A 142,429-nucleotide genomic window follows, 5' to 3' on the forward strand; every position below is an offset into this window, starting at 1 on the left:
AGATGAGAGTTTGAAAAAACATGTTTCCAGTTGTGCAATGAGAGGTGAGCACTAATTAATAATTTGACCTAAGCATCTTGTCCTACTTAACAGCTGAAATCAATGGTACTTGTAATTTCTGTGGAAAGGATAGGAGGAGACTTAGTAGCTTTTAAGTGGGTAGTAGGTTTGAGGAAGGCCGAGTGTGCTGTAAGGAAGCCTCTTAACTGGAATGTTTGCACTATTTCCGCCTTAAAGCTTTTTTTCCTGTGGTTGTCTTTGAACATCTTTTGAATGTCATAACTCTTTCTGACTACATCTTGTGAATACCTCTCCTTAGAATGGTTTGTGTAATTAGTGCGTATTTTGAGATCTCCTCTTATTTCTTAACAAGCTTTGGTTTTAAAACAAAGAACTATTACTCCTGATGTATAGCAGGAGTAAGCCAGTTTTCCTGGTGCAATGGTGGTGGGAAGCACGTCATTATCTGAAGGTTAGAACTTTAACTTCTGTCGCTTGTGGAGAAGCATGAGTTGGATGGACTTTGCTATTCCATGAGAACGAAGGGCACAGCCTTGAAGCTGTTGCAACACTAAGCTTGCCCTCATCATGGGGCAGCACCTTGCTGGCTTTGGTGCCCCACTGACCAGGTGGACGCAGGAGACAGTGAGAAGTTATTGGTGAGCCAAGCAGTTGTTCAGTGTATTTCAAACTTGTTAAAAGAATATTCTTCTCTCTTACAAGGCTCAGAATTAGTCTCTGTGATTTGCCTTGTCTGGGCAGTGTATTCTCATTGAATGGCCAAGGCAGCCATAGTGTACCCTGAACTGGTTCCAGTTAGAGACTGTTAACGTCTATGAAAAGCAGAAGTTGTCTCAGGAGCGTGTTTCAGCTACTCTTTTCCGTGGGTTTGTTGGGTACTTCTGTTCGTTCCCTTTCATCTCTGCTGTACCTCCCCCTAGCGAAGCATCGCTCTGGATATAACGGCTGGGCAGGTTCAAGCATCTTCTTGTGGGGAAGGTGTCTCCCAGCACTTACAGGACAGGATGAAGGCAAAGTTCCTACCAAATCTGCACTCCCTGCCAGCTGCTGGAGGAGTCAGAGGTGGCAATTCTTTATATTCTTATTTTTCTAAGTCTTTTTTCTTTCATAGTTAAATTTTAGCAGACCTTTTTTTTGTGAAGGATGTGTTATCATATCGTGACAATTCCTGTGACCTTTCTTTCCTTCCCTGCGTTTTGGAAGCCTGGGGAGGCTGACGGCAGAGAGCTTGACTGCCACCTTCTGAATGCAGAATGCAGTTTGAGGGCCGAGAGACAAACATCTCAGCAGACAGTATGATTGTGGATTTCTGTATAGCCCTCTGGAACTGAGGATGTGAAAGATACTGAGTCTGTTTAGTCACATGAATATTAAGTTATAATATTATCAATTTTTTTTCAGTGTTGTGTTCACCTCCAAAGCTTTTATCTCTGTTCTTATCAGTCTTTCCAAGTTGTCATCTGTTCTGGTGAAAGGGCTGTTTGGGCATACGTGATATGTCCTCCCCAAGAGGTGTGGTGTTGTGGCGCTGCTTGGTGCTGTGGCAGTACTTGTCACTGAATCCCTGTGACAGGGGATCAGCGTCACAGGGATGTTTGAGAGAGGCCGTGAAGCACAGTGTATTATAATGCAGTCCTGTTCAAAATCTGGATACGGTTGAGCTGGGTGCTTGGGTAACTGAAGTTAGCATAGCAGCACAGCAGTGACACCAAGGAGGTCTCCTGTAATCTCCTCGGGTCCCTCTCTCAGCAGCGTATTTCGCCCTCTCTGATAACCTTGAAGTGGTTTCCTCAGCAGCTGGTTGAGCGTTGTCCCAGTGGGCAGAGGAGCAGGCTCGTTCTGTGATCTGCACCCCAGGCTTGCTGCCTCCTGCCGGCGCGAGGAGCACAGAACCGGTCTGTCACCTGCGTTGTAGCATGAGGTGCTACACTGATAATGTTCAGGTCCCCAGTTATTTCAATTTCCTTTATTTAAATCTGTTTTCTTTTTTTTTTTTTGAAGTTTCAGCTGGTGATCACTGCCAAGACCTGAACAACCCGAATTTTGTCTTTCTTACCATCTTCCATGCCGTTTCATCTATACATTGTGTAATGACTACTGTATTATTATAGCACCTGATTCTACTGCTGGATCTACGCAGACAACCATGAATATTCATGTTTCACCTGAGAAAATCCACCAGGGAGAAGAGTTTAATATATGTGGCCTTAACGGCAGGGACAGAGCTTTTTGTAGTCACAAAAGAAAACGTACAGCATCCCTGAAACCCATCTTACAACAATATTAAATCATTCCCTCCTAAAAGATGTCCCAAGTCTTTTTGGAAAAGGGGAAATTTTAACTCTAAATTGTAAGATGACTTTTTTGAAATGGTATTTGGCTAGGAATCGGAAAATAGGTCTGGTGTACAGAGGCATAACCCACAAAACGGAAACCTGTGGTCTTTAACTGAATTACTTTTCCTTTGGGGGATTAAACTATTTTAGTTAGAAAAACATTTTTAGTGCGGGAATAAATGCACTCATATCGAAGTAACCCATTATAGCTAAACCTATGGAGATTTTGAACGTCTTTCAGATATGTCCTAATTTATTTTAATTGAATGCTTCCCATGAGTGTTAAAGAACTGGAAAAAAAATCAAGCAGTTACTTTTTCTATTTTCTCTCATCTTTAGGAAAGTTATTAACCTTCAAGTTAGGGACTGTGTCAGTTTTGTGTCACATGATGAACAGTATTATCTTACTCTGTAGGGACAGAAGGTTTGGAAGAGCAGTCGCTTTGGTCTTGAATGTCTACAGAGCCGAGGACGTAGTTGTCTGTTCCACTGGCTTCAAATACAGAAGAATTAGTGAAGAGTGACATAGTTGTGCGGAGCTGAAAGGGTATGTAATGTTTCGCTTCAAGACTGATCTCATCCTTTACCTAAATGTGTTCGTGTGCCAGGCAGTCTTTGACTTTTGAGGAAAAGAGCTCTCCAAGCAGTTACTTTGCCAAGAAGCCGTTAACTTATTCCCTGTGTAAATTGTTGCCGATGTAGAGCATTTGACGACTGAAACAAAACCATATTACAGATGTGTAACGCTGTCTGGTTTAGTGCAATTACTTACCCACCTGTGAAAGTCTGTTTTTTAATCTTTTGTTCAGTGATGTGGATAAAAAAAGGAATGGTTATCAGACAAGTTGAGGAGAAAGAAGGAGCAGGACACCAGCAGGATTGGAGCATATGGGTTAAAATGCAAGAAATGACAAAAGACTGAAAATGGTGTGTTGCTAAGGTGGCTGGGGGAAAACATCAATGAAACTATGAAAAACATCATCTAAGCTATAAATCTGGTTCTCGCAGATGTGTGACAAGTAACTTTGATGGAGATGAGAGTCAGGGATCAAGGGTCTCATTAAGTAAGAAGTGCTAAGAATTAGTGATTGAAACAATGCCTGGGAAAGCAGTGAGATCATTAAAATCGTTTAACGGCTCCCTTGTTGTTCCAGCACATTGGAAAGGAGTTCTCAAAAAATCCTTAGTACAGAACGTGACTCCACATTCTCCTCTTCCAAGTGAGAGTGCGAGCACCCAACTGCTATGTCTTAAGCGGTTTCCTTTTACGTAAGCGCACCCAACACTTGGGTGCTTCAGCAGCTTCCCCAGAGCTTCAGAAATAAGAGACTTTTGTCCTTTTCTCTGATTACAGAGTGCAGAGATTGCAGTGCCTCGTTTTGTGATGTTCTCATGCTCTAATAGCTTGTTTTGCTTTGTCTCACTTATGCTGTGAAGTGCCAGTCACAGTTACCATAAGCCCTTTTTTGTTGACCGGTTTACATTTTGACTAGCAATAATTGTCTTTTTATGCTTAATGTTATGGATTTCACTAAAGCTGAATAGTGTATTGTGGGCCATTTGTTCAGCCCTACAAAGAGGTTCTTGTATAAGCACAGCTCTAACGAATGATCTAAGCAACTGATATAAAAACTGTTATATCAAAGTTTTTTTCTCAAAGTTCAAAGTTGTTTTTCTCACTCTTTTAAATAGTTTATTTTTATGCTTGCTGGTAACTACTCAATGTATTAGGCAAGTTTATTTTTAGATATAGACTCTGTCTTTTTTAGCATTCATAAGAAGTGTCTTTTCAGCATTCATCAGAAGTGAAGTTCTGTTTAGCAGATGGAATTTAATTTCCTGTGGTGAGCTCTCTTGGATTTGGTGTAGAGGATGCGGACTCAGTTAACGAAGGATAACTCTATTTTGGGTCAGACTCCCACTCCAATTAATCTCCATGGGGAGACATTAGTGCGGGACTAGTGATTCTAATAGGTGTCAAACAGCGCAACAGATCAGAGCTGGATGCGCGTTCTCCAGCTCCTTATGCTAAGATGCTTTAAGTATAATTAGACTTTGGTAAACCAAGGAGTTTTTTCTGAAACTGGTAAGGGTTTGGTTTCTGAATTGCAGATTTGCTGTGTAATAGCTGTCAAATCTCGTAGTCAACTGTATTCTTGAGTACAAGTTTTTAGAGCTTTTCTGCAACTTTTAAGACCTTCTTACCAAGTATTTACCCCACAGAAGTGTGCAAGGAGATTATTTACTTACTTTGCTGTAACTGTTGACTTGTGCACTTGAGGTAGCTCTATGCAAAGCTAATCCTAGATTAGTGCCTTTCCAGGCAGGCGGGGGAAAACGGGCTGTGTTAGTTGAGCTTGTGAAAGCTGTGATATGTACCTCACGCTGCACCTGAGACCCCTAGAGACTGGTGATTTTTATGTGCCAGTGAGATATTTAACGGATTGCAGTGGAATTCAGCTCATGGAGAAGGGAGTGCTGTGCACAGCCTAGATTTTAGCATCAAACATGGCGAGAGGTTTCTATTACAATAAATTAACTTTCTTGAAATGTAATTAAGCTGAGCAGAGACCAAACCAATTGAGACTTCAATTTTGAAGGCTGGATTTACACAAGGAAAAAAAAAAAGAATTTCAAAATGAGAAACATGTGGCTTCCACTTAAGTTTTTTTGGTTTTGGTTTTTATTTTTTTTTTTAGTGTTTGTTATATTTAAGCCAACAAAATGTGACTGAAGTTCCCCGAACCAGAACGTTGTGTTTTTTATAGCGTGACTGTGTGCAGAACAGCGCTTATGGCTTTTGCTTCCTAAGCAGCTTTCTGTGAACGTCAGGCTTTGTAACTCTGGATGCCCAAGTTAAATATTCCCCTCTGCAGTTTGAGCTTTGTGTGTGTGATATGCATATGTATGTGTGTATATAAGCTTATATTGTATAAAAATACATATTTATAGATATGAAAAAATAAGAGTACCATGAGCGAGGGCAGCTGGTAGAAATAAAACGCTCCACCGTCTGCAGGGACTTACAGTCTTAATGAAATTAGGAGGTGGCTAAACATTTGATCCTTGTATCACCGTAGCAACTGGCCGGTTATCCCCAACTGCTGTAACTCCCCTGGCTCCCAGTGTCAGGCTGCTTCAAAACTGGTCTGAGGAGAGAAACAGGCTCACATTTCTCTGGTGTTTGACTAGTGGTTCAGAGCAATCCTTTGATTGCAGGTGACTGCAGAATGATGCTGTAGAGCTCTCACTGCAGCAGGTCAGTCCTCTCCTCTCCTTGGCTGACTACGGAGCCCTTCAGCATTTCTCAGAAGCAAAATTTTTGCAAGGCTGTTTTATTAATTTTCTTGGTGCTGTGGGTATTCTTGGGGCCCACGTTTCAATGAATAAAAAATGTAACATGCAAGAGATGATTAGTTTCTCTTGGCTTGTTTTACTAGATAGATTTCTATTTCTGTGCATTTTATTTCAGGAAGGACTTGTTCCCGAGACCTTGTTGCTTTTGACTATTGGGTTTTAAGTAAAACCCCTTTAATAATCACATTCTAGCTAGCAATTTTATATGTATTACACGTAATGCACAAGGCTTATACCTGTTTAGAAGAACATCTGTCTAAAACTGACCTGTGAAACCTGGAAATATTCAACAAATACAGTATCTGAAATATTTTAACATTTTATTAAAAAAATTGACAGAATTACTGCAGTCTGAATCAAAGGGGCGATCTCAATCCTATTTACCAAACCTGAGTTGCTGCTTGGCTCTTGAGACTAACATAAATCAAAGGGGGAAGTATTTTTTTCTGTAAAACTTTAATTTCCTCCACTAGACAGTTTTATGTAACCTGTCATTTTGATATTGCTCTAGTTTTCTTTCCAACAAAAGCAGCATCTCAAAAACTGTAAATCATGTTTGCTTACAAGGAGAAACGCAATGCGAATAAGATGCTTTAGCTTTGTGGGAGTCTTTTTCCAAAATAAAATTCCAGAAACTGTTTTAAGATTCAAGAGAGGATTTTTGAAGCAAGGGGTCTGACTGGCTACGTGCTTTGTGTTTGATTGAATAAGAATTGTCAGCTGTTCAGGTTTGGGGTTTTGTTTTTTAAGGAAAAAAAAAAATAGCAATTCTTGCAACATTCTGATTTATGCTGGCTTCCAATTATTGCACTACTTACTCTCCTGGATAAGGAAAACCACAGCTGTTCTTTTGGACCGTTTAAGGCTGATCTCACTAGAGAGAGGCGAAAGCAGCAGACAGAATGTACACTTTTCAAAAAAGCTTTCCATCAGAGAGCTCTTTTCCACTGAAGAGTTTACTTTTCTGGTTTAGAGATATTAGACTGTGTAATACATGAGGTGCAGTTCTGTATCTTAGTTACCGTATTGAGGGCTGTTTTTTTAGACTGTGAGGTTTTTGAGGTCTGCTTGCATACTGAATACCTGGCAGCTTAGTGCCAGAATAGATGCTTTCTAATATGAAAATCAAACCTTAAGCACCCCTCTCTCGGGATTGAGCTGAGGTTTGTATGAAGCTCTGCTGCTCCAGGAGCCCAAACAGCGGGCTGTTTCGTAGAAGGGATTGTTTAACAAGCTTTTGTTCAGCTGTTAGAAGTGAGAAGGGTTTTGTCATTTAAGTGAAAAATTTAGATTTATGTAGGTGGAAATGTTTTAATCTTTGTCATTCTGGGAATTGAAGCACTTTCTCCTTTTTGATGGTGTAATGCAGGATAGCTGTGATTTGGATTTGGAGAGTTGCTGGATGTTTGCCTGTGTCCTTTGACTATGGAGTAAAGGGACTCTTCGTAACCAGAAATGGAGACATTATGCTTTTTGGTTTTGTTCTCCTATTAGATCCCCAGACGTGACTGATCTATGAAATGGCAGAGAATGGAACAGATTGTGACCAGAGACGCATAGGAATGATCAAAGAGCAGCACAATGGAAGCTTTACAGGTAGGTGGAAAGCGACTTCATGTTCTCAGTGGGTCAGCTTGGTGTGTAAAATGGCCAGTACGATACTCAAAAGGAATTTACTTTGGTCCTCGTTACGCCCAGGTAATGCGAAGGGCCTCAATGCCTGAATCAATCTTGGAAACTTCAGTCATCTCTAAATCTGAGGTTGAGAGGATTTATGTATTGTAAAGCCACAGAATAGTTTTATGCTGTGTATTTCCATTCGGTTTTCTCTTAAACTCTTGTCTCCCTCCCAAATTCTTATTCCGTAGCTCTTGTGCATGTGAGCGCTGTAAAGCTGACTTGGGTACCAACAGGGGCTGCAACAGGACTGAGCTAAAAAACTAAACTATGTTGGCAAATATGTGGCTGGAGAAGTCAGGCTGTACAGCCCCACCCTTTGGCACTGAAAAGTTAGTAATTTGTAATAAAAATCTGTTTCGCTCTGGGAGAAATCCAGTTATTAGTCTCTCAATTTCTAGCTTTTCTGATGACATTTAGCTTCACTATAATGTATCAGTTTCAATGATAAATTACTAACAAAGTTAACTACTTCATCTCCTGCCTTGCCTCTGTTTTTCCTACTGGTATGCCTAAAGTAGACTTGGGTTAATGCTTAGGACTCAGGAAAAATAACCTGAGAAGGTTTCTTGAAGAGCCCTGTGTCACTGGATTATCTGTGCTGTGGGGTATAGCATAGAAATGATAATCATTTTAGTTTGCTTCCTGTCAGCTTTGCGTGTGCCAGTTCCATATTTAATTAAGTTTTGTAACCAAGTGATTTCTCAAGTTGTATGCAGTCTTACGCCATTGTCTCTTATGACCTTTACTAAAAACAAAGTTATAAAAACAAGGTTGAAGCAATTTTTATTAGACACATTAAGTGAAAAAATAGAGAATAGAAATTCTTAACGCAATGAATGCAGCAAGATTTAAAGAGGACCTGTATGTATGGAACTAATCAAAGCCTTCTACTTAAAGGCTTAAATCATTCTGTAACTCTGAGGGAATGTGGATGCTATCCAGTATTTGCCGATGCAGGATTTCTGTTAATTCATCTGAAGCAATTGATGCTTGCAGCTAAAGAATACCAAATTAAATGGGCTGTGTGACTAATGAGGTATGCAATTTCTATGTAAATATTAGCATCTGATAAAGCAGCATGTTTCAATTACTGGGATAAGACTGAAATAATACATCTTGAGTTACAATATGCTGGGGATTCAGATTAGATCAATATTTTAAATGAACAGCTTTTTACATATTTAAAGTTTATGAATATTATTGCAGTGCTTTAAATGTATACAGAACAGAATACATATATTTTGACTTTGTGTAGTAGGTGATGTTTAAACAAGTTTGATGTCTGTTTGGATACAAGAATTATTTTTGATTTTTTATTTTCCATTGTTTTGTGATACTGTTTTTTCTCTTTTATTTCAAAATTCATTTTCTTTAAAAGTTTAAAAAATATTACTGCTTGTTTGCTTGATGACCTTTGAAAAAGCCATTCTCATCCAAAGAATAGCTAGGGTTCGTATTAACCTTGACTGTATTGTAAGCAAAACCAACACATTTATTAGAAGAACTTTATACTGGTATAGTGGCGTGCAGTGACTGGTGTCCCAGTAGTGCTGAGCTCTGCATCGTAACCAAATCACTGCAGTTAAAAGCAACTGAATGTATAGTGTCAGTCCAGTGAAGGCCTGCGGCGTGGAAGTGGGTCGTTTTCACAGGAGCACATCCTGTTGTCTGGGCTCGTTTTGGAGAAGCTGAACGACATGGCAAGGCTTACCAGAGCCTGCAGATCCCAACTGGGAGGGCAGATGCTGTTATCCAGTTACGTGGTGACTGGAGTGTATAAAGAGCACGTGTAATTCAATCTCGTTCGATTGGAGAAGTCTGAGAATAGCTTTGGAAGAGAACCAAATCCAAAAGTTCAAAGTGAAATGCGGTCTCTCCAGTGAGTGATAGAGTCACGTTTGACATGACGTATTAGCTTGATTTGTAACTAGTAGTACAGTACCTTGCATAAAGGCTAATAGATGTCCCAGGCTCTTTGCACCCTGGGCCAACTAGATTCTTGAATGGTTGTCAGCTACGTGGAGGGAAAAACCCACCTTACTTCCTTTGCTGGAGGTCACCTGATTTCTGATGCACTTGGAGCAGATGCTTTGTGATGAGTAGAAAAGATGACTGGGAGGCTCACATTAACTTCCTAACAAACTTAAAACCATCAGTATATTTTTGGGTGGGACAGAGTCTGAACTGTCAGCCTGTGCTTTTACATTTCTGTTGCTTTTCACTTGCAGATTCCCCTTTGTTGAGTGAACGGAAGCGAAAGGACCGAGAAGAGAGGTTGAATATTGTCCTCTGGAAACAACCGCTTGTTACCTTGCAGTATTTTTTCCTGGAAACTCTAATAAACTTGAAGGAATGGACCATAAAGTAAAGATCCTTTCTTTAACTTCTACTAAGCATTCTGGGGAAACCCATGCTCTGATTCAGTAGGTCATTCTGACATCTCGCTTTCCCTGATGATTCACAACTTTAAAATTCTTCCTTCAAAAACCATATTTATTTTTGTATTCCAAGGTGGCTACTGGAACATACCACACTTCCAGCTGTGTACCCAGACCTTCTGCCTAAACTACATAAGTGTAAATGCAGTAAGGTGTCAATGGAATAAAATTGCAAAGTTCTTTTCTGAAGAACTGAATATTCCAGTTTGAGAGTTGGGTAGTGTTTAGGGTTCTTTAAGGCAAGAGATACCTTACTTCTGCCTGCAGTGTTAAGTACTGATCTATTAATGTATGTGTTAGTGTCGCTGAGCGATCTTCCAGTAGCTCAGTTAGGGCAGGATTCAGGATTACATGGAACTTGGAGTGATGTTTATGATGCTGCAAAGAGGACTTTGGTTCTAAGCTACATGGTCCCTTTCACAACAGGAAATGATTTATTAAAGCACTTTCCCTAAGCATTATTTACACGCTGGATAAAATGGGCTTTTATTCCAGTTGGAAAATTTGCAAGTAGCAGTCCTAACATCCCCTGCTGATGCTGAAAAGCGTCGCTGTTGCTTAATGCACTAGGCTTAAGACTGTTTGGAGTGCCAAAAGGCAAACAGGAGTAGAATTGGCAACTGAGAAATCCAAGAGTAGCAGCCATCCTAGTGTTTGTGTTGGTAACTGGAATCTTGTGTGTTCAGGATTGAGTTTACAGTCGTTTTCCCAGTGAGAAGACAGGATCTAATATCACCTTGGGTGATCGTAGCTCACTGTGCAGAGCGAGCCGATGATGGTGATAATGGGCTTTGTTGATTGACCCTTCCGGGCAGGGGTCAAGGTGCTGGCACATAGATCCATTGAGAGAAACTTCTGGTTTCTATTTTGATCTTCTGAAATGAGTTGTATGAAAAATACCAGGTTTACTTAGTGTAGTCTTAATTCCCTTTTACACACACACACACACACACACACACACACACACAAAAAATAATCTAACCCTGAAACCTACTTTTACTGTGTGCCTTCTTTGAACTATCATTGGAAATTGTTATTTTGAGAACTTTTATTGGGTCTTGCTTTAGCCATTTCTGACAACCTCCAAGCATTTACTTAAACCCAGCAGAAATGACATTTGAGGTCTTATTTCAAGTGTTACCTGGCTTCCTAGACATCAAATTCTGTTACGGATAGCGCTTGCATCCTCTGTTGTGCAGCACGTTTGTGTTGTCTGGCGCTAGCATGACAATATCTTTACAGAAAATAACACTGACTACTAGAAGCTATTAAATTGAGACCTCAGATTGACTCTTAATGATCTCCTGTGTTCCACTTGAGTAAATTGTGATTTAAATGATGACAATCACTTGAAAATCCAATTGTCATACTAATATAAGCAGCACAAATTATTTTAAAATTCAAGGAGAGTTAGTGACTCCTTTCAGTTTGATTAATGTGAAACATTTGTGACTGTTTCCCTGTATTACATCTCATATTTCTATCTTTTTTTTCTGTCTGTCTAAATAGATAAGTTACATTCATAGCTTGCTATTTCATGTCTGAGATTAAGTGATGCTAGTGCTTGCTTTTTTATGTCATTAGATGACAGTATAATAGTGTGGCCCAGAAAATAATAAATGTATTTGCTAATCTACTGTGTGTGGCCACAAACACATCAAGCAGAAAAAAAGGATGTAAAACTAAGCAGACTCAAAAGTAATTGGGTAACAAATTACATAGGAGAACATTTTTCTCCCCTTTCTGTAGTAGCTTCCGAATGATTCATAATTAGCTACAATATATTTAGTAAAGTTTTTGCTGTTATGAGATGTATGAAGTTCAATAGATCAGGGGAACCAAAACAGTGTAAAGATTTGTTCCTCTTGCTGTCTCTATGGTTCTACCCACCAGCACAACGCAGTTTGAAATTAGCACTTTGCTGTTCCACCCACAGCTCGTCCCCTGCCCAGGGCCAGCGCCTGCTTTGCCCTTTGCTTTCCCGTGGATGTTGTTGATGGCCCTGTCTTTGGGACTGTCTTGGCTGCAGAAGCCGAATATTTGTTTTCAGATTGTGTTTGTTTTCAGACAGTTACTTTGTTTTTCTTGATTAAAACAACCCCAAAAGCATGGCTGAACTTTGATCTCACTTGACAGTGAAGCTGAGATTTTTCCATAAAGAGTAAAGGCTCCCCAGATATTTCCTTGGGAGGTTTATGCTTTAAATAATAGCAAACTTTTCAGCTGCCACTGTCCCTGCTGACTACATCCATGCAGGCCCAGTCTGTAGGGATAAGTAAGTTACTTTGAAATGCATGCTAAATTATGAAAAACCCTAATTGCCATTTGTCTTTTAAGATTGTGGCATCGGCGAAGTATCTTGGTGTGTTTTTTACTGCTGCTTGCAGTGCTCACAGCTACGTATTACATTGAAGGAACACATCAACAGGTATGAGGTTTTCAAGTTACTTTTCTTAGTGACTAACTCTTCCTGTTCCTATGCTAAAGTAGACGTACTGGGAATTGAATGGGGTCTTCAGGAAATTGTAATGTATCTTTTGAACTCCTACTCGCTAAGTATATTTGTTTCTTATGTCATGACTCCTCTCTGTTGTGTGTGGATGAGTCGCGTTTTAGAGATGGGGAACGATCAGCTGTATCGTTTGATCTATTCCGTTGCATCTGGAGGTGTCCTGCTTCTCCGTTCCTGAATAAGCACGGCTCCGGCGCTGCAGCACTCCTTCACATCTGCTGTTATCGAGCTTTTAATAGTCGTGCGAGCTCTTGAGATTTAATGTTAAATTGAGTCATGATAAAAGTTTGTGGTTCCTAAGAAATGCTTCTTCGTTTCTATGGGAGGGTCTCTTGACTGGCTAGAATAGGCATATATCAAGACATAAAATGGATTAGTGGTTCAAACGTGGTTCTGCGATCCTTCTTATGTCCCCGTTGTTTTCAAATGGTTGTTTAAAAACTTTTTTGTGCTTTGGTGTACAGGAAGATTGATGCTTTTGCATCCCTTGAAGTGTAAGCCATTGCTTAAGCGTAAGGTGATGGTGGTGTGTCTGCACCTTTCCCCTCCCTATTTCTCTTAGAGTTTCAGATTTTCCCTGAGAGCAGAGAGCCCTTTTAAACCCTGCAGAGCATTTCCTTGTGCAATGGAATCATCTTACCCCTCTGGCTCTGACATCAGCAGGTTCCCAGTTTCAGAGAACTTGCTTACATCCATACTGCTATGGCGTGTCTGGCTGCCTGAGGGACATGCGGGTCTGGAGTAGGAGACCTGGCTTCCCAGGACGGGTCTTGAAATGCAGTGAAATGAGTTGCTTCTGCTCGTCGTGTTCTTGCTCACGCAATCCCGTGCTTGAGACCTAAGCTCTTACACCCAGAGCAACTTGGTAGATGGTAAATTGGTGGCCCGTTCCTGATGGACAAATACCTGCTTCTTTATAAACTGCTCTGGTTGGTGGCCTTGTCAGCATGGAGCTTGATGCACTCAACATTTGCCACTAGATGGCTCTTGAAAACTGGTGTTGAGGAGCATGGCCTCTAAGGAGGCTGCTGGGCCTCCACTGCACCAAGGCTTGGAGGTTTCCGTGAGCCTGCTGGGATGAAACCTGTGCCACTGGGACTGGCAAGGGGAGTGTGACCTGCAGGGTCCAGCCAGAGCTCTGTGTTCTGGGGGTCTCAGTCATGTCTGCCAGCAGGTATCTGTCCTTCCCTAAGGTCCGTGTCCTGCTGATCTGCCTATTTCTGTGTACCATCAGTGTATACTTGAGTATGAGCGACTTTCTTCCCAAACCATACAAAGAATAGTGAAGTATTTTGTGGTTTTCACTTGGCATTTTCAGGACCTTTTTACACCCTGGCAGGTTGAAGCCTGGCTAAGACTGGTGAACTTCATCTTGGTGCTGCTGGTCTGTGGATGGTATAAAATGGCACCTCTTCTTGGGGCTGTGGTAGAGCCAAGTTGATGGTCTGGCTCATCCTCTTTGTGTTGCTCTCACGGCAGTGAGAGGGAGATACTGCTTCCCGTTTCTCCAGTGTACCCACCCGGCTTTTTCTGTCCAGAATTTGCTGTGACTTTCCCATATCTCCTCACTTAAGTGTACAACACACAACCAACATTTTAATCTTTTCTTAAAAGTAACAAACCTGGTTACTCACTGGTCCAAGATAAAACATTCCACAGAGTCACTGAGAGTGCAGCTAATTATCTTCCTTTATTTAACCTGTTCAGGCAGTTCCCTGGGTTGTCTGTTTGCTGCTTGGGCTCCAGCAGATGCTGTCTGGGGCTTGCTGCTCACTCTCACACCTAGTATGTCTCTTCTGGATTTCAGCTCCCCAGTCTTGAACCTGAATTTTTCATCTGTCTCCTTGGAAACTTGTGATTCTGAAGTGCGTGGGCTTTTCATTTGAAAGTGTGCCGTTTTCTGTACGTCTGTGCTGTAATTGCAATAAATTGCAAATAGAAGTATCTAGGATTCTATTGCAGTTATTGTAATCCAGGTGACTATTTGCGTTAGTTTGTAGCTTTAACTTTCTCCCCTAAGAGAGATCACCGTTCTTGATTATTTTTTTTTCTCTTTTGTGACTTTTCTTTTTCAGTATGTGCGGTACATGGAGAAAAAGTTCTTCTGGTGTGCCTACTGGGTAGGATTAGGCATCCTGTCCTCTGTTGGACTTGGAACAGGTCTCCACACCTTTCTGCTCTATTTGGTAAGGATATTTCCATATCGTGTTCTTTCTGAATCGAATGTTTTAATTGTTGTGTATTTTAAAATCTGTAAATAAAAAATATTCCCTAAGTCCTAGACGTTAAGTACTTCTGAAAGAAAAGAAATACTTTGAGTAATGCTTCTGTGCTCTGGTGAATGCTGTTCATACTCTGCACTGTGTAACCTGGTTTTGCACTTTGTATGCTGGATGTTTGTTGAACTGTAGGAATTAGCCTGCTGTTAATCCTCACTTTGAAACAATGAGTCAAAATCTGCAACACTCTGTCCTCTAATTCCCTAATTTGAATGGAACATTTTCTAGTGTGTGCAGCTCAAATGTTTCCATTTAAAATTTTTCAGCATACCCTTTCTTTTAGTAACTTAAAATGATCATTTTTCTAGCTGAAACCACTGCAATAGGCAGCTATTTTAAAGTTTGATCTGCATTAATTTTGCTTTGAAAATAATCGCAAGAAAAACGTTTGTCTACAAAGATACAATAATATCTGTTGTTCTGAAAATTTGTATGATGTTGTTTATCTCAACTTCGCTAGGAAAGTTAGGGAAATGTTTGGGTGTGTTTTGCTTTTGGCCATTGGATTAGTTCCTTGTTTATGAAACCACTGTCCTGGATTTAAGAAAAGGCTTCATGGCCACAAAATAATTAAAACCAGTTTATGCAACAAATGTCATCTTGTATCTGGAACAATTACAGATGTTTACTTTCAGAACTGCTTTAATCATTAACAATAACACAGAAAACACTACAAGAAACAAGAAACTCGTGCTTTTCCCCACAGCAGGGCAATGCCTGTTGGATCGAATGGCATCTCTATGGGCTGCAGCTGCAGTTGTCTTGGACTCATTCGTGGTGTAGCTTCTTTCCTAAAGACTACAGAGGCAGAAAGTACAGGAGAAAGGAAACTATTGCTAAACAGAAACAAGTTTGTGCGTGTGTAGCCTTCGAGACAAAAATACTGCTGTCACTCTAAATGATTGGAAATGGAAATTCAGTAAAGCTGATGAACACAGCGTCTAAACATTTTTACGTAACGCTGGGTAGTGCTTAGACAGCAGTGAGCTGACAGCGTCACAGACCTCCTGACTTGCAGAGATGATGCTGTTTATAGCTGAGGGACAGAAAGACATGGGCTGGACAGAGGGAGAATCAATCAACATCGGGAAGGGAAAGAAAAGCAGTTCCAGGTGTGCTGCAGAAATCAGTTGATCATGACTTAAATCAGCAAGAAGGTAACAGTTCAAATGATAGATTTGCATCTTTTTCTGCGTTTTTTTTATATTTTCTTAGACTATCACCCAGTGACAGTCACCTTAAGATTCCTTCTGACCAAAGATTTCGTGTATTTAGACATCCTCTTTGAAGCAGTTTGGAGAGCTTATCATACAGTTCCTGTTCTTAATTTTTACACGTTGTATCAGAAACCTAGTAAATACGAAATGTTATCCACCACTCTAAACTACATTTGAAAGTGGGTAGTGTTTCTTTGCTGTACATTGGCATGACTCAGGGTAGCAAAGTGCTCTCGTTTTATACCCTAGGCCACTCCCAAGATAATTTTGTCACAAAGAAATCTTCACAAGACAGCACCACTCCTTTTTTCCTAAAAGAATTGACCTTTCTTTTACTCTCTACTTAAAAATCCAGATGTATAAATAGTTCTAAATTACTTTAATGGAAAACAAATTACATTTCATAACATAGCACTTCAGTTTTCCTGTGGGATATGCAAGCCTAGTGGATATATTGAGGCCGTGACCTGAGCTGATGTTAAAGTACCACATCTATACAAAATATAACTTCTCTGTTGGTTTATCAGTGCAATTGGTGGTGGCTGTATGGGAGGTGAACAGCCTTCTGAAGATTAGAGGGAGATGCACCACCAGGGAAAAGAAATTTAGTTTAATATTGTTAGTGAAGGTATTTATTTGGAATGTAATAGGCAAGGGTTCACTTACCTTTTTTTTTTTTTTTTAGGGGGGGAAAAACAGACAAAATAGATTGCACTGAATAATTAGAAGGTGGTTATAGAATAAAATGTAATAAAATGATACCATCAATATCTAATATGTAACAATACGGGAGAAGTACTTGTTTGCTTTAAGTATATAAGCATGTTTCCATTACATTGAGTGAATTCCATAAAGGCAATGAGTGGTGGAAGAAAGAGAAGCAAGGATTTGTTTTCCTCTTTTCTCCTGTGCTAGTTTTAGTGATCAGTATGGACTGTAACAGCGCTACAGCGCTACAGGCTTGGGGAAGAATGGCTGGAGAGCTGCCTGGCAGAAAAGGACCTGGGGGTGTTGGTCGACAGCAGGCTGAACATGAGCCAGCAGTGTGCCCAGGTGGCCAAAAAGGCCAAAAGCATCCTGGCCTGCATCAAGAACAGTGTAGTGAGTAGGACCCGAGAGGTGATCGTCCCCCTGTACTCAGCACTGGTGAGACCCCACCTCGAGTACTGCGTCCAGTTTTGGGCCCCCTACCACAGGAAAGACATTGAGGTGCTGGAGCAGGTCCAGAGAAGGGCAACGAAGCTGGTGAGGGGTCTGGAGCACAAGTCTTATGAAGAGAGGCTGAGGGAGCTGGGGTTGTTCAGTCTGGGGAAGAGGAGACTGAGGGGAGACCTTATTGCTCTCTACAAGTACCTGAAAGGAGGCTGTAGAGAGGCGGGGGTCGGTCTCTTCTCCCAAGTTACAGATGATAGGACAAGAGGCAATGGCCTCAAGTTGCGCCAGGGGAAGTTCAGGTTAGATATTAGGAAATATTTCTTTACTGAAAGGGTTGTCAGGCATTGGAATGGGCTGCCCAGGGAGGTGGTTGAGGCACCATCCCTGGAGGTATTCAAGAGAGGAGTTGACATAGTGCTTGGGAATATGGATTAGTGTTGGGTGGTGTGGTGGTGTGTGTGTGGGTTGCGTGTGTGGTGGTTTTGTTTTTGGTTTTTTGTGGTTTTTTTTTTTGTTTTGTTTTGGTTTTTTTTTTTGGGGGGGGGGGGTTTTTTTTTTATTGGTTGGACTAGATGATCTTAAAAGGTCCCTTCCAACCTCTGTGATTCTGTGATTCTGTAAATTCAGGGCAGGTCACTCTTTCTGGGCACTGAAGGCTCGTCTGAACCCTGAATGGTTCATAAGTTGGTGGAATGTATTTGGGTTTATAGCCACTAGATGGCAGTGGGAGTGTAAAAACACAAGTTTATTGCCCTTAACAGTGTGTTGCCATTTTAAGTACCTGAACTATTAATATCCGTGTCAATACAGCTATAAGAGCACTATCTATATGCAATATGCCATCAGTGTAGCAATAGGCTTCTTAATATCTTCTCAGTTTGAGCCTACACCTTGTGTGAAAGGGAACACGGAGTATTAACTACAGACTGTTGGTGCAACTTAGGGGTAGATTGTTTCAGAATAGTATTCTGGATTTAACCCGTCTGGAAACAATGCAATTAGGAGCTCCAGCTTTCAAATTAGGAGTTTCAAACTATTTTGCCATGTTAATTGTGCAGCAGTTGCCTCTAAAAGTAGAAATACAAAAAGTTAAGCAGGGGACTCGCTGCATTAACTTTTACATTAAGTGTATATCTACTTTTCATGTTCCGTATGCTTTAATTACCTTTCTTCATTGTGGTAAAACTTATTCTTCTATTGATTCAAAGAAATGAAAAGTTACAAAGCAGTAAATCCCCTTCTGCTTTAGTGCCTGGATTTTCTGGCAATAGAGAGTAGACTCAGTAAGTGTTTTAAAATTGCTTTTAATTAATTGCTCGTTTTAAATCTGTATGTACAGTGAGATTGTTGGGAATGCAATTACATGCTCAGAGAACAATGCTCTTGGGCCCACCCATGTGCTCCGAGCTCCTGTTGATGCTTGCGGTATTGTCTCTGCCGTTCAGGGCCGAGGGGTAAGAATTGATGGCATGTAGGCACCTGCTCAGAGAGTGCGCCTGAACTCCTTCAGCTGTGACACAGGTGCATCTTTTTTAAATATAGCCCTCCTTTTACTGCAAACCACTATTTTCCTATCAAACCGTTCATAAGCGCAGCCTGTTACCCCGGGCAAAGCTTTGAAATAGTTATGCAATAGACTCAGTATCCCAACGATGCCGCATCGTTCTTTCCCTGGCATCGGGGAAGCTGTTTTTTCCAGTGCTGAAAATTGTCATTTGTCTGGATTCTTCAGAGCATCTCTCACCAGCCGCTTTATGGAACGGCATGAATTCAAGTGCCAGGAGAGATCCTGGGGTTGGCTGAGAAGAGAGTACTTGGAAACGGTTTGCTTAAAGTCGATTTTACCATCCAAAGCAGTCTCTGTGGGGGGGGAATGTTACTGCCCCTGGGTAATAGTGGTTCATGTCTGATTTGGATTTTTTTGGTCACCAGAACATTCTTGCTGCATACCTCTTGGTGGAGGAGGGGGAGGTCAATTTTGTGAGTTTGATAATAAGCTTTTTATTGCTATTTCTGTGATTCAGGAACTTTCTATATGTTATAATGGCTCTGAACATTGCCCGTTGTATTGATTCCTAGCTTAATGCTGCTTCCTTAGTTGTAGCCAGCACAAAATGTAAGATTTGACATGGCTTTTTGGGAAACAATTCTCGTGCTGTAAATTGGCACTGAGCTGAGGGCTGGCACAGAGCAGATCTTCAAGGCAGAAATAGGGAAGCAGGCCACTCTTCCAAGAATCCTTTTTATTCTGACACTTTCAAAACAAGTCTGCTGGCTTATTTTCCCAAAGTCCATTAAAGGCTTTTCACAATTCTTTAAAAACAACACTTTAAAAATAGTAATCATGATGTGGTTCTGTAGGAAATAAAACTATTATGATTAACGACTCCAAATTTTGTTTTTAGCAGCACGCAGCTTTTTTTTTTCTTAGTCCTGAGATGTTTTCTCTTCTGTTGGTGGTATATTAAAATATAAATGGCATGAATCACCTAATTACCAAAAGAAGATGACTTGAGGGTAACTCGTCAGGAATTTCTTGCGTTTGTACATCTTGGAGAGGTCTGTTTGCCGCCGCGAAATGAAATGAATGAGCTGCTGGGGGGGGGGGACAGGGGACGCTAGATGGAGCGCTGGGTCGGGATCACACCACCGTCGCCGTCCTCACGCCACGCTCTGCCTCGTGATTTGGTTTCAGTTCAGCTCTGGCAAAGGGATTGCAAAAGATGCGGCCGAAGCAAACAAAATCAGCCCAGAATTAAAATTGCCTCTCGCGAGGAGCGGATGATAAATATCCCTTCTGTGCATGGTCTGTTACAGCCTGTAACGGTTGGGAATGAATGGAAGCGAATTCCTCCCAGGTCAAAAGTGCAGAGAGAGCTTTGGCTGTTCGCATTTGTTTGTGTTTTTTGTTTCTTAAATATGGATCTCTGCTTGGTGGCTGATAGAGCCAAGTGGAGCAACTGCTGCAAAGGCTTTCGCTGGTGGCCGGGCTGAGGAGTAGCACAAACAGGAAACGGGAGGTACAATAGGGGCGTTTTTGTGCGTGGAGGTCACACAACCCTTCGAATTTTTTCAGAATGCTAACATGTGGGTTTGTCACTTAATTCTTACTGGGGTGCTCTGTGGAAGAGAGCACAGCAGTGATGTCTGGCCATGAAAAAGAACAGAAAACTGCCTTTAAAGAGAAGTGAGTTGAAAAGATGGTGTCCTTATTGACAGTGCTGGCTTTAGAGAGCCAGTGTGAGTTTATCTGGGCTTGAGGGTTCAATGTCTCGCTTTTGTTCTGAATTGGTTCCAGGGTTTGGCTTTGGCGAAGGGTCACATTCTGGCCTCCCGAAAGTGTGGCAGTTTGCAGCTGAAATGAGTCGTGTTTTGGCACTATCTGAACTGGTTTAGGTTAGAATCTGAAGATTTCAAATCCAGGCTCTTCATGCAATAACGAGCCCATTAGCTTTAAAAAAAAAAAAAAAAGTTGGTAAATAATTACAAAAAAACCAACCCACAAATAGAAAAAAACCTTTTCCTGCCGTGACTACTGAAAACTTTTTAAAATCAAACTTAATTCCTTTTAGTTATCTGGTTCCGGGAGCTTAGCTTGTAAGGAGACTCATGATAAAATTACCAAAGTGCTTTCTTCTGAAAAGAAAAGCTCACAAAACAGGGCTTACTCCACTTTATGAAGTAAACAGAATAATTAGAAATCCACAGAATTTACTCTCTTTTTTTTTTTTCTCCATTTATCTACTTGTGACTTTAATACAGGAGTATTTTCATAGTGATTGTCAGCTTCAGGAGAAGTTTTGCTCTTTCTGTGTGGATCATTCAAAACTAGTGTGAGTAACCCAGCAAACTATGGGTTCTGCCTGTGGAGGAAGAAGAGAGAAACAAAAGCTGAGCTGCCTCAACCAGGTGGGAGGGCACAGAGCGCTCCCCTCCCCAGCGCTGAATTATTTTTGTGAAGTGAGGTGTTCATTTGCAGTCCGTACTTCTCTTCAATTCACATGTCAACTCGCAAGCCTAAAACAAATGAAATAAAAACCGGTTCTCTTTAATATCTGTACTCGGGTTACTGCTGTTGGCTTGTTAAGGTAGTTGAAAGGAAAATGCATGGTGGGTGCAGAAGATAGAAATTAACTCTAAAGTAGGTTGAAATGGATCCTGTTTGTGTGAGGGTTGTTTGTGACTCTTACTCTCTCATTTGTTTCCTTCATGCCTTTAAACCTACTTCCTCCAGCTGTCCTAAGCTTTTTACAATGAACTGAAACATCCTGGAATACTTGAATCAACATATAACTTTAAAAAAAAAAAAATCACTTTTGCTGACCATCTCCTGACGGGAACTCCTGCTTACAGCTGACATGGGCTCTGTTCTGCTTGAAACTGCAGCCTCAATATTAATAATGCACTTATGAACTGGAAGGGTCCAATGGATTAAACTGGATGCTGCTGCCAGATTAGTTGTGTAACCTGGGTGTTTCTTAAATCTTCTGGTGGCTTGCTTGCACTTAAAAAAAAGATAAAATCTGAGATAAAACATGGTATTTTCAAGGAGAAAAATGTTGGTTTGGAGTTTTAGTCCCTCTAAGAGCATCCGTTGTTGTATGTGTCAGATACCGATAGAGACCTGCAGAGAATAAAACCAGCGCCTCTGGTTTAGATTATGCTGTGGGAGAACAATCCCTTCAACTGCTGCAGCTCAGCCGGGGGGGCTGCGAACTGAGCCCCGAGCCCCCAGACTGGTGTGTTAACGTGAGTTGAAATCGGTGGTAGTTTAAGTTCTGCCGGGTGCAGTCCTGGCAACTGCTGAGGGGACGCTGCTGGTCCGGCTGTCCCGCTCCCAGGGTGGTAGCCTCTGGCCTGGGGGCCGGTGGAACAGCTGGAAGCAATAACCTCCCGTATTGCCCCACTGTGGATTGCTGGACCTCGTGAGTCAGAGCCCGAAATGGTGTGACTGGGAGTTCCACATACGGCCCCCAGCGCTGCCGAAAGCGGTGCATGTCGGAGTCGGGCTGGTTTATCTAAAGCTGGAGCTGTGGCAATGAAGAGCTCATGTGAAGCACCTCCATCTGTGCAGGATTAGCTACCTTACTTTGACTTTTCAGAAGTCTGCAAAAAATCGCTGTCATTATTAATATTTAAGCGTCTTGGCCAGCCGTAGGGATTTGAACTTGCCCCAAGCTGAGTGTCCCTCAAACCAGGACACGGAGGAGTCAGTAAGAGATGGTCAGTACACCCTTTGCTTCCTTTGGAGGGTTGATGGACTTTACCTTTTAGATGCTGACGCCTTGTTTTCATTATCTGCCCTCGACTTCCTCATCGCTGGTTCTGTGTCTCGTAACTCTGCTGGGAGGTCACATTGTGCTTTCTCCTCATTTGCTCCCTTGGAGTTTCTGCCCTTTTTTTTTTTTTTTGCTTTTTTCTTTTGTGTGCACAGCCTGAACTTTATACTTTTTATGTCACTACTTCCTTGAACAGGCTGGAAATAATGATAACAGTGCAAGACAATCTCTAATTGGAGACATTAGAGCCAATCATCACTACTAGTGTCAATTTGAATAGATGCTGTGATTTATTCCTTCAGAAATAATAAGTGGGTGGCTGGGGAAGGGCAAGGAGAGAATGCTGACAGATTATTTTTGTCTTCTGTCAGCACCAGAGTATAAACTTGGATTCTTCCAATTGTGCCTTTCCCTGACATGAGTCTGTTTGCTTCTCCTATAGAAAGTAGCGTGGGCACAGCCTTACAAAACGCCTGCTTTTCATGTTCCTCCTCAAAGTCACAACGTGGCCCCTGTTATGCATGAAGTGGTACCACGTGCCTGCTCCCTCAGTGGTTCTCGTTCAGTCATATTCAGAGCTTGTGGCTCATGGTTTGGAATTTCCATCAGCTCTGCGCTGTGGGGCAAGGTTTGTCCGAAGTGGGAATAGAAACTCGCTAACAGACACGTGATTGTAAAATTAATACATGGCTTGAAATGCCGTGACGGTCTGCTAAAACTAGCCCTGACCGCCTGATGGATGTTTGTGTCGCTTGAGGATGCTCTAGGTACGGGATCCTTCTTCATTCTGAGCCCTCTTTTAGAGCCAGCACTGCATACCAGACGTTATAGAAAATCACGAGACGTTTTAATCTTGTAACACAGACAGACAAACTAGATGGGACATATTTACCAGCCACCTCTAGGTCAAGCTTTTCCCTCTTAATCACAGAACGGTTTTCTTTGTGGGTAGTTGTCCACTGCTCTTGAAGATAAAAAAGATGCTGTATCGTGGTGTTACTTTCTGGTGAGGTGTAATGACTTCATAGATAAGTATGAGATGAGTCGCAGCCTGGGGCAACGCTTGCAGGATGTTTCCCATGAGAAGCAAGCTTTTGTTTTTCCAATTTATCTTAATGAAATATAGCATGACATGTTTCCCCCCTGTGGAAGGGCTGAGTCTTGAACCCAGTATGAAAAGCGGTGTATCCATGGAGGAGAACAGATTTTTTCAGTGTGTTGAGTTCAGCAATGAGTTCAGTGTAATGTTTTTCTTGCCGGCAGACATATCGCTTTTCTTTGTGAAATGTTTCTAAATTAGAGCCGGTCTAAAATTATATCTTCCCCAAAAAGAAAAGGTTAAAATTAGATGTAGTTGTTCTTGTGCTCATATCACTTCAGCAGGATGGTTCTGTGAAGGGGCATGTGAGAAACCCAACGCTTGACGTGGAGTTTGTTTATAGCTTTAATTGTGTTTGCAGTCTGGGTCCACAGAATGATTAATAATGTGAAAATACGATTCACTTTTAATTGGATATTCAGTGATTTTTCCTTATGGTGAAGACTTTTCTGTTGCAAGAATTATATATATCAGTGTGTTTAAGGATTGTAACTTCTTGATTTTATTTTTTTTTGCATGTGCCTGCTGTCTCTTTCTACTTGCACTGATGAATTTCCAAGCGTAATTTATAGATAAAAAGATTATACTTCCTAGAAATTTCATGATACAGCATTTAAAGTAACTTCTAAGGATTAGCAGTGTCTGTTCTAACTTGGGGGCCTTCAGTCCCTGAACTAAAACTCCTCTGAAGGCCTGGGAGTTCAAGAGTTCGAGGTTACCTTCTATGAGACATCAGGGCTGTGCAGATAGGGATTTCCAAACTCCCCTAAATTGCTATTGCTAAAAAGAAAAACCAGATTTATGTTGAGTTGATCTTGATGACCAGATCTTGTCTTGTTTGATTTGTAAATTGTACAGATATTTCGAACAAATCGCATTCCAGCCTAACCACAGGCTCCTTCTGGTCGTCAGTAGTGGCGAGCAAATGTTCCTCACCCGAGTCAGCAGAATGTTTCTCAGTTTCTTCTCTGTTAGCCCTTGTTAGTGCCTCCTGCAATTTAAAAGGGGGGGGGAAAAAAATAAATAAATCAGTGGAAGAGGGTGAGGGAAAGACAGTTGGTGTTCAGGATCTTACATGCCTTGAATTTCAGCACTTTTCCTGGTTTTGGCAAGCGGTGCGTCTGCTGAGTTGCCTGGGTTTAGTATTTGTTGTCTGGTAGGACAGGGTTTGAAGCAGTTTTGCAAACGCCCTTTACAAAGGTAGAGCTGCAGTTGGAGTCCAAGAGGAGGGGATATCTTAGAGGTTTTCCTGAAGTGTTGAAATAAACTGAGCTATTGCAGAGAGGCAAAACACTCTTTACTGCGGCCCCACGTGGAGAAGGAGGAGGAGAGGGTGGAGGAGGTATTATTTGTGAAGGGGATTAAAAAATTGTATTTTATATATATATGTATATATAAAGAATTAATCCTGCTGGCACAGGGAGGATTATAGAGAAAACATCTGAGTGTATATTGAGCGGGGTTTTCCAAAGGTGGCACCTAAGTTGGTTCCCTGTTCCATTCAGAGTTAAACCATCACTATTGCTAAATATAAGCCAAAATGGCACCTCTCTTATGAAACACCCAGTGACCCTCCCACTCCCCCCCCCCCCCCCCCATCGCAACCATGGCCCTGTTTAGCCAACCATTGTTTTGAGGTGCTTGGTAACCACGGCTTTGTGAAAGTATTATGCTCCGTGTGAGCGTGGAGAGCTGAGCTAGAAGAAAAGCAGATGTCAGAGATGTTGGAGCCTGCCGAGCCGGGAGAAGTTCTCTGTTGGACTCTCAGGACAGCTGGGCTCTGCTGCCAGAGGAGGACACGGGATTGTTCTGCTTTCCTTTGGCTCGCTCTCAGTTCCAGTGCTCCACACTTCATCACTCTAAATGAGCCATTTATGTTTTATTTCTTATTCCAGTTAAAATGTGGCTTCTGTGGGTTCCATAACTCCAACTTTTTTCCATTATAGAATTGTTTACATTACAGTGGAAGAATTATGCTCAATTGGCATAGTCTTCAGGTGGCTCATTGGCCGTTTATGCTTTGTGAAATGCCTTTTTTTTTTTTTTTTCTTTTCCATTGGCTACTTCTTGTAAAATTTTTCCTTTTGCAGACATTTGTTGAGACTGGGAGAGCTGTCTTAACAGGAGGCAATGTTTGAGACCATTAAGCCATCTCAAGGATGGTAGCTCTGTTGAGAGAAGCTGCTCGTGGCAAGAAGCTCCTGCAGGAGCTCCTCCCGTTAGGCATTTTGTCATCGCTTGCTCTCCTGAGATTGTACATTCTTTCCTACACACCTTGTGTGCAGTTTGGGAAGAAATGCTGGTAATTCCATCACTGAAACCTTGCAAGGGCTTGGGGGCCTCACTATAGTAGCGAGTAAATTTATCTCTTACTATTATAAAACTGAAACTAACAGTCTCCCATCACAGCTGGCTGTAGTTACACTGTAGTGTGGCATGACTTCCAAATTTTGTGGAACTGAAAATGGTACTTCTTGATTCACGCACCGTATCTCGCCGCCTTGGCAGCCACCTTACCCTTACTCTCAAGGGAACGTAGGAAATGGTCATTTACAACTCGACTACGTGGGGATTTCCTCCATGCAAATTTGCTCTTCAAGAGAATTTTATTGCAAATTTCTGCAGGTGAAAGCCATTAATTTAAGGAAGATGCCTTGAGACCTTTCTTTTGTCCCAAGGTAGCTCCCAGTCTGGGGAGGGAAAACAGGGGACGGGATTAAATTCCCTGAGTTTCAGAGTACGGTGGAGAAATAGGTTCCCAGATTTGCCACAAATGTACTTCACAATTTTAGGAAAGTTTCAACTCCCTTTTTGCATCTGTCCTTGATGAATAAAATAGGATATGTTATTTATTTAGATACAGATTTATTTTTTAGATTTATTTAGGGGTACAGGGATGATGTTGCTACAAGAACTAAAAAGGAGCTCATTGCCATTGGGGCCTATAGAAATGTCAGTAGTATACATTATTAGTCATTGGTTCAATCATCCATTCTTTATTCACCCTTCCATATCAAAATCACTCTTGTGTATCAATTTCTGGACCTTCTCTTTTTCAATTTTACTTCAATTAACCTGTTTTAAAAATTTTTTTTTAGAGAGACTGTGCCTCATTTATCATCTCAGCGGGCTGCATCTGTGTACTCATACCATCCAAAGTATGCCAAAGCACTTTGAGTTAGTCTCCTGTAAAGTAACAAGGAATAAATAAAATAATTTGATTGGTATCAGAGCAGCTTGTCTCTTACCAATTCCATGCCAGAAGAATGGTTTTATTTTGAATTGTTTACATATGACAACAGTAGTCACAGCTGTCATACAGAAAAAATATAGCTGATTTTTTTTTTTTCAACATTCTTATTTCACTGCCATTAAAAAAAAATTACAGTATCAATGTAATTGTTTAAGTCCAGTGCTCTGGACCTGAAATACTGATGCGGGTGAACCCCATTAAAATCTTCTTCCCAGCAAAAAGCACTGGAGCTTCACCTTTTGTGGAAGACCTGCTGTGGAATTTCAGCCTTTAATGTGCAAATGAAGCCTGCAGGGTCCTGTGAATGAATCTCTGCTCCTGCATTTCAGAGTGAGCTGTGGAAGCCTTGTGCAGGAGAATGGCAGTGCTGGGGTCTATCACACTTTCCCTCCTTATTCTGTAATAAATTTAGCTTTGATTTGGGCGGGGGTATCAGGCTCCCTTATTGCTCTAATAAAACATGACTCATTTAAAGAAAAACACGTAGAAGAAAATTGTTGATAATATGTTCCCCGACACGATGTCAAAGCCCATCAAATAATTAATAGCAGAAGTTAATGCTTGTGTATTTTGTTTTGCATGTAAAGAAAACTTTAAAATTTATTTAAATCTGTGATTTTATGAAAAGGCCTTAGTTTAACTCAGTACTTTTTTTTTTCTTCTTCCCCGGGCAACGATTCCCTGACCTTTTGCTAAGTGATTTCTTTTTTTTGCTACAACTTCTAGCGTTCAGGCCATAGACAATTTGAATTGCTTCTCACTTCTTTTGTATTAAAATAATGGCAGTTCTTTCAGGGTTTTTTAAGTATGTAGCAGTTCAACTCTTTGAATAGATTTTTATGCTAGTTTTATTTGGAGATCTGTCCAAAAAAAATCCTTTTAATGTAAGATGGAGACTAGAAGTAATTCAATTATATGGTATTTAAATAACGTTTCAGGTTTGAATTGTATTTCGAACCATTTTTAGCAAACAGCAGTAAGGTCACTTTCTTGTATACACAGGAAAACTGACACAAATTAAGCAACTGGTTTTTGGAGGAAGATCCAAAAGTCGAGAAGGTCTGCTGTAAAATGCCGTAAAGTCCCAGTCATTAAAAATTAACATAGAATTTAAATGCCTCCATCCTTTAAAAGCAGCAGTAAGGAAAGCACCTGCTCTAATAAAGCTGTAGGCCATAAATACCTTAAGGCGAACATTTTAAAGTTTTGAAAAATGTCCTGTTTTATAAGAAGTAAGGATTCTTATTTCTCCTTGGCAACATCATAGTACTGTACAGCTGAAAGGCTCCTTAATTAATAGCTAAACATTGCACTTCAGGTGGTCTAAAAAAACCCAAAACAACAAACAACATTTTACATATATAACATTAGTAACAGCCAAAGTGAGAAACAGTAAGTTTTAGCCTGAGCTCCTTGCATCAGGGACAAACATGAGTTTTTAATTTTAACTTTTATTATAACTAACATAAAATGCATTTGAAATTACTTGTGTTTTTACAGGGTCCACACATAGCATCAGTTACTCTCGCTGCATATGAATGTAACTCAGTTAATTTTCGTGAGCCTCCGTACCCGGATCAAATTATCTGCCCTGATGAGGGGACGACTGAAGGATCCATCTCTCTATGGGCCATCATCTCAAAAGTCAGGCTGGAGGCCTGCATGTGGGTAAGGCTTGGTTTATAAAACTTCAGCAATTTTAATTTATGCATTTAATTTCTGTGTCTAGCCATACACGGAAATTCCTGAAATTAGCGAAATAATGATGGCCTACACTGCCAACAGTAACATGTGTATCTGCAATGTGAATAGATACTTTCCTGATCAACCTTCTAGCCCTGGATAATTTTAATGTGCTTTAGAGACAAGTATTAGGATATTACTGGGCTATCTTTTATCAGCTACTGTTGACTGCTTTTCTAAACGCTAGCAGAAAATGTTCGTGTACTTCAAAGCTGTTGTTGTAAAAGGTAAGTTTCAGAAAGGGTATCTGCATCCCAAATGATCTTGCAGCTGATCAATAGATTGGATTAAATAAGAAAGTTACATTGCACCCTTTTGTGCGTTTTATTTCCATTTCTCTGCCTGTTTCCAGGCATTTCATTCCAGGCTATTTCATTTAAAGGCTAACCTTCCTGTTTTAAGTGAATCAGGGTCTTAGGAAACGCTGTCATTGAAACTTCCTTTCCGTTTTCCTCTTTTTTTTTTTTTTTTTTCCCTATGCAGCTTTTTATAGAAGTTTGATTTTTGGAAGATTTTGGTCAGTTAAGATGTTTTTTTCATTATGTGTAGATTTTGAATTGCAGTTTACGCAGATGCATCTGCTGTGAACTGCATGCCAAATTAACTTTATTTTACTACTGACTTCCTGTTCTAGCCGATGATTTAATTATTAAATTCTTGGTTGTCCGATTCAAATGGAGAGAGGGGAAATTCTGAAAATACATGGTATCTGTTGTCTGCCCTTGCATTCCTTCTAATGATATGAAAAGATATATTAAGGCAACTTTGGTCACTACAACTTTAAAAATTATCAGCAGCTGTGTTACTTAGAGAAATTCCAGTTGGGTTGTACGCATTACAGACGTAATGTGCAGCAGTACCAAAGTCAAAACACTAACAGAGAAAGTGGACTTAAAGCCCTCTCAAGAAGCAAAGTACATCTTAAATTTCAGTCTTTCCAATGAGGGGGCAGAATTGCCCGAATACTTGATAAATAGCTAAACATACAAGTGCTTAATAAGACTATAAATATAAGATTTCTTTTTATTTTCTTCCTCATCCCCCTCTGCTTAAGTTTGTTTAATGGCGACTAGAGTAATAAAAATGGCATTTACAATTACGTTTCTAGGGTTGCAAAATAAAAATGTAGCTCAGGGTAAACACGCGTTGCTTAATCTTCAGCATGTAAAATAACTGAACTGCGATGAGAAGTAGTTTAGAAATGAGTTAATAGGGTTGCAAGCACTGAAAGCTTGTGTCCTTGTGAGCAGCCACCAGGGAGAACAAATGGTACCTCCAGTCTCTCATTTGAGCTGTGTTTCTTGGTTCAGACTGGGAAAAAAGACAAGGGAATAGGATGGAGCCGGAACATTTGTATCCCACTCTTTTCCCCCCCCTTTTTCTTTCTTCTCGCCTTCAAATCCACTGTCAGCTACCTTTTCACTGAACTCTGTCTCCACTAGATTTCCCCTTGGGAGCATCCTCTGTCTACCAGTGGTGTCTAGTGCTATGTTATGCTTTCTTGGAATGTTTCATGAGTACATAAACATCGCTTGCTAATTTCCTGTAAGCCAAATCAAGTTGGCAATTGCTGCTGCTTCTTCCAGTATGTTTCTTTTGTCCTAATTCCAGTTCACTTTTTATGGAAGCTGTTGAAGAAACTTACTTTTGAATCTGTCACTCTTAGACCAAAAGTCAATTTAACAGGAAAGTAACAGTGACTTCCAGAATGTGAAAAGGCTGATTTTTGCAAATCAAAACCTTAATGAAAAAAAAAAAAATTGAATGTAATTAATTTTCTGCTTTTAAACTGAAATCAGGAATATTAAGTTTAATTCCTAATGTGGGTATGATTGAGTTCACAAAAATCTTTCTCTTTTTTTTTTTTTTTTTGAATGGAACCAGCAACTTCTAGTTAGATCTAAAATCTAAAGTTATACTGAATACTGAATAAATGCAGAAGAAAAGGAATTACTGGATGTATACAGATGTGTGAAGAATAGGTATAACACCACCAACAGCCTGTTTCCTTTAGACTTGTAAAGTGAAATTATGTTGAATGGCTCCAAAGTGAAATCTGGCCAATCTCTCCTTGATTATTCGGAGGGAGACAGGAGGGTGGCAGCAATAGAAGTTTTCATGTGAAATGTTGAAAGCAGGACGGTCCCAGCGGGGACTTTGCAGACCTCCGACTATAAAGCTTCCCAGACTAAGTATCCTGCAAGGTTTGAATGCGGGAATTTATCTGCACAAGGGATTTGATTCAGATCACAAAAACATCAGCGGCTGTTCCAGCCAACTTAAACCAGGTACAGTTTTTTCCAGAGATTAAAATCATTACTAGTCCCCTGCATGTCAGCGATAGCCATTTTTGCTGATAATGAGTGTTACGAGGATTAAATATCACTGTATCTAAGGAATTATTAGGTGAAATGAAAATGATGCTTGCTTTTTTTTTTTTTTTTTTTCAATCACTATAAAAGTTGGCTCCACCAGTCCTGGCCTGCAGAAGGACTCTCAGAAACAATCTGCTAGGTGTATGCCAGTTTTCACAGCCTTCCATCCCACAGGGACAAGGAATTCAATAGTGCCCTACATTTTTAATGTGTTGCAGCCTTTTTTTTTGTTTTTTTACAAGAAATAGGGGGAAAGAATAAAAATGTTTAATTGCTCGGGATTAGCAGAACAGGCGGCCTGTGTCCTGACCAGGATAAAAATCCGTTTAAAGGACTCTTTCTAGTGGAGTAATTTCCCAGTTTCCTTTTCTGAATGTATTTGTGTAAAAGAACTTTGATTAGCATTTGCCTTTCCAATGTGGTGTTAGTCCAAGGAATCTCCATGTACAACTGGCATTCAAAGTTAAACGGTGAAAATGGACAGCTAATGTTACAAAAAGCAGTTAAATAGTTACTGGTTTGAATCACTTAATTACTACTTTCTTTTTTCTTTTTTTTTTTTTTTAAATGCACTTAAGGAACCTATCTCCAGCAAACATGAAATCATATGATTTTTATTGCACTTCTGAAAATGTTTTGTAATAATGAGCATGTGACTTAGGCAATTTAAAGAAAGTTCACGTCCAGTCCACGCATGCGAACCTCTTCCTCGGTTAACAGAGGGAAGCCAAAGCAAATTGGCAGAGCCTGGAGGAGCAATGTGACTTTTTGTTCTTGCATCACCCTGAGAACATAACCTCAAGTTAATTTTTCTGAAACGTTGTTGCTACTGTTTTCAGGCCTTATCTTCCCTCCTGCCAGAAATAGGCAGTTTAATGAAGTTCAGCTTGTTGCACTCCTTTAAAATTTTTTCTTCTGTGGAAAACAAGGGCATAAACATATGAGGCTGTGCAATTTATGTGCTTAACCCGAGAATTTAACAGTTTGGGTAACTGCAGAGAGCGGCGGGATTTAAAACCACAACCTGTTGATTTGGAATATCCACAGCAGCTGGAATTCTCCCTTGCTTGCAGCTGCATATAGAGCAGGAACAAAGGAAATTGAAAAGCTTTCACGTTGCTTCAAAGGACTAGAAAAGCATTTGTTACTCACTGCTGACCTTAAGAGAGAAAAGCCATCTGCGTGTAGCTAAATTTTAGCACTTTTCCAGTGTGGTGCCCAACTATTGTGCTATTACCTGTCCTATATTTAAACCATTCTGAGTTTAGTCCGAGTTCCTGTTTCATTAGCCTCTGTTTATCCCTGTGTTCAATCCTAGCTGTCTCTCTTTGCTTTTCTTTTTTCCTTCGGGTTAAACTAAAGTTGCATTTACCCACAAGATCGAAATGAGTCATTTGATGTCCTGAGAAAACAAATATAATTTTCCTGTGGTGAGAAGGGAACCATGCTTTCATCTCCAATTCTCTTGGCTTTTGTTCATTCCGTCTTAAGGAGAGAGAAAGCTCGGGCTTTGCTTATCCTTATTTTCCTTGCTCTTTGCTGTAGTAAAACTCCAGCCTGTTTTCTAATAAACACTTGCACAAAGTCTCATGACTCGGAAGAAGTCAACTACGTGACGGGACCCGGGAGGAGTTCCCAGATTCTTTTGAAGGCCGCCCAGGAGCAAAGGCTGTCTGTCACATGCCGGCAAATGTGTCTGGCATCATGCGGTGGGGTGAGATGGCAGCTCCGTGCTGAGTCAGGGGTGGTGTCGGAGAGCGGGACCCCCCGCCTGGCCGCCTCCCCGGCAGCTGGCCACCGGCTGCTGAGCTCCGCCGGAGCTGGGCAACGCGCCCCAGAGATGCACGGATCACGTCGTTTTGACCTTGTGGGCCACAGCTTGGGAGCCACCGACTTGCAGCGCGATAGTCTGCGCTGGGAGAAGCTGAATTTTGCTAAAGGGGGAAAGGGAAAGGAACATCAGTATCTTCTAGCAGGAGAAATTTGACCTGGTGGATAAAAGCAAACATCTCAAGGCAGCTGGTCTCATCAGTTCTAATTATTTGAAATGTCCACGGGACTGTGCATATCACATGTTTCCTATTTAAGAAAAAGTATGAAAATAAATCAGAATTATTCTTTTCCCAGGGTGCTGGCACAGCCATTGGAGAGCTGCCTCCATATTTTATGGCGAGGGCGGCCCGACTCTCTGGTGCTGAACCTGATGATGAAGAGTACCAGGAATTTGAGGAGATGCTGGAACATGCACAGACTGCACAAGTAAGAACGGTGCAAAACAACAGAATTAATAAAATATAGAGCAATTTGATGGAGTAAATAACCATACCAATGAAATGGGGATGGGCCAAAAATCAGTTGGTGTGAGTTCACGAGGGACTTCCCAGGGATGGAAAAAGATCCTCCACTGGGTAGAGATACCTCTGGTGATGGGAGGAGAAGAATGCAGCTTGTTGAAGCACATACAATAGTGCAGCTGAAGTATTTGCTGCAAATACTGCATTTATTTAGACTTCCAAGAAGAGCACAATAAAGGTCAGGAGAAAGTGGGCTTACAAACCAGTGACAGAGGAGGTCCTATTCCATAATCGTGGTTGTTAGAGCTGCAGTTAAAGCCTCCCTGGGCCAGGAGATGATTATCAGGCAGCTCATCCCCTTCAGGTGACATTTGCCTGCCTTGCCACTAACACCCCCAGGGGCCAGTGCGTGACCCATTCATCAGCCTGAGGAAACATATTTTTCCTGATGTGAAAATGCAACCAAACTGCTCTGAATCCCTTTTTGTTGCTCTTGTCATTTATTTTCTTGATGGATTAAATAGTGCTTGTGTTACAGCGTAGTTTGCAGCTGATGCTGTACATCAGTCAGATATTACAGTAGATAATTTTTCATTCAGGTCAGGAGTTTGCATCCTGTTCACGAGTTATTGATAGTGTTTCAGGGAAAAAAAATGAACATTTTTTCTTCAAACTACTTGCCACTGAATTTCTCTTCTATATTTTTCCTTCTTATCCTGTTTTCTCTGCCACTAAGTTGAAACAGGTCATGAAACTGCTATTAAAAAACCAGCAGATGCTATTTACCATGCACCATGTTCTGCCAGGGTATTTACTTCATATAAATATATACTTTTACTTTTTTTCTCCTGCTCTTCAAAAATGAATGAAGCTTTTACATGAAAGAAAGTGGTTTGCCTGGAAATACTGAGTGCAATCTAGTAATTCTAACAGTAAACCCTGTGTTTTCTGAGAGCCTTCCCCTACTAGAAAGTTCCAAAGGGTTTTCTGCTATTGTAAATAGTTAATTCTTGTATTTCTTTAAAGATGCAGGGGGCGTGGGGGAGGAATCTGCCTTGTTCCTTACTCTACCATCAGTGTTTGCTTTGCAAAGTAATCCCTAACTGTATAAAAATCAAGTTGGGGTAAAAAAAAAAAAAAAAAAAAAAAACCAACAAAAAAAAACCAAACCCCAAACGAAACCAGTCGAATAGATGACTCGAGAGCTGAAATGCTATCTGTGTTTACTGAAACTCTCCCAGCAAATTATATGCCTGTACAGTTGTGGGAGCAGCCAGGGTTGCTTTCCAGAGCGCGTAGTGAGATTCTTGGGAAGAAAATTTTTGCTAGAGAGCATTTTGTCAGGACAGGCCAAAATATTATAGCTAAGCTGTATTGACTGCCCTTAGTAAACGAATGGCGTTGTGTAATTAATTAAGAAAAATGATGCTGTTATTTACCAGTGCTTTTGATTTTATTTTCTTGGCAATTGGATTTGGATTGAAGCATGTCGTTTTGTGGATAGATGGCCAGGAAAAAAGAAAAAAGTCTTTTTAAACTCCACTTGTGGTTTGGTTTCTGCAAAACTCTTTTAACATGAGGCTTTGACAATCTGATTAAATTGTATTGCACTCATAAAACTGACAGTTCAGTTTTTTCCATTTGCTAATGTGACTTCCTTTTGCTTTTGGCTTCAGTCGTGTTTTTGCTAGATGTCTGTGGGAGACAGGCCTGCCTTTTCCTATGACCTTGAGTAAATCCCAATCTTCAGCATGGCTTATCGCTATTTGTTCTCTAATTGCTATTCATGAGCAGTTACGATGTCTATTTTTAAATTGCTCAATAACAATTTTTATTACCTACATCAGCTTCTCCCACTCGCCCAAGCCGAAGCCTTAAGCTTAAGAAAACACGGGGGATGTGACAAGTGTCTTATGCCATGGAGACTACTACAAATGCTTGACGTCAAGTGACAGGAGCCTTCTTTCAGTGGATAGGTCTCGCTTCGCCCTGGCTTTTTGAAAGGCATGAAACCGGGTGTGTTAGGTTTGGAAGAACAGCTTCCCCCTCTACTATTGCTCAGCTGCTCTGTGCCTACGAGGCAAAGCCAAATGGCTTGACGTTTTTGCCTGCGTGTGTGTTGTTTAGAAAGCTGGTGGCTGCTATTTCTCAAAAACAATGGTAATTTTGAGAACCAGATGAGGATCTTCTATGGTGAGAACAGACCATGAATCCAGCCTGAAGGGTCTGTGAGGGGGGAATGTGCTTGCTAGCTTGGCACTTCAAAAAACAACCAAAAAAGGAACCTAAAAGGATTAAACAGCGTAAAGGTTTAGTGCCCTGTTCAAAGTTACACAGGGTTAAAATACTATTTACTTTAAAGAGTCTATTGATGGATTTTCTGTCATAAATCTCAGATCTAAGTGACCTGTCTCCTTGAGCTAGGTTTTGAGAAAACTCATTAGCCTGTGGATGATGTGTAAGGGCTGCCTTGTACTTTCCATTAGCGGACTTCAGAAAAAGCCCCTCGTTTTAAAGGAGCACTCACTTCTGGCTGCGTGTCCCCCGTGTGCGCACGCCAGCGGGCTGGTCCCGGTTACACAAAGGGAGCGTCAGAGCTGCTCTTGTCCAAATGGAGCGACTTTGCCCTGGAGAAGGAGTGTGGTTTACAAGCAGGGCTCTCTTTTTTTTTTTTTTTTGTTGTTCTCAGAGCTCCACACAATGCAGAGCCCAGCATGCTATAGGAACAGAGCGACCCGCTCTGATTTGTTAACACTTAAGGCGGTATTTAAAAATTACGAATATTTGAAATATCAGTTGCTGTTTAACTCTTTTCCAGTCGAATACCAGAGCAAAGGAGTTTTTGATCAGAGCTCCCCTTTTAGCCACGGGGAGTATCTCCAGTGCAGCCGTTCAAACCAACCTCTCAATTAGGGGAAGTGAATCTATTACTTAGTGCTGGGGCAGCACATTGCTCCCACTGTATTATTACCATACTTTTGTACAGTTTCATGTCTACAACACACATGTGCAGGGACTCTCTTTTGCTAGTTTAATAGTTGCTGATTGTTAAGGATTCTCATCTTTTCTCTATTGTGCTGAGACTCTTAAAGCTGAGGGAGGTTTCTGGTGAAAATGAAGCTTTTAATGCCAGCTTCCCTCAAGGTACTTAGCAATAATGCGTGGGCCCTTGCTGTATCATGGTACTCCTTGCGAAGAGGAGAAAGTACTAATATCTTTGCTGTATATCTAATCCTTAATGACTGTAAGTGTTTGGATTCATTAAGTAGCATATTTTTAAGAACTAATGATTTACACGTCGGGCTTTGCTTCTGTGCAGCGTTGCTGCAGCCAAATTTCCATGTAAAAATATTTTCTAGTTGCCTGTGTTACTATCAGCCACTGCTGTTTGTTTACTTTCCAAACTGTGTCCTGCCTCCGAAAGAATACGAACTCAAAAAAAGGGTTAAATCCGTAGAAATGCTGAGATGCAGCAGGACTGGTTTGTAAATGATTGAGTGCCATCTGCGCAGTGAATGTCAGTTGTTGCTGGGACCTGTTTTTGACTCCACTGAACCTTTACTGGTTGTGGTTTGTCTGGCCATCACATGACTTCTCTGAAAATTCCCCCTCCCCTCCATTTCCAGTAAACTGTTTGAACAGGAGTGACTCAGACTGAAACCAGCTTCCCTGTAACCACAGGGCTTGTTAAAGAATTTGTCAACGTGGACTCAAGAGGGTTTGTATTAAACTAAGCTGCAACTGCTGGGGTTCATGTTGCGTCAGGAGTTCCACCCAACGACTTCCTGCTCGGAGAGCCGGCTTCTTGTCTGCAAGGAGTTAAACTGATGAACTTTGGCGATAGCGACAGCTAGATGCAGGTTAAACCCATCTTTCCAGCGTTTCCGAGGGCTCTGGTGCCTTGAGCTGGGTTGCTTTTCCCCATCTCCGTGTGGGGTTTCTCTTTGCAGAAGCAGCACAAAGTTCTCTACCACACCCAGCCATGGTTACTGGGAGAACCCAGCACTGTGTTCTGACACGACACTGTGACTTAATTCAAATGGAATGATTGGGTTCAACTAATAAGCTAAATGTTACTTAATTAGCAGCGTAAAAGAAGATGGCCAAATTAAAAATGGATCTCTCCCATGATTAAACTAACAGCTAGTATCTGATAAGTTCCTGCTTGAAAAGGATTCCCTGGCTGCTGGCTTAATGAAAAGGTTTTACGGGTATTTGGTACAAGAAAAAAGAAGTTAAAGCAGACCACAAGCAGATTTTTATAAAGCAGTTGTTATAAAAATGGAAGTGGTAGAGTCACATACAATAACTGGAAAACCTTGACGACTTTTTTTTTTTTTTTTTTGCTTTCCCAGAAATGACTTGTTCAAACCCGACATCAAATTCCGTTCATAATTCCTCTTGCTCGGTCTTCCAGTCGCTCCTTTCCTCATGAGCTTCCTCTCTTTATTAATTGTGCCGGACAAGAAGGAGGTTGCTGGGGTTTGGTCCGGGCTGCCTTGATGGGTGGCCAGCAGGAGGCTTGTCTTCACACACCGCATTCCTCAAGTTTGATGCCTGCATTTGTTAATATGTGCAGGGGACGTATCTTACTTCTTTTATCTTGGCCCATAATTAAATGGAAATTCAAACCTAATCAAACCTTGAAGCTTCACTTTAGAAACTTCATATGAAGGTTGAGAGGGAGATGGCAAAACTGATAGTGAACTAATGGTCAAGTGTGGTGATTTGTTTTCACAGCCAATATAATAAGCAGTGAATATACTAAGTATGTTTTAAGTTGTTCTCCCAAATTAGTGAGTTGAAATGAGCTTTGGAATGACTCAATGAAAGCTTTAAATAAAAAGGACTTGTTACGGAGGACTGCCTGAGAAAAAAGAGGTAGCAAAGAGTTAACGCAGGCAGAGGGTAGACAATAAGAGCTATGAGTAACAAATGTGTGAGCAACCTCCTCCCTGGGTTTCTTTGGACACTGGCAGAGAATGGGGCAGCCTTGTGCCTGCATTGTTCTATTCATTTGCACACCTGCTTACAGATAAGGAAAAAACAGCAATGAGCATTACATTACGTTTACTAATGGTAATCTAGAGATGACTTTTTCACATTCTTCTCTGAACGGCTCATTGTGATAACGTCCCTAAAACTTGTTTTCCCGGCCCCCTCTCATTTTAATGTTTAGTGTGTGTAAGTACATAAATAAGAAATCTGGATTAATCTGCAATATTTTCACTCAGTATTGGGATATTAGTTCAGAGGATTATTTTCAGTAACAAATTTCTCGCTTTACAAGAGAAATGAACCTTTCCAGAAGGAATGTCACCAAGTTTATTGGAAATCTTGCAAGCTGCATTTGCCCTGTAGTTGTGGAGAAGCACATTGAACTCTGCATGCTCTGTTCTGCTTGCGTTGGGAATGCTCCACACAAGTTTCTAAAGGAACGATTTGGTCCTAAATATTTGGTATTTCACTCCCCAGTGTTCTGAGACCAATAAATGATCAAAAGTTTGGGTCAGATAAGCTGCTTCCAAAAATGTTTATTCAGGGAGAGCCTTCAATAACTGATAGACATTAATTGTGGTATCATAATCAAGAAAATGGCTACTTTTTTCCCTCTGCTCCAGACACTGTTTAAATATCTGTGTTGTACAAGAGTCTGGTATGCAGACCACTTCTCGGAGCTGTCTGGGAACCTCTGCCACTTCCCGGGGAGAACAAGCGAGAGGTATGCTCAGCACTGCACATCTGCTGGCTGGGCTGAGCAGGAAGACTCCTGTGTGCAAAAGGATTTGTCAGCTGTGCAAGAAATTGCTCGCTTTTATTCTACAAGCTGTTTTTCTGTGCCTGAGTTTTCTTCCTTAACTTATTTCTAAGTTCTCTGTGCAGGAGCAGTGTATTTTTTTTCAGTGCTGGTGACTTTGGCTCTGTTTTGTCAAGGGATTGAAAAGGTCAATCTATTTGTCTGGTCCTTTTCTTGATGATGGTGGCTAAAACAAAGCAATAGCTTGTTTCATTCCAGCAATCATGAGCCCTTCCTTACAGTGTTTGAATCTTAAACCACCTAAAAAATAGGACTTAATAATTCGTAATGGATGAAAAAATTTTGATCCCATCCATTTGATTGCTCATCACGCCACTATAACTAGATTGGCAGACCTGTGGCCTCAATAACGAATTGCAATTGTAGCTTTGAGATAAACGAGCACTCTCTGTGCAGCTGCAATGGTATTTTAGGCAGCCAGCACGTTGGTGGAGGCACTGCCAGCGCGCGCTTTCAACTGCAGAAGCAAAGGCTGCGGAGGTCAATGGCTGACGTGTGGGAACCAGGGTGATAGGATATTCTTTTACTTCATTCTTCTCCCTGTAGGTGGCTGCTGGTATCTCGTTAGGGAATCGCAGAAAAATTCATCTTGAAAGGGACCTGAGGCAGTTCTAGTCCCAGCGGACACTGCTCGGAGCAGTGTCATCTGTGAGATCAGCTCAGGTTCCTCGGGGCATTGTCAAGTCTGGTCTTGAAGCCCTCCCAGACCGGAGACTGCACAACCCCTCTGGGTAATCTCCTCCAACGCTGGACTGTCCTCACGGCCTTCTGCTGCCCTGATGTGCCAAACTGGCAACTCTCTTCCATGAAATGGGCTGCTGGATCTGCTCACTGCCACAACTCCTACAAGAATTGAATAGAAAGTAGTTCTTTAGAAAGCAAAGAAATAATAAATTTTATTTCACACTTTTGTGCACCACTATAAAATTTGCAAGTGTTGAAGGGGACGTGTTGCTTCACGCTTCTGCACAGACCTGAGCCGAGGAGTAGAGCATGGAGGTGGCAGGGGATGTGGCTAAAAGGGCTGCTGCTCTATCGGACAGATCTATTATCAGGCTGAAAGGACGTGCTCCTTCCTCTTCCTTCAGACTGTTTCCTTTAATTGTGTCGTATTCTTTACAAAATGTCTTTATTCTTGCCGTGTGAAGCAGAAGGGCTTTTTATGCAGAAGTCAGAGCTTCAGTTCTAGCTGTGGAAAACGCTGGCATTAAGCTTGAGAGTGAGCTCTGCAATATGTGTTCATTGTGGTATATCACTTCCAAACTTGAGCACATTGTTGGATTGTAATGGTCTAAAATCTTGAAACTAAAGCTGCTGAGATGGAGTTTATTATGAAGAAGGATTTGCTGGTTCTTCCCCCAAGGTCTAGGGGAGAGGGATAAATAAGGGAACTAAAATGTTCTTACTGTGGTACAGTTGATTAATTAAATGAAAAGAAGTTCCTAATGCTAATAGTCTGTTTAATCCAGAGGTGGTTCCTTCCCACTCATGTTAGTGGGAGGTCATATTTACCATATAATGGATCCATTACTCACAATTTTCACACTTTTACCCCAAGACAGGTTAAAATTAAATGACCGGGGGAAGCAAAGCTTCTGTTGGGATGAACACTTAGCTCTGTTATGTTCTGCTCCCGTATGACTTGCAAAGAATTCAACTCTGCACACAGCTCTATCTATGGCTTCTTACGTCTTTCTTTTCTAAACAGCGGTTTCAAAATCTGATTATGAGGACAATAGGTTTAACTGTATTTTCTGTGGGAAAACTTCAATTTTTCTGGCACACGTACTAATTGTAGTTACTCATATGTCTGAGTTTACAAAGTCCCGAAGATGAGCATCTTTCCCATTATCTTTGTGGGTTGCAGCATCACCCCTCAATGTGCAACCAACCTCAAGAATTTGAACGCAAACAGATGTGGAAATAAATCCGTGCCTTCCCTTGTCCTAGGGAAGGTTAGTATAAGGATTCACCTGTATATTTGATTTCTTTTTGACTTGAGATTTGTATGTAGTACCTGCTGTGTGCTCATCCTTGCCTACAAGTATTCTGAATAGTGGTTTGAAATCCTACTGGCTTTAAGTCGTCTGATCTCTGACATAGTCTATTCAATGAGGTTTTGTAGGTACTGCTCTCTTGTTTTTCCACAGTTCTCTGGTAAAGCCTGTGAAGTCAAGGGCCCTGTTTCATTGCTGTTCAATCTTCTTACTCTTGTACTTTCTAAAACTGTGTTTTCATTTTCAACATGGACGAATTTTTCTCTTGTAACTTTCCCATATGATTACCCTATTCCTTTTTCAGAATTGAATGTCTCAGAAAACCCAGACTTCTTGGGAAATTAAATTTGTTTCCTTCCCAAGGTTAGAATTTGAGCCAATATTCTTAATCTGGAACGTCTGTCCTATGCCTGTTGTATGTAAATACCTTCCTTTTATCGAACTTCAGTGCTCGCTTAGATCTGCCACCTTCCCTTCGCTGCCTTCAGTAATCCTTGAAAACCTTTTCTCACTTTGTCTTTTGACAGCCCAGTTTCCAAGACAGGGCCTTTCTTTCCCAGAATTTGGAGTGAGAAGTAAGTTTAAGCCTAACCTCTCACACCCTCTTCTCTCCAGGCATCAAGATGGAAGTATCCCCTTTTAGTTTGCCCCTTATCTGTATTAAGCTGGAGGTATTTTTGATAAATAGAACAGAGATCCAGGGCCTCAGCTCTTTCCATACGCGTTTAGATGTTGAGAGTCACTGCAGCTGACGGACTGGGAGACCGGCACCGTCATGAACCATTACCCAAATATTCCTGCTGGTGACTTACTGGAGCCTTACTCATGAGTTCTGTTACCTTTGATGTCTTGCAGGAGAGGTACGAAACGGTTTCTTTGGTCACTGAGTAATGAACTATTTGCAGCGATAAGCAATGACTGTCAACTGTATCTTGATCTCTGTTCTCTTCATCTTAACTCCAGGTCACTGTGTTGATCATTAAACGTCATCGCTGATCTACTGCTTTCTTAGCACGGGTGTATGTTGTAACCTCTCAGCCCGTAGGTAGCTCTCCGACTTCTTTAAAACTGCTCTTCTGCACTTAATATGTTATTTCAATGAGTTAATAATTCTTCCCAGTCCTCTGAAATTCTAGAATTCATTGCCTAACCACAAATGGTCATTCTCCCATAAGTTGTGTTTGATTCCATTGTGTTGCAGTAGAAAGCCAGAAGAAACAAAATATTGTGCAGCTCATTTTTAACATAACTCAGATTTTTACATAAAAAGGAGCACTGTCTTTGTAGGCAGCTTCTTAAATGTTAAGGAATTTATAATTTTAATAATCTGAGATGGTAGCTTCATACATCGTCTTCAATCTTTGGAAAAAAATGTTCTCCTCTTCAGATTATTATTTGGATAATTCAGCTTTGTTCCTAGTAAGTAAATATTATAACCATAATATTAATTATGCTCAAATCTTGAAGGATTGGACACTTCTTCCTCACATGCAAGTTACACATTCACCTCAGGGGAGTCTGCTGGCACGAGGGTGAATACCTGTCTCTACAGCAACTTTAATGGTCTCCTTGCTTGTAGAGGAGCCCTTCCATCGAGGTGCAACACGTTCTGGTTATGTCTCTGTATTGTTTTTAATGTTCGTTCACAATTTTGTTTTTTATTAGAGTAAGAAATCCTGCATAACGCCCCCCAAGCCTTCCAGAAATATATTTTGAGCTTCTTAAGGCTACCAGCTGCTAGGTAATTAATATCCTGCTTGAGTGATTGCATTAAGACTCGCATCACTGACTTCCCCTGGTCCTGCGTTAAGTCACTGTCTGTCCTTACTGGTAGAGAACACGCGCAGCAGGGACTTCTGATTGAATTTAATCTCATGTTCTCCTTCCCTTCTTTACTGGCTGCCTTCTTTGTCCTATATCCACCAATATACCGATGTTATCAATATATTTGTAAAGTGCTTGACATATTTACAGCAGAAAAAAATTCTTGATGCTCCCAAAAACTGATTGCAGCTTCATGTTAGAAAATAAACATTTATATTACATAATTGTTGTAGACCCATCTGTGCAGTCGTTCAGGAGAGTATCTTCTGTCCAAGTCTTACGGGTTGTTTCTGTAGGGGCTATGGATTCACTCCAACACTGATTATTCACAGCTCCTTGGGAACCATCAACTAGTTACTTGCTACGGATCCATCAACAATCTCTGTTCTTAGAGATTAGGAAAAAAGAGGCTTCATCATTTCAATGTGAACAATAAATTGTGACCATTCTGTTTTCCGATAATAAATCGGTGTTACGGAGAGAAAAGAGTAAAAATTAAACTTTTTAAATTATTTTTTTTCTCAAGCTTGTTAACTAAATCTAGTGAGATGTTCTTCACTCAAATACAGGAGAGCTTGTGCGACTTCCTTTACAACGAAGGGAGAAAGAAGAAATAGATATTTAAATTATAAATGGAAACAATACAGAGGGATGGGAGAAAGCCTTGTAGTTAAGTCAAGATTGTCCATTCACTCTTCAATAGAAAGGCTTTTTATATCGGGATAAATGGCCCATGGCAAGTTATACTCAAAGTTATACCATAATGCATATTTAAAGGAGGAACACTTACTTAGTTGGGAAATCTTACTTAGCAGCAAAACATGGAATTTCTCTTTAATATCCCTTTAGGTTTGGAGGGTTTTTTTGCTTTTGCAACACGTAGTAATGAAATGCTGGTATCAATAAAATGTGCCATTTTACTGAAGGCAGATATGAAGCAAAACTTCCTCAAGCCGCCAGCTGAGACTTGTGAATCAGTATTTCAGTACTGACCTTTTTATGCCTCTTATTTCCATTCCAGTTCTTGAGATCTGATGATTAACCCAATGAAGTAATGTTTAATCATTTAACCTTCCTTTGCCTGTATTGTAGCAGTCACAGGAAATCTGTTTCCAAACCAAAAAGACAAATCATCTTTGAAAGGGACATAGTGTGCTAAAGTATCCCGAAATGTTACAGGGAATGAATCACATTAGCTGAGAGTCGAGAGACCAGTCTAGATACTTTAATTTTGGGGAAAAATGTTTTGCCTGTAAGTAGCTGAATTTTTATGTCTCTTTTAATTTATTATTTTTTTTTAAAGCAGTAAGTTATGAAAGTTGCTTTGCTTTTATTTCAAATGCTTAAAAAAGTTGAGAAAAGATTGTTCCCTGTGCAGGCTTTATAACAGAAAAATTATATTGTGAAATAGGTAAAAGTTGTGAAACTGATGATTGTATTCTCTGAGAAATGAAACTTTTAAGGTTTTTTTTTTTAATTATCATTGCAGATGTTGCAAAGATTTGACAAACGAAATTTAAGGAAGCAACCAAACAGAAGCATTTCTGAGCTTGTTTTCGTTAAAGTAACTGCAAATACATAGCTCTTCTTGCAGCCCTGATGTGTGTGTTAACTTATTAAGTTATTTGTAGTTGTGATTACATTAGATCATCAAAAAGAGGGGAAAAATCTGAAATTTATCTCTTTTGGCTAATTTAGAAAGTTTGAAAAAGGAAAACGAATGAGAAGTTCTTGACTGAAATATCTAGAACTACAGCTGTGCTTTCCATGGAGTACTTTGTAATAGACAATTATTGTAAAGAAAAAAATTAAAGAAGAAAATATCTGAGTAATAACCTTAATAAAAGAAATTTATGAATTAATAAGATGAGAAAAATGGCCCCAACTTTTTTTTTTTTTGAGTGACAGACTTGTTACACTTTTTCAACACTTTCATCATTGGTTTTACAACAAAAATTGTATGTTTTTATCTGGAGGGAAAAAATAGTTTTAAGGCAGCCTTGAATTTTGCAGCAGTCTAGAAATATGGGTGAGTGAAGCTGTTTATTCTTATGAAATTTCATGAAAAATGGTGCACTATCCTTACACGAAGTTAATACAGTCAGTATATGTATAATTATAATAATATATATTTTATTAAACCAGGAGCTGTGCTGGAAGCCTTAGTTTATAGATCACTTGCTAGAGAGTTTGTTTCCAATTTCAGCTTCTGAAAATTAATACAAGAGTGTATTAGCAATACAGTCTAAGAGAATGGGTAAATATGTTAAAATCAGAATAGAAACAATTTCCATTGAAATATGTCGTGGACCTATTTGAATAGTTGGATTGTAGTGTTTTATTTTAAAGATACTTTACAATGAGATTTACGGAGCTGTGAAAAAAATCTTTGTTGGCTTATAAAAGTGAAAATATTGCTCTATCCCCATGAGCATTATGAAACGGTGTATAAAATAGGAACTGAAAATATCACGGTCGCATTCAGTTTTGTTACAGAAGACAAGGGGAGACATCTTAAAAAATTCCTCCAGAAGGCACTACTTTTTCAGTTCACCTTTCCAAAAATCCAGAATCTCTTGTTGAAAGGATGAATGTTACTGCTACGCTTTAGCACAAATTTTTATTTTAAATTAATTTGTAGAGAAATTCTGAAGACCACCTTCTACTTTTGTATTTGGTTAAGGAATTAGAATATCTGTTGTCTCCTCAGTGCTGCATTTTATTTCCTTTGTGTGATCACACTCTGCAGAAGATTCTTGCATCCTTTTCCGCTCATCCCTTAACTCCTCAGTGGGACCCAGTGTGTGTATTAGTGCTGACCCCTATTAGTGACCATAATTACCTTGTTTTGGTTTTGTTTACTAACTTGGAAGTAATGAAGAGGGAATTTTAGTTTGAGAGGGAACTGCCCTTGATGTTGCAAGATTTTTGGGCTTGGTTCACTGGTAAATTATCATGTTTTGTTTTTTTACAACAATTGGTGTCAAAATTCACTCTTTGAACTGAGAAGCATGAAAAATTTTACTTTGCTCATCATATAGGCATGTTCTAGACCTGTTTCTGCTAATGTAAGTTCAAGTGTTTGGTGTCAGCCTCGCTGGGAATAGATTTTAATCACCCGGATATACTGTACGGATCCGAGAAGATAAATAGAAAAAAAACATCAGGAACAAGTTTTCAACAAAGAGTGAATATTTCACCTATTCCATTTTGCAATAAGACACTCATGATTCCAAGGTGTTACTCCTGGTTAAAGTTAGCAAATTCACCCCTTATAAAAATCCTTTTAGAATATTGTGTATTCTCCTGTGGTTACAAATGTCCCACTAAGATGTAGGAAATCTCTTTTATTTGGCATTTTACTTTAAGTTGAAGTATTTGTTTTAATTTGGGTTACTTTTCCAATATAAAGTATAATAAATAGAATTCTGCTGATTTCAGTAAGAATTGGGGTTTTTATTTGAGAATTTGTTAGCTATTTTTAAAACACTGCAATGGAGAAGAGTTACTACTTGAAAAAGGGATGTAAAAAGATAGTAAATAGACTTATCACAGATTTTAATTTTTTTTTTAATCTGGCATAGAAAGTTATGTCAGTTCTATAGTTCAGAATTTAAATAATATGCAAGAATATTGTCAAGTAATTGTAATTTACTTGCATTGATAGTATTGAAGGTTTCAACAGAATTGTAACAACGTTAAAATTGCATAAGTTGAATTTTTCTGGATTATCTTGTAGTTGTCTTGAAGTGCAGAATTTAGAATACCATTAATTATCGATGAAAGTAATTCCCTTGAGAAATTTATCTGTCAGGTTTCCACAAAATGCAGATCAGTGAATACTACATCATGTCTGGAAAATAAAGTCTTTATTGCTTATTCATAGGTTTTTAAAAAGTAATTAATAATTGTTTTTTAAAGTTTGCTATTACCAAAGATAGTCAGCTTTCTATAGCCACAGTTGCCAAGCCTGAACAGATAATACTGACCCTGGCTTTAACTTTTTGGACAGTTTTGCTTCAAAAGAATTTTACTCTGAGGTAAATTCACTTCTCGCATTCAAATAAACTGCTTGTGAGGATCTTTATTTTTGCTTTTTAAAATGTTTACTGTGTATTTGGTAAACTGAGACTTTTGAGTTTCTCATGAGTTATTTTGTGACCACAGCTTTCAAACATAAAGTAGGCAGCATGTTCTTAGCATGTTTTTGTGAAGAGTAGCTCAAATGTTACGTGGTCTGGCACCTTTGCTTTTAAAGTATTTTAGATTCAGTTCTGTGGATTTACTGAACTTTACAAGTCTGTTGTAGAGAGTACAGGTAGTTCGGTATTAGGAATTAGGTAATTCGGTTGAGATCCTGGGTTTGAGAGCAAAGATCTCAGGATATAATGGGATTATGATATTCTGCCTTTGTGGTTTGAGAAAGCACCTTTTTAACGTTGTAAATGGTGGCAAAGGAATTAATTCCCTTTGCTTGGTTCAGGAATAAGGAATAAGCAGCAGTGACCGTTCAAAGGTACAGGGAAATAAATACTAGAAAACTTGTTTCCATAGGATTGCAAGCTTGGTGCCACTTACAGGGTTTTGAAAACCAAAACGCCATACGTGTGGGTGGTAAATTTTCACACTGAGCATTGAGGGTTTCTCTCTCTTCCTTCTAAGCCCAGAGTTCCAAATCGGCCTTTTTGTTTTAAAAATTCTCCCAAATGCTAATTAGGAAATCCCATAGCATGGGGGATATTGAGATCCTACTCGTTTTGAGGTGTCTTTATTTGGGGTTTTGTCTCATTAATGCTTCGTTTTCTTCTTTGCAGGATTTTGCTTCCCGGGCTAAACTGGCCGTCCAGAACCTGGTGCAGAAGGTTGGGTTCTTCGGCATTTTGGCCTGCGCTTCGGTAAGTCCATTTCGATAACGGAGGGGTTTGTGATCACAGACGGCAGGCTGAATGTACTGCAATGAAACGAGTGCTGGGAACTGCCACTTGGTTTTATTTCAGTCCATGTGGATCTTCGTGCCTCGTTTGCTATTTCTGTGTTCTCTGTGGCGCTCGGAGAAAGGGGATGGTTGCGGTACTGGTGAGTACAATAGCGTGGAGAAGCTCCAGTCCTCGATTAGTACCAAACACAGCCAATTCTGCATAAAAGCACAGCTAACAGTTATTGTCCCTTCCTTCACCGTCGGGCTTCTTGACACTGGTTCTCCTTGGAAGATAATGCGTTTGGAAAAGATCTATTTCTTTTTCAATTAATCAGAAAAGAGTGGTGCAGCAAGGGATCCCTTTTGGTTTTTTCAGAAGATAAAGCAGTTCGTTCTGTAGTTCAGCGTGGTGTGCTGAAACCTGATGAAAACAGATCAGTTGACTAAAGATGCAAAAGCCTTGTCGCAGAAAGGAAGGCTTACAAGAGCCTGAACTAAGACATTCTTAAAATGCAAGAAGTTTCTGTGTTTCTGTTTCAAACCAGGGATGCTCCCTGTGTTTGGTGTGAGGCCACGTCTTCTCTCACAGAGACGAGCACGTGCTGCTCAGTGCCCTGCCTCAGTGGGAGCTTGGCAGATCAGACCACACGCCCACTGGCAGTTACCCTGTTGGGACTTTCCTGGCCCAGATTATTAGCTGGCAAGATACAGCAAGAGCTCTGTTATTACCTATAGATTCTGCTGGAACCGTATTATTATTGCTTGAGGTGTTTATGTACGATAGCATACGGCACTTGACATCTTCAGAGCCAAATATATTCACAGATTGAAGAGTGGAAAACTGCCCGTGTAAACCCTGATTAGGATATTCATCCCTAGTAATTCTCCTAAGTCTGCTCAGGAGATATCTTTGGGTCATTGGGAACCAGAGGGAGCAGAATGAGGAAGCTAGTTTCAGCGTCATGGCTAGATGAACTGCAAACTACTTGTAGCTCCTTTCTCTCTAAGCGAGAGGTGGTACGACCATCTCCACTGATGCTATTTTAGTGTTTTATGTAGGTTAATACTATAGAAAAATATTGAGCCATTTGAGTTTTAAATCTCTCTCTGGAAGCTTAATGAAAAGTGGTGGGGATGGTGTGCCTTATTCTTCCATCCCCCACACAAGATGTGGGCTGTGATGCCCAGAAATGTGATCACAGTGGGGCGGGAAGCGTAGGTCCCCTGTGATCCCATCCTGCGGGAATAACCCCAGCCGTTAGCCGGCTGCTCAGCTGATGAGGTATTAATTTTACCCTTGTCTAGCATGTCTCTCAGTTTACTAAATTGTAGAGATGACAGTGCTAACTATTTGCTCAAATTTAAGTAACCTGTCTTAGCTGGGACGAATTAAAGTGATTATAGTTGCTGGCTTAAAACTTCTGCTTACTGATCTTTTGAACTCTCTTAACGTTTAGAGTGGGGACATAGGTTACAAGCTGTTCTTTAAATCTTTCCACCCAGTAAGCTCTTAGACTGCTCCTTCTCTGCCTCTGACTCATGACCCTCTAGTCACCATCTTGTGAGACATCTCTGTCGGTCTGTGTCAGTCGGTCTGTCTGTCTGGTGTGAGCGGAGCAGCAGCTTGTAGGTGGCAGGGGATGAGTCCCTGGAGTGGCTGGAGAAGGTGAAATGCGGATAAATGCAGAACAGGAGGAAGGAGTTGGTAAACACGAGAGGTGATGTGTAAATTCTTTGGAAGTTCCTGCTTAGTAATACTTCAACATTTGCTTAACTTCTTACCTACTTGCCCCACTGGGCTCCGGCTTCCTCTCCCTATGGAGGCTGCCCTGCTTCGGGGGGGGGTGAGGAGTCAGGAACCCACCACAGAACATTCGAGGGTTTGTCAGTGTGTTTACAGGGTAACTGCAGAGCGGCAGTAAAAAGGGTGAGGTTAAATGCTGCGAAGGTAATGAAAAAGCACAGGGATTCAAAGCTGTACGTTTCTGTTGCACCTCTAGGTGAGGGAGGCAGCCCCCCCAGTGCGCTCCTGTGTTCCCCCATGAGCTCCAGTGCTCGGTGCCGGGGCTTCTCTTGCTTCTTGCAGCTTCTCCCCAGGCTAGGTGTCTCCTTTACTTTCCCCCCCCCCCCCCCCCCAACTTATAATTGCAATCTTACTTTTGGATTTTAAACAGTATTTCAGTTGGATGTGTTTTTATTGATTAGAGAACTTGCTCCTGAGGTGGCAGTGACTGCCCCAGCTGCAGGGTTTTGTCTGACAAGCAGGGGTTTCCAAATGCTGCAGCATAAAAAAAACCACAGTCAAATTAAATGTTAAACTTTGCAAGTTTATCCAGTGGCAATAAGAAAGCCATATTATTGTCTGGAGCTTAATTCCCATGTAGAGGCAGCTCTGGGGAAGGAACAAAGCAAGAATTAGCCCGGGAAGATCCTTGCTGTGACTTGTGAGAATTTGCCCTCCTGTCTTTGTGGGCTTTTTTTGGCAACTCTCAGTACAGCACGTGCACGCGTGTGTGTGTGTGTTAAAAAACAAAGAGAACACCTCGCTGGCCTGTCAGTATACCCTAACATGGACTTGTTGAGTAGCTATTTGCTGTGATATGTTAAACGTGCTGTGATATTCACAGTTACCCCTACCTAAAGCGTACTGCTCCCTCTACGGTGGTCATACTGCGGTAATTAAATCCTGTGAGCTTAAAAACCCTCAAACCAGCCAACAAAGATACTCAAGACCTAGAGCAGACTTGGCTTGGAAGAGCAAAATTGTCTGGCTGTGGTATAAGTAAATAATTTACTAGCCTCCTGGGCCTGAGACAGCTGTCAGAGGTGAAGAAGTGTTTTAGTTGAAGTGGGGCGTGTTCAGAGACCGTTTTGGGGCATGGTTAGAGACCGTTTCAGATTTCTTCCTATGCAGGTGGAGTTGTGGGTGCTCATAAATTTGAATTGCTGGTCTATAACATCTAAGTATAACCCTCCTGAGCTTTCTCACAGATTTCAGATCTCCATTCGGTCAGTTGCAAAGTTACTGTCTTTCATGGTCTTTAACAATCTACACTATTTATTTATTTGTTTGTGTAACAGAACAAGGCAAATAGTGCAGGATATTAGCCCGGGAATACACTGCTACTGTGAGTTAAACACAGCCCGTGCCTTTACTCAGACAGTCTGCCCTCGCGCTGCACGCTAAGTGTGAAAGGTTGGAATTTGGATACTTTCTTGGTTTCATTTCAAAAATACTTTACCGATAGACTCACAATACCAAACGTCAAGCCAACAGTTTAACAATAAAATAAAATTAAAAAAAAAAATCTTTTAATTTTAAATGAAATGCATATGCTTAATAAAATCTAATCAGTGCTTTTAAACTGGATACATATGACTATAAATGCCAGGTTTTAATGTACTTTCTCGGATGGAGATCCCTGGGGAACGTTTTGAACACTAGCTTCCAAGAGTGATGTGCTTGTCAGTGAGAAAATTTGATAAATCACTCAGAGTGGCTTTACTGTGGTTTCTGTGCATTTCACATGGAAAACTTTTTGTTAGCTTTTTTAAAATCCAGGGTGTCGTGGTTTTGACCAGATTAACCAATCAGAGCGACAGATGGCCCCTCCCCCCCCCTCTAAGGAAAAGAGAGGAGAGGAAGAGATAAAAAAAAAATTATGAGTTTAGAAAAAACTAAACTACTTTAATGAAAATATTAATAAATAATGAAATAATAAATAATAAAAAAAAAAAAAAAAAAAAAAATATATATATATATATATACAGTATATACAAAACCGTATCAAGCTCCCAGGGTGATGATCACGTCACCGGCAGGCACAAGGGAAAAGTCCCAGGCTGGACTCGGTGATGGACAGGAGCTGGATTCCGGATCTGGAGTCAGGATTGCTCGGATCGGGATCAAAGGCAGACGAACAGACAGGGTCCTCCTCAGATGTCGGCCATTGAAGGAAGAGAGATGACCCTTTGATCCCTCAGCTTTTATACTGAGCATGATGCAGATGGGATGGAATACCCTGTTGGTCAGTTTTGGGTCACCTGTCCTGTCCGCTCCTCCCTACAGGTGTGACCCCTCTACGCTTTTCCGCTTCCGACCCTCCAACGGGGCAAATAACAAATTTACCTGACCTTGGTTGTTATAGCAATAAGTATAAGCAAGGGCCTCTCTGCATACCATTCCTTGGTATTATCAGGTCTTATCACTATGAGAGCGAGCAGTTTCTGAACAATATGCCGTTAATTTCAGAGTTTAGTTAGTTAGAAGAGGCCCAGCTAACAAGGAAAAATTACTGAACAGAAAATTAGTTCTGTTTTACCTCAAACCAGGACACAGGGGTAAGGAGGGACCATGAGAATGGAATTGTCTGGGACATTGTCTAGCTGGATCCCAGAGACTTAAGTTATGTGGTGTGACATTAGCATTTTTGTAAGTATCAAGACAGAACAGTTTTGGACCAAGTTGGATAAGGGGAAAATGTTCATTTTTCAAAGTTTCAAGGTCTGTATGTTCCTGTTGGTCTAAGTAAGTGCTGCAATTCATGAACTTCTTTCCCTTGTGCTTCACAGATTCCAAATCCACTGTTTGACCTGGCCGGGATAACATGTGGACACTTTCTGGTTCCCTTCTGGACCTTCTTTGGTGCAACCCTCATTGGGAAAGCAGTAATTAAAATGCACATCCAGGCAAGTAGATGCTACACCTCCCTCAGGACTCCAGGGTGAGGAGTTTTGGGCGTTTTTTTGACTGTTACACTGCGTTACTTTGTAATGAACTTTGGAGTCTCCCTTCCTGACCTGAAGTAATGGAAATTAATTTGGTGCAAAGGATTTACAATAAAGGATCTGCCAGGCTTCTTGTGCTCAAAAACTTAGGCAACTGAATAATTTATAGCTACAACCTAATGAGCTCGCTGCCTACACCACTCAGGAAATTGGTGGTTAGCCAAGTTATTTACCTACGGTTTTTACCAGACTGAAAGGACTTCGTACTCATAATGAACTTGCCTTTTTGGTAACGAATACTCATTTCAAAGAGCGCTGCAACTAGCCTTTACCGGTTGAGCGGCACTTTTAAATGCTCCTTTTTATCTCAGTTGAGTGTGTAGAGAAAACCTCGCTCCTTTCAGGCCCTGCAGGCTGCAGCCTGGGGGTCGTCTCGGGGCACGTTGTCCATCGCTTTCCAGGCTGATCAGCAGGTTTTGGTGTCCTCGGTCTGTATTATTTTGAAAGGGCCTGATTTCAGAGTGTGTCCAGTTTTTCTTGTTAACTGGGAGCCTTACCGGATGTTCTGAAGTTGGCAATCGGAACCTCCGGTTGCTTTCAAAAACGTTGAGTCTCACTTTTAAAATGTGTCACCGTTTTGTCCAATGAAAGATGAAGTATTGATTCCCTGGCGCTTCTCTGCTGATGCGGTTGGTGCCGTATCATGAGCTTCACTGCTCTATTTGTAATGATCAGAACCAACGTTTTCAGCTGGGACTTGTTTTTTTCAGCATCTCCATAGGATTCGTGCAGTGCCTGTAGCTGTTTTGCTTGGAACTCTCTGCAGTCACTACATTAAAATGGCAAAAACTATTAGTAAGATAAAATTACTCGGCTAGTATTCTCATCAAGCTGCTTAAAAACCTTTCTTTTGTCCTGAACAGAAGATTTCAATCTTCAACCATTTTTTTCTTCCCATCTTCCTGTAAATGGTTACTTTACTTTGCCCCAGTCCTTAAGCAGAAAATAAGAGACCTGAAAATTCTTCCACTTACTGTGATAGAACAGCTTTTTCTCCACGCTGCTTTTTGTATTATTCGAATTTTTCTGCTTTGAAATCTGTGTACTGTTAGAATTTTTTTCTGGCAACGTAGAAAAGTGAAATAGTATTTGTGAAATATTCCTTTTATTATTTTACATGCCTTGTTTAGCTAGCAGGAGGTTTGCTATGTAATTTGTAGTGCTCTACACTCACATCAAATGTAAGTGAAAAAATATTTCCCAGTGTCTTGCACAATTGATAAATCATCTTATTTTGTAACGCGTTTAGCTATTAGAATCCTCTTTTCTGTGATGCTTGATTTCAAGCACTCTCTTGTGCAATAGCCTTGAGTTTTGTAGCGATCTTGCTGCAATTTGGAATTTAGGAAATGTAAGAGTCATGGAAAAGGACAGGAAGCGAGTGGCTCTGCGGCAGTGGCCATCCCGGAGCTGCTCGAAACCGGCCCCTTCCTCCGGACCACAAAATCCTTTTGTGTAGTTCTAGTCACATCCCTTCTTTCCAGGCCGGTGAACGCAGTTCTCCTTCGATCACGTTCAAATGGGTTTAAGGAGACTGTGGGAACTGTGTGTGTGTGGATGCGCGTCTGCAGAGAGTCTTGCTCGCTCTTTGCAAAGAACGAGCTGTCAAATATGACAAAAGTGGAATCAGCAAGGGCTGTTTTAACAAAATTGGAACTTATGTTAGAAGAGAAGGGGGTGCTGATATTATGGACATGTGGATTTTCTGTAAAAAAAGCTGTGCTACAGAAGTTTCTTCTATTGAATTTACTCTGTTCCCAATAGTCTGTTGCACTAGAGATGGTTTTTCACAGTTTTTTGACCAGACCCAATGGCTCTTACTTTGTTCTTCACTGAGTACTTTTTGTCTGAAGCACACACACGAGGGGACTAAACGATATATTATTTTTTCACTTCTGTGATGTGTTTGTGTAAGGGGATGTGAATTTTTCTGCACGGTGATGACTTTTTTTCCATTAAAATATTGTTGACGGAGTAAAGTGACCTTGAGCTTCTGGGAATTGGAGTTTGGGGAGGATGCGAATGGTTAGTAACAGGCTACAAAAACATTGCAAGAAATTAAATCTATGAGGAAATAGAGTAATAAAGTAAACAGCTTTTCTCTCTCCTGCCTCTTTTTGAAGAGGGTATTGAAAATTAAAGATCTTGAAAGCAGAAAGAAAGGAAAACTATGTGTGAGTGCAGGAGGAGGTGTCTGGTTGGAAAGGAACACAAATTGCCGTACCCCATTGTCTCTGCTTCCCTTTGGATCGAATGTTTCTCTAACTGATGTTTTCCTTCCTACAGAAACTTTTCGTTATTATGACATTCAGCAAACATATAGTGGAGCAGATGGTGTCCCTAATCGGGTGAGTAATTCTTTAACACAGCAATACCTTCACTTATTAAGTGGAAAAATACTGGAGGAGTCAAATATAGATGGGCTGGAAATTGTGCTTTGCTTCGAAGTGGAAGCTTCAGCCAACACATAATTTAGGTCTTATTTACAATTTCATTCCTCACCTCAAAGGCTTCAAGTACTTCAAGAGGCACAGTAGGACTGAGGGACAGGTGGGCTGAGTGTGTGGTACCAACAGTTTGCTTTCACCCAGAAATAGGACACAGCTCTTCCAATTACAGATCGGACACTTTTAGCTGCAAAAAGACTGGGTTTTATGGACTTCGGGCGATGTTGTAGTGTGGTCCTGTGACAAAAAAAAAAATATGAAAGAACTGTTTTGATTTCTGCGCTGTCCCAAGATGGCAATAAACATCTTCCATAGTTTGAACTACCTTACACATTTAAAATACTAAATCTCTCACAAAATGTCAGAATGAGAAATTCAGTGTGTAGAGTTATATCTCCATTCTATTTAACTTGGCTTTTCATAGGAGAAGTGATGGTTTTCATGGATAAACTGTTCCTATTTTGAGAAATTTGTCTTTTTTTTTTTTTTTTTTAGACTGAGTTCTTTAGTAATTGTTTACTATTATATTTTTTTGAGTGAAAATCTCAGTTTAAAACAAGAAAACTAAGCAAAAACCCAGCTAACAACAGTTGGGAGGGGGGAAAAAAAAGACAATTAAACCAGCTTACTCACATGTTGCCTCAGTGGGTTTGGAGATTGGACACTGATGATGAAGTGCTAGATTTTTGCCTCGTATCTACCTGTTCAGTCATGAAATTCTGTGTGATTTTAAAATCCATTGTTGATGATAACATTTCCTGCCTGGTAATCGGGCAAATGGCATCGCAACAGTCCCTCTCTAACCGTGCAGAAGTTTCGTAAACTGCTTGAATGCAAACAAAGTGTGCAATTTAATTAACTTAAATGTAGGCCACTAGATCAAATCGTCGGGATTTCATCAAAAGTTCATGTTTAATTGTTCAAAGGAAGAGTTGTGTTCTTGGGGGAGGGGGAAGCTGCTGCCTGTTTCCAGTCCACTGACCTGATTAATGGCAGGGGTGCAGGTTTGAAGTTTTAAATGTGACTCTCAAACATCTAAATAGAAAACCTTATTGTTGTGGGGTTTGTTTTGGGTTTTTTTATTTGTTTGTTTTGTGGGCTTTTTTTTTTGAACTAGATACCTAATATGGATCCATAAAATAAATGCCAAGGTGTTTCTACTTTTCTGAGGTTTTTCATTTGTTATACGGGGCAAATTGATTGACACTTTGCCATCCAAACTGCAGTAACTATTTTCACATAAACTCCAAAAAGCCACACTCCTCAGGAGCAGTTTAAGGGGAGGAATGTCTGGAAATAATTCCTTTTAAAATATGTAAACTTCAAGTAGTAATGCTGTACAGAGAGAAAGGAGTGTTGGAAGAAACATTCTAGAGCATTTCACCAATAAAACAAATCCTGACTTTATTACTTCCTGATCTTCTGATTGGGTGTCTGGTTTGTAACAAACTTCAAAATTAATTTGTTGCTTTGAACATTATTTAAAAAAAAAAAAGAAAAAGAGAACTGTGGCTACTTTTAACCATCATTAGTTAGGTTTTTTTAGTATCAATCACAGCAGACAATTTACTATGAGCTTTTCATCGGCACAGCTACTGGGTCAGGTATATTTCCAAAGATTTACTCTCCTGCAAATCTTTCAGCCAAAACTAGTAGTTTTTTCCTACTTCATCTGTCTTGGAGATAATTTTGCATCGAATTACTTCGATTGCATTCACAAGACCTCTGCTGGATTCAGATTTTATTAGATGGTTGATGTCAGAGTTAAAAAATGTTCTCGGGAGACAGTAAGATTTTTGGAATGTCCCGGTATCCTTGACTTTTCTCAAGCCGTCTGCCTGCATTACCTCATCAATTTCTGTTAGAGCGGAGTATAAAACATGTTAAACAAAAGCTCACATTAAATCCCTTATTATTAAATTAAAATATAGTTCTGTTTAATGGTCGGTAATTTTATTTTAATCAAATTCTAGCCGACAAAATGACTTAAGACTTTTTTTTTTTTTTTTTGTCTGGGATAGTGCTCTTACACAAAAGGAAATGTCTGAGCACAACACTTCAAAATAACGAGCATATTAATACACAGGATAACTAAAAGCTAGACAGAAGATTAAGTTATGAGATCTAGTCTGAGGATATTTGATTTTATAAGCCAGAGAGAATTTCTCGGTAGCTACATGAGTCTTAGTCAAAAAGGATTCACCTGCAGACCTTGCCCGTAGCTCGGCTCTTGTTTACTCCTGGTCCTGGATGGTGCCGGCATCGCAGGCTCAGCCTGCCGTGACCGGGGCTTTTGAATATCATTTAGGGTAATTTGATTTTTTTACAATTTTGTCTAGGTCTCCATTACAAAAGGATCGTAAAATACTCCTTATATTAATTAAATAAAGAAAGAAAAAGGAAAAGAAAACGTGGCAGGAAATTAAGAAGCTGTTTAGAAAAGATTTTGGAAAAAAAATTGGTGGTATCTAGTGTACGAAATCAGAAAAGGCCGGGAGGATGGGTGGTGGCAGCCGTGCTGCAGCGAGCCGTGGCGGGAGGAACGAGGAGACGTGGATGGATTGAAGGAGCTGAAGTTATCGTGAGCCTTGAAATCAAAGCTGAGGAGGGTTACGGAGATGCTGGTGATTATCGACCTGTTCCGCCGGTGGGTAGGTTGAAGCTGTGTCGTTGCCGGCTAAAGCGCTGGAGGAGGATAATGTTTTCTCTCAGGTTGTATTACCTTCATAAGCTTTTGTGAGGAAAGGTGGTGTGTAAGAGTTTTGTCGTATTTTGACACTTAAAGAAGAGTTTAACTTACTGGTCGTCCGTGTAAAATACTTTGATGCTGGTTTTAGGCCAAACCTAACCCGTTTAAAATGTTTAATGATCACGTGTGTTGTGGGTTTTCTTTAGGCTCTTAAATCTTTCCACTTATTTTTTTTTTTTTTTTTTTTACCTACAGCTGCAGGATTGTTTATGAAGTCACACTGAGCGTGTTGCTTTTAAGCACGAGCATATTTTTTTTTGAAGTGGCAGTTTCAAATGCGGATTAGGAATTCCCAGAAAACTACTAAAGAAATAGTTCTCAAAGCACACACCACCCACAAAACTGTCTGCCATCGATTCTGGGTAAATGCTCAGAAAGAAAAAAAAAAAAAAAAATTTAGTTCAGCATGCTCTGTTTGTATTTTGTGAAAATGAGCTAATAACTTTAGAACTCCAAGAGGCATCTAAAAAATTCATAAACACGTTTTATATAGCGCTAGACAGCACGTGGCCTTCACCTCGAGCATCTGAACCTCGGGGCACGTGGTGGCTGCATCACTTTTAGACAAATCCCACCCTTCAGGCAGAGAGATTCCCTCTGACTGTCGTTAAGTTAATGATGAACGCCCGTAGGCAGCAGAAGGTCTTAATTAGAGAGGTGACAGTCGCTGAGAGGGGAGGTGTGAAGGCTGAGACCAGGTGTGGTACCTTCATGGATCAAAACGCGTGAAGTACTGCGGCAGCAAAGGATGCTGCGCTGATTTCAAGGGAACTAGAAACTCATCTGTTCAATTAACGAACTGAGTCAGTCAACTAATTTGAAGTTTAAATAGAAGGCGGTGAAACGCGTGTAAAAAGAATTGCATACTTCCACAGATTTTTAAAAGTTAATTTGTTAGCGCCACGTCCTGCGGGGTAGACGTGTTAACGCCGTGAAGCGTAACTCAACAAACTCTGAAAATCCACCCCAAAATATCAGTGCTTCTGAAGGGGTTTCTCAGCCTGGTGGTTTCTGTGGAACAACTTCTCGTGCGTACCAGCTGTGCAGGCCAGTTTCAACCATTGTGTGTCTTAAAGCAAAAACCAGTTTTTTGGTACCAGGTACTCGACCCATTGCCTTGACAGACCAGTTTGCTGCTCTCCATCGTGCCATAGTTCTTTGCTTCACAACTTAATCTCAGTTCATTCTTGTAAGGAGCACGATGTTCCTTTCACCAAAAAAGTCCAAATGAAATCACGGTGACTGATGTAAATGGTAACTTTGCTTAAAGATCAGTTGTTTGTGGTTTTTTTTTTTTTTCAAAAATAATTTCCAGTATAGGTTTAGGTTATTTCTTTAGAATATTAAGTCAAGAAGCTGCAGTGGTAGAAAGGGCTGCCCCAGAAATCAGTGTTCCTGGGGTGGAAAGGCCCTTTTTTGATTGACATTGTGCCATGCGATTGCCTGGGGTTTTGGGGGACCTTCACCAGGGTTTGAGCCCCCAGAGGACCTGGTGGACCTTTGTTTTGCATGTATGTGTGGAAGTCCATCTCCTCTTGAAGCGGTGTCTTCCTTAAAGGATATTTGGAAAAATAGGTTCCAGTCAATATTTAAAATAGAAGCCCTTGTAGTAGAGTTTGACCGAAAATAACGTGGAAGTGGCTGGATAACTGAGCAGTGACTTCACATCTCCTGAAACAAATCCTTCTGGAAGGTTACACCAATACACCTGACGTTTCTTGGTACAACAAATCAATGGTTCTCCTCCCACAGGTATATGGGAAACCTGTGGGACTGTGCCCTCGCAGCACACCCCGCACACAATGGAGCAGCGCTGCACAAAAAAGGCTTTAGAGGCTTGAAAGGGACACGGATGCGGGTGAAATTCGAGCAGCTTTGGTGTTGAAAACCTTCCAGTGGATCACAACAGAATTATAAAAGTTTATTTGCAAGAGGCTTGTAGGATTTAACTCCGAACAAGCAAGCTTTTTTAATAAACTGTGTGCAGAAACAGTGCTCTATCTTTAAAATACAAGCAGAAGTTCCCTTCCAAAGAGCGACGTTGAGCAGAGCTAAGAAGCAGCAGCACGGAGATGTTGCAATTCCTATTTTTGAAAGCATTGATTTTAGTGTAACAGAATGTCCCAAGGAAAAAAAAAAAAAAAAAAAACAAAACAAAACAACAAAAAACCAAAAAACAAAAACCAAACGTTTTGCAGGCAGCTTGGTTAACGCGGGTATTGGAGCGTGGCTCTAGGTATAAATGACGTCAAACGGGTAACAATTTTAGTTTAGCAACCTTCAAATAAGATATTTTCTTCCTTCGTCTCGTAAAGCAAGTGAATCTGCCAAGTTGCCTTTTAACCCCCCAGATGTTCCGGTTGGTCCTGGCCATAAACCAGATTTATTTTCTGCGATTTTAGAAGCACTGAAGGCAGATAACACCTAAGGTTTGCCCCAATGTTCTGAGGGCGAGGTGGCGGTGCCGGAAGCTGGAGGCTGCCGTCGGTCCCGGGGATGCTCCGGGGGAGCCGGGGACCGGGATTGCGGCGGCGGCGGCAGCAGCATCTCTCGGGGCTGAGCTCCACTGAGTCACTGCGGGTCCCGTATGGCCCGGCCTGGGGGAAACGGATGGTTTAAATACTGTGAGAATCTTTATCAGCACAGGAAATGACAGCTCATTAAAATACTAACCGTTAAGCTTGTTTAGATCACTGTCTGGAAAAAAATTAACCATTGAAGGTTCAGCTAACTCGCAGGAAGAAAGGTGCTCTGTTTAGACGGGGAGCACACAGCGCAAATTAATCAGCTGTGCTAATTGCCCAGTGGCATACAAATATTTCCCTTGGAATCTATTTTCCGGTGGTTTATAATATGTCTAATTTTCAAATAAGTTGATACAATACTGGAGCAAAACTTGCAGTTTCTGTTGAGGGCGAGGTGGCTGAAATAGCCCACGATGGTGCCTCTTACTGAATGCCCTATTGCTTTTGAGATCCCGGATGGATTTTTCTTGTGCTCTTACAAGGGAACGGAGAAATGTGAGTCTAATACAGAGAAACTCCGTGTGGGAGGAACGGCTGTTGGGTGTGATGGTTTAATGATGTTTTGCATAATTGCTCCGAAGGTGAAAGCCTTCGCTTTGCCCTTCTGGCCTGCCTGTCAATAGCTAATCTGATTTAAATAAATTCTTTTAAAAAAGAGTTGGGGGTAGCAGGAGGAAAGACCCAGTCCCAGCACGCTCCCTCCTGCCTGCGTGACGCTCTGCAGTGCCACTGGGCTCCCTTTTTTATGGAAGGGGGATAATCCCTGGCCTGGGGTGGGCGAGATCCCGTGCGCGCGGGGCTGGCGCTGACGAAACGACCGCACAGCGATATTTGACTCTCGGTCTGGTTTTCTGTTGTTTCAAAATTTCTTTCCCTGTTGTCTTTGAATTGTAGCGCTGGCGTTTCCTGAAAGGATGGGGTTTCTATAGCTGGACTCGCCCAAATAGCCAAATCAGTGCAAAATGTATATGGCACTGTTTGTCCCCAGACCCCGAGAGGGTCCGGGCGAGGACAAAGTGTCCGTGCCAGGGGTGACCAAACCAGTCCCTGCTTCACACTTCAACGGTTTTTCCAAATGAACAGCTGTGGATATTGGAGAGATCATCCATAAAACGGGGTTGTGACTCAATATTGCATCACCTTCCCGAGCTGGTGTGCTCCAGCCCGGGAGCTCGGCGGCCTCTTCGCACCATCGATTCAATTCCTGTGGTTCTCCTTGCCCTTCAGATTACTATTTCCGTGATGGACAAAATGGACTTCCATGGGTTTAAACTTGTCGTGCTTAATGTTTGTCGATCATCACAACCGAGGTACTGATCCCAGTTGTTCACATGAGCTGCTGAATTGGGTATAAAATTCAGAACTGAGTGCCGCTGAACTTCTTATTTAATTTTAAATTTCCACCAGAATAAATGGAGTTTAAGGACTGCATAGAGTTAATCAGCTGCTTAATCATCATTGGCTCTTAGAGGCCTCTTACCAGTGAGAAAGTTTCATTAGCAGGGAAACCCCACTCTGTTCATGTCCCTGAAGTGTGGGTCTAAAGCGGCAACTTCAGTATTTCTGGAAAATACTTCCTAATTCCTAACACTTCTCACTGGAAGAGTAGGTGAATGTGCACACGTGCAGAGGGTTTGATAAGATGGGAACTTCATATCCTAAATATATCCTGGACTGATAGATATTTTTGTGTGTGTGTGTGTGTGAAATGTTAGTGCGAGGACACTAAAAGGCAGCGTTTGGTGGAGGGGAGCACTGCTTGGGGTTACACGAGTGTTCCCAAACAAACCCTGACAGCAAAGCTTGGGAAATGTCAATAGCTCCGGGGTAACCCATACTCTTAAAGATCTCATAAGATGAAAAACACACCTTTCAAAAGTGCAAATATAACAATTAAATGGTTTTAAAGAAATATTTTTACTACTAGTAATAATGCAGTTGACAGAAGTACTGAAGAACTTTTTACTTTTTGTTAAGCTGGAGTAGGGAAAATACCTTGGTTTGCCTTTTTTTTTTCTCCTCTCCTCTCAGTTTGGTGCTTTATCCTCTGAGAAAACTCCTCCCTGGAGTTCCAAGGATTCTGCTGAAAAAGATAAGTTTCCCCAAAATCTTCCCTGCCGCTTCCTGGCCTGTGACAGGCATTTGAGGGTTAAATATTGACAGCCGTTCTTTGAAAAGCAAATTAATAAATCATACGGTGTATTGTAATAAACACAGGTTTTGCTGGACCTGGAATTAAGAGGTTTTAGGACTCGAACTGTCAGAATCTGGAACATCGTTGGGGTCATCTTTAAACTAATCCTACAACAACTTCGCTGAATCTCTGTAGCGTGGTGCTTCAGAGAGATGTGAAGTTCTGGTTTATTTGTCGGGGAAAAAAAAAACCAACCTGTATCATTTTCCCTTTGGATAGAAATCCTGGCTCTTAAGTAAAAAAAAAATTAAAAAATCAAAAAATCAAATATGCATCTTCTTAATTACAAACACCAGGTAATACTTCTGAAAACAGGCTTCGAGAGTGTTTTGTTCAGCGTATCAAAGTTCTTAATGGGTGTTTATGTTGTATTAGAATAAAAGTAATGTTTTTTACTAAAATGTTAGGATTTTAATGAATTTAGACCATACCAAAAGGTAGTGCAGTTTTTTTGGAAGCCTGTTTTCAGTTTCAATTCCTTGTGAAACATTCCATTTTAGCAGATAATCGGAATGAATTAAAACAAAAATTGGTGTTTAATGTTAAATGTTTCTAAAATGTCTTCTGAATCAGAATTTCTTCAGAGGGGTTTTTTTCCTCAGGAAAAAAAAAAATAATCCAAAACATGTTTTTCCCCTGAATCTTATGGTCGCGACTCTCTCTTTGGTTTTCAAGTGGATTTTGTTGAAAGGACAGAATACACAAGGGCAGCACCTTTATCCCAGGTGTGTGCTCCTCGCCGATGAACTGCAAAATTCAGCAGCAGCAGCAGCAACTTGTGAGGTGTATTTTGTTTCTTATTTTGACAGACGGCTCTTAACGAACTGCTATTTTTTGTGTTGGTTTTTTGTTTGGTTGGTTTTTTTTAATGGAAGTCCTGAAGCAGCTCACTAAGGGTCACCTTTCAGGCTCCCCAGAAGGGAGAGCGGGTTGTGCGTTTGGGGATTTTTGTGTGTTTTGTTTCGGGGGGTTGGGGGGGGGCAGAGACTACAAATTTGCAGAGGAGCTAAATTCTGGTGTGCACCGAGGACCTTTTATTTTGTGCCAATAGGGTTGATCCTCAAAGGAAAATGCAAGGAATTGGGTTTAGATTATTCTCCAAGCAGGGTTATCTTCCAGCACCTTCCCTCCTTGGGTGGGAGGTGTCCGGCCGCCCGGGGTTGCCGTCAGGGGAGTCTGAAGGTGCATCTCAAAGTCGCTGGGAAGCGGCGCAGAATTATGATGCAAATGTGGTCCTTTTGCCCCTGTGCCTGGTGTCAGTGTCCTCCTCCAGATTCGTACTGAAGCCTTCCCCCTCCTCCTCCTCTGATTAAAAACTTCACTAAGCTCGGGGGAGAGGAGATAACTCTCATTTTTCTGTAAGTAAATAAAACAAAACCTGATTTTTTTTAAAGATTTCCAGACCTATGATGGTGTCTGTGCTTTGGGTATTAGGTGACACATATGTTACCTGGTTGATTAAACGTTTGAATTTTGGTCAAAGGGTACAAGTAACAGACTCTGTCCCGCTGAAACGGGATTTCAGCAATTTCAGTACTAGTGCTAAGACGTTACTCTGCTTCATTTTGCTCCTTATTTAAATTTACGCTCCTTTTTTCAATATTCAAGTCTCTGTGAACGTGCAAAACGTCGCAGGCTTTTAGAAACCGAGGTACTTTCATTCAGGTTCTTACAGTTCTTCGTAAAAACCTGTACTGAAGTGAATGTTGTTCGCTTAATTCTTAGCTGGGCTGACAAAGGGAAAAGAAAAAAAAAAGCTGAATACTTTTAGTGAAAACGTTTTGAAATCCTGTTGGTGCACCAGGATGTCCTCAAGGCGCCTGAACTTGGTTTTCATGTCTCTGTTCTGTTGATTAACGCTAATTGGGCACTGACTCAGTTCAGTTTTTAGGGGGGAAAAAAAAAAAACGGAGGTATTTGAAGAACCATTTCTGTTAATCATTCATCTCTCGTCATTTAAATATTCCTCATTTCATAATGATGCAGGAGTTTAAAAGTAAACTATTACCTTTCCGAAGCTTTTCCGGGCTTGCGAGCGTCATTTGAAAAAGAAAAGAAACCTCAAAACGTAACTCATTTTTGAAAAGGGTGACTCGTCCCCATCAGCGAGTCATGAGGACAAAATTTTACCACGAATAACGTCGGCTTCGGAGGGGACGGTTCGGAAAAACTGGAAATCTCTTGTAAAAGTTGACGGGCTCTCGTGTGAGACGTGGAACGGTTGGTGGAGTCTGGGACAGAGCTTTAGGCTTGGCTCTTTTTCTTTATTTTTGTGAAATTTTACCAGTCCGGGCACAGGATTTACTCACCCGTTTGTATCATCGGGATGGTGAATCATAAGGAAAGCAATCTCTTTCTTGTAAATATGTTTTAAAAAAAAAAAAAAAAAAAAAATACTTGCCCCTGGCTATCGAAGGCAATGGGTTTATTGGAGGAGAGTGAGCTGCTTTGTTTCTTCCGTCATGAATTCTTAAGGTTAGAAAGCTGTTATTTTGGGATTGGGCCTTATCCTGGAAAAGGCAATATTGTGTCAGAGCAGGAGGAAACTCATTTTAGCGGTGTAGCCCCCGGTGGCAGTCGCAGTCACTCAGAGAGGAGAAGGGTCAGTTTGTAAAACTCTGTGTTTTGTGGTGTCTTCGGTGTGTTTTACTAAATCCTCCCCGGAGCAGGAGTGTGAGGAATCAAAACCGTGGGGCTGAAATTTAGGTGTCTCTTTGTAATGTAGACAACAACAGGAATTTCTTTAGAATTTAAAAAAAAAAAAAAAAAAAAAAAAGAGTAAAATTTCCATTCTCTGCAACGAAGATGGGGTTTGTCAGCAATGGGAACCCTCCCGGGATTGGGAGCGGTGGTTGGTCCATGGGTGTGGATGGAACCTTGGGAGCCCTGGGCTGGGGGTGTCGCAAGGGGGGATTCCTTCTCTATAGGATTAATTTATTAAGTGTCACGACAATTATAAAAGCTCCTTGGAGCTGCTGCTAAATAGCATAGCGTGTAGATTTAAAGACAAATTGCCCACGTTGTTTGTGATTCGAGCGTGGCGGGGCCGGGGTGGCGTTTGCAGGGTGGAGGCTGGAGCTGCTGGGGGTCTGCCCAGCGCCGGCACCTTCCTGGGGGGAGAGAAACCGCCTCCCCCGTCCTCACACGGTTAATGGAAGGACAAGGTGCTCAGTAACGTATCGTAGCTTTTTGTGCAAGTCATCTGCCATAAACCATGGCATGATTCAGAACGGGGTTCATAGTTCCTTCTTTGTTCCTTTGTTAATCACTGACTGGGGGAGGCGCCTGCAGAATTTGCTAATGCATTCTTTTTGGGGAAGGATGACGCACAGATTGTCCTAATAAGGACTTAGTTTGAGAAAGGGGCCGTCTTCTTTGAGGAGATAGGGGCAAGTCATAGGGCGAGCAGTTTCTTTTTTAACTGAGGGATGACACAAGCACAAGTCATTTCCTTATTAATCGGTTCAAACCAGTTCTTACAGGAACTGCTGGTGATAAATGTGGGACTTCTCAGAAGTCATTCATTTTCTTCCCAGCGCTGCCCCAGCGCAGGGCTCCGCTGCCTTCTCCCTGCCCTGCAGACACGGCTCCAGCTCACGGCAGCGCAGCCTTGGCAGCTGCTCTGCCCCGACAGATTTTCTTCTTCTTTTTTTTTTTTTTTTCCTTGTTAAGCACTTTTTGAGGATGCGGGGAACTACGTCCCTTTCAGAAGTGTCCGATAAAAAAGATGAAATACGCTTTATTTCGTGGTTATCTGCTCTCAAGTAGCAATGCCCTTCTGAGCTGTAGCTCAGTCTGAACTTTGTTCTTTTTGGGTCAAAGTGGTAAGTTTAAAAAAAAAAAAAAAAATGTTTGTTTTTGGTTTTTATTTTTTTCTCCCCTATTTTGTCTTGCTCTCTGGGATGAACTTTGCATCAGTGCTATTCCAAGTGTAGGTCCTTCTCTCCAGAAGCCATTTCAAGAATATTTGGAAGCTCAGAGGATAAAACTCCACCACAAACCTGACAGTGCCGTCCCACAGGTAAGAACTCTCTGCCTCCCTCCCCAGGTAATTTTTCCTTCCTCTCGCTGCCTTTCGACTCCCCGGCTTCACCCGTGTAACGCCCGATGCCGGTTTCCAAAGATTTGCAGTGGCCCAGGGAAAAGATAAAAATCTCATTTTAAAAGCGACCTGGGAATTAAAATATAATGGTGTAATTGTACGCAACTGGGCTTAGACCTCTTGGAGAATTTTAAGATAATAAAGCAAGACCGATGGCACGTTTCCCTCTGTAGCAACTGTCTATTTTGAAAGAGAAATTTAAGCAGAAAAAAGTTGCATTTCCCTGTGAGGCGGTAAGAGAGCGTGCAGCATCAGTGCTTCAGCAGCCAGGGGATCTGCGGCTTTAACGGCCACTAAGAGAAACAAAATCCCTAAGCCTTTAGTGTTTGAGAGGAGAAGAAAAAGACGGTGTTTAGAGTCGGTACAAAGGGGCAGAGGGGTCTCCTTTCATGCAAAAAAAAAAAAGTATCTTAAAAAACATTAAAAAGTATTTTGAAAAACACACCCTGAATTTTCAGGGGGGACAGAGCAGCTTTGCCATGAAACTCCTCAGGATACTGAGGCATTTTTAGGTAAAAAATCCATTAATCTACCTCACATCTCACATGTAATACTTGTACCCGTATAAATGTTTCTTTGCCCCTTCCTTACCACAAAAGAGACTAAATTAGGGAGGATCGGGCTGGAATAACGAAATGTGCAGATTCCTTTTATGCGCGTCGCAGTGGGTTTTGTGCAGTGCGTTGCTGCCCTCCTTTGACAACAGAAACCCAAGTTACGGGTAACGATGGAGAAAGGTGGGAGCGGGACCGCGGGGGTCACGGCAGGAACTTCTCGTGACACCAGAGGAATGGGCTGCTAATTGGAAGATAACGCGCTGTATGAAGTTTAGGGGGGAAAAAAAACCCAAACAAACCAAAACATTTTAAACCAACGACCGAATTGTTTTCTTCACAAGGAACGTGACAGGGAGTGACAGGCAGGGGTTGCTAATTCTGAACTTTTATGAATCGTTAGCGGAGACGCAACAATACGAGGAGTAATAAATCCCTCCACGCGCACTGGAGTAAGGATCAAGGAGCCCTCGCCTGCCCTGCGGCGTATTTGGCAAGTCCCCCCGCATTGTCTTTCAAGGGACTAAAGTCAGCTTTGCGGGGGGACCTGCGGGAATCCTGTCAGCTCGCGCTTAGCTCCTGTTTTTAATTCGATAAATTACATAATAATAATAAAAAAACAAGGCCAGGCTTTTCCCTTTTACCCAGAAAACGGAGAGCTCTCCGTCGTGCTGTCCACTAATCTTCATTTTCCTCCTTCTGTTTTGTCTTTGTCTCTTCAGGGGGAGAACTGGCTCTCGTGGATATTTGAAAAATTGGTGATTGTCATGGTTGGTTATTTTATCTTATCTATAATCAACTCCATGGCCCAAAGCTACGCCAAACGGCTGCAACAGAAGATGTACTCGGAAGAAAAAACCAAATGAGCCTGGAAATAAAACCTCTCTTGGAATGGGTTTTAGCAGACACAAAAAATGACACATCTTTCCATACGTTTAAAAATCAGCATTATTCAAAATGTGGGAAAACTTTTTAACATCAATTTTCAACTATAACAACTTTCTATTTAATTTTGAAAGTAATTTGGATATTAGAGCAGCCGTTCCATTGACAAACTTATAAATGTTAAGGTAAGGTGTAAATGCTTTCCGAGCCTGAGGTGTGTTATACAGGATGGACAATGGGATGTTAAATGACGTTTAACACAAACGTTGTCCATCCAAATTACTTCCAAAACCGGTGATTAATACCCTCCATTTCCTGATTTAACTTCAATCCGACCCAAGGGTAACTTTTTATTTTGAAGGGGTGGCTGGTTTGCTTTTTTCCATAACTTTTCAAGGCCATGATGATGTATATAAGTGAGTACAGATTGGATACAAACCGTTGCATGTCCTTCCGGGTAAGGCTGTTCCATCTGGACTCTCCGGTGTCCCGCTGCATTGCACGTGCTCTCGGTTGGAAACGCCACCCTCGTAAACATCATGATGTTAGCAGAGATGATTGATGTCAAAATGCCGAAGCTGACATTTTTTATTCTGTATATTTAGAATGAAGTTAAGATAAAACTTTATAAAGTCATCTTTGATCATTCCAGAATTTCTCGTGTCAGTCTTTTTAAGCTGTTCCTTTTCCTCTCTGCTTTTGTATGCTCAGTTTGGTTTCTTTATTAAGCCTTAATCCCATGAACCGCATGCTTTCCTCATCCTTCCTGCACAAATGGTGCTGAAGCCCTTTGTTCTTGGTTTTGTTTTTTTTTTCCTTTTTTTCTTAAGAACTTCTTCCTTAGCAGAAGGAAGTAGAAGGCAGATCACTTGCTTGAAGTATGGCTCGCTGTTAAAATAGGCAAGTTAAATAGCTGGTGATATATGTTATCATAAATCCTTCCCGGATGTTCACCTCCCCCTCACCATGGGAGGTGAAGAGAAGGGGGGAAGAGTAGAGATTCCAGCTGAAAACAGATTTGATGTCAGAGAACCTTAGACAACCTTAACCTTAGGCTTTTGGAGTCAGATATTTTTAAAACATTGTTATGCATCAGTGTGTATTCCAGTCCTGATGTCCATGAACATAACTAATCCTATATTCCCTCTTCAGTCAGTAGATACCCGTTCCCCTGCTGCTGTACAGGTTTTACTGCTCTCATAATCTTTGGACTATTGTTTTTTATTTTTATCCTAGGGGTAAGTAACAAGAATTAATTTGGCTTTCAATTAGTGTTATCAAAAGGTGGCCCGTGAGCACAGAGCAGGTTAGATCTCTCTCAGCTTGGATTTCTCCCGGCGTTAGGGCAGGTCTGGAGCAAGGTGTGACAATATGTATTTTGTTCGACCCTGCCTGAGTGTCCTCTTGTGTTGCCAACCGTCGTGACATCTCCATGGCCGTACCATCCTGTCGGATAGCTTATCAGACTGATGTTGACTGTTGGATCTCATGGCAACAACAGTCGGTAGGCTGTCTGACATTTTGGTATCTCTCATCTGACCGTTTCCTCATCCATCTCCAGCTGTTTCCATTGAACATCAGTAGCACGTGAATGTTTTGGGGTTGAGGTGGAGGCGAGCTCAGCAGTCGGGCAGCGCCGCAGGCCACATAAAAACCATCTTTTTAAAAGTTTCATCTCAGTCCTGTGTGAGGTTTGTAACGTTTCTCTTGTAATGCTTCCTATATAGCTTTAACCAATGTTACCGAATGGAGGGGGAGGCTTTTAACAGGGACTTCTCTCAGCAGAGCTGCTGACTGGGTTAAATACCTGGAAGCCGGAGTGTGGGGAGGCAGTACAGGGCAGTTAAAAGCCATTCATTTGCCCCTGTGGATTTTTAAAAGATGAACAGTATTTCTTAAATCCTGGCCTTGTTCATTTTTTGGCCTAAATATGGTCTTTGAAAGTAATGCAGAAAATAACTTACTCTAACACAATACTCATTCAAAGAATCATAATAGATACTTTTTTCAGTCTACTAAAACTTTAATTTTACACTTTGTAAGCGATGCTGTCAGCAGTTGAGAGCTGTTTGTTACACTTTTCTTCAGGACACTTGGATCAGTGAAAGCGCTGGTTGCTGCCCTCCCCAGTTCCGGTGGCAGCTTTTTGTCCTCAGATCCACCGTTCGCCTTGGGGACACTGGTATTTACTTCCCACAGCTCTGGTAGCATCTTAAAGCCTTTCGTGAGAGTAAATGACATTCATGCCACGTTGAGGTCCCTGTACACTGTCAGATCAAAATGAGGAGACTGTGTAACAGTAATTAAAAAGAAAAAAAAAAACCCTCTTCCTAGAGCTTGAGTCAATAAACTACACCTTTCTGAGGGTCTTCTCATAATTGTGCCTCCCTGCCTACTGACAGAGAAATTAAAAGCTTTCTCCCACTTTTATTTCAATCTATGTTTACATACCTATAGTGTGAAATAGATCTATTGTTCTGCAACTCATGTTTTATGTGTCCATTCCAATGAGCTGTGCTGCTGTTCTGGAGTTTCTGACACTATTTACAGAAGGGACCGGTCATTCTACTTCTACCTGTTCAGCCGCTGGGAGATTATACTTGGTAAAAGGTAAAAAATAATAGAAAGGAAAGTTATGCAAAGCTAATGAGATACGCAAATGGATAGTTTTGTGTTTGCCTAAATAAACAAACAAAGAACTGTTTCCCGGTGTTTATTTCAGCTGGATTGTTTGCATTTCTGTATATTGAGCTTGGTTGTTACGCTGTGAAACCTGTCGTCCCAAGCGTTCCGCAACGAGAGGGAACACAGAGGTACATCTGCAACTGCATTTTGTGGCTTCACAGAAAGACCCAGAGCCTTTAGCGTTTCATCTGAAAACATGTATTTTGCTCCCTTAATCCAAAGTTTCCTTTTGTTGTACGTATTTTCAGTTACAGTTGGAAGCAGTCAGTCATCCACTTAAAGTGTGTTGGAGAAAAATCCAAAGTGAGCTCTGCTGGAAGAGCAGGGAAATCACTATATTTTTAGCTAAACTTAGACAGTGAATAAAGTAGCTTGCTTTTTTTCTTGGAATGCCTGAAAATCACACGGAAGTAACAGCAACTGATGTTTGCCCCTCTCCCCGCCAGCCGGGATGTGCCCCCAGCAGGGCAAGAGCTGTGTTGGTGTAAGCAAAGCTAAAACGGTCCCACCGGTCTGTGCCAGGCGGAGCCAAGGGACAGGCACATATTGGATCAGATCACCCAGTTCACACTTCCCTCGGCCCCATCAAAGCCACCAGGACACCTCCTGCTCCCTGTCTCTGCTCGTAGTTTCTTACCCCCATCCCCGTGTCACACTGTGTTTCTTGTTAAAGCAGCTCCCTCTGAAACCACCCAGCTGCCTGATCACGCTAAAAGATACTTGTCATTAATACTTGAAGATGGCTTAATGCTCTTCCAGAAAGTCCTTTCCTGCTGTGCTTTTGGGTTTCATTCCTTAATTTGTGAGAATCAGCCTCCCTCTCACTGCAGGCAGTGCTAATTGCAAGCACAAATACTGTGCATGTTTCCCTGATTATCAAGGACAAATATAAATATTAGTGAGCAAAATTGATTGCAGGTGTAAAAATAAGTGGTGATTGGGTGTGTTCCTCGGAGGTAAAAGTAATGCAGTTGTCTTTGAAGCACATGGTTAAAAAATACTTTGTAATCAGCAGTTAAAAGGTTGAATGTAATTATATGTAAGGTAATTGAAAATGCTCTTCTGAGATTTAAAATTGTAGGGTTTTCCTGTAAATTTGTATTTTTAATTTTTTGTTTGGAGGAAGAAGACAAACCAGTAAGTTCTTTGCTCAGCCCGCTCCAGATTGTGGCACGAAGTGGGGTGTGAAAGGGGGGGGAGCAGTAGCCCAGGAGGCTGGTCCAGGTGAGGGTTTAATTGCTGTGACCTCTTCAGGAAACGGGGAGTGAAGCAATCGCCTTCCCTTCAAAACACCCTGCTGATTTATTCAGAACTAGATTGAGGGTAAATATTTGCATATGCTCTTATAAACTCGCTTCTAAAGGGATTATACTGAAAAACTCTGAGCCTGCTGTGACTTTCCTGATTCAAGCATCTAATTGAGGGCATGAAATGCTAGCGTTTTTTTTTTTTTTATCTGTTTCACTTGCTTGTTGATGCGTCCACTCGGCTTTCCTAAAAGGCAGCAAAACCCTGGGAAAAGGCTGTAACAGCCTGGGTCAGTTGTCAAAAGAGTGAAAGGAGCTGAAATGTAGAAACTGTCATCAAATGTCCAAAAGCCACCTGGCTGTGTCACCTCCCGGGTAAAAGCAAATGGGAGAGCCTGGTAATCTGTGACAGGCTTCTTGGTGTGTGTCAGGAATTCAGCAAAATGGTATTTTGGTCAAAAAACCCGATTATTATTCTGTGCTGGATTTAAATTGCAGGGGCTGTTGAGCTGTGAAGTCATCCAGCCTGGTCACCGCTGGTGATGGTCAGTCCTGGTAAAATGAGTGTGCAAATGTGAACCTGCTAAATGGGCCAAGCTTTCTTTTATTCTGCCTTTAACACTGCCCTTTATTGTGCTAGAAGGTTTCTTTTTATTATTTCTTTTTATTATTATTACTCACTCATGGAATGATTCAAAGAGCATCGACTACAGTAGCGTTAAATCAAAGGTCATCTTTCTTTAAACCTCCTTTGACTGGTCAGATAGGGATAATTTTGCTGCATCTTCCGTGTTTCAAGGGAGTTACTCCCAGCTTAATTGTTCTACTGGTTTCCCAAGAAGCTTAAATGAGTTGCCCAGGCAGCTGGTAATAAGGAAACTCGCTGCTATTTCCTGATGAAAGGCAAGAGATAGGACTCAGCTCAGTGTATTGTTCCCTGCTCTGATAACGGCCCTGGGGCCGCACCCTGCTGCCGTGGCCTCAGAAATTGCTGCTCTGTCCCTGTAAAAACTGTGAGTTGGTGTCTTCTCTGGTGACTCCCTGCTTGAGGGGTCCTGCCAGGGAATGGCTGTGTGTTTAGTGCACGTGATTTAAGGCATATTCCACCGGTTTTGGGGTTTTTTTAACGCTAGTGTGACAGAGCAGGTCACACAGATCTGGTTCTGCCTCCCCAGGAGAGGTGGTTGGAACTTTTTGTTTCCTTGTGGCCTTGGTGGTGTGTCACGTCACTGCTTTTTGCTCTGTGGAGGATTGCACTGATCTCAAAGATACCTCAGATCTAGGCAAAATCTGTGAACTGCACCCAAGTGTTCGTTAGCCTGGCTTTACGCAAGATTGTGACCATAGTTGTGATTGATGGCATCAGACTGTGGGGAGTCACTTACACGAGTTACAGGTGATCTGCGTGACATTTCTAAGGTTTAAAGCCTTTTCACTGGAGGGTGGCATTGATTTGGCGGGAGTGTCATCAATTTGGCAGAAGATGTCACGTCAGCCAGAGCTCTTAAGCTACTGGAGCGCAGGCAGCACCAGAGCCCAGCGTGCTGGGGGAGGTTAAACTCTGCCTCAAACCAATTAACAAAGTGTAAGAGATTAGATGCATTTCCCAATGGAAATGCAGTGACCTCGCGGTACCTCTGGTTTCCTTCCATGTTGTCAGGAAGGAAACTGGCAGTTCTCTTGCAGAAGCTGCTGCTCACTGAACCGCACACATGCTTTCTTTGAGGCTTACACTTACATGTAGAAGCCGTGTGAGTTTTGAGGGACGTGTGTGTCTTTCCTGAGACTGCAGGTTTCTTGGGCTCTCTCTATCTGTTGCAAAGGCTTGAAAACCAGGTTTGTGTGCTCGGCATTTCCTTTCTGTCTCTGAAAAGAACCTGGACCTGCATATAGAAAAAATACAGTTTTCGATTTACAACATCATACGAATCTAGCAACATTCACAAGATATCTCTGGTCTGTTTAGAAACCAGTCTTCCCTCAGTGCCTCGTTTGCTGCAGCTGTTTTCTGGAACACTGTCATATTTAGGATATTTTTGTAACAACAGATTTTGTTTCTCCGATTTCTTGATTTTTCTGTCTCACCTCAGTCCAGCTGCCCTCTCCTGACATAGTCACATGCATCCATGTGCGTTGCGTAAGACTCGAGGTGGGAGCAGCAGGAAGAGAGAAACTTTTAAGGTGCCTGAAGCTGGTATTTAGTTAAGCTCAAAGTAATGGATGCCAAAAAAAATTTCAGAGCAGTATTTCTACTAGAGCTGTGCTAATGCAATCTGTGTTTTTATTTCTGTTGCCCCCTTAACGTCTATATAAACCTGTCTTAAACACTTGTGCATATGCACAGCCACCACGTGGCAAATCACGGCGGTGTTTGTGCATGAACTGAAATGGTTACGGCTGCCCAGGAGGAGTGGTGTTTGGCAAGACCTGATCCTGAGAGGCTGAGCTTCACAGTGTCACTGCTGTCTCTTCTCCTCTCAGCCTTTCTCGTAGCCCTGTCTGGCCTCGGTGAGATTTTTTTGGACAAGTTCAGGCCTGTTGACTGGAGTTTTGTTCAGCTTGAACAGGACCCTGTGGGTACTAAAGCAAGGTCAGGTTTCTTTTATAATGTCATTGAAGAATAAGCTCCCCTTTCACAGCACGCGTTAGGTTTGTATCTATTTTTTATATACTACTGCACTGTGAAAATACTGGCTTTCTGTGGAGAAGCCTGACTAAATCTTTATAGAGGAAAATAATGTGAGAACCTGAGTTAATGTCTGGTAGGGAGGGAAGGGAAGCTTTCTCCTTGGGAGAAGAATATTTAATTGGATTTATGTTCATCAGGTGCCAAATTAATGTTTTTAACTGTTTTATCAGTTGCATTAGGTTTCTTTGCCAAAATTCGGCCTAAGAAGGAGAAATTGCTAGTTCACAACGTCAGGTAACTCCATAAATACAGTTGCTGACTCGGTGACTCAGAATCAGGTAGTGACACAGGCTGAAGCTGCCCGAAGTGGGGTGGGGAGGAAATTTCCCAGTGTTTTCTTTGCAAGTGGCAGAAATGCCTGACAGCCAGCAGCAAGCAGTCCAACATGGAAACAGGGATTCTTGAACTCGGTATTGTTCTGCGCCATCTGGAGAGCAGTAGCTCTGAACTATTGCCCAGCTCTCCCCATACTTATTGAGGATGTTATAATGAACAGCTACAGCCGCCCTTGCCAACCAAGCGCAGAGTCAGTATTTTATTACACCTTCAGCGTGTGGGATAAGGCTGCTTTCCATTTGGCTGCGTCGGCGGAGTTCTGCTTACATGCTTCTGTAAATGATCTATTACATATTGGGAGACTGCTGGGCAAAAGTTCAAATTAAATCATGCCATCTGACCACAATTACACCACTCTCAGGCAACTGAAGTGTATTTTTGTGAGCCTTTAAATAAACATTACATTGTACGTGTAACCAAATATGTACAATAATCATTTTCGCAGAACGCACCCATTGAAATGCAAATATACCATATAAGAAGGTATTTATTTCTTGTCACATATAACTAGTGAGGCAAAAGCCGATACCATACTGAAGCTCAAGCAATGTTTATTTTGTCTTTTTTTTTGTATTAACCAGTGGCTTATTTTAGTTTCTCCACTTACTGCTCTTACTTTTAAAATAGGAATCCTGGCCCAGAGAGCGTCCTCATTTGAATTATTTTTCTATCTTACGGTGTGACGATCCATATTCTAAAAATGTTGGTTTTAAGACCAGCAGACAAGAAGGTTTCTGCAATCTCATTCACACCGATAAATCCAGAGGCCTGTGCCTTTGCTTTATACCATTCGAGACTCTTAGAACTCACTGTTCAGAATCTCTCAGGCTTGTATGAACCATGGGGTTAAGGTTTAAACTTCTTCCATGATCGTTATCATGGAATATATTCATACTTCTAAAAAATGCCTTTAGATTTCCTATTTCCTAACGAGCAGAAGCAGCCTCTCTAATCTCTCATCCCAGGCCATCTTCCCCTTTGCCGGTGTGCTCCCTCTGGTTGGTGAGAACATTTGTTTGAACCACCACCCTCCGGGCAGCTGTTTGTGCTTCTGGGAAAGGGTTAAGCAGGTTCTGCTGATTCACCGAGGTAGGTGACTCATTACCCCACCCCCACGGAGGGGAAGTGGCTGTCTAGAGGGAGAGGATTCATACAATGTGAAATCAGAAGGGACCATTGTGAACTTCGAGTTTGTCTGAAAGAGCCGGAAAGGCTCTACAGTTAAAATTCAGGATTATCAGCTCTACATCCAGGCCAGTTAAAAGCCGTCTGAGTGTCCGGGCTGTGCTTTTGGAGCGTGGGTAGAGGTGGGATCGGAAGGCAGAGGCAGGAGGCTTGAGGAGGAAGCCTACACTGGAATTTGCTGCCTTGGTAAAGCTGTGTCTGGGCTGCCCTTGAAACCAGTGGAGGAAAGGCAGCAGCTCAGTTCCTTTTGGAAGTTTTTTGTACCATATGGGGTCCATGAATCACATTTCTGATGACTCTTGTGCTGTTTTTAAAGTGGTGTCCAGCAAAACACAGACTTCTTTAAAGTACACGTTGACATCTGAGAGTATTTCCTTTGGGATGTTTGGTCCCTCATTTCATAATATTTATCTACGCTAAATTTATTAACAAATGCAAAAGGAAATGAATTATTAATTCAATATCCTTTTGTACCTTAGTATTTCCTAGTAGTAGATCAGCTGGTAATTTGAACATAACTTGCTTCTTTCTTATTGATAAAATCCTAGTTGTTGTGGAAACCACAGATTTTTGCCCTTAATCTCAAGCTGTTTCAGTTCAGTAAATCTCTGCAGGTAATCCTCTTAAAAAACCTCTTAAAAACTCTTATATATTTACAGTACGATTCTATCCTTTCTGTACTGGTAGTGAGTCTCACCTTGTAAGCACCAATGTATATTTGAGTCCAAATAAAGTCTATCTGTAACTACATTAGTGCCCTGTCACTTGCCAAACAGTTACTATGTTTAAAGTATTTGTAACAAGTTAATTTTTGTTCCTGGTTTAGGGTTTGGGTTTTTTTGGTGTCCAAGTAAAAGTTACCCTATTCGTTAAGTCAATCTGCTATAGTTAAAGAGTCCTTGAATCAACTTCCAAGTGAGCTGCACCTGTCCATTACAGAAAAGCAATAGTGAGATTTGGTGCATTGTTCCCTGGTTTATGGACATCCTGTGGGCAATTTGCTTAAAACTTGCTGGGTCAAGGCCACGGACTCTCTTGTCCCTGTTTGGGTGAGCGATTGGCTTGTCCTGACCTTTGATCTACCTCGTTCATTTTAATTTCGAATGAAATAAAGGCCCTCCGCCAGGCTCAAGACTATTTACATAATTAATTTTCTCAATAAAATAGAAAATGACTACTCCGCCCTCTAATATAACTGTAGATGATGAAAATGTGATAATAGCTCTTCACTTCCTGCCGCTTTGACCCTCTCCTCTCCACATCCTGGGGAAAAAAACCAGAGGAATCCAGCCATAGATCAAAAAAATGAAGGCTTAGTTTGGGAAAGGGTGTGAGAATTTCAGAACTGAGGTCAGCCGTGAAAAACACTAACAGGAAGAAGGCTAGAGATGCCTAAAACAATTCCTGTCAATCTGTTCTCCAGAGCAATGAAAGGGATTATAACAGCTAATACAAGTTACACTTTTGTTTTCACCTCCCTTTTTTTTTTTTTATAGTTTTGAGGAATCTGTGTTGTAAAAATTTGGCCGCTGGGTGGGATCCTCTATTGCTGCTTTGGAAAATTTTGTTTTCCCATGGAAGTAGGAGAATTTTCCCTGAATCCTAACTGCGAACAAGTTCTTACAGAAGTATCCTTGTTTAAGCATAATGCACCGGTTGGCCTAACTCCATCTTTGAGCTGCAGAATCTTTCCTCTCTGTTTTCATACGTTATAACTAGAGATTAAATAAGGATTTTTTAAAATTTTTGCTTTGGGGTTATACATGTTAGCTGTGTGCTGCATTTCCTGACGTGGCCCAAATTCTGCTATCAAATGTAAACAAACCAACCCCCCCCAGATATCCTGCTCCATTGACTAAAAGTGACATAAGCCATAGATAATAAATGTACTTAGAAAGAATGGATAAATGGGTCTATGTCATTCATAGGTGCAATAAGCACCTGCTGTATTTGCTTCATGAGCAGAATTATAAATACATAGAGATAACATAAAGTTATTTCTGCAATAAAGTTACTTATTGATGCAGGAGTACAATAACCCATTGCTCTCTTCCTTGTTTCTGAGAGAACTTATCTGTCCTTAGCTTTTTTAAATCTCTTTTACCTGTCTTGTGGAACAATGAGGAAAAGTATGGATCCCTGGGACTCGGTCATTTTTCAGACGAGGAGTTACGTCTTCTCATTTCTGATGCTGGAAGTTGTCAGTCTGGTATCTGTTGAAAACACCAGGGAAAATTATTTAGATGTTGCTAAACATCCTGTGCCTTTTGAAGGAGGGAGGAGGGAGAACCTCACCATTCTGTCTCCTCTCCTGACCCTTTGTTCCTTGCAAACTTGAATTGCCTGGGATGTTTATCTTAACTTCTTGTGCAATCTTTCCTCGTTTCTTCTGTGAAAATACCCAAGTTAAAGACAATGGTTAAAACTGACAAAACCAGAAAACTAGAAATCCCTTTTGACCGGAAGAGTTCCTCAGCTCTGAGCTGCCAGGAAGTGAATTCGTGAAAAAGTATTAAATATCACAAATAATATCCTGTAACAAAAGTTCCATGTAGTTTTGAACTTCCAAAAAACTCCAGTTTTGCTGAACAGTGTAGGACTTGAAATATGGCTGGATAGTTGAACTATGATTATTGTGCCATCTCACTCTTTTGCAAGCGAGTTCCTAAAACAGGAATTAGAGCAGCTGAGTGAAAACAGAAAGCAAACCAGACTGAGTTGTTGGATTACGTACTCTGGTCTGCAAGAAGAATATTGTCAAAATGTTTTGTCATAGATGTTAAGTGTTTTTTTAATATGACAAGTTGGTTATATTTATCCTATCTGCTTTCTCCTCTTTGCCTTCCCTCTTGTGTTTTCCCCACCCACCCTGCGAATGATTCTCATTCCCCTCTATATTTAATTATTTTGCTATTGACTGGAGGCACCAATATAGCTCTTAATTTACACAAGTAATTTTTCTGCATGAACCAGGACTAGACACACATCTAATGGGTGCTGAAGGTTGTCCTACTACTAACGGGCAGTTGAAATCCACTGTGGCTTGCATTGACTCAACCAAGCCAGAGAACAGCTATTACTATGAGTGTATTTGACCAACTGTGAATTTAGCCCCAGTACTTACTTATTTTCTTCAGATTTGCTTGTACAGTTACTTGAATCTTGTCAGAAGCCTGTTTGCCATTGCAGGTGTCAGGTGCCAGAGCTGCTTTGAGAACAGGTTCCCCAGGGGAGGGAGAGGATTTTAGTGCTTCTGTACCGGGCCTGAAGAAAAGTGAAGAGGTAAACGAAACCGGGAAAGGAAATAAAGATAAAACAGAATGTCTGCTGGGCTCTAACTGAAGCCTAGCAGAATTACAAGGTCATTTCTGCATCTACCACTGTGTTAATTAATTAAAGATTTAAAATCTAAATCAGAATTCCTAACAGGGCAAGATTTCTATGTCATCATCATGAGCCATATTGCAAACCTCTTTAACATACGTAGCATGATACTATGTGTGTGCTCATCTTTTAGTTAAAAGCTCAGAAGCCTGGCATGAAACAGCACTAAAACCTAAAGGGAAACTATAAGATTTGCCCACTTCTCAAGGGAAAAGTCCTTAAGACTAATTTCTTAAACTTTTATGCCTATGTAATAGCGAGTGGGATTATTTCCACAGGAGAACAGTGACATGGCAGGGGGAATAGCAAGGATTCCAAAAGCTCTCCCTGCCATGACAGAGGCAGAAGAAAGCTCAGTGTTACAACACAATCCTTAATGCTACTGTACTCTTTTTATTTTATAATCACCCAGTCTGTGTCCCCCCAAGCTACTGCGATCTCCTCCTCCCCTCAGGCTGGTGCAGCTGAGGGTTTGCAGGCTGCAGCTTCACAGGGGCACCACCTTGTGGTCGTGGTAAAACCTGTGCAAAAAAGAGCCCGTTTCTTAAATCGACTTTTGAAATTACACAATCTATTATATTTATTATATTATAGGCTCTTACATCTGAAATTTACTGGAAATTCCCCTCCCAAATATGCTTAAATAAATAAAAAATAATAATAAAAAAAAAAAACTACCTGCTTCTAACTTACAGGAAGAAGCGCAAGAGTTGTCGTTTTGCTTAAACCTGTGGTAGGTAAGATCACTTGAAAACATGGCACAGTGAAATGGCCAGAAAAGCCTATAATTCATTATAATCTCTAATAGAACTTGAAGATGACAGGAAAATGAAGAACCCTTCATACCTTTTTTAAAAAGATGGTTCAGAACTTCTGCTATTTTGTCAAGGTTAAGGTCCTTAAAGTAGAATTTAAGTCTTACTTTGCTTTAAAGGAAAAGGTGACACACTATCGTATCTTGAATGATACCCAAATGGAGTTTGGATTAATAATTCTGATACTGTGCATTTTTATCAATATTGAAGCATTCTTAGGGTGAAATGTTATCAGTAAAAATTGAAATTGGAGGATGCCTTACTACTGTAGTTAAACACACATTTAATTTTTATCTCACATTGGTTCATGATGGTTTAGATGCTGAGAGTTTAGCCTGCTGAGAAATCCTTCTGCGTAGACATTCTTTATGAAAAATATCCAAGTGCCAAAAATGATGTTCAAAGACTTAGCTTCAGTACATAGCAAAGATATTGAAAAATAGCTATTTATTAAATATGTTAAATATGAGTAATGCCTGCCCATATGAATATATTCAGTTCTGATTCAGTTCTTACTATTCTAACACACACACACACACACTGCTTACAAGGCTGAAAAATAGCTACAGTCCAGTAATTCATATACTTCAGGAAGTTGATGGAAGGTTTTCCAGTGCTGGGTTCTTTCAGGAAAGCTCTATTTCAGACCATTTAAAAAAAAAAATCAAAGGGTGGTGTAGCTGGAGATAACTTGTTCCAGAGTTGTGAAGCTGTCCAGGAAATCTTCCTCTTCGATTCCGAATTTGGTGTACTGGTGAATGTAGGCTCTGTGTGTTGAAGTCACAGCAGGAAAAAGGATAAGACATTAGAAATAAGTGAAGAATCTCACACATTAAACTTCAAATGGCAGTTATTAATGAAGTCTCAGCATAATTATTTTCACTTACTTGGAAGCAAACATATTCCAAGCTTTTCCTACAACATTGTCAAGAGGTTTCAGCAGGAACTGGCTATTGCTGACCAAAGAAGCAGACTTCTCGTACTTGTTAAATGCTCTTGGTGTTTGCCATGCATTAAAAGCATCCTGAGGCCTTAGCCATGATGTGTATAATGAGGGATCTCGGAAACTTCCTGTAGCAGAAAAAAAGACAGCCCTTTTGACATATGTAAAGCTACAAGCTCCTACAGCCTGATCTCAGTAGTCCTGTGTGACTTAATTAACGCTTGGCAGATGAATTCAGGCCTTGAAAAAAGTCTGTGGAGTGGCCAGCCTGTTTAAAATACAACTGGTTTAAACAGATTCATTAGATTATCTAGAAGTGTACTCTTGTATCGGTACTTCATCCACAAGCTGTGCTTATCGCTCCAGAAGTGGCTAAATATATTTTCAGACAATATAGCCAAGAATCCTATCTTGTCTACAGACTTCAGTCTCTTCCTCCTTCCCTGAAGCGCTTCAGGGTTGTGTGGGTTGTAAATACAACAGCCCTAAGCAATTAGACAATGTGGCCTCAGACATTAAAATGTTTCTAGAGGGAATATTTGCTTTAGTAGTCAAATATGTGGCCTTGGTGGGTTTTTTTTTTTCATTTTCATCAGATACGGTTGCAAAGAAAACAGTGAGATGTGAAACAAGAATCAGTGAGGGACTGTGTTTCTCTTTCTTACCTAAGTCTACGCTGTGCGTATCTTTTCCTCGCAGGATAACCAGGTTGGCAATGGAAGTATTAAAATGCAGCGGCCTGTTTGTGGAATGACTGGAGGGGACAGAGGAGCCCAGACGTGGTGGTTTTACTTGCCAATCAATACCTACGAGATTTTGGCAAAAAAGATAAGCTTCTGCACATTAGTTAAGCAGCAATTACACAATTCTTAGAGCAAACCAGTGCTAATCCAGCAGTATTTGCCTGGCAGTCACTAGTCTTACCAGAGAAAATGGATGCTCGTTTCTATACTTAGCAATCTGCCAGCCCATTCTTTGCATAACTGGAAGCTACACTGAATTCCCCATGTAAATGATATGGGAGAGCTAAGCACGCTTTTAATTAGTAGAAGGTATAGAAAGAAAAAGCAGAGCAGAACTAACTATCCAAGGAATGTTCCAAATGAATCATGTAAATTAAGTGCATGGCCAAAAACTGTTTGTTTTGCGTATTTTTCAATAGTTATAATTAACTGAGATGTCTGGGAGCAAAATCGGGAGCAAGCCAGGAGCTGCTGTGGCAGCTGAGGGAATAGCTAAAGGAGCAGCTGGTTATGTAGAGGCAAATTCCTGCTGTCTGAGGGCAGCAGCTCGTTTCTGGACTAAAGCTAATCAGTGAGCTCCACAAAAGAGTAAGCTTTATTTCAGCTGTAAAAATAAAGGCTTAAAGAGTGATGGATACTGGAGATGAGTGAATGCTTTTTACCTTCCTCCATTTTAGCATTAGCAATGAGCATCTGCCTTAAATGTCTGATGAGTCCAGGCCAACTGAACGCGCTATAAGCGAGGGAGTTTTCAGGCATCTGAGGTATGTTACGAAGACCCAACATCTTGAATTCAGGATGTGGAACTAACGTCTCCATTAAGTCTCCTGAAAGAAGAAACGAACAGCTGTTGTTTGACAAAAATACGGCAGAGGCTAGCTAAAATAGGAGAAGAGAGCGAGGAATTTTACAAAGATCTAGGAATTTAAGGTAAGAAACAAAGCAGGATATATAAAGTTTTAAGTTGACAAATACACGGACACACATCAGACAAAGTAAAGTAATGCAAACTTGCTCTGTACTACTGAGTTCTATACAACCACATTATTAGCTCTTGGTTTACAATTTCGACTTGTCTAGCTCTGAATCTCAACGACCCCATGCACTGCTAAAGAGATTGACAGACAGATGTGAAAGGTTAATTTTACAAGCAAAACTCTTGGCAATATGGGTAACTTTCTTAAAGATACAAATGTCAGCCTGTTGCTTGTTGCTACCAAGTTTGTGCTTGCCCGTCTTCTGCCAGAGCGAAACACAGAACTGTCATTTTGTTTCAGTTTATACAAACTTCTAACCTAATGTCAAATGTAAAACTCAGTCCAAAATTACTGACCTGCACAAATTTCCTCTGAAATATAAATAGGTACAAGGGGGTCTGTAGGCGCTTGAAAAAGGAGAAACAGGGTTTTTTTGGTAAAGAATGAAACTAGAAGCTGGCAGATCTATTTTTTGACTGCTACAAAATTGGAGGTGAAATTTTAATTTAGTCTTTTGCTTCACTTAATACTTAAGTAAGGAGACTGAAGAACTTAAGTTGACAACATGAAATGATTATAGAAACACATATGAGAATGCATCAGGCAGCTATAGTAGAGTTGGATACCTAACGGGTTTCTGCTGTAGTGTAAGCCACTCTCTGCTGTGTAAGTGGGCTGGAAAACACTCCCCAGCTGATGTGCAATGACTTGATTTACATCCCTGAAGGAGATCTGTTTAATATTCATCAGCTGAGCACAGATCTTGTGGATGACATCATTCTCATGAATGAGAAGGGCATCTGATGACCGGTACAGGTGGGACAGAGTCAAAACAGAGTTGTAGTTTTGAACAATGACCTGGAAACAAACAAACAAAAATACACACAAATCGAACAACTTAATCTCTTCCTCGTTTCTAACCCTCTGGCTACTCTCCTTTCCTCAGTTATGATTTAGGAAGTGATTCATTTTCTTTGCCAAAGTGCAGAATGAGGTCAGGAGCTACTAGAGCTTTTCCATGGAAAGAGAGAAAGACCTGTGAAAATCACATTATCCTTCTCAGTTCATGCAAATACGCTAGAATAAAACATCTGGGAACTGATTTTAATGCTGAGATACGATCATAACAGGAGATTCCCGGTTAGCTGCTGGGGCTTGTCAGGAAACTGCATTATACTTTAGCACTTATATTATCCAGCATTTTTTTTTGTGAAACAAGTACCAAATATTAGGCAAACAGTTTATTAGCTCTGTTACTTTCTGCCATGTTGAACTTTTCAAAAGTAAAACACACCTCTTTTCTAGTTTATTTCACTTGCAGATATTTTACGTTTAAAAGTAAACAGTGATTATAAAGTTGTAGAGTATCTCTTGGAAACATGACATTCACCTCACCAGTGCCGTAGGGCCAGATAACATGGTTTAATATAAATGAGGTTGGAAAAGCATCTCTCAAACACTGGGTCACAAATGCTCCCAAGCCAGACCCTGTACCACCAGCCATGCTCATTATCGTGAAAAATCCACCGAGTCGATCGCATTTCTCTGCTTCTCTTTGTACCAGATTCATTATTACTTCTTTGTGTCTAGGCCCATGAACAGAATAACTGTTGAATAGAAGACAAAACAGCGAGACATGGCAGGTTATATAAAAATAACAGTGGTAAGGTGAAGCTATTCATAAAGGATACTTTTCTTCTTATTATTTATACAACTTGGCATTATGTTGCTCATCTGCTGTAAAGAATGCTCAGCTGTGACATTTTGAACAACAGCTGTTTATAAACCGTGTTTACTGTTTCCTATTCTTAAATCAAATATATTCACTCTAAAATGTTACATATTCACTGTAAATATGTATATCACCTTGCAAAAAGCAGTTGAGAAATTTCACTGCTCTATATATTGCTATTCTAACTTAAAAATAAATCAAGTTAATGTTACATACTCTGCTCCTAGAGAGTCTAGACAGCTCATTAGCCTCTACAGTTCACTTAATGAAGCTGGAAACAATTGCTCGTACCCGTTTGCCCAGTTGTTCCCAGACCCTTGCTTCTGACAGAAGTGTGACCGATCATCGTATTTCCAGTAGCCAGACCTGGCAGCTATTGATAAGGTTTGGCTGATTACTTTAGGTTCCATGTCAACCAGCACAGCTCGGGCAACAGGTACTGGACAGGAAGAAAAACAAAACTCAGAATAATGTGCCAATATTAGAACTTTTTTACGTAAGATGGACAGACTTGCACCATGGCCCGGATTGTGTTCCTCCCACCCATATAAACTGAACTATTAATGGGACAGTACAGGGATGTACAGAAAGGAGGACTTGGCAATGCTCTGGATTTTTGGAGAACCATCTATTACTCCAAACAAATCTGAAATCTAGAGACCATTGATCTTTCAGGAAAGAAACCACTTAATATGTTTTCTAATGCCAGATTATAATCTGGGTCCTACTCTGTGGTGTGATCTATCCACAGTAGAAAATACAGATGTTTGGAAGGAAAGATTATGTGTGCATCTATGCTCAGTTCCCAGCGGTGTTACTGGCAGACTTGCCCTGTGGTCTTAGATACGTTACTGCGCTGATTTTTCTTCCACGGTTGTGAGCAATGTCGTGAAGGCAGACAGTTCTGACAATTCTTCAAGACTGAAGGTAGAACTCATTCTTCAACTGAAGTTGAAAGGCTTTTATTGTTTCTGTACTCTTAACTGTATTAGGCTGGAAACCAGACCCCTCTGTGGGAAACAAACAGTTAAACGCCATACCTTCAGACTCCTCCTCACTGAAAAAACGTTCTTTGCAAGCATCATGGTAGGATTCATTCTCCTTCTTGGAACACAACCCATGTGTGCCACAGACGTCACCACAGATAGCATTGAACACCTCATGGCCAATCTGATTGCCACACTGACCAAGCTGGACTGTGACTATTGACATTCTTATTCACTTTCTATTTAAGCCTAAAAAAAGAAAAATATGTCTTTAGTAACTGTAGAAAGGAAGGGGGGGGTGTAGGGGGGAAGAGGGAAGTTCTGACAAGTAGATTTCCAAGCAGTTTTGCAGTTTTTTCAGAACCTCTACTGCAAAGGAAAAGGCTACTTTTCAACCACTGGCTATTTCTGGGGAAAAATGGACTGTCAGCACTTTCTCCTGAACATCAGAAGAATGCAGGTGGCAGTTTACAGGAAATCAGTCTGTTTGCTGTTGCTATCCATCTGAACAGGCTGAAAGCAACCACAGAGCAAAATGTCTTTGCTTTAACATAGTAGTAATGCAGGATAGAAACAAATAATTGTAACTCGAAGTTATAGGATTAGCCTGTAAAAGCATAGTAAGAAAGGACTATATGCCTTTAGAAGTGTGAAGCCCGTTCAAAAATCTATCTGATTTCCAGTCCTGTACTGTGATGGGCCTGATGCCAAAATCTGTTGAGGTGACAAAAGGATTCCCTAGAGTATTCCCCTTGCTTCCACCAGACAGCAAAGGTTTTGATTCAGTACCGTGTCAGTTGACGTTTTTCCCCGCTCAGCCTTTTGCAGTAGCTCTGGTTTCTCACTTTTCTATTCTCCTTTCACAGAAACGAGGTAAATTTTTTTTTTTTTTTTTACCCCACTTCATTATTCTGGGCTGCTATTTTTCATTATCATCCCAGCTGTGCCGGAGCACTTCTGGAACAGCATTCTTTGGGTAACTGCCAGTGCCACGAACTTGATCCTGCTGCATTTTGCAGGCAGGTTATGTGCTATTTTTGACTCCTGTGCTTGAGTTCAGCGCTGCTGCCAGCCTGCACCTCACAGCCTGCGTGTTGCTGCAAGGCCAAGTTATTCCTCACAGCAAATAAATAAATAAATAAATAAATAGATCTGTGAATGATTTTCAGAGGAGTCTCATGTCCAACCCACGCATGTGATGCCAGCCCTCCTGGTGTGCCCCTGCGCCTGTCACTCGGAGCGGGCCGCTGTCGCTTGCACCCCCCCTCTCTGGAGCCGCAGTCACCCGCCTGTGTGGGGACACCCACTCGGGCTCGGCCGTGCCGACAAGTCGCCACCCGGCGACCTCCCGCTCACTCTCGGGGGCCGCCATGTTCTTGGTGCTGCCCGCCACCCGGCCCTCACGTCCCTCGGCCACCTCGCCCCCTTCCAGAGCCTTTCCCCTCGCCGGCCGCCTCCCGCCCGGACCTCTCCGCCACTCCGGGTGCCCTCCCGGGGTGCCTGCCCCTCGCTGGGACAGCGCCGACCGCCCGCAGCCCCGCTCGCCGCCGGCCTCCCCTCAGGGCTGACCTCGGCGACCCCCGCTGAGGCGCTCAGGCGCCCACGGCGCATGCGCAGACGCCCGGCTCCGCCGTCGCCTTCCCCGCCGGTTCGGACCCGGACGCGCCTTCGAACGACCCGCTTCGCGCATGCTCAGGAGAGACTCCGGGCAGGCCGGGTACAAGGGTCAGTCCTCTGGGCTTCGCGGAGGGTTCTACGCATGCTCCGTCCGAGTGGCTTCGCTGCGCCTTCTGCGCACGCTCTGTGCCAGGAGCAAGGGAGGCGGGTCGCGCACTGCGCATGCTCAGCCCCAGCCCCACGCCCGTCCGCCCAGCGGAGTCTTCTCTGCGCATGCTCAGTGAGGCGCCGGCCAATGCCGGAAGGGGTTGTGCGCCTGCGCGGCGCCCGGAGCCGGGGCGGGGGCGCATGCGCGCTGCGGGCCGGGCAGCCGGTGATGGCGTCCGTGGCGGAGTTGGGGGGTGCGGGCCCATGAGGCGGCCCAGGCCCCGCGCACCCAGCACAGCCAGGAAGGGGCGGCGGCGCCGCGGCTCGCACCCGCGCCATGGCGGGCGTCTTCGACATCGACCTGGACCAGCCTGAGGACGCGGGTTCGGACGAGGAGCTGGAGGAGGGGGTGAGAGGGGGGAACCCGGCGCGGCGCGGGGAGGGAGCGGGAGGCCGCGGCGAGGAGCGGCGCCGGGGGCAGGCCTGAGGGGAGGGAGCGGGAGGCGGCCGGGGGGCATCCTGCCGGCGGCCGGCCCGGCGGGGACGCCGCGGAGGCGGGAGAGACGGAGCGCGGTGCCGGCCGCCGCCCTGGGCCGCGCAGGTGAAGCGGCCCCGGCCGCGCCCTGGCCGGGGAGAGCCGGGGGAGGCTCCGCGCCCGGCCCGGCCCCGGGAGGCGGCCGGGGAGTTGCCATCTGGGCGAAGGGAGCGCGGAGCAGGTTGTAGGCAGCCGGCGAGCAGGGCTTCCCCGGCGAGGGCGGGCGGCCAGAGGTTGCCCTCCGGCTGGCGGGGGCTGCGCCAAACCTGCGGGAGCTTTTCCCCCGTGGAAGTTTTGCGCTGGATTTCCCAGCACAAGTGCCGCAGCGAGGGGTTTTTGGGTTTGGTTTGTTCTTTTTTTTTTTTTTTTTTTTTTCTTCTTGTCACATGTTTTAACGTCAGTGCAGAAACGCTAATCTTTCTGGAACTGTATAAAGTCGTTGCTCTAGCGCCAAAATTAAAAGCAAAGCTTTAAAATGCTGCGGTAGACGTCTGTATGGATCAACGTGCATCTCCATCTCACGCTTTCACCTTGTAACCTGTAGTTTGTCGTTTTGTAATGTTCATGTAGATTCTGTTAAGGCTTTGGGGGAGTTTTATCACAAGATCTCTGTTTATATTTTTCTAGTGCTACTGTTGCTTTTTTATATTGTTTTGTATATTAAACATTTGCTATTGCTTAAACTGCTACTGCATTTATTTTTTGCTGTTTAAATACTGATGGCATTCTCGGAGTCTTTGAGATAACCAGATGGTCTGTATCACAGTTGGAATACCCGCACTACATAGGAACTGTAGAGACGTTGTTTGACAGCTGAAGGTTTGAACGCTTCTCAACCTGCAGGAAAAACCACTGTCACCTCAATAATCAATAAAATACTTGGCTTAAAAACCCACGTTGCTTGCATCACACTGTTAATGTTGCCAAGAGCAGGTTCTGGGGAGGGGGGGGTGGCAAGAAAGTTGAATTTGTTCTCACTCATGTTTCAGTAATTCAGTCTTAGAGAATAATTTTAAAATACTCATTACTTATTGTGGATTTTTAAAAATTTCTGTGACTGAAATTTTCATGGCGGAACTGTGGGCGTGAATGCACATTGATACCCGGCTTCGTTCTCGGGTGCCTTTGGAAAACAGATAAAGGAGGATTCGATTGGGCTTGAAATTAAAACAGAACTGAAAAGCAGGGAATATAAGAGCAGGAAAGAAGGGGAAGTGTAAGGTGAAAAAATGTTTTGCTGAGAGTGATCTCTGTGGGCGTTGTGCCTGTCTTACGGGGATCAGAAAGGCGTTGCAGGCAGAGCAGTTGGGATCATTAAACTGGAAGTGAGCACAGTGTAAAGCCTGGAGTATTTTATCTGGTCTCTGGGGTGCTGGTACCTGCTGGAAGCCCTAAGCCTGGTAGTAGCAAGAACAGATCAGCTGTAGTTTTGAATAGGCACGGCCGCTCTAGAAAATCTGAAGAATTGCTTAAATGGAGAGTTTACTCATAAGCCATATGGTTGTTTATGTTAACTATTATGGTGAAAAAAACCGCAGCCTTAATTTTTGTGTTTGTAATAAATGAAACGATAAGGGTTAGACTGAAGGACTGCCATTGTGTTTCTTGGCTTTGTGAAATGAGAAGAAATCCTGAAGATAGCAGAATGGTATCTAAAGTGAGTTTTGCTCACGTTAATACTGAGAATGAAACCCGTGGTTCACAGGGGCAAGAATAGCATGTGTAAACTTTGCCAGAACCATTGGGTAACTTGAGTTGTTGTTCTAGGAACGTGATGGGTGTTTGTTCTCTGTGTTTGTTGAATTTTTTTTTTAATTTGTTTGTTGGCATCTGACGGTAGGGTCAAGGGCAGCTTTAGTGGGTTTTATTGTGAAAGAGATGTCAATAAGCTGGATTTCTCTAATAAACGTTAGCAAGAGGACATGAGCTAGCAACTCTCTGACCTGGAAATGAACTTTTGGACTCCATAATTGCTTGTGGTGCTAGTAGGTGGAACCAGGAGTTAATTTTCCCTCTGGATCACCCACCAAAATAAACCAGCCTCTGAACTTGTAAAGTGGTTAGAAGCTATTAAAAGTTTTTATTTTTCTTTGGTTAGTGTTTTCACTTTCATAGTACTTAAAAACGCACTCCTTGGCCTGGTCTGCTTTTTGCAGATCTCTGGGTGTTGGTTTTTTTCCCTTCTGATTCTCTGAATTTCACACGTCACTCAATGTATCCGTATTCAGTCTGTAGATTCCAGGCTCTTTCTCACTAACTTGCAGTCGTTATTTTATGTACACGTTTTTAAAAATAAAAATGTTAAGGTATAGTCTAAAGCTCATTAGAAGCTTGCCTGTTAAATTCTATTTGTATTCATTCCAGCTGTCTGCTTGGTTTGCACTTCTTTTGCCATGTAGAGCCACAATTATAGGGAAGTATTATCTTGCATAAGGGATCAAGTTGAGAATTCATTGGAGAAAATTCCTCTTCAAAATTGAGCTGCATTCTTTAATGGTGACTAGTTCCGCTGTTGAAGTGCTTGAGCTTTCTTTAGTAATATCTGCATGCATTAATTTATCTGATTATTAGTCAGAAAAGTTATTTAACGTCAGAGTAAAGCTTAATTCTTTCATTACTACTGGGATTTGATTATTATCAATATAGACCAATAAAACCTCAGTAGATTATTCGTTCCTAGTGCAGATGAATCCCAGTTCATGTATTCACATCATCTTTACTGTTCTTCTAACTTGCATAATACAGTAACAAGATTTTAAAATTAATATGTAAGAACAACTGTAAAAAAGAAAAAGTAGTACCTTAACATTTTTCAAATTCACTTGGGGGTGTATGAAATTGTTACCTCTAATATTTAAGTGATTAACGATACAGTCGGGTAAAACAGTGGTTCCACGTGTCACCATTCGAGATACGTGGAAGTACTGCAAGTCTTGCGCAGAATTTTGTAAGATTTCTTATCTTCTGCGGATAATTTATTATTCCTGACCTTTACACTTATTTAATTATACAATATAAATTACAATTATATATATAGTTATTATCTACATATAAAATTTAAGGAGTTGTAAACCACATCAGTGCATTTATTTTAACAATGCTTTTTTAAAATTTTGTTATGATTAATCTTCCTTTTACCCCTCCCATCCCCAGGGTCAATTAAGTGAGAGCATGGACCATGGAGGAGTTGGCCAATATGACCTGTAAGTTGCTGCTAGAAAATGTTCTGTACCGTTCATGCCAACTGCATATAACTTCTAATTTTGTTACATTGTTAAGTTAAATAGAAAATTTTGTCATTCTTGTTCAATTTTGAGTTGTTTCTAGTCGTTTCACTATTTCTTCACATTAAAATTTGTGAATTGTATCTTGAAATAAAATAATAATAATAAAACAAATTCTGGCGAAACTTGCTGTTGTCTTTTAATCCTTGTTTCTCCTAACGTGATCTATTGTGCTTGAATAAGATTTGTAATATCGATGTAGCGCACTGTCTGCGGAACTTTGTACGTTCTGTTCCTTTTGTGAGGGCTCCAGTTGCAGATTTGCGTAGCAGCCTGAAGCAGATGAGAATTCCGAAGTTCTGAGTTGAAGTTCGTGAGACAGTTACTTCATTTATAGATTTCCAGATTGCTTCAGCGTACCAGTTGCGAGGAGAAAGCAGTGATAGTTAAAACAGTTCCGTTACGTTTACTTTAGCAGGATCAATCTGTTAGTCTTTTGCAGAATTGCTGCGTAATTTAGAAGCATCGTTAAATGAGGGTTCAGTCTTTTGTGGCACGTTCAGAGTTGGGAGGATTATTTTGTTACAGTTTTTTTCTTACGAGACGTTTGTGTTATAGAAGTCTTACCGTGACTGTTGGGGCTGCTGAATGTGATCTGAAACTTTAAACGCACCTTATAGCCTTGCTTTTACTTGAGGTCTTGTAGGAATATCTGTGTCAGTTTGAGGCTTTGGTCTTTTAAACTTAATTCTGGTGTAATAACAGAGATTTATTATGCATTAAAATGAAGGAATTTGAAGGAAATCTTAATACTATAAATCCCCCAAATTTGCAGGTAATCTTTTCTGTGCAACTTACTGCTTTGCACACACCTAAATAAAATTTCTGATGCTGAGAGCTCTCCAAGTCTCCAAAGCAGTCACTGGGTTATGGCAGATACAGTGTATGCTTTTCAGAAAGTCATTTGCTTGCTTACTTTCATTTGATCGTTTTTCAGTACCAGGTAGTCTTAATATTCTTGTTTCGGTTTTATCCAGTGGCATGGAACATTGTGAAAAATTTGAGATTTCAGAAACTAGTGTAAACAGAGGTCCAGAAAAGATCCGACCAGAGTGCTTTGAGTTACTGCGCGTACTTGGCAAAGGTGGCTATGGAAAGGTAAGGAACTCTTTTCTACAGAGTAAATCCATTACACTGACGGCTGTTAAAGTGCTCTACTTGCTGCCTCTTCCCATCCTGTTTTCTGAAACGTTGATGCTACCAGGAGGTAACCTCAGGGCTGCCAGGGTTGGTGTCGTGGGACCGAGGTCACTGGCAGAGCCTCACCAGCTGGTGGCAGTAGAAAATGTCCCAAACTGGTTCTGGTTCAAATCAGTAGCTCTTCAGGCAACATTGCAGTTTGTAGGTGACCTCATCTCTCTTTCGCAGAACTTTGTTTTTAACTTAAAACAGTTAATGCGGTCATAATATGTGATTGCTTTTGTATTGGTGTCGTGTAGGTATTTCAAGTACGAAAAGTAACTGGAGCAAACACCGGGAAAATATTTGCCATGAAAGTTCTTAAAAAGGTAACCTGGATGTTCATGTTTCACTACTCTCTTAATCTAAAAAAAAAAACTTTCCCTCCCTTTAGCTCTTACAATTACCTAATTATATAATATACCTAAAATTAAAAGTTATCTGTGATATATACAGTTGTTATCTGGGTACAGTTGGAATTATAATTAGTCTTCAACTAAATTGTTCTGTCTGTGTAGTTATTAGCAGCTAATTTAAATAGCTCAGAAGGGTCCTTCCAATCTAAATTATTGTATGATTCTATGAAAGAAATAAAGGATTACATTTCCGCAAGAAACCTGTCACGTTATGTATATATTGTGGTGAAATTTTCTTTTTTTTTTGTTATATTGCTGAGTCATATGTAGTGTTGTGATTTAATAAACTCAGAAGGGAACTAAATATAAAAGTCTGCCTCGTTTAGCATCTTCGTGTGCTCACATCTCTCTGCTCTTTCTAGGCAATGATTGTAAGGAATGCAAAGGATACAGCTCATACAAAAGCAGAGCGGAATATACTGGAGGAAGTGAAGCATCCCTTCATCGTAGACTTAATTTATGCCTTTCAGACTGGTGGAAAACTCTACCTCATCCTTGAGTATCTCAGTGGTCAGTATATAAAATTCGGTCACCTCCTTCTTGGTATCTTTCATAACGGAGAATTTGGATTTCTTACTCTACTGATAAAAGGCCACCTAACTATTGGCGTGGTGTCTTAAAAATGTAAAATAGATTAGTATTAAAAATACATAGAATAAAATAAATAAACCTTCTAATTCAATACAATAAAGATGAATGAAACATAAAATAGTTATTTTTCATGACAGTGCAGGAGAGGAGGGGTTTTAATACCGTTTCTTCCACCAGGCTTGTAATTCTTTTATGTGACGCTTAGATCCTGTGCAGTCCTACAGAGTATCTGAGGTTTTAGTTCTGGCAGGTTCTTTGAGAAACAAGAAAGTGTTATTTTTATTTCACTAATAGGGAAACAGATACAGATTAGAAGCAATTTGCTCGAGTTATAACAATAGGAAAAAAGAGGGGCAGAAGTGCTGTTATTTTTTTAAGCGTGCTGTTGTGATTTCTTTTGGCATTTCTTTAGTTGATAGAATTCTGGAAATAACAGAATAGTAAATTCTTAGTTGTTTTTTGTGAAATAACTTTGCATGGAGCAGGACAGAATAACTCTTGCTTATAGTTTTTCTAGAAAATAATTTTTGACTGACAAAACATGACAGAATGTACTTCAATAGAGTATAATCACCTTTTTCTCATGACAGGAGGAGAACTATTTATGCAGTTAGAGAGGGAAGGGATATTTATGGAAGACACGGCTTGGTAAGTGAAACTTATGGTAAATTAATAGGTTTGGGGTTTTGTTTTTTTTTCCAGAGTGCTCAAATGGTATATTCTGACTTGAAAAACTGTAACTACTCATTCATTTCATAGTCCAGTGAAAAGAGCAGTTAACTGGGTTTTGGGAAGACGTATGTATTCCATACTTACCAGTTTGTGCCAGTCTTAATACAGAAGTGGGTCCATTGCTGGTTGCTGAGCGAGGCCGTATTCCATAGGGTTGTGGTAAAGGAGGTGTTTTGAAGGGTATTTTAACCACTAACTGGTAAATTCAGATTCCTCCAAATATATTCATGATTAGATAGTTACTGAACAGGTAAACCCAATGCTTACGGCGTAATTTTGTAGTTCATCGTGGAGTCTGTATGCCTTTTGGCAAACCAACCTCAAAGGCATCCTCGTTTCTCTCGTTTATTCTCTCATATGCTTCTAATGGTACTTTCAGGGAACCATTGCTATGTATGTAATAGTCTTAGTGCTTAAGATGCTTTGCGTGATTGAATATGTCTAATTTTGTGGCATATGTTTCCTTTCAGCTTTTACTTGGCAGAAATCTCAATGGCACTGGGGCACTTGCATCAAAAAGGAATTATCTATCGTGATCTGAAGCCAGAAAATATCATGCTTAATCATCAAGGTACAAATACAGTGACAGTTCCGTTGCTGGTCATTTGAAAACAATTCTTCAAAGGTCACACCACTTCACTCTTCGTGAATTTCTGTAGAACAATGGCATGTTTGTTATCACCCTCGGTATAATTGAGGAATTGCCAAAGCTAATCGCTTGCCCTTAAACACAACATCTTCAGGTTTAATAGGCCACAGTGAGCTCCCGAGTTTCATGTGGTTTTTTGAACAGTTGACTCGCTCTTTCTGCAGCTCTGGAATTTTTCTTCTGTTGGGTCACTGTAAACTACATACAGATCTGTGTCTTCAGTGTGGTCTCAGTGACATCTTGGTTAATGAGGATGACTGAAGACGTTAGTTAGGAAAGATAATTTAGGTAGGATGCTAAATCATCTGTAGCTGAAATGATTTCTCTCGCTGCTGACAGTAGTAGCAATTCCTGAATGTGCTGTTACATTGACTGTAGGACACGGGCAGTTGACTCTGTGACATCTGGTATTTCCATGTTACCTGAACTTATTTACTTAGTCTAAGGTTTTCTACTGAATTCTTCAGGGCACTTTACAATTTATTGAAGGTTGTTCTCTGAACTTTGAAGCAAGCAGTAAAATCACATAAGCGAGTAGGCTATTTAAATGATGCTCTACAATCTTTATATCTAAATACATTTGTCTATAAATTAATAAGTTTAGTAGTTTGTCTTGTTTCTCTTCAAGTGGCAACGCCTTCTGATGCGGGTACAATGCAGAGGTTTTATCTGTGATTACCTCATTCTGTATTTTAGCTGTATCGTTTTGTCAGACCACTGAAGATACCTGGAAGTAGTTCAGAGTTATTACATACCCGTGTTAAAAATTCCTATTTTTTTAATGTTACTTATACAAATGTCAGAATTCTGGCAAATATTAAATTTTATATATTTAATTTCAGGTCATGTAAAATTGACTGACTTCGGATTATGTAAAGAATCTATTCACGATGGAACAGTCACACACACATTCTGTGGAACAATTGAATACATGTGAGCTGCATGATGAAATAGAAAATATTACTCTGGTCTGGGGGTAATGGCTAAATTTTGCCTTTTTTAACTGATGGTTCATCTGTTCAGTCACTTAGGGAAATTTTACTTGATAAATGTGGTTTTGTTTGAAAACCAGTAGAATTAGTATTAAGCTTGTTAAAATACTTTCATATTTTCAATTTTTCTGATTATAGGGCCCCTGAAATCTTGATGAGGAGTGGGCATAATCGTGCTGTGGACTGGTGGAGTTTGGGGGCATTAATGTATGACATGCTGACTGGAGCAGTAGGTGCACAGTTATAATTGCATGTATTTCTCTTCATAGCTTTTGTAGTTACCTGTATTCTAATTCAGATGCATGTATAAATACATATACGTCTGTATATATACAGACTGCAAGTAAGAAATAACTAAAATACAGCTACACTTATGTTGACTACAGTCATAGCTGCTCTCATCCAAAGAGTTATTTGCAAGTTCCATTTGCAGTAATTTTATCTGTTTTATAAATTACTGAAGTGCGTTCTGTGTACACGAATAAGAGACCTGAACGAGTCTTATTTTTCCTCCCATTACAATGGCGCTTTCCAGCCTCCTTTCACTGGGGAGAACAGAAAGAAAACAATTGACAAGATTCTCAAGTGTAAACTCAACTTGCCTCCCTACCTCACACAAGAAGCCAGAGATCTGCTTAAAAAGGTACAATTTTAATGAATGTCACTACTACGCGTGTATGTAGAAAATAGAAATATAATGATACTACTATGGCTATTGAGCCCAAGCTTGTTTTATTACTAAATAATTCAGTCTTGTTTTGCGTGGTACAGGAAGTTATTTTCCTTGAAAATACAATTGTTTTCTAACGAATGCAGGTTTTTCTGATTGCCCTGTATTCGTTCTGCATGGTATTCCTTCAAAGGATGATTCATATCAGAACTAGTCTACTCTTAACAGCGTAACTAACTTTGCTTTTTTGGATGTTATTTCTCATTAAGCTGCTAAAAAGAAATGCTGCCTCACGTCTAGGAGCTGGTCCTGGAGATGCTGGAGAAGTTCAGGTAACTTTCTCTTAACTGAAGAATTCTTAAATTACCTCATTGCAAATAAACCAGCTTTGAGGGTACCTCAGGGAAGGAGAGAATGTCTGTCTTGAAGTGGAATGAGCAAAAAAGGCAGCCATGTGCGACAGCTGATCAAAATTTGAATGCTTTAAAGCTTAACGAAAACAGCTGCCTACCTGTTTGATAATTTGAGATTTGGAAAATAACTTTTAATCTTTAGCTCTGTCTTCCAAGAGATCTTTCCTACTGGTCACACAGTGCTAATAGTACAGCCAGCCACGTAAGAGCAATGATACTCTCACAGTCTGACGGAAAACCTCCCAGCCCTTGCATTTAGTGCAGCTCTTCCAAGGGCAAAGTGTTGTTAGATCCATTCGGTGACGTGTAGTTAGAAGTTGGGGGTTGGACTAGATGATCTCCAGAGGTCCCTTCCAACCCCATATCATTCTGTGATTCTGTGAAGGCAGAGGCCTAGTTCCTGCTGCTTCCAGCTTGACTTTACTTGTGGTGAGATTAACAATGTACTACAGAGACCTCTATATTTCACAGTTCTAATAATTTGTTATTAATACAGCGTTTTTTCATTATTTTTAGACACCTAACTTTTAAAGTTGAAAAATGTAGAGGTATTTTGCATGTAAACTGGCTTTTTCTAATACTTTCAAGGAAAACATGATAGGGACGCGTGTCGTCCGAGTTGGAGGTACGGTATCACTTCTCAGCTCTTCCAGCTACCCTGCTGTAGTGCTACAGAATATATTACACTAGACCCATATGTGAATTTGGAAAGGAAGACACCACAGAGAGGGTCTGAAAAGAACATACTTAATTCTCAAATTTCTGTGATTTATACCCAGAAGGCGGATTATGACTCTGTGCTGTTGCTAACTCTTGTAGGCTCACCCGTTCTTCAGACACATTAACTGGGATGAGCTGTTGGCACGAAAGGTGGAACCTCCTTTTAAACCCTTGTTGGTATGTACTCAGAATGCTGTGAGTTATTCCTCATACACCTTTAGGAGAGGTTTTAAACAATGTGGGATCTAAAACTCAGAACCGCTCACTCTTACAAACCGGAGTGCCATTGGTTTCTGGCACTTTAAATAGTTAAATGCCTCAACTTTGGTTACTAGCACTTAGATTCACTGGTAAATTAAAGAGAGAAACTACCTGATGCAGATTTCTTTTTTCCTGAGAACTGATGCTATACAATATTTAAAAAAAAAAAAAAATCTCTTTATTTTAAGTCTCCACAGTATGAAATACTGTCTGTCATGAGTGTGCTGTTCTGTCTTATTACTCTGTAGTCGTGGTACTCATCCCTCCCTAGAAAAGGATCTTGCTTTTTTATGTGAGAAGGTGGCAAAAACCAGCTAAGAGCTAATTTAGCCTTCTGTTAAGTCTCCTGGGGGAAGAAGGTTCTTCTTCAGTTTTAGTTCCTACTGCTTTTAATCTGGAGGTTAAACAGACTCGCAAGAGCAGTTATCTCTGGATTTCTGCTTCTAGACATGGTACAGTAAGTCAGTACTTAGTTGAAACTAAGATGATAAATAGTTGCTAAGCAAAAGTAAACGAAGTCACCTAATTAAGCATGTTTACTTATTAATATTTACAAAGCATCTTGTGCATTATAGGCAGTAATTAAATTTTTTACCTCAAACCAGTGATGTGATAAATAAGCTTCTATTATCCTATCTTACATTTTGATGGTGTGGAGTGTCTGTCTTTTTTTCTTCTCTGGGTACAATTAGCTACCGCAGCAGCGGGTACTGCCACCCCGATAGTTCCCAGCTACTAAAAATCTCACTTTAAACTGACTTGGCCATCACTAATGTTGAACATGCAACAGCAACAGGGTCCTGGACCTTTTTTTCCTCACCGTTTTCAATGATACTTGGAATGATACTCGGTACGATACTCAGCACAAGACTGATATTTCCAAACAAATTATCTGAAGATAGTTTTGAGTTTTTCTGTTATTGGCAAATATTATGAAAGTTATTTGTACAAACCAGATGGTTTTTGAAAACGTGCTTCCATGGTTGCATGAAGGGCTGCACAAATGAATACACACTGCCTTTTTTGTTACACTTAGGAATGAGAGAAGGAATCTTGGGATTACGTCTGTTGTTCTTTGAGCAAATTAAACAATATTCTTCCTAGTCGCTTATTCCAGAGTTGTCCTCCATCCCTCAGAGTATAAACACTTCTGTATCTGCAAAAATGGGATCAAATTATCTGGAGAGGCTTCCAAAAAGTAATGGTTGCAACTATTCTATACTGGTTGTGACAAGGGCTAAACTTGCAAGAAACTGGCATTGTATTTCTAAAAGTTTTTGTTTGTAATTTGAGAAATTTTTTTTAAGGCATCTTTTTAATTTGTGTTCCTTTTTGATCCATAATTTTTGCCCCTCCCCCTTGCCTTTATTTCTCAGTGTCAGTGCCCATAGTGACCTCCCACTGGCAGCGACAGGATTCCGACATCACTCCAGGGTTTTACTACAGCAGAGCTCTGCCAAAAACCTATGGAATGAACTCCATCCAGAGGCTACACTGATCACCGCTAAGCCATTTGGTTGATATCTGTAATATAAACCCTTAATCATTTTGTTTTTGCAAAGCAATCTGAAGAGGATGTGAGCCAGTTTGACTCAAAGTTTACACGTCAGACACCAGTTGATAGCCCAGATGACTCTACTCTCAGTGAAAGTGCCAACCAGGTCTTTCTGGTAAGTAGCCAGGGACGAGTGTGAAACTCTGGAGAGGTTTGTTGTGTGACTTGGAAACAGTAGGTAAATTAATTCTGTTGAATCTTAACATCTGATACTTGAAGCAAACTGTCGTAATTTTAAACACATTCCACAACAGGTTTGAAACATTTCAGGGCTTTGAAAATACTAAGTTTGATTATTGCTGACGTTTTCTTTATATAGGTAAATGACCCAGCAAATGTTACTTACTTTCTGGAGTGTCAGCATTCTGATTCAGAGTTGCTTTATGAACCCTGACCATGTGATTGCTTTCATCGTCGTGCAGAGAGAGCAATGTCCATTCTATAGATCAAGATTAATTACATAGAGCATGCCTGTGGGAATCTGTGATCTGAGCAGAAATATCTGGGGTGTGCAGGGTGAGGAATTCCCTAAAGTCCTGCTCTTTGCTTTAGGAAGTGAGCAGAAGTTCATATGTCTACACTTACCCTCCTTTTTATAATTCTCATTTCCTAGTTCATGACAATCAGAACTGCACGAGTGCTTACAAATGTAAATCTCGCCTTTAAGTTACGGTGCGTTCATTCCTGTTTTGCAGGGTTTTACGTACGTGGCTCCATCTGTACTTGAAAGCGTAAAAGAGAAATTTTCTTTTGAACCAAAAATCCGATCGCCTCGCAGATTCATAGGTAGCCCTAGGACACCAGTCAGGTATCTTTTTTTTTTTTTTTTTTTTCTTTTTTCCTTTCTCTTTTTTTTTGTAATAGACTTTTTGGCAAGTAATTGAAGTAGAGCTGCACTAGAAATAAAAAATGTGGCCTCTCTTCTCAGTAAGCTCATCGCTTCCATGAGAAGTGCAGCATCGATCCTGTTTTACAAACCACATTATCAGAGACAAATCTCTGATGTTTGGCAGCACAAAAAGTACTAATTGGCTTTTGCTGTTCAATGCTGGTACAGCCTCAGTCTGGTGACTTTGTACACCATTCCTCTCCAACTCTTTCAGAACACCCTAAGTACTTATGTGCCGCTAATGAGTCATGTTAGTACAGAAAATTCCTTCTGCAATCACCTAGAAATAAATCCTCACTACTCAAATGAGAGAATTTTACTTTACAAGAGACCGTGGTAGAAGCCAGACATGGAAACTCTCTCAAACTTCGGGAATTGGAAGGAAGAATTAGAAATTCTTGCACTCAATAAGCATTTGAGTGCAGGTTCCTGCAGAGTAAAGGACATACCTTGGTGCTGTGTGTATCTTCATCTCTGATTTTTATATTTCTTGTTTTAAAGCCCTGTAAAGTTTTCCCCTGGGGAATTCTGGGGAAGAGGTGCTTCTGCCAGCGCATCAAATACTCAGACACCTGTGGAATATCCAATGGAGACAAGTGGAATAGAACAAATGGATGTGACAGTCTGTGGAGAGGCCTCGGCACCGCTTCCAATCCGGCAACCAAACTCTGGGCCATATAAAAAACAAGCTTTTCCCATGATTTCCAAACGACCAGAGCACTTGCGCATGAATCTATGACAACACCATTTTTTTAAGCCTTTGAAGGTGGAAAACAAAGAACGGACATAAGCCCCCTTGAAGCTGAAATACGAGGGCTTGTATGGTTTACTTTTAAAAAGTGACAGTATCAAAGAGTCAGTCCTTGCACAGAGCGACTTGGAAAGCAAAGAAAAATGGATTTTTTTTCTGTCAATCAATGGTGCATAAAAAAAAACTTTAGAAAATGGTATTGCAGAACTCTAGGCACATCATCTAACTGATTCGCAGTGACATCTTCTCACCTTATCAAGGATTTTTCAGCTTGATAGCTTGAAACTGACAGTATTAAGGGTCAGGATGTTGCTTCGGAATCACTGGTCTAGTCGTGAATGTGTCGAGGAGGGTTAGCCCTTTCACTAGGCAAACTATGACATGCCTATATGCTTGCGTCTGAGGAATAATTAGCATGCAAGCTTGGTTAAGCTGTTTCCTACAATGGGGTGGAATCAAAGATGAAAGATAAAATTAATTGGTATTTCACATTCAAAACATAATGAGTTTTTTATATATATAAAAATATATATTTTTCAAATAGATTTTTTTGATTCAGCTCATTATGGAACGTATCCCAAAATTTAAAAAAATGCAAAATAATTGGTTGCTGTGAAGAAAGTAAAGGCTCTAGTTCTGATTCTTCTCCTCATGAAACAACAAATCAATAAGCGAATCACTCAATGACCAGCTTGGCAATGTGGGGTGGGAGAGAACTCTTTCACTTGCTTCCCCAGCTGAAATCCCTGTTCCTGCAAAGACACCCGGATCTAATCGAACGGCAATGCTGCTATGTTCTAGGCTTAACTGGAAGCCGTGGGCTCACACACGTGTCCTGCTTATTTCATCCACGTCCTCAGCAGACATTTCACTGGGAAAGATCACTTTTGTATACGCTAGTCCTTAGATGGAGACAGCCAAATGCCTTCAGATTCTTACCCATAGAAAAGATCAGGAAAAAGTGCATCGGAATTACAAGGTCAGTGGAAACATATAGGAAAAACCACAGGAAACATACCCAAATTCTACCTAGTATAAGGAAATAAACCTCTTTGTAACCAGTGGGTAAGAATTTGAGGATTTCTTTTTTTTTTTTTTTTTTTTTAAATAAAATTTTGCTTCTGGGAGTTCCCCGCCATTATACATTTCTAAATTTATCGACATTTTTTTCTATGCTGGGGCAATAAATTTGCTGATTGTATAAGAAAAGTGTTAAATGGCCTTTCAGTGAATGTCTTCCACAGTGGGTCAGAACTTTAGCAACTTAATTTAGGAAACATGTTCTAAGGACACTATTTATGTTTTTGAAATTGTCACAATCTGTACAAATGACTTACAGGTACAAAGAATAAAATAAAGGTAACTTTACCTTACTTAAAATACTTCCTGCCTTAAAGAAAGCATTTCCATGAACATAGCTGGTGAAAGGGTTAATATCTGCAGAGCTTTACACTAGTTAGAGTGTGTATGGTGTGTGCGTGTGTGTAGATGATCATGCAACCGCATACAAGTCCTGTCACTTTTTGCCTGCCACACGTTGCATTATCTTTAGTCAAACTGTGCAAAGTCTACTTCTAGCGTTTCACAACAGTAGGGATTTTTGTATAGATTCCGCTTCCTCTGTGTATACTGAATCTTTTTGAGCCATAGGATCCAAGCCATAAAACTCTCGAAGCAAGTTGAATCCAATTAGTGCTGTTTTCTAAAATTTGCAAGTCAGAAGGATTCATCGATACCTTGTTGATACTAACAAAGAACCAACAAAAAAGATGGTTATGATTGAGCAAAAATTAGTGTGGTGGTTTTTTTTATTTCTTCCTGATAAGCCTTTTGTTGGAAATTTTCTTTTGTTTTTTTAGTTTTATAGGAAAATCAAATTACCTTACAGCGACATAACTTGTACTGGCAGATTGCCATGTTTCATTTGGCAATAGGGCCACCGGTGACATGTTGTGAAACTGCAATCAAAGTGCTCCTGGGTGTTTGTATTATGCGTATTTGCAAATACACAACACTTCAAGCAGTGCCTCTCTGTGCCACTTGTTAACATCGGTTTCCTAACGTGTTTACCCAGTATAAAGGAACTTAGTTTAATCAAAAAAATTGTATTTTTTTTTTTTCTTTTGAGGCAGATCTCTCTTGGTCCTAGTTACAGCTAACAGTTGCTTTTTGGTTGGCTGGATAGAATTGTCCAGTAGAATTGGTTAAAAATATGGCTGGCAAGAATGGCAAGAGTTGTTTGTCTGAGTTCACTGATTAATTACAGATACAATTCATCGGTTTTAAAAAGTAAATTTCATGTACTGTTCAATGTTTCATCCCATAGATTATAAGTTTAATTCCCTACCATAACTGTGAAACTTCTGGAGTGTGACTCAGACAGCAAGCACACACTATGCAATATGGTTTATCCTGTATTTATTTGTAAAAATATCAGACATAGATCCTCTATATATATATAATAGTGTCAAAATTACTATTCGTGAACTAAGGGGAGTGGAGTTCTAGCTCCTGTCTGGCTATTTCAGATAAGTGCAGAATGCATTGAATATTGGAGAGCTTAACAAGTGCTTTCTTTTGTTCATTTAAAAATGTCTTAAATTTTTCATTAGAGTATAGAATCTTATTTTTTTTATTTTGTACAAGCTGCGCTTTTTTAATTATAATCACTGAAAAATTCACTATAATTTGATTTTATAGGATTTTTGTAGCATTACAAAAATATAGTAAAACTGAGGTTAATACCTGTTGTGGCTAACCATATAAAAGTATTAAATCTTAAACTTGAACAAAAGTCATATTTTTTTTTACTAGATGTTAAATAGGGGAATATTTTGTTCTGCAGGTCATGATCACAAAAGGTTTATAGGTCAGCTGTGTTACCAGCAGTTTTTCTTTTCCCATTTGATGCAGAAACTATTCTGGTATAAGATATTCAGGATTTCATCATTTTTCTCTGTGGGAGTGATGCATACATTTGATGCCATTCGTGTACTAAATTGTAATTTTGGGAATGCTGGAATAATTCCTACCAAGACTGTCTTAATTGTGCCATCTGACATTTGAATGTCATCCCGGTATTAGCTCATAATAAAAGATAAAAAGAAATGAGTCAATTGTTCTTTTGAATATCCCTTTTTTTTTTTGGTCTTGCTGTCTAAAAGCTGAACTGCTGGAGAACATTTAATATTTGAGTCCACTCTCACTATACAGTGGATGTTTATTTTGGGTCTATGCTCTTTTTAATACTAACTCCCAACCTACTCTCACTGTTAATCAAAAATTGCATCAAACACCGAGGGAGACTGTTGTTCTGTTGTTCTTAGGCCAGATGCTTGGGTTTGGGTTGTTTGTATAAAATTCTGTCTTTACAGCAGGATAGTCGCTGTTTCATTTTCCAGTTTAGACAGAATTCCTTTACCCTATGAAGTTCTACAGATCGTTCTCTTCTAGATTAGCTCAGATTTGTAGCCGCCTTCAAGAAACAAACTTGAGCTGCCTTAGTAGAAATAAAGGTAATCCCTATTCTGTTTTTCATCTTTCACAGTTTATTGGAATTAAATACATTCAACTGCTGAATGAGATGGATGTGAATAGCAATTAAATGCAAATTTAAACATATGCTAATCCAAGTGACCTATTTTTTATTTTTTGAAGGAAGTGGGTAGGCCCTAAGTATAACTGTGGATCTAAATCATTGTCTTTCATGACAGCTTTGAAGGGGAAGGGAGGGAGGAGGAATCCTGCTTAGAACTTCAAGGACCTGCCAGATGCTAGTTCTGATGGGTCTGTCTTGCCAAGGGCTGGTACCTTCCCCTGGGCTCTGGGGCTCTTAAAAAGTGGCTGTGGGTTGCCATTTGTCATCCTCTTCTCTGTTCTGTCTCCCGCAGCGTCAGACGTGTCTGGGTGTCTGTGTGTCTGTCCGTGTGTGTGGAGCAGGGCAGCCACCCCGGCCTCACTGGGCTTGATAAGGAAGAGTTGCATCTCGATAGCATGATGCTGACAAGCGGATCAGAGGGGATGTCATTCATGGATGTAAGTTATTCAACCTTTTTTCCCCTCTCTGTAATCAAGATGAGAATGACTTGTTTCATTTATGAAGTGTAAATCTAAACCGGTTGATCAAAATCTCTTTTTAGTGCTTTGTTTTTTAATAAACTGTGTTTGATACTATTACTGGGTTTGGATAATTTTCACTGGATTTTAAAGGGGAAAAAAAATCACCAACAGGTAAAAAGAATAAAAGAGAAATTGTTCCCTGGTCCTGTCTCTGACCAACATTCACCCCTATTCTAGGAAGATGTTGTTATTACTATACAGTAGACGAAGAGCAAAGGATCAGCAACAATCCAGGGTTGACTTTAAGCACTGACACCATGTTTTGTTGTGCTCCATAAAATAGTCTTGTAGTCTTGGTGAGCTTTACAGGCCAGGTGACGCTGTCAAATTCTTGTCTTGAATTTTTTCTTAACCACAAGTGTAATAATTCTACATTAGTTTCATAATTTTTAGTAATAATGCTGGCCTTGATGCCTTAATTCCTCAATGTACAGTATCTGTCTGAGATGAGCTACCTGTTGAGGTACGTACTTTATAAATACTTTTGCTCTATAGCAAAAGAATATTTAGTTCAGGTTAATTTCTTTCAAATTTCCCTGCCTACTTTGAATGTGTATGTGTAAGGCAGCGTGTTTCTTGATCTGCAACTACCTTTCTAGTTCATCTTAGATCTGCCAGTCCAGGCTCTTGGTCTTGAAGGAGCATTTCAGCTTTGTGCTGTCGTAAATCTATGATTCTGTTCTATAATTCTCTGATGGAACAGTAAACTTCCTTCTCACTATTCCCTGCTGCATGAGCAACGGGGCTGCTATTTACTTCTCTCGGGGATAAGGCCATAAGAAAGCATACTTTTTATCCTTATTTCTCAGATCTTTTCCCTTGGTCCGCAGGGCAGCGGCTCTGCTTTCTGCACAACCGTCTGTATTAAGCAGGTTGGGCACCTCAGATCTTCACCTTCCCAATTACTATTCCAGGAATGGACTGGGTGATTTAGACATATTGTTCTAAAAATATTTTTTAAAGTCAGTCACAGAGTAGTGGAATTCTGATGAATGGCTACCCATTACTGGTAGGCAATTAATTTAATCAATATTCAAGTGTATTTCCTTGCTCTAACATCATGTCCAAGTCTCATGAATTTTAGTTTGTATTTTCTCTCAGAGGAGTTTTGAATTAAAAAGTGATTAAGTTGTTGGTATTAGCATTTCAGGAAAAGCTAGTCCAGGATAAGTTACAATTTTTGGTTTGCCCAGTATTTCAGAAATGGTTGGTTATTACATCTATCCTTATACACTCTATTGGGCTTAGTTATGCATTTTACTCACCCAAGCAAAGCTTTTCTTAAAGGTGCAATCTGTTGACTAAATTAAATATAGCACTCACGTTCTTTACACAGTACTCACACAATACCTGTATGAAGAAAAAAAAACTTAGAACATTCTTTAGCTAGACTGTATGATCATGATTAATTTTGGGAAAGTCTAAATATGACTGTGTAACCAAGTGAGCTGCCAAAGTCTCTGTGGGCCCATCAAAGATTCAGAATCCAACCTTAAATTCCCCCTATTCTTTTTTTGTTCTTGGACTTACTCAGTTCTTGTCCATCTCTCAAGGGAAGTTCTGCTGCAGCAGCAGTCTCAATATCAGCACTGATGAAATGTAAATAACAAACAGTTCCAATCTTGTATGAACTTCAAATGCAAGCTAAGGCGTAGCTGGATCTCTCGGAGGAAACAAAGAGCAGTTTGTTCTGACCACAGCGGAGGCACAGGCACAAGCCCACGGCAGCCCAGCTCAGGCTGTGGCCAAGCTCTAATGCTTCCCTGCCACCCTCAGGTCTGCTCTAACACCGTTCAGCTGCGCATTCTCCAAACTAAGTACCTCACCTGCTGGGAAAGGCTTCCATGAGAACCAGTCTCTTCTACTCCCATAAGTTTCCAATTACAGACTTAGAAGCTTTTGCCTGTTTGCTTAAAGCTGGAGTCTTTTCCCCCAGTCCCTCAGATACCACGGTGGAACAATCCTAGGGCACGCTTACTCCGAACTGCAGTAAACTTCAAACAAAAATACAATTAGCAAATACACGTCATGCTATAACAAAACCCAGTCTGAACATAAATGATACCTCTTCACTTGAATCTTGCATTTTTATTCAGAACACTAAATTCTACTAGTGTTACACTTTCAGCTGTACCTTTAAGGGCACTCTCCCATCGTGCCCTCTCAGCCCTATAAATCTGGCTGTGTCAGCTGCAACTTCATTGTACTCTTTCTGCCTGGCCATTTGAGTTGCTACATCATTCATCAAGTAAGTGTTTTAACTTCTTAATTCTGTTTTTTTCCCTAATTTAGGAGTTTCCTAAAGGTATTCAGTTAAGACAAGCTCAAGTTAGTGGCAACTCAATTTAACTTTGCTGTAACAGAAGAATTTGAATAGGGTTTTTTTTTTTAGTCTTATCTGAATAGCGAGGTGAAAAAAGACAAGCAGGGAAAAAAAAGTGAGATTGTATGTAAATTAGCTCTATAATTAGCATAAAGACTAGTCATGAATAAGTTGTAGCATTTGGAGGTTTTTTGGTTTTCAGAGACATTAGTTTAACAGGAAAAGTATATCTACAGCGAGCTGCAGTTATGCGCTTACACATAAGTTAATACTGAAACGGTAATAAATCTTATTTCTTTATTCAACATGCACCAAACAGATAGATTTAAATGCATTTATTCTCTCTGATTTTTATGCATACTACAAATTGCAAATATAGTATAAAATAGATTCTCCCCTGTAAGAAATTCTGGTTCCTGTTATGACAAAAATATAGTATTAAAGATTTGTTTTAAAAATACCAACTTTATAAAATGTTAAGTAAAAAACTAACATCAGTGGTTGGTTTAGGTATTAAGCCAAAGATCCGTTAGAAATTTACAAGAACCTAAAGGGGAAATGTCTTATTCCTGTGGCTTGTCTCCAGGTACAGTGAGAAACAGTTGCTGTTAGAGGTGTGTGAATAAGAAGCTCCTTTCTGTCATCTCTTGGGCAAGCGCTAAAGGACCTTTAATGCCAAGTGTGACAAGTAGCTCTAATTCTCACTGTAGTCCAGACTATAAAATTTGCTTATAATCTTAATAAAATAGGTAGGTTGACCTTTTGGGTTGAGTCATGTTAGAAGGGTAAATACAATTTATTACAGTCTGGAACTCTACTTCAAGTTTTAAATAAAATGTTGAATTAAGAAGCTACTGCAAGAAGTAATGCAGCATTTGTCAAGGACTTGATTGTTTCCTACAAGAATCACAAGGGAAGCAATGCTGGCTTTTCTGCATTCATTCTGAAAACTTACTTTTCTAGAAAGAAGGTCAAGTTAACATTTTCTGCACTGTTTTAAATACTGGAACATTTCACAGAAGCATGACATCTAGAATTTGGAAACTCGTTCCTTGTGCCACCTACAATTTAATCTGCAGTAAACTGAAAAACCTTAGCTTGAACAAACAAACTGGAAAAGAAGTTGTTTCTCATGCTTTAGAAAATCTGTAGATGCATAGATGTAGCTCCATCCTTCCACTTGTTAACATGGTCTGAAATAACAGTCCTGCAGAGTGGACACGTTTTTTCTCTATTAAACCATAAAGAGATGCATTCTTCACAAAATGTGTGCTGTAATGAAAAGAATGAGAACTTAGAGCTTCTAAGCTCTTCCACTTATAAGACGGTACATTATTTGCATAGCCTGACTTCTAAAAAGAATCAGAAGATATATACTCACTAATCTAACTTTATGGTTTTTTGTTTACCAGTTGTCTAAAATATTCTTACGTTTGCAAAAAAAATAATTCTGATTGTATGTGTATTACCTGACAGATAAGCAGAATAGGCTTCTGAAATTCAGCTTGGCAGATTGAACAAATATCATCCGATTCGGAGCACTCTCTCTTGCTCGCTGGCACCCCGTAGTGCTGTAAAACAAGGTATTTTCAGCCAATATTAGTTTCTAGGGGGTGGACTCCAAACAATCCCTCTTACTACAGAGAAAGATTATCTAAAAACTTACAGTTCTGACAGCAGTTACTTGGCAAGCTTCGATTCTCACTATATTTCAGCATAAAGCTTTGCCCACATCCAACCGGTATTTATTCCAGTTAAAAAGTAGGAAGCAGGACAAAAAGGGTGTGTTATTTCACATGTTTATCTGAAGACATGCAGAATAGGGGTTATTTTTGGGGTGTGTGGGTTTTTTTGTTTTATTCAGCTGACACTGTAATCACAGTCAATAAATTCAGACTATGAAACGGGAGAACAAGTATACAGGGTTTACTTTAAAAAAGCAGTAGTATGTTACTAGAATGATACAAGGTAATATGGGAATGAGGTATTTAAAAAATAAGTCTTTTCATGTAAATTTGGTTTATTGTTTTGTTGTAAAAGAATTCAGTACTCACTGGTCGTGTACAAAATATCCGTAAGACCTGTCTGAAGTTTCTCAGTTGCCCAAAAAAGCTCAAGAGCTGAAATGGGAAAGAAAACCTGAGTTATGCTTAATATTTTTCTGTGAAATAAAAAGCTTCTAAACTTTTGTGTAGATTCCAACACTAGAAGTCTCACTGCTAGTTTGATGTTGGCAGGAACATAAGCAAAGCTATAGTTCCAACTCATCCTAATTTAGTTGCTTAATATGTAACCAAACTAAGAATTTGGCCTGAAGTTTTTTTCCCAGTAGCTGTTCTTGAAAAGAAAAATAGCGTTGAGGTTCTGAAATGAAGCACTCAAGTGCAAATATACCAGCATTATAATCATAGTCTTTAGAGTTATAATTAAGATACCTTAGCATTATAAAGTACTCTTTTTTGTGTTCAAAGCTGAACTTGTACTGTCTGGTTACATTTGGGGCTCTCTGGTGAAGTAGACCAGTATGAACGCTTACGTTTAACTTGTTTAGCATCCCATGGGATACTCCAGCAGAGAGAAAATGTAGTTTCCTGGAAAATGCTGATTCTTTTAGCCATTAATTTTACCTTATTTTTGCAATCTCCCTTTCTCAGTATCTGGTAACAGTCTTATCAATCTCTGATGTGAGGGGGACCTCTAGTAACGGTGTTCTTTGCTATGCATAACCCAATCCATTCCCAGAACACGTATGGGGAAAAGAAGATTAAGTGCCCGGAGCCAATATTTCTATCAGTTAAACTGAACCAGCAACTTGCAAGTCAGTTCAAACACAAGGGGACCTTCAGAAATGTGTTTATGTGCCTCTAACCCTCCAGTGATAATTATTGCAAAATAATGTGAGAGGAATATAAAGCTTACATACTTTTAGGATGAGGTAGAGAAGGCCCAACAATATCCCAAGGGTCCATCCCAGTACACTGTCCAGCTCCCCATAGCCAATAAGATATCGGAACCAAACTGGTATGGGGACAAACATACGGTAATACTGGCAGAGTTCTTCTAACAGCATGTACCAGTAGCCCTAAGCAAGACATGCAAAGGAATCGCTCAAGATTTAAAACACAAAGGATTTTTAAAATCTAGAGAAAAGATGCATTATTATGATAGGAAGTTACTCAAAAGAACAACATCTTGGAACAACTAAACATGAAGCGTGAAAAAGAATGAATATCAGATGATGAGTCTCACCACAACTGTACAAATAACAATAACACAACTGATTGCTGTACTGCAGAAAATCAAAAGTAATAGCCTAAAAGAGGATCGCTTTGTCAGATGCCTACTTACTTAACAGTGCTATCAGACTTAATTTCATAAGCATTAGAAAAGAAAAGCTACATGAAACAGGAAAATAAGAAAAATGTGGTCACGTAGATCAGCTTGTCATTAGCAGAGTTGTGTCCTGCAAGGCCCATTCTTTTAATAAAAAACACAACTTACAGACTGTTTTCCTGTAAATGTTATTTCATGCCTGTGTAAGAAGCCTTATCTTGTGATAATTAACTCCTAAATAAGATGGAGTCATAGAATACTGGAGGCCCAGGAAAGAAGCATAGGGTGACTGGACTGAACAGGTAAACAGAGTTCAGTGACTCCCTAAAAATTACTGAATAACAACTACGAAGCACAAATGTCCTGCACAGAGCACTCTGTGTGTGTGCATGTATAATCATAGATATTTAGCTTAGCTCTTACTTTATTTCCTTAAGTTTGTCTTTAAAACTGTATTTGTATCAGGGAAGAAGTATTCTTTCTATAATGTACATGGATAATGCCACAATTTGCCTCTATTGACCAGATTCCTCCTTTAATTTAGCCACAGTTTAGGTCACAGTTAATGGTGTAATGGAATTTTCAATAACTATTTTTTGGATGTTACATCATTAGCTGTAGAATCTTGATTATAAACTGGTATTTAGAGAAATCGGTTGTATCCGAGAAAAATTTGTTCTGGTACATTCTAGGAGATAAAACCTACCAAAACATCCTGTTCAAGTGCTACCACATACAAACTGTACTTTTTTTTTTTTTTATTAACCAACACTAGTATTTGCTATTTTAACATAAAACTTAATTGTTTTTTGCCTGTCTCACCTTGGGAAGCAGTTAAAAATAATTACCCCACTAACCAGTGTAGTCTTCTGTGAAAATTACTAAACTTCGCCGGTTTGAGGACTTAAGCTATGAATCCAATTCATTGATCTGACACAAATATTGCTGAAGTTTATTAACAAAAAAAATTTAGAATTATTTTGTGACAAGACAGAAAAAACAGCTGTTTGCATGCGCAGATCTTAAAACCTTCCCATGTCAGTTACTGTAGAGCACATAAAAAATTTGCTGTGCTTCGGCTGCTCCGTGCTCACTGCCTGTGTACACGTTCCTGCACTGCAGCAAATAAAAGGTTTCTTCATCCCCCCCACTTAGAGACAGAAATAAACCCATTTATCCGGTGACATCATACAAGCAATTGTTTCAGATCAGACTGTAAACCTTCCTTAGCACCAAGCAGGGAGGAACATGAAATCCACAGGGTTTTCTCACCCACAGTGTAGTGGTAGATTATATATGGACCTTTAATTAAAAAGACTTTTCTCTGGGTAGAGTTTAATAATTAGCTCATTTTACCATAAAAGAATCTTCATAAGGAAGCAAAAATAGAGATTGTTTCCTTACCTTGGATTTAAAGGACATCATAAAAGAAGGCACCAAGAGAATAAAGCACTTGAAGCCCATGAAGAGGAATTTCAGAATAAAGTCTGTGACTCCCACAATCCAAAGTACCTCCCAGAAGTTCATAAAATCCACAGTAGGGTTTAAGAAGATTAAGCTACAAAAAGAATTATCAGAAGTTACTGGAGCACCCTATTTAGAGGAAAGCATAACCAGAGATTATCACGGCAGGTTTAATTAAAAAAGTAAACCTGGTTTACACAGACGAAAAATATTTGCTAAGAAAATGAACTCTTTATTGTAAATTGATCACTCGTGGTCTCTGACAACCTTTCTATTTTTGAACCTTCTTTCCTATATCTTCGCCACAACACCCCTCCCCTAGAGACAGGCTTGCTTTCCCGTTTTAGCAAAACAGCCTTTAAATGATTTCCAGCCAAGACTGTAGCTCCATAGAGCCCCAGAATACCATAGTCGGTATTCCGAAGGCAAGGAGGTAGGGTCAAAGCTCGGAGTCAAACCCAGGTATGTTCCCCACAGCACAGCAGCACCATTGAGCTGAGTATGGGGTTTAATCTTGCAGATTCCAACATACTGGTTTTAAGGACAGCACCTGTTCAGTTTGGCAGAAGAGGAGGAAGGGAGATTAAAATGAAAGAGAAACCAATGCCACAATTCAAGAAAACCAGCAGCAGCCCAGATAAAATGTTCCCAGTTAGTATTTGTGTAATTTATGTCGTGAGTAAAGATGTTCCTCTACTTACCTGTAATACAGTGACTGAGAATGGAAGGTGTAATACAGGAGGAGAGCCGATCCAGTTAGGTACACTAATAACCAAGCACATTGCAGCTTGGAGCACCGTTCCTGTAAGAACATTGTAAAGATGAATTACAGTCCGTATCTCAGGATCAGTGTCCTCAATATATCTCCGAAGCACTAAGGCTGTTGCACCTGAACGGAGTTTTACTACTAGAGGATTTTATCTTAGTGGTTTCAGGCCAAATAAAATAGGAGAACTCAATGGAAAGGCAAAGCAGTAATTTTAATGTTTTCAACATAACAATTTCTATGTGTATCCAGGTTTTTTTCTAAAACCACAACCAAAACCCACCCCACTAAAGAAACAGCAAATTTTCCTTTGGGAATGAACAGAGACAGCTGAAAATTTAAACTGTCAAATGCTGTTTAATTCTACAAATATAGTTGAGAAGTTTTTCCATAAATTGCAAAAAGCTTTTATCAGTTGAAGTGATTTCAATAGTCAAAGGGAGGGGGGAACCTCTTTGTTATCTTACAGAATTTTGTTGGGTGATACTTACTCTTAGAAAAACCTGATTTACTATGCTTTTGTTTGCATACATATAAGTTGTTAGCAGCCCAATTCCAAGAGAAATGCCTATTAGGAAAAAAGGGTCAGTTATACACAAGAAAATAAAATAAAAAAAATACTGAACTGGGTTAAAAAAACCAGCCATTTCTAATATGTCTTTGTAATTACAATTAATAGCTCAGACTATCAAGCTAGAATAATTAAGCACATTGTACATATGCCAGCAAAGGAAACAGAAGCCACTGAAATGTAGTTTAGTAAATCTCTCTTTCTGATGAATAAAGCAAATAAAAATAAAGCTAAAAATAAATTTAATTATATTTCAGGCACGGTTATTAGTATATCTCTTTGGGAGAGGGAGGGATCTGTTCTCTCAGACCTTATTTTGTTATACTCTACCAATTATGTGCTGCGTGATCAGTTTGACACACAGAATCAAGATATACGGCAGACTTTTGTGCAGCCACGGGAGCAGGTATCTGAGCTCTGAGAGGGAGCTGCCGCCGTGTTCCTCAGAGTCTGGAGCGGTGTCGTCCAGCCCCGCTGCTTCGCTGTGGGCACGTCCCTGTGAGCGACTTTGGGAACCTGGCCTGGAATGCCGGGAACTCGTGTTGTCTCTGGCTTCTCCCACAGCAGAGTTTAGCTGTATGCGAACATCTCCGCTGTGGTGGCACGAGCTCTCTCCCGACAACCTCGCTGCGTGGGTGCTCTGAGAAGATGAAGAGTCATCACCACTCCCTTGGATGTTGTGGAGATGACTGCAATTTGGTTGCATGGTGGGATTTTTCTTCTGGTCCAGATTCTTGCTATTTTGTCTCCTAAAGTAGGATATAAAAATTTACAGTTGAAGGAAGTGATAACTAGTTCAGGGTAAAAACAAAAAAAAACACAACCAAAACAAACAACAATACAAAAATGCTATAGACTGTACTGAGTGATTGCTCGCATGATTTCTGACAGATACTGTCTGTCTGCGTTCTGAAAGCTGGCACCCTGCGTTTGCACCTTCTCTCCGTGGGGCAACTTTCTTTTTGCCATATTTCTTTTGCTGTATTTCATCTTTTTTGCCATATTTCTTTTTGACTTCCTTTCATTCACATGCAGACTTTCTCACCTGCAGTGAACCTGGCTGCCTTATTAAAATCCAAAGTTGCTCCAGCGCAAATCAGAACAGAAAAAGCTGCTGAAGAGGAGACCAGCACTGGCTTGTACAGAAGAGATCTCAGAAGTGCTGCATAATTTCACAAAAATAGTAACAGTAGCAGGCCAGAGAAGGAGCAAACAATGATGGGAAGGAAGGAAAGAGTACATTTACATGCATCCATAAAATGGTAAGCATTTGTTCAGACAAGTCTAGTCAAAAGCCAGTGCATGCTCAAAGTTGAGGGCCATTATGAGATTAACGAGATTATCCTGTCTGGGTAAGTGAGCAGAACCAGGTTAGTTCCATTTTGTAAGAAGCATTCAAAAGAGCCTGGACCATCTGGTCTAGGTGAAAAAAAGGAAGTGCAGCCAACAACCAGTGATCTAACAGTGAGACCACCCAAGTGAGGTCTTACTTATCTTTCTTTTGGCATCTTTCTGTTGTCTTCCTGGGCAGTTTTTCACTTCTGTGTCAGTCTTTACATTGGTCAAATAGTGTTAAACCTACTTCACTGGACTGGCGTGACGTGAGAGTAACGATTTTGGGGAGTGCTTTGACTTTGGCACAATACTTGTGACTATCACATAATATTATTAAAACATTGGGAATTTTGTTATAATCCTTTTTCTGTAATGCAAACTTCCAGATTCCTCTTTGAAATTATTTTTTTCTGAATCTTAGTGTGCATACACACCTAGTTTCATTGGGGTTGCAAAAAGGTTAAAGCAAAATTGGTTTTGCACAGCAAGAAGTTTTTAATATATATGCACAAACCTAGAATTCTTTACCCTTTACAATGGAGATTGTATTAGAGGAGTAAATTGCATTGATTTAAAAAATGAATACAGGAATTTACTACCATTTAGAAGCGCTGCTGCCGCTACTACTATATTTTTGTTGGCCTAAGATTACATCATTCCTCAATGCAGCCAAAATTCACTTTCTGTGATTTTATGCCCAGGAACAAAGCAAATAAACTGGAGATAGTATTGACTTGTGTGTCATTACTCAGTGTGTCTGCAGGATCAGGCCACGAACGCTGGTTTTAAAAGTAGGGGAAAAATAATAATTAAAAAAAAATAAAATTAAAAAAATCTCATTAGCACTCATCAGTTGGTAGTTGGGCCTGCTTCTGCAAACACTGACAGTTCGGTGTTTAAAAAAGAAGTGAGCGATCCTATTGTTGGAGTCGGGCAGCTTCCCCTGGCGCTCTGCCTGACAAACTTTCAAGTAACTTAAGTTATTAAACGGGATTTCAAGGGGTAAGAAATCCGCAGGTGGTGGACGGCTCCCACAATTTCTCTTCCTCCCCCCCCCCCCCCCGGTAAAGAGATAAAATAAATCCTTTGATAAAGGCACTTCTCCAACGTTTCCCGTCTCTTCCTGGGGCCGCCGCTGCTTCCCGCTGGGCCGACGCGGCCTCTCCCGGGCCCGGCCGGGCCGCGCCTCCGCCGGGGCCCCCTCAGCGGCGGCGGGCAGGGCTCTGCCGCCGGGGGTAGGGGGGCACCCACCGGCGCCGAGAGAAGCCCCGGCTCAGGGAGGGGGGTGACCCTGGAGGCGCGTCCCCGCTTCCTTCCCCCCCGCCCCCGTTCTGAGGGGGAGCGGCCGCCGAGGAGCCCCTCGCCCCGCCCTCCCCTCACACCGGCCCGGCGGCGGTACCTCATCAGGCGGCCGGCACCTCCCGCCCGCCGCCGCTGCCCAGGCCGCGGCCGCCCGCCGCCTCCATCGTCGCCGAGGCCGAGTGGGTGGGAGAGGGCGCGGCGGGGGGAGGAAGAGGAGGAGCCGTGAGGGAAGGAGGAGGAGGAGGAGGAGGAAGGCTCGGAGCTGGGGGGTTGCTGTGACAACGAGCGGCCGCCGCTCGTCGAGGCCTTCGCCCCGTCAGGGGACGGGGAGGCGGCCGGGGGGGGCCCGGGCCCTGTGGGGCGGTGAGGGAGGACTCGCCTCAGGGCCGGGCCCGCCAAACCGGGGAAGGGGGGGGGCAGCGGTTCCTGTTGCTTTTTATTTAAAGCTTCAATTAAAATTAACCTGGGAAGGCAATAATAACGAAGGAAATTAAGAAATATATATAAAAATGTATACATAGTGCAGTATTATTATTTCTCGGTGGCGATTAGTGCTCACCGCAGGGAAGTCCTGCTGTCTGGAAATTGGCTTTGCCTCCTAGGAAACCTGAGGAAAACACTGCCCTACTTAATGCTGCTGTAGCTCTTAGGAGAAGCTTGAAATTAAATAGATACAGGGTTTTCTTTCAAAATGCGCTCTTGAATAAATTAGTTTGCATCCAGAAATGGCATCTGTTTTCCTTGGCTCGGATATTTCTCTAGAAGTGTTTAGGTATGCAGCTCACACTTAAACCGGTGCCTAATATCTGAGCAGTTTTGAAAATAAGTTCTGTGTTGTTCTGAGTTAGAAACACTGTTTTAACTCAAAGTTTTAAATGCAGAAATACTGTGGGGTCAGTAACCCTGGGAGAGGGGAAGGACAGGCACTTAGACATCAGACCTCGTGAGGTGTAAAACAGTGTTTGGAAGAGCTAAGTGGCCTGGTGTTTAGTAACACATACCATCTAACTATAAACCTTCTCTTTTATACTTGAGGAAGAAGCTGAAAACACTGGACACGCCTCTGTTTCTGTTGGAGGTAGGTTTTGAGGAGGCATGTGTAGCAATTCAGTCTACTTTTATGGTGGTTTTGGAACCTATATTGAGAACTTCTTGACTGGAAATTTCAGGCCTCATATCCTCTGCATTTCACTTGGGCTGTGGCTGATGAATTGGAAGAAACCTGGGCTGGTTATTACAGACACACTGCAGTATGCAACAAACCCTTAAGCCTCCTGTTCCTGTAGGCCTCTGAACTCAGAAGACCTAATTTGTACAGTATTTTTGCCGAATTATCACAATACTGCTCAACAGCAGCACCAATGCAGATTTCAGATGCTCGGCTGGAAGCACTCTAAGAGTTAAATGACTATATCCCCATCCTTCTAAGGATAACACAAAGCTGTTGTGGTTGACTTATGCTATGCCATATTGTTCACTCTCCTACTCTTTGCTCAGTTAGTCACTCACATAGTGTTTGGATTATGAAGGACAATGTGAAAAAATCTTAAGTTGATTCTCAAATCGGAAAAAGCAATTATAAATCTTTTATTTTTAAATAGTATTTTATGGTTGCAAATTATGCATGCCTTCTGTACGTTGCTTGGAAGTGTATAAATATAAAAGCCTCATTCAGCTGTTTCTTTTTTATAATTACAACATGCATTGAAGTACAAATGTAGTTTAAAATCAAAGTTGTTCTCAAACTGTTTCTCATTGTTACATGCACTGGAAATAAGAAATTAATTCGTGGCAGCTTATTAATCAATAATGTTTGCTCATGCAGGTCGCTTGCTGATTTATCTCCAATTCACAGCTCATTAGAAGGTATGTAACTCTTCAGTGGTGCTGTTATTTAACAGGTATGTTTTCATGGTGCTGCTAATGAACTCTGGATTTAGTAACTCCTGACACAAGAAAGATTTCAGAGATTGTTAACATAAAATTGGAAGTCTGTTCCCATGGGTAGTGCATAGGTCATGTAATACCTAATAATAAATTTGCCGATCTGTATTTTGGACTCTCCTCCCAGGGTGCCCATAAATTTCATACAGACAGCTGAATAGGTGTGTCCAGGCATGTTTTCAGGTATATATATATGCTCAGATATAAGTATCCCAGACTTTCTCATCCTACTAGGTACGGGGGTTACCTCCTTAGTTGATGCTATCAGCAGATTTCATCAGTGTATTGCTGCTTTGCCCGTGGTTGTGAAATTCATGAGACAATATTAGAACAAACACTGATGCTCGTGGAACTCTGTGGATTATGCCCTGGCAGCGCAATACTTACCTTTTCAACAGTTACACTGTACTAAAAGTTGCTGAGAGATGGTTCTATACATAGAAATATTAGAAGAAAATATATTTTGTATCCTAGTCCTAATTCCCAAAGGAACTCTGCAGAAGTCTTCCTGCATAGAACAACTTAAGAGATTACAATCTTCATCTTTTCTTTTTCCTCATAATAAACTCTTATATCACTGTTTTTCTTCAGAAGGTGTGGGAGGAACTAGTCCTTGAAAATTCGATGTACAGCGGACATCTCTAGTGAAATTTAAAGGAACTGATCTCAGATACAAAGACAGGAATTGTAGTTAATGATATGATAAAAAATTGTTTCCTTGCAAGAATCTGTAAAATAGCAGAATGTCCTGAATATTCAAAGGCTTTATTGGTTGTCTTCATTCTACAGAAAATGTTACTTGAGTATGGAAGACTTTTGCAAAATTCAGGGGGTTTAGTTTATATTGTTTCAAGGATTTGAAAGCCTTTCCAGGAGGCTCAAATGACCTTTAAAATTTGAATGCTTCCTGAGCTTTGAATGCTCAATCTTTTTAAAAACCAGGTTTTGCATTTATACAACCTCTACTTCAGCTTGAATTTTGAGCACAAGCAAACAGCTCCTGCGCTCCCTTGTTTAAGGCACTGAAGAATAGAGACCAGTTTTGAAAACTCATCACTGGAGTGATGGCGGAGGAGCCTGAATTTCACTGTTAAGGTCTGCTCATGTAAGCTTTGTCAAGCAGACTCACAAAGAATTTGAACTAGATATTTTTATAATGCAATGACATCATCTTGTTCCCTGAGGTTTCCAGAAATCTTACTAGCTCTCTGTGTACGGCAGCGTGCTCATTTCTGTTAAGTCATTCTAAACTGAGAGTAGTTCCACTCAAATGGTGTCATATAATTGCTTTAAAACTGGTGAATTAGATCCCGAAGTCCCGGGTTTTGTGTATAGATAGAGCCTTGAATGAAAATTAGATAGTGGAGCCACAAAGGGCAGTTGTAATTTTTGCTCACTGCACAGGAGGGTGCTCAGCCTCTGTCTTTATCCACCAGAAAGAGCGATTCCCATGGTCATTAGAATGAAGTGGAGAAGCTGTTTTCTGAACTGGTCTTTTCTTGTAGTGACATTGAAGGATCTGTTAAATACAATTACTCAAAAAACCTTCAGCTGTTAAAGAATTTTAGAAGGTGTGTGTTAATTGCTCTGGTAAGACCATTACAAAGGTATTTAGCTCAGAAGATGCACTGTAATGATCATCCACTGTGTAAGACATTAGTATTCTCTAGTGGGTGTGCTTAAAGGTGCCAGAATTTTCAATAGAATCTTTGAAGTTACTCAAAATTAATCTTTTTTTTCTATCATCTAATGTCTTAATCTGAATGTGTGAATCCTTGTGTGAATTGTTGTATTGAATAATGACTTCTCATGTATGTAAAAATGCACCCTGAGCGGATTTACTAGGAAGGGGTAGATAGATTTGTTAAACTATATTTGGTCCGTAGTACCTGCTTATAGTTATATCCTTAATTATTGTATATTTTCCTTGGTAAATATTAATATATTTTAGATTCAAAACCCAAATAAATGTTGTAACATCACTCACAAAATGGAAATGTTTAGAAGTTATATTGGCTTATTAATTCAGGCTGGTTTGCGTTTTATAGTGGGAACGAGTCGGGGGGGTGGCTTCTGTGGCACATTGTCAATAGGAGCAAACCCTCTTTTACTGCAGCTTGATTCTGTTGGTACCTCAGGGTGAGATGTTGCTTCCTGTAGGTACTCATGTAACTGCTCTCTCTGTGTTCTAATAGGGTGGCAGCCTTTCGCTCACAGAAAAAAGTCTATTTTTTGGGGTTCTTTGCAATTATTAAGATTGTCTGGCATTTAAAGTTTTATTTGACTGACTATAACCTGAACAAATGGTGCGATAAAGAATCTTCTGGCATTAGTTATAAGCAAAATTTTGTTTTATGAGAGGCTGCAAACTGACCATCTTTCTGTTTACCTTTGTAGGCATCAGTTAAACAGAGTTTACTGGATGTTGTTGCCTGGTCAGATTTTAGTAAGTGAGTTAACGCATTCTGTCTGAAAACAATTTATTAAACCTCTGTCTTGTACAAGATAAAAAATATTTTGGCCTTCTGAATGCATACCCATTTTATCATATAAATCCATATCCAATGCATATCCTGCTAAGGAAAAACAATTGTTTTTAAAAAGCATTACCACTGTAGACAGATTTTCAGATATTCCCTTTCAGAACTTTCAGAATAATTACAAGCGCAGAAATATAGTAGGCAAATTCTTGTTTGTCATGTTGAACGGGATTCATCCCATTAACGTCAGCACATAAATATTTGCTTCACTTTCAGTCAATATTTACCTCATTGGTCAATAAAACTTGTTTTGCACTTCACTAAGTTAATATTTACTTACTCTTTTTAGTTTGGTGACAATATATAAAATTCTCTGGTTTTAACGATATGTAGGGCTTTTTAAATTCTTTTCTAACAAAAAAGATTTTATGTTAACAGATATGTGTTAGTTTATTAGGAAGTCTTATCCACAAGTAAGACCATGTCCGTCATCCCAAGAGTCTCTTCCAACCTAGATGATTCTATGTAATAAGATTATCCAGATTATGCCTATAACATTTTACAAGCATGGAAAGGATAATAAAAAAAAAAAAGGGGTAAAAAGACTAAATAGATTACTGAATTTAAAAATAATTTTATAAGACTGTAAAACAGGAATTTCACATCAGTTATTTTTTGTACTTGTTTTGTGCTAGTCAAGTTCTTTGGTAAAGGAAAATGTACCATTATTCATTAAATTATGATTTGGTGTTTTGTTTTTTAACTTTCCTTGCATAAGATAAAATAATTAGACTGAAGGAGCACCGTGGAAACAACATGTAGATTTTTGGCTCATAGAAATGTTATTGGGAGTGAAATTCAGCACATCTTAAGGAAATGTTTGTCATCTAGATCCAGTGCATAATTTCTTGCATATCCCGGCTTCCTGTGAAAGAACCATAGAACTGTACTGTGGGTTGTGTTTTTTGTGGTGTATTTTTTGGGAGGGTTGCTGCTTTTTTTTTTTTTTTTTTTTTTTTTAGCATTGACATTTTGAAAATTTGTACTTCATGGTCAAATGTGTCAAAAAAGAGAAACGGGGAAAAAAAAGGAAAAAGCTTTAAAGTAGTCTGTGGTAGTTTTGCGTGATGCTACTGCTTTCATCTTTGATTCTCTTCAGATTTTTAATTTATCTTGAGAAGTGGTTTTGAAGAGTCTCATCTGACAGTAGGTGAGCACTGCCTGGATCCTTACTTCAGAAATCCTGGACTGTGTTCTGATGCTGAGCTAAAGTCCTCGCTCCCCAGTTTAGAGGTGTAATAGAAGTGAGCACTGGGTTTTTTTCAGAGCTCAAGAACACACTGGTTTGCTCCCTGTCATAAATGGTCTCCAATATTTTGAAGAAATTACAGTCATCTTTGCTGCAGTAGTTCTTATTGACCAAGAGCAAAATTCTTCCTTGTTAAAACATTGGTATTCCATTCATGTTTAGATTCATACACGTTAATATTTTTTCGTACTAATGTACAGGACAAGCAATATGTTGCTGTTAAAATTGACTTATCGCCTGAACAGAATTGATTTGATTTAACTAAAACTCAAAACTATTTGTAGCAAATGTATTACAAATCAGGAGAGATGACCGCTGTAAAGCAAAATGTAACACTAAAAGATTTTTACCACTCCTGGGAAGCCAACACATTCTGCTAGTTTTGTTTTATAATAATGGGAGGCTCAAGCATTAATAACTGTAAAAAAATGGCATTAGGAGAAACTTCCCAGCTTTCTGAGGACAAGATACTCCTCTTGTATGTGTTGATGGGAAAAGCTACTTCTGGATTAGAATAAAAGCAGGCATAGGCTGCTGGATAGGATTTTTGTGGGCCAGACCTACTTACAATGAAGTTGTCTGGCATTAGCGTACTTGAGGAGGCTGCCTGAGAAACAAATGCAGCATGGAGGTGCTTAGCCTAGTCTTAAAAATTAATAAACAAACAAATAAATAAAAAGGCTGACAGGTTTTTAGTTGAAGTAATCTGTTCAGAAAAGGAGTATATATGAGTGAAGATACTGGACACAGATTTTGAAATGTAAATATTGTGGGGGGAAAAGTTCTTTTTATACAACTTTATTGGGTTAATTCATGACAAATGTATCTCTAATAGAAGTTTCTAGCCATGGCTAACTGCTTTCTGTTACAAAGCAATCACCACAGAATCTCTGTCCATCAGAGTTTGTAGAAGTGGCAGAAACTCTGGCCATCACGATTTTTTAAGGAGATTGATGAATCTAGAGGCAAAGCTATATAACTTTTCCTTAATTTTATCAGAATCGTAAGTAAAATTGAACATGTAAAGAACAAGTAAAACATTTTCAGATATGTTGGCAGCAGTTTCCCCAAGTACTTTACTGTTCTTTCAGCAGCACAGTCTACCTCTGCTGTAATTTTTAGGACATAATCCTATGAATGCGTGTGATTAGCATACGTAAGTGAGTAGTCTCATTAGAATCAAGGAGCTCCTTGTCTATGAAGTTATTTGCATGAGTCTGTAGGATCAAGGCCCCCTTTACCTCAACATTATATAAAAATAAAAATACTTGCTTTGCCATTAGGAAATCCATCTGCTTCTGCCCACGTGTAGCTCACTGTTCTCTGATTTCATGAATAAAAATGGTTTAGTTGGAGAGGAGATATTGATGTTTGTGTTATTTATGGAGTGATGATTGTTCATTACAGAATTTGTTAGGATATGTATCACACAGAAACGTGCGCCTGTAATTCTATCATGCTTGCCCTTGTTGAAATCAGTGCTAGACTTTCCATTGCCCTTAACAGCAATGAGCATGTTTCCAGATGTTCTGGAGGCTAGTAGTATAGTATGCTATAGGAATGCTGAAAAACTAGTAACTGAATTATGCAAAATGCAGGATTACTTGTTGCTGATATTATGGATATCACGTGTCCCTAGTTAGTACAAGATCAGGTATAGACTTCACCAGCTTGGTGAAGAAGCAGCACGTTTCTGAACTAAATACTGCATATGAAACTGGTATAATTTAAGCAGTTGTGCATCATACTTCCCCATGCTTAACCACACAGATGTTTTGGTTGTAAAAATTAGGATGCAAATGTTAATTCAGAAGGCAAAGGTTTCTGGAATAAAATTAGACTACTCCTCCTCCTAATTAGAAATTTATTTTTGTTTTGGAAAGCCAGCACAAACTTAGCCATTTTTGAGTTAAGTCAGAGTAAGTACGGTAGTCACACTTGTGTGGTTTAGGAGGAAATGCATAGGTGGCCTTTAGATCCATATAGTTGACTAGTCCACGTTTCCAAATGTGACACTTAATTTCCATGGAAGAGTTTTTCCCCCGTGCATTTCTTATGTATATCATGTTGGCTGTATGCGTATTTTTCAGTGGTTTAGTTATAAGTGGATATATGATAGTATGAGATACTCGACTTTCAACCTGCCAGAGGCTTTGTCTGCAGCATATGGCTAAGCGATAGTGCCATCTACTTGGTGTCTGCTCAAAGGAGATAACACTGTTGTTTGTTAAGCAAGACACATTTGTTATCTTGCTGTAATGTACACTTTTCTTGCCGTGGCGTACTTAAACCCAGGGCTGAGTAGGTACAGAAAATTCAGTATGTTTGCACTTACGTCACGAAACAAAACTGGTGTCTTTTTGCAAAGATCTCTAATTCTGTCCCTTAGAGTGGTGATTTTATGATTTATACAACTAGAGACAAGGGGACGGTGAGGCTGTTTAATTTATTTAATCCTATGGTCTGAGTCTTCAGTTGAAGTAAAGTCTCTGAACTAAATCACAGCACACCCATATCCCTCAAACTGTCAAATAAAACATCTGTTTATGATAATGATTATCTTAATTTAAGAGTGAGTTCTATCTCGCTCAGTGCTTTTCTTCATTAGTAGAAAGATTTAATGGCAGGCTACTTACAAGAGTACTTACCACTTAGTTAATAACTACTTACAAAGTAAAATACTGGTGAAGGAATATTGGAATTCATCTTAGGCTCATATATATAACTTCTTTCAGAAGACATTATAACGATTAAGCATGTAAGATTGCATGATTTGAAGTATGGCGTTGTCTTCCCTATTTTCAGTAGAAAATGACTGTCTCTCCATCAGTTTCAGCCAGGTCTCTGACTGCTCATAGGTCAAAAATATGAACGTAAAGTTTGCTGAAGTCCATTCAAGCTCCAGCAAGTTAACAGACTCGTTTGTATCCATGTGGCAGCTGAAGTGCTGAAGTTTGTAAGTGGAAATTGAAGGACTTGATGGTCTAAAGTTAGGAAAGAAACCCATAGATAAGCACCTAAATAAAAAGCCTTTTTTGAGTGATGCAGAAAGTCCTGGTAACTGGGGGGCCTGAGCACGTCTGGTGAAAAACAGGCTTCCAAATATGTGTAAATAAGAATCTGGATGTGTAACTTCAGGCATTCAAATTTGAAAAGTTTGGTCTACTACTCTGTAATTTGGTGTGGATTTCTTCATACCACACTACCTGTGTGTGGGTTAGTTTGTTTATTTGTTTGTTTTGAAATCATCACAGTTATAATTTTGGTAGTAGCTTCCTAAAGAAGGCCAAATGGAGATGTCCAACTGTGTGAGCAGGGGCTGTGGACAAGGAACATGTGGTTGAGTATGTACAGACTAACAAAAGATTCTTTTCAGCCCAGTGAAAGGGGAGAGACCTAGGGAACAACAGCATGAGGAGAGGGGGACAGATATAGGTAAATTAACCTATAAATTAAATATATCATAGCACTGTTAGGACTCTAATGTAATAGATGCCCCAAACTTTTGTGTGTGTGGATGTGTGGATACATACTTTTCTGAATTTCCCAGTCGTGCATCCCATCTTGCAGAACTTCTCTGTACAGAGGGTATTTCTTTGTGCCCCTTTTCAGAAAGGGCCTGCAGAATGTCTTCTGCACAGTCTTCACTGAGGCCAACGTTGTGTTCGGTGCTTATGGAAAAACAACTATTTCAAGGCTTGCAGAAGAGTTGGCGTGTTTGTTTTAATGTCTTAAATGCGTCACAGTGATAACAGCAGCTGAGCAGCATTTGTCCTGTGTGTATTTCTGTGTGCAATAGAACATTTTTTTTCAAATTCTTGTAACGTATGAGAAACTATGAAATACTACAACAAAATAATGTCTGTGAATCCTGCCCAGGGTCACTCAGATCTAACATTTTACGGTACATTCAGAGAAAGACATGAAAACAGACAAAAGACATTAAGCAGTGAAATTATAGTCATCGGAAATTTTTTCTATTTTTCATTGTTTAGATCCTGATATAATAGTTGTTCTCTATCACATATAATTGCCACAGTGTTAAAATATAATTGTAAAATGCATTACTCCGATCCATAACTTGAACCTTTATACAGCCCATGTGATTGTCTACACACAGAACTATTTATCTGTGACTATTTACCAGGTCTGTTCTTTTTTAAGTGAGCTGAACTTACTTCTGTTGAACTTAACCGAGTTGACCATTTTTCAACCTCCAATGCTGCAGTAAAAATGTGCTTCCTTAAATCTGGTTTGCTTGCAGACAGAGTCTGACACAGTAGATTTAGTACAGCTGCAGTATTAACATTCAGAACTCCCATGCTGCACTGTTTTCCCACATGCTACATAAAAATGCTGTACAGTTTCTCTCTCCAAGGCTCCTCTATTAGGGTATTAACTAACTCTGTGCCTCCAGTTTGGTTAATGCTTTCATTTATATATAATACAGTTTTACACACTCACTCAAATTACTATTTATTGCCAAATAAGTATGGTAAAATTATTATTTTACCCAATATTGACTTAATATTAATTTTCAAACTGTGAAAGTCAATGGAAAATAAATCTGGGAGAGGATTGGTGAAAGGAAAGATGCAGAATCATGGAATAAATGAGTTGCTAGAGAATAACTTGTGCTTATATGTATTCTTAACTAGTTATAAGAAAATATAATGGAGAAAATTTCTGCAATTATAAAGGAAGCAGCAGGGATTTATATATACTGATATAGTGGGGAGTGGGGAAAACGCTCAAGAATCTGGGTCATTGCTTTTATTGTCTCCTATCACAACACTGATTGTTGCTAACTCAATTTCAGAAGGGCAGCTTTTCCGTGGTTTTGGTGTTTTTGAGGAAGGTGTAACGCCTTCAGAATGCACCAGGGAGATTTCGAAGGTAGGTTTGCAGGTTATGTTTCAAAAGGTGATGGAAGGAAATGTGGATTTCTTTGAAGGCCTGAATTGTAGAACCCTGATGATTTGGATGGTTTTGAGTTTCTTATCAAGAACAGAGTGGACCAAAACAGATTTCAGTTTCAATCTTTCCTTCTGCTCGTACGTGATAGGACTGTGTGCTTTCACAGTGGGACAGCAATGCGCCTCTACCTCATTTAATCCTTAAAGGCAATGAATGGCTTCGGTGCCCGTTTCCTTTTACCAAACTTGAGATTAGTCCGTTACACCAAACAAAGCATTTGAATTCATCTTTCAAGTTAAACCGTGTGTCTACATTTTACAGACCGCATTTCATTCAGGAAGATTTTTGGAAATGTAAATCATTGGGTTTATGGAGTAGATGGATGTTAGAGCCCTGTGGTAGATAAATAACAAGAGGAATACAGCCTCCTCCATTTCTTTTCATGTCAAAAGAAGTTCTAGTATTTTTATCTTCTAAAGAAATATTTCCTAACCTATATTTCACCAAGGATCCTTTTTTTGGAGCGATAATACTTTTTCAGTCCAGGTTTGGAAATTGCTTCTACCCTCTTTATTCAGCCTCTGTTGGTCCCTTCTACCCTCTTTATTCCTTCTATTGGTCAAAAAATTCTCAGCTTTGGTTTCTTATGGGTTCGGCAGCGGAAGGTAGGGAGAGGGCAAAATTCTTGCTGGTGCTGCATCTCCCGATGGGAATGCAGAGTCCCACAGCCAGCAGAGCCCTGGGGGAGGAAATAGCATAAACATTCTTTCTAAAGCAGAGAAAATAGGTGCAGGCAAATATTTTAAATTGAACTATAATGAAATTATTGTTTATGGCCCAGCTTCTACCTTCCATCCAGAATCTGTCATTTAGGAGATTGGGCCAGCAGGTGGCAAATATAATTGAATTCAAGAAAATAAATAAGGAAGTAGGCTGGGGATTGTTTGCTAAAAAGAAGACATCTAGTTTACTAATTAGGAGGATTTATAGGATGCTGTACTTAAAAATAGATGATTATTGATAGCTCCTCTTAATCATGAAAGTTACCTTATAGTCTCAGTTTCCTGGAACACGTGCTGCTGCAGCCGTCAGACGTGCGATTGCAGCGTGCACAGGGAAACTGCCCTCGTGTGCATCCCTCTGGCACGGACGGCGATGTCCCAGAGACGGGGGGCAGGTTTTTTAATTGCTGGTTTTAAGAGCAGCACCCTGAGCACCCGTGTGCTTGGGGCTGCACTTCATACTGCAGTGTGGACATAGGTGTAGAAAAGAAAGGATCGTATCGGGTTCTGTGTTAGAGTAACCAGAAACAAGGGACCCACTGCACTAGACACTGTTAATTTCATCTGGAAACTTTAGGAAAGGCTGCACAGAAACTATGTTATTAATTTAGAGAGGAGGTAGCAAAAGATAGGGTAAATTACATCTGTCTTTGGATTAGGTAGAAAGAGAAAAGAAGTTGGAATCCTTTTCAATTAATTATAAGAGAGTGTAAAAAATCATAGGATTACAGAGAACTAAAATGGAGATTGCTTTTGAAATTCTTGTATATCTAAGTAACAATATAAAGGTATTTTAAGTGGAAATCAGAAGTAGATATTACACTAAAATATATGTCTTTGGAGATTGCTGAAGTGGAAGTTAATTTTTTTTTTTTTTTTTAAAGGACACGGTGGTGATAACTCTGGCATTTAGGTCAATATCATTTCTCATTAGAGTTGTTTTAAAGTTCACAGCTGCATCAGTTGCTGTTGAGCTCATCATGGCAGCCATGTATGGATTACACATTTCCTTATGTCCTTATCTAATTCATTTCTCTGTGCTACACTTTGGAATAATTTGAATATGAAGTATATCAGGAAAACAGGGTTGTTTTGTTCTAAGTGGAGAACTCGAGCAGAACTATTCCTCACAAAAAGTAACAAACATCCAGAGTCAATTACCATGAAAGACATTGCAGCTGAGATTGGAAATGTTATTTTGAGAGAGTTAGATTTCCTTCTGAAAAGAAAGAGCATTAAGGGATATTTTGAAAATGTAGAAGGGGAATAATAACAACCCCCCCCCCCATAAGATAAATTTGGCTTACCAGCTTTTCTTCTATTTCATGTCTAGCATTCATTTTGGAGATAGAACAGTTGCATCAAGCTGAGGCTAGTTTAGTCTTATGTGCTTGGTGAAATGGAGTTGATTCACAAGGATCTGGTCCATTCTCTTCTGGCACCTAATATTTCTGTTACTCTGTACATTATTTCAACCAACCAAATAATTTTTTTTAACAATTTGGAGAAAAATAAATGAAAGTTTCAAAGTAAATATTTTTATATTAATTCTCATGCATTCAATAGTTCTATAGAGCTTCTTTGTTGCATACACCTCCAAGTAATTTGTAGCGATAAGATGCAATGCTGAAGTAAAATAGTTAATTGAAATTTAGATTTGAAATAGATTATTTTCATGTGGTATTTCAGAGAGTTATGATTTAAGCTTTTCTTATGCCCAGCAACAAATAAATTAATAGACAAAGAGTATGAAAGCCATGGACTTCAGTGTGGAGGCAAATGCTCATCAGGAGGTATGGAATAAGGGGTTTTTTTCAATACAGAAGACTTGCACTCTGCATTTGAGCAGAGGCTTATAATACCCCAGGAGACTGGATTTTACTTGGTTTGATAGGAACCAATAGGTCTAGATATGTCTTGAACTATTTGCCATTCCTCAGTTGCTTTGGAAAGCACATCACTTCCTTACTGGAACTTCAGTCTGGGTGCAGAGTTTGCTCCTAAAAGACTCCTGGACAATCCAACTTAGTGTAAAAATTATTTTAATATACTTATGACTAAATTGCAAGGTTATTCGTGTATTTTATATGTGAGTAATACAAATTTAGACTTTAGTATTTGTGCTTCCTGTTTTTTCTGTGTTTGTGTTCAATGCAGCTGAAGGTGATCATCTAAAATGGCCTAGTTTGAATCTTTAAAGGAGCTGCCAACATGCATTTGCCTGAGTTACTTCAGGAGTGGAGAAGAGGGGAAGAATTCCAAACACGTCATCCTGATTTCACAAGTCGGCAGGGATCTACAAAGTGGGCTTATCCATCTGCATTAGGTAGTCAATAGCGCTCTACTTTTGTTACATACAAATGCCTGGTGCGTGCACTCCCTCCCTGTCCACGTGTCATCTGTAGATCCTTATCTGTCAAGACATAAGTGTACATACACCTTGTGGACTTAAGTCACTAGACGCTAGGAATAATGGTCTAGAAAGTATCTGAGTGTTTACACAAGTATACAAGATACAGAGAAATGTAGTTATTTTTAATTTTGAAATAATACAAATAGGAAATAATGCTTGAGCAAGTAAACTTGCAGTTTTTGTTTCAGTTCGCCATGCTATTCCATGGCCCTTGAAATCTGCGGAGTGAGAATGCCACGATAAATCAGGAATGTCAACCCATCTTGTTTTCATCAAGTGACCAGTTTCTTACTACATTGATGAAGTAGATGCCTTTATTTGCATTCAGATATAAAGATTTCTTATTCTCAAAATTAATTCAGTGAAAAAGTCATGGTTGCAGTTGTTACTACAGGTGAGTGCTGTTTTCCCATACTCAGATGTTAATCAATATGAATTTTGATTTTAACAGCAATTACTATGCTAATTATCGCTATTTAACTTTTTACGTTTTTAGCAGTGTTTCTTAATGACGTTGGTGGGACTGCAAACTCTGCCTTCTTAAGAGTGCCAGTTATTTTTTTCTCTTTTTGAGCCTATAAGTGTTTAGTAGAGCCCTTGCAGGCCCTGGCTGTGTAGGTGAATCATCAGGGTCTCTGTCCTGTGCTAGTGATCTACGTACTAGTAGCCTTGTACCTACAAGAAGCCACTTTGGTGCAGGCATAGGCTGAAGTCAAGCACCTGTGAAGCAGCAGGGTGGAGAGACTGTGCCATGCCTTATGTGTGATGCAGACAGGCACATCATATCCCACCGCTGCTGTATGAAAGACCGCTGCCTGTACTAGAATTTAAATGTAGCTACAAATTCGGCATTTTAGAAGGAAAACTGTGGGAGATAATCTCTTTTAGAGTCTGCATCCACAACTACGTAAACATACTGATAGGCTTCAGCAACTAAAATCTCAGATGAATCTATGTTTCCTGAGCTTGTTCCAGCTGTCACAGTTCCTTCCTGTAATTGAACTGTGCAGTGTACCATTCCAGGCAATAGAGCTGAAACTAGACCTTACATTTAATGATGCTTTCATGTTGAGAGCCCAATTAGTAACCGAACGTTGAAGAGCATGGCTTTATGTAACTTACCTTTCATTGCACTGGAACTCCATGGTAGAAGTAGAGGTAGCATTCAGTTCCTTAGATAGTATTCATCTACCTTAATGGTGAAACTTTCTCTTCTTTCATTTTCCTTTTGTATTCATTACACTTTTTAAAAAATCTTTTTAATTTCTGGAACAAATTAAGGCAGAGTGCTATAAAGAACCGAATTCCTAATTAGATAACCAGGCTTTAATTCCTGTGTATATGAAACATGGTGGCCAAATACTGCATAGTGCATTACAGCACTGAGTTAAGAGTATTTGTAGGCATAGGCAGTTGATGTGATCCAACCACTAGAAGTCGTGTTATAACGCCTGTCTTCTCCATCGCAGAAGCTCCTGCTACTTTGAATGTTCCTTGTGTCATAAAGTCATAGTTCAGCCTATATCCTTCCTATCACTCCTTCTTCCTCGGTGGGTGTAACTCTGTAATTGCTTGATCTGACAAACAGCATTCTAAGTCAAAATGAATGACATCTTTCTCTCGCATTTCCTTGACCATACAAGAGTTTTCTGTGTCACAGCAGCAGATAATTGTATTTGTCTTTGTATTTACAGTAGTACCTCGGATCTATTTAAGTAGTGGGAAATGGTTTTGTGTTTCTAGTGTCCTGTACGGTTGGCAAAAATTGACAGTTGCAGTTATAATCGCCCTGTGTTCCCTGGTTGTAGTGCAGGTGCAGAACTGACCTTCTCTCTAACCTTCGTCCAAACCAGAAAAGTTATTGCATGTGAACATTGCTAATTCACTAATTCAGTTCAGAGTGAACACTTAGCTCGTAATTATAGGCATTCCTCCCAAAAATCTAAATTTTTCTGGGTTAACCTGTCCTGAAGTGACAAAAGGTAGGGGAGAGGGAAAGGGAGGCTTTGCTTGCTCAAATCTTGACTTCAAAAACAGTGCTAAAGAAAGCAACACTTGTGCATGGGTTTCAAATGCAAGGCACCAGGATAGCCAGCTGGGGCTGATTTCTGAGCAACTGTAGTCGATATTGTTCACAGTTCTCTGCTTTGGCAGCGTTTAAGCTTTGTTGTTCAATTTTGTGCGTGGACCCATCTTCATCGTGGGAGAGCGTTTCCCCTTCTAAAGGGTTTCTGTGGAGTCTCCTGCAGCACACAGAAACTGTGCTGTACCTTTCAACTGGGTCCTACAAATTAAAGCCTCCTCGTGTAGCAAAACCACATTCTCTCCGTTGTTGTTTTGCATTGTGTACTCATGAAGGGTTCTTCTGGACTTAGTTCTAAAGGAATAATTATACTATTTAAATATTAAACATCAAACTTCTTCTTTTATTGTTAAACCAAGATTAAAGTAGGACAAAACTGATTTACAGTTTATTGTGTTGCATTCTGGAATTGCTGGCGTTGCAGCTGATGTCCTGTTTCAGCGATATTGGCACTGCCAGGAGGCTCAGAAATGTAGATGTTAATCAAAAACTTTATTTGAGATACATTTCAGTTAAATTATAAATTAATCCTTCCTTGTGAACTTCCAAGCTGTTAAAAAGGGCAAATGGCTGCAGCTTCCTTTGAAACAATTCAAAAGCTGCTTTTCGTCAGTATATGATTCCAGTTTAATGGAATTGAAGGTTGAGTGTCTTTTTCTCACAGATTGTTATTTAATCACTATATATTAGCTTTCATTGCCCTTTTGGTATATTTAAGCTCATAAACTTCTCATTGAATAGATTGAATTTACCATTATGTTGTTACTTTTTATGAATAGAATAAATCAATATCAGATATGTTGGTTTGCACTGAATTGTTTGTTTTAAGTGATGTTTAAACTTGACTGAAAGGAGATGGAATGTCTGATGCCCAGTCCTCCACTTTGAAAACTCATTATTTGGTAACACTTTGAGATAAAACCAGCAAGTGCTCTACGTGCTATCCAGAGATAGAAGGCTAATCAAATTTCCTAACATTCTTTGAGATTTAATATATTTTGTAGTATTCCCCATACATAACATTTAAATACTTGAAAATTGTTTTATTAAGCTTTCATTTCATTATTAGGGAAATATTCCAGAGTAAAACTAGTATTTTTTTTTCACTGAAAATATCAACTCTGTGTTGAAAACATCTGTCTGATATCTCCTTATATATATATTATAAAATCTTACTTTGGACATAGTCTTTCTCATTCAGAAATCAAATGCTAGTAGATTCATGAGAACTGCCTTCTAAAATGTATTGCCCGGTTCTTAATATTTATGGTACCCACAAAACTTGAAAACATCTGTTCTGCAGAGAAGACGCTATTAAAATACACTTAAGCAGAAAGAGCTGTCTCTTAATTCAGATTCAGAAATTTGCTTTGCAGGGGTTAGTTGAGCAGCTGTGATTCCAAAGAAGTGATGAGCATTTTTTTAGTTTTTTTTGATTAAGAGGAAATAGTAATTTATTTCATTTTAAGGCTGTAGTCCTCCAATAATCTGTATAAACCAGCTGGCTTTGTCTATGAATTTGAAGCACAGTGTTTAGATCTATCGTTGGGTTTATTTTATCATTGAATTTTAGGAATGTTGTTTCTTGCTTTTTTTTGTTTGTTTAATACGTGTTTATTATTATTAATCAGGTGAAGTTCCACCACACAGGCAATTGCAAAAGTGTGTATAGTGGATATAAAAACTTGAGAATTCTTACATCAGTGTAATCATGTAATTACAGCCCCAGCTTTGTGCTTGACAGAGGTATTTTGTTTGGATTCAGTGTTGCTCTGCAGTCTTCTCCTCACCAATTATGTATGCATCTTTATTATTGTATTAAGTAGCTAATTAAATCTGGTCAGGTTAACCTTTCTTGATGATTAGAAGTAGGCATCTCTTCCACTGAAAAAGCTAATCATTTTGGGTGGAACATCTTGTTCTTGTTTGAATAATTATCTTTGTTTACATTCACACAGCATTAATCACTTGAACCAGACATCTTTTGGAAAAAAAGGGGGAGCGCCCATAGCAGGTTTTCAAATGCTGTGTACATAAGTTATAAAGGAGGATGCATTTCCCTTCATTCCTCTCATGAGCAAAATAGGAAGACATTTTGAATTCATAATCCAAAATAAAAGCTGTATTTTCAAAGTACACAAAGAACTGTAGTTTGTTTTCAAATAACTTTTAAAAGCAAGTCCTCCAGGCTGATCAGCTGAACTGAGACTTGTTTCCTCGGTGAAAATTCTTCAGCAGTAGCATTGCAGTATTTTCCTGGTAGAGTATTTTTCATTTTTTTCCAATTATTACTGTTATTATTTTATAACTCTATTTGTCTTTGTTCTGTGGTTTGTTCTTTTTTTTGAATGCTAGTGAAAGCTTCTTGGTCATTTTCCCTGTTCTTCCCCTCAGTTTGTTATTTTCTGCCAATTCTTCTGCCCTAAAGCCTTTTTTTTTTTTTTATTTTTTATTTTTCCCCTGCAATGGCTGGGTCTTGCCTCAGTACAGCCATTGCCCTTATTGCTCATGGGAGGAGTGTATGCCTAACAAATGCTCCATATGTTGTGGCTTCTGTCATCAAGGTTGGAAAGACCAAAAGGAGAGAAGGCAAAGCGACCTTCTGGCAGTTTTCCTGTGCTCCCTCCACCTTCCATCTGAGGCTCGGGAGCTCTTCCGATTCCTCTTTGGGAGGGACTCTATAGCTCAGTCAAAAGATGTTCACGCTGAAGACTATTTTATTTTGATCATGAAATATTGTGATGGTTATAAACTATTGCTTCTCAGGAACAAAAATGTGGGATTATAAGTGAGTTGTAAGGTCAACGCTCTGTGGTCCAGAGAGCAAGGAGGATGCGAGGAATTATTAGAAAAGAAGTAGAGAAAAAACACGAGAACTTCTTGATACCATTATAAAACTATCATATATCTGGATCCCGAGTACTGTGTGTCTTAAAAAGGATATGTTAAAACAGCAAAAGTCTTAGAGAAGGGCAACAAATGCAACCAAAGATATGGCAGATGTTGTGATTGTGAACTGTATCCCTGTGTTCCTTCTACAAAAGCCCTTGAAGTCATTTAAAGATACAATTTTTATGCTATTCCTTTTCTGATTAAAATCATCTTCTGTAAGTCATTTTAATCATACATATAAATATTATGGTTATCAGTCTTCACAGTTAAAATAAGGCTTTTTTCTTTGGCAAGAGGAAGGCTATACATGCAAATTCAGATTCCTAATGCATTTCCACTGCCTCTGCCCTTATGTTCCAACAGAATTAAGGAAAAACTGTTTTTTCATATCTTCTTATTTATCCATGTCTTTATGTGTCTTCTATTCTTTAATTCTCACTTTATTTCTTGTTTCCTTATCTTTCTCTTCTTTTTCTTTTAGTGGGTACATTTGTGGCTGCATTTTTCTCTCTTATTTGCTTACTTTGCCTTGAAACTTTCTTCCAAATCCTTCGGTTTTCTCTTTTTAGCTAGTCTTGACTATACACATTGAATCATCGTTCATCTCTCCTTCCATTTTCACTTCCTTTCCTCTTCCACTCCAATATTTATATTTTCCCCTTTTCCCCCTAATCTTACCATTTTTCCCTCAGCATTTGTTGATGTCTCTCTTTCCCATGTACTTCCCTGTCTTTTTTCTTGGTATTTTGTACTTTAGCTCAGAAGCAGGGACTGAATGGGAATTTGGGCCTTGAACTATTTTTTCAATAGTGCAAAACTGGGTAGAAACTACCTTAAAATCCTGAGGGGTAGGGTGTCTCCTAACTGACCTGTGGCATGAGGATGACTGAGAGAAAATAAATTCCTCTTTAGCAAATTTAACTTCTAAAAATTCAGGCTCCATCCTTCCAGCTGGAAACAAGATAATATAATGGGTTGTTACAAGCTGTTAAAATTTCAGACCGAGGAGGGGAAATAAGCTGAAGTTATTCTATGAATTGTTCCGTTCTTTGTGGGAGGCTGTTAAAATAAAGCAACAATATAAAAGATGAATTATATACAATTTAATGTAAAGCTGTTTGATGTCATTATGATATTTCTTCCTTGATTGTCTAACATTTGTGTACTTCTAAAAAGTTTTACATTTTTTTGGTTCTTTCTGAACATTATGAAAATTGTACTGAGAGGAGTAAATTCATCTGCATAAAATTGACTGCAAAGAGCAATTAGTCCTTCATTAATATGCAAATTTGGTCCAGTGCAAATTCATCTATATATGAGGCTTAAATATGCAAGTCAGTCTTGCTGTGCGAGAAGCCCAGATGCTTTTATTTACTTTGAAATTGAGGGATTTGGTTAATGATGTTGTTGACAGGAAAACTTGAATAAATTTGATGATCACCATCTTTCATATTAGACGAGGCCCACAGAAAAAAATTACCAAGTAAAATACCAATTTTATTTGGTAATTTCCTATTACCAATCTAGTAATAAAATGTAAGATACAAAGTAATAGAGTTACATTTCCTAATGTAGTTATCCTGAGACTTAAACTGTTCCCCAAAGATAGAACCATTTTTCTTAAACTTTGTTTTTTCCAGAGGGTAAAGACATCTACATAAGCTGTATGAATAACATACTGCCTAGAGAGTTAATATTGGGAAGTTAGCTCTGTTGCTTGTTTCATTTGGAGAGAGTATATGAGCCTGGGAATTAAAAAGCAGGAGCTTTGGAAATGGCCATCATCGTCATCTTCCATTAATTATCTGTGGAGTCTTCTCAAGATTTGGTGTGGAGGCCTTTGCTCTGAACCTCTGGAGCCAGACTGGAAGCTGTCTGAACCCATTGCCAATTATATTTGGATCACCTAAGCTAATTAACAAACGTTTTCTTAAATATCTTTAAATCTTTACAGCCCTCAGTAACCCAACTGTCTTACTGCTGCCACTCAACATGGGCGGGCTCAGAGAAGCAGATGTTTTCTTACCAGTAAATCTAAGATGTGATGTGACTTGCCCCTTTCCTCCTCTCCTTGTCTCAGTCCCAGTGTGCTGTGGCTCTTGGCACATCCAGGATTTCTCTGGTTTTGTCCGTCAATGCCACATCAGCCATCGCTCAGTCCTGTGTGGATCAGGGTCCCTTTGCTTTTGCTAGTCTTGTTTCATCTGCAAGGAGAGGGTGCCACACGCTATTCCTCCCAGCGTTTCTTCCTTTTTATTTCTCTCTAGTTCTCTCAGGCCTAAATTTATCTTTGGCTTAAGCAACCTGCTCTTTGACTTCGATCATCCACACTTTTTCCTGGACTAAATTTGGTCTTCTGTCTTGTCTGTGTGGGACATCGGCACTTTGAAAATAACAGAGAAATGTAGTTTAAATGGACTGGACTCTGTGGCAATTTATAAAGCTCTAGTTGTAACTACCCGAGGACAAGTTAATAGATTATGCCGTTTGATTCCTCTGACTTCTTGGCACAGCTGTTTGGGATATAAATCCTCACAGTGGTGAACAGTTAGTTTCCAAAGCCTTAATGTGCTGTACTAGGCAAAAAGTTTATAGAACAATGTTAAGGAAAGAAAAAAATTAATGAGACGCTAAAATTGATGTGCTTGCTCACCGCATGGTGTAGCCTGGCAGGTGAATCCAAAAGCAGGAAAATAGAGACAGAATTGAGTATTTGGGGGGAGCAGAGAAGAGGTCTGTTAGTCTTGTAAAGGCTCTGGTTATGCTACAAGGGACTCTGTCCTTTCTTACCATCAGAATAAGGTATTCACAGCTGTCAGAAGGCGTAGTGTAGAGGGTATATTTGCAGTACTTAATAGTTTAGGAGGTGATAAATTGATTAAAAGGTGAAACTTTCAAAACACAACATCCTCTGAAACTTAAATAGTCTTTGCCTTTGAGAACGCATAGTTGTGGGACGGTTTCTAGTATTGTTCAGTACCACCCACAGCAATCTTGGCTTTCTGATCTAGCTCCCAAAAGAGGGTAAATATTAATTTTGAAATATAGACACAATAGGCATCTCAGCACAACCTGAGGTTGTCTGCTCTCGACTATACAATCTTTATATTCTAAATTAATAAACACTTCAGCCTTGGAGTTTATTAGTCCAAAATATATTTATTACCTCATAAATTCAAACCCCCTCCAGTTATCATGTAATTAAACTGTAGAACTGTGCATACTATCTTTGGGGATGTATTAATAATGAAATTATCTTGTGAAAGAGTAATTACATACTTTGTGCATTCTTTTCCATACTTTTTTTTTCAGAGTCTGTGTGATGAGCGGGGAACACAGTGCCCCATTGTTTTCAGCTCCTCCAAACTCTGTAAGTATCCAAGGATAAGCAGATTTTTATTTTTTTTTCCTCTTAGTAAAAGAGGGAGAAAAGTTTGTGCATTTTTGAACTTGGGAGAAGGAAGGGCCCGTACTACTAGGCTGGGAACAGTTATGAAACATGATTGTGCAAGTAATTTTAGCTCATGTTTTTTCCTCACTCTTTGAAGAGATTACTCGCAGGGATAAAACCTACTTACGGGATCTTTTTTGTAAGGCAGTTCTTACTGCGGTTGCCAAAATGTGAAGACCACCGCTTTATTTGCAGGAGAATATTCATTTACAGGACTTCGCTGGTGATGTAGATTTGAAAAAAGGAAAATAGTCTTAAAGCCTTCCTCAGGAGAGAGATTTACTTACAATTCTTTTTTCGGTGGTAAGTGTACTTACTGTATTCTAATTTATTGGTTTTATCTGTGCTTGTGATTTATCAAGGTTGTCCTCCCATCTTCTCATAATGCACTAGATGATTGTGTATTGACAAGGTTTCTTTTGCTCTTTTTTTTCACTTACTACAGAATAAGGTCTTCTGAATCCTGGCTTGTGTGCACTTCCCCTGCAATGAAAGAGGCACAAGAGGCAAAGCAGCTTGCACATACCTCCCCTGTATTTTTAAGTAGTTTATCTCTCTAGTTCAAGTACATCTGTTGAGCAATAATATGAGCATGTGATTCTTGTTGGCACAGGCTCCTGCTCTACCTGAGAGAAGTGGGGTTTTATTCTCTGTTGTATTTCCAGATGCTGTAATCCAGAAGTTTGTGTTTTCAGCATCCATCTGTCGGTGGAATGTCCTGCTCTATGGCTGTCTTGTTGTCTTGTCACTTGTACGGCCTTCTGGTTGTTTCTCTGCAGTTGCTGTGGCTATGCATGTGTCTGCGTTCGGAGGAAGGGCACTTTCCATCAGTGTCTTCGCTGAATCTTTTAGGTCTTTCCGGCACAGGAAGTGTTCTGCTTTCTCCCTGGTTTTCTGCTCTACAAGCTGTAGAAGGTCTGCAGCCTTACTGGAATTATATTGCAAAGTTACACTTTTGTGAAACGTGCTGATGTTCAGACTATATCCAGTACTTAACAGACGTCAATCAATCTTCCAGATATTTGTTTACTTAAAGAAGACCTTTTTTTGGCTAGGTGTGGTAGAACTTTTGATATATGGACAAGTAGAACCAAGTTTTATACTGGTCCAATCATAGAATTCTTTTTTTTTTTATTATTTTTATGATATTAAGTAGTGATCATTCACTTCATGCAAAGGGATTTGATTCAACTTCCAGCTGGAACTCTGTCTTCACTCTTACATTGCAGTTGCAACTTAATGCTTTACTTGCATTTTGCAGTTCATTCTGGGGCCAAGTTTTCAAGGCTTCCACATTTGGACTTTTTTCTATTTCACAGCAGAATCCTGCAAGGTTTCTGTGAGCAGAAAGGCCCATTGTGTTTGAAAGCAGATAGCATTTCTAGTACCTAATGCCTTCTAAATCTGGTTGGTTTTCAGTATCTAAGTAATGAGAGTGACTCAAAGCTTTAGCTTCCTGAGCATATGAAAGCTTAGGACTTCAGAGGAACAATGGACATCTTATTAAACCATTGTTACCATACTTTCCCTTCTGACCTAGTGATGAGAGCCAGTCCTTTCTGAGACAAATCTGAGTGAATTAGCCAACAAAGACAATAACATAGGCACAGGTTATTACTTTCTGGCTTGTTATTGTAAAGCTTTGCCTTCACACTCTGCTGTATATATGACTTCCAGGAGGTTGTAAATCAAATCACAAAAGATATTCTGATTTCTGTGTTTCCGATACATTGCAATAGGATACTGTTTGCTTTATCCGGTAATTTTCATATGTGAACAATCACAGTGATTTAAATCGGACTGCTTATATGGATGAGTGTTATTCTTTGAAAATAAAGAACACAAGACAAGCTTCTGTATTTTTGTGACTTGATTCTTGTAAACTACAAAATAAAATGTAATTATTGTATGACACAGATATATTACAAAATATCGAATAACTTTATCAGCTTGATGTCAAGGAATTTACCTTTTGAGACTGAATGGTCTTGTGCTCATTGTCTTAGTAAAAATGGTGTCTGATACCACTTGGCCAGATGGAACAAAACATTCTTTCCATTGTATTAAATAGCAAACATCTGCGAAGAATAATTATATTTATGAGAGATTGCTCAAACATATATATATTTTTTTTTTTTAATTGCTTGGGATTTCTTATTGGTTTGTCAAAACCTGTAGATTTCAGAACTTTTGGCAGTCTAATTTACGGCTATTGATGAAAAAGGCAGTCAGTGTGTCCACAAAATGGCAGAATGGTTCGAGGTTGGGTCTTGCCTACGCTGTCACACTAAATTATTTGTCATTGGTGTCTAATCCACAAACTTTAGAATTAAACACCTTTCTAATGTGGTTTTTTTTTTTTTCCCCGATGTGAATACATTCACTAGTGAGTGCTCGCAGAGAGTGAGATGTTTGTTGTCAGGCAATTATATCAGATGAAACCTACAGAAGGGTAATATTATAGCCTGAAAATACTTTAGATAATTTACAAGCATGAAATCTGAAGATGAATTCTGAGAATTTAGGGAAGGAAAGAGACAGCTTTTTGGTTTTCTTCTTATTTTTTTTTTCTCATTCTTTTCCTCTGTATTTTGCAGTAATTGTTTTGAGTCTGTAAGTTCTCAGCTTATGAAAAACATTATGGCTGAAGGTAAAAAGAAGACATTAAAGCTTTTGCCCACTTTTGGCAATTACTTTGGAGACAAACACAACTCAGAAGACAAATGTTATGAGCTACCTGTAAGTTCTGGTTCACAAAACAGATAAGGAGCCAGAGATACTTCTGAACTTGCAAATGAAATTTATTCTCAATGTAATGGTTGAGCTCATTATCTGCTGCTCTTTCTAAATGTGAAGTAAGGAGTGAAATGCCCATATATTCTATATATAACAGCTGACATGTTTTCTGCATTCCTGTATTTGCCTAAAAAGTCATGGATAATCAACTTAATTTGATGTGCAAAATGTAATGCATGGATGAATCCTGATACGTATCCCTTGCCGTGTCTGTGCTGTTATGAGAGGCAAAAACTTCCAGAAAAGAAACAGCAATGAAAATCTTCCTGATAATTTTCTCATCAGTTATTCTCCAAGGACGTATTTGTAGGTGGATGCTACAAACAGTGTTTGGGTTTTTTTCCCTCCCTGAATGGCTGGTTCTGTATGTGTCAGTTATTTTCTCACGGTCTTTCTTGCTGTATTAGAAATCAAACCTATCTTACCATGTCCAATGTTCAGTCCCTGTAATCTTAACGAGGAAAAGCTAACCTGAAACATTTACTCTTCAGACTTGTTTTATTACTTAAATGTATTTTTAAAATAATTTTTAGAAATCTCTACACATATTACAGATCACAACAGTAATAAGATGGGGAGTTAAGCAGAACAGGCGGGAACCAGCAGCAGAGACAGATGTGATTGTAACAGAGGTTAGTGTTTTATAAGTAATAGCCTGGGTGTAATGAGACTTACGGTCTTAATTAACAACTCTTAGAAGGTTTTTAACACAACTGAAGTAAATAAGTTTAAAATCTAATCTACTTCTCCTAACTGTATCAGTTTACTTTTTGCCTTGCTTATTTTGGATGACAAACCCCAATTTTTTCTTATTTTTACAAAATTTCTCACAGAATAGAGCAGCTATAGTTCCAGCAAAAAGGGAAATTTGTGTGGATAAAAAGGATAAGTGATAATCCTGATCAGGTGAAAAAAGAAAAAAGAGTCTGTGAGGTTAGATTTAGTTCTGTATTAGTTTATTCCTTTCTTGGAAATACCTACTTTTGCCGTAATATCCATCAGCATTTTGTAGGCGACTGACAAAATTTGGTCATACTGTTTTATAGAGTTGGTATATCCTTTTGCTGAAACGAAACAGCTGGATATTTTCTGTCCTAATGTGACCAATCCACCTCTGTTGTTGTCATTTTAATTGCTGTGGCTGTTTTTTTAAGTCCTCTACAGAAGGTCTTTGTAGTGACAAGCGA

The 142,429-nt window shown here is 40.1% G+C and overlaps 4 protein-coding genes across 14 annotated transcripts; 2 read left to right on the top strand and 2 right to left on the bottom strand.

Annotated features, from left to right (window-relative positions):
• Window positions 1-2,589: 2,589 nt before the first annotated feature.
• Window positions 2,590-68,491, top strand: VMP1 (vacuole membrane protein 1). Of its 3 annotated transcripts, XM_074160553.1 has the most exons (12): window positions 2,590-2,904; window positions 7,209-7,310; window positions 9,623-9,758; window positions 12,170-12,260; window positions 14,420-14,530; window positions 28,127-28,294; window positions 32,872-33,003; window positions 47,492-47,572; window positions 52,168-52,284; window positions 54,670-54,731; window positions 66,217-66,319; window positions 67,677-68,491. In XM_074160553.1, exons 2-12 carry the CDS (start codon window positions 7,235-7,237, stop codon window positions 67,818-67,820), a joined length of 1,221 nt encoding a protein of 406 aa, XP_074016654.1. In that variant the 5' UTR covers window positions 2,590-2,904; window positions 7,209-7,234; the 3' UTR covers window positions 67,821-68,491. The 3 variants fall into 3 exon arrangements, with proteins under 3 accessions (XP_074016654.1, XP_074016656.1, XP_074016655.1); XM_074160555.1 differs by lacking the exons at window positions 2,590-2,904; window positions 28,127-28,294 and having other exon boundaries at window positions 7,235-7,310; XM_074160554.1 differs by lacking the exons at window positions 2,590-2,904; window positions 14,420-14,530 and having other exon boundaries at window positions 7,235-7,310.
• A 12,118-nt stretch (window positions 68,492-80,609) lies between these two features.
• On the bottom strand, window positions 80,610-87,255 carry TUBD1 (tubulin delta 1). 5 transcript variants are annotated; one of them, XM_074160629.1, is made up of 9 exons: window positions 87,131-87,255; window positions 85,616-85,810; window positions 84,867-85,014; window positions 84,234-84,450; window positions 83,470-83,701; window positions 82,529-82,693; window positions 81,789-81,929; window positions 81,068-81,251; window positions 80,610-80,947 (listed from the first exon to the last, which is right to left on the bottom strand). In XM_074160629.1, exons 2-9 carry the CDS (start codon window positions 85,785-85,787, stop codon window positions 80,845-80,847), a joined length of 1,362 nt encoding a protein of 453 aa, XP_074016730.1. In that variant the 5' UTR covers window positions 85,788-85,810; window positions 87,131-87,255; the 3' UTR covers window positions 80,610-80,844. The 5 variants fall into 5 exon arrangements, with proteins under 5 accessions (XP_074016730.1, XP_074016729.1, XP_074016731.1 ...); XM_074160628.1 differs by lacking the exon at window positions 87,131-87,255 and having other exon boundaries at window positions 80,615-80,947; window positions 85,601-85,787; XM_074160630.1 differs by lacking the exons at window positions 82,529-82,693; window positions 87,131-87,255 and having other exon boundaries at window positions 80,845-80,947; window positions 85,616-85,787.
• Window positions 87,256-87,542: 287 nt separating this feature from the next.
• On the top strand, window positions 87,543-101,541 carry RPS6KB1 (ribosomal protein S6 kinase B1). Of its 4 annotated transcripts, XM_074160804.1 has the most exons (15): window positions 87,543-87,734; window positions 91,014-91,063; window positions 92,122-92,242; window positions 92,584-92,652; window positions 93,102-93,249; window positions 93,921-93,978; window positions 94,533-94,633; window positions 95,554-95,644; window positions 95,842-95,932; window positions 96,239-96,346; window positions 96,643-96,705; window positions 97,606-97,683; window positions 99,330-99,437; window positions 100,018-100,130; window positions 100,713-101,541. In XM_074160804.1, the coding sequence occupies exons 1-15, from the start codon at window positions 87,663-87,665 to the stop codon at window positions 100,948-100,950; spliced, it is 1,509 nt and encodes a 502-aa protein (XP_074016905.1). In that variant the 5' UTR covers window positions 87,543-87,662; the 3' UTR covers window positions 100,951-101,541. The 4 variants fall into 4 exon arrangements, with proteins under 4 accessions (XP_074016905.1, XP_074016906.1, XP_074016907.1 ...); XM_074160805.1 differs by lacking the exon at window positions 92,584-92,652 and having other exon boundaries at window positions 87,663-87,734; XM_074160806.1 differs by lacking the exon at window positions 99,330-99,437 and having other exon boundaries at window positions 87,663-87,734; window positions 100,713-100,950.
• A 5,872-nt stretch (window positions 101,542-107,413) lies between these two features.
• RNFT1 (ring finger protein, transmembrane 1) lies at window positions 107,414-116,587 on the bottom strand. Of its 2 annotated transcripts, XM_074160809.1 has the most exons (10): window positions 116,578-116,587; window positions 116,273-116,363; window positions 113,869-114,287; window positions 113,459-113,535; window positions 112,903-113,003; window positions 112,142-112,295; window positions 110,328-110,486; window positions 109,459-109,524; window positions 108,874-108,975; window positions 107,414-108,676 (listed from the first exon to the last, which is right to left on the bottom strand). In XM_074160809.1, the coding sequence occupies exons 2-10, from the start codon at window positions 116,275-116,277 to the stop codon at window positions 108,542-108,544; spliced, it is 1,218 nt and encodes a 405-aa protein (XP_074016910.1). In that variant the 5' UTR covers window positions 116,278-116,363; window positions 116,578-116,587; the 3' UTR covers window positions 107,414-108,541. The 2 variants fall into 2 exon arrangements, with proteins under 2 accessions (XP_074016910.1, XP_074016909.1); XM_074160808.1 differs by lacking the exon at window positions 116,578-116,587 and having other exon boundaries at window positions 116,273-116,494.
• Between the last annotated feature and the right edge of the window lie 25,842 nt (window positions 116,588-142,429).

The sequence above is a fragment of the Numenius arquata genome, chromosome 18 (assembly GCF_964106895.1).
Source record: "Numenius arquata chromosome 18, bNumArq3.hap1.1, whole genome shotgun sequence".
Classification (NCBI taxonomy): Eukaryota; Metazoa; Chordata; class Aves; order Charadriiformes; family Scolopacidae; genus Numenius; species Numenius arquata.

What these genes read in the sequence shown, in the direction of transcription:
- VMP1 (XM_074160553.1), top strand. Translation starts at nt 7,235, where the DNA reads ATGGCAGAGAATGGAACAGATTGTGACCAGAGACGCATAGGAATGATC. An exon ending in TAATTAAAATGCACATCCAG is followed by an intron (nt 52,285 to 54,669) that starts GCAAGTAGATGC and finishes TCCTTCCTACAG; the next exon opens with AAACTTTTCGTTATTATGAC. An exon ending in CAGATGGTGTCCCTAATCGG is followed by an intron (nt 54,732 to 66,216) that starts GTGAGTAATTCT and finishes ACTTTGCATCAG; the next exon opens with TGCTATTCCAAGTGTAGGTC.
- TUBD1 (XM_074160628.1), bottom strand. Translation starts at nt 85,787, where the DNA reads ATGTCAATAGTCACAGTCCAGCTTGGTCAGTGTGGCAATCAGATTGGC. An exon ending in GGGAACAACTGGGCAAACGG is followed by an intron (nt 84,451 to 84,866) that starts GTACGAGCAATT and finishes TCTATTCAACAG; the next exon opens with TTATTCTGTTCATGGGCCTA. An exon ending in TAATGCTAAAATGGAGGAAG is followed by an intron (nt 81,930 to 82,528) that starts GTAAAAAGCATT and finishes AAAATCTCGTAG; the next exon opens with GTATTGATTGGCAAGTAAAA.
- RPS6KB1 (XM_074160804.1), top strand. Translation starts at nt 87,663, where the DNA reads ATGGCGGGCGTCTTCGACATCGACCTGGACCAGCCTGAGGACGCGGGT. An exon ending in ACGAGGAGCTGGAGGAGGGG is followed by an intron (nt 87,735 to 91,013) that starts GTGAGAGGGGGG and finishes TCCCATCCCCAG; the next exon opens with GGTCAATTAAGTGAGAGCAT. An exon ending in CCATGAAAGTTCTTAAAAAG is followed by an intron (nt 92,653 to 93,101) that starts GTAACCTGGATG and finishes TGCTCTTTCTAG; the next exon opens with GCAATGATTGTAAGGAATGC.
- RNFT1 (XM_074160809.1), bottom strand. An exon ending in TCTCAGTCACTGTATTACAG is followed by an intron (nt 112,296 to 112,902) that starts GTAAGTAGAGGA and finishes TTCTTTTTGTAG; the next exon opens with CTTAATCTTCTTAAACCCTA. An exon ending in TTCTCTACCTCATCCTAAAA is followed by an intron (nt 109,525 to 110,327) that starts GTATGTAAGCTT and finishes TTCCCATTTCAG; the next exon opens with CTCTTGAGCTTTTTTGGGCA.